At 56.7% G+C, this 134,928-nt stretch overlaps 8 protein-coding genes and 2 long non-coding RNA genes across 20 annotated transcripts in view; 5 read left to right on the top strand and 5 right to left on the bottom strand.

The window, feature by feature from the left end:
• Nucleotides 1–9,734, top strand: part of SH2B2 (SH2B adaptor protein 2) — a 23,320-nt gene extending 13,586 nt beyond the window's left edge. For 3 of the 4 annotated variants that reach the window (XM_032872492.1, XM_032872490.1, XM_032872491.1), the window contains 7 exons: nt 1,866–1,967; nt 3,538–3,629; nt 4,927–5,018; nt 5,126–5,290; nt 5,804–6,012; nt 8,582–8,753; nt 9,219–9,734. In XM_032872492.1, coding sequence (XP_032728383.1) covers nt 1,866–1,967; nt 3,538–3,629; nt 4,927–5,018; nt 5,126–5,290; nt 5,804–6,012; nt 8,582–8,753; nt 9,219–9,562 — 1,176 coding nt within the window. In that variant the 3' untranslated portion in view covers nt 9,563–9,734. The remainder of the gene's footprint in view (nt 1–1,865; nt 1,968–3,537; nt 3,630–4,926; nt 5,019–5,125; nt 5,291–5,803; nt 6,013–8,581; nt 8,754–9,218) is intronic. The other variant, XM_032872493.1, reaches the window with a different exon arrangement.
• A 14,360-nt stretch (nt 9,735–24,094) lies between these two features.
• Nucleotides 24,095–47,699, top strand: PRKRIP1 (PRKR interacting protein 1). 2 transcript variants are annotated; one of them, XM_032872487.1, is made up of 6 exons: nt 24,095–24,220; nt 24,944–25,022; nt 26,259–26,359; nt 30,771–30,856; nt 32,099–32,166; nt 47,586–47,699. In XM_032872487.1, the coding sequence occupies exons 1-6, from the start codon at nt 24,095–24,097 to the stop codon at nt 47,684–47,686; spliced, it is 561 nt and encodes a 186-aa protein (XP_032728378.1). In that variant the 3' UTR covers nt 47,687–47,699. The 2 variants fall into 2 exon arrangements, with proteins under 2 accessions (XP_032728378.1, XP_032728379.1); XM_032872488.1 differs by lacking the exon at nt 47,586–47,699 and adding an exon at nt 37,248–37,358.
• Nucleotides 47,700–48,191: 492 nt separating this feature from the next.
• On the top strand, nt 48,192–64,329 carry ORAI2 (ORAI calcium release-activated calcium modulator 2). 6 transcript variants are annotated; one of them, XM_032872484.1, is made up of 3 exons: nt 48,192–48,552; nt 59,008–59,245; nt 63,753–64,329. In XM_032872484.1, exons 2-3 carry the CDS (start codon nt 59,021–59,023, stop codon nt 64,290–64,292), a joined length of 765 nt encoding a protein of 254 aa, XP_032728375.1. In that variant the 5' UTR covers nt 48,192–48,552; nt 59,008–59,020; the 3' UTR covers nt 64,293–64,329. The 6 variants fall into 6 exon arrangements, with proteins under 6 accessions (XP_032728375.1, XP_032728376.1, XP_032728377.1 ...); XM_032872485.1 differs by lacking the exon at nt 48,192–48,552 and adding an exon at nt 53,914–53,934; XM_032872486.1 differs by lacking the exon at nt 48,192–48,552 and adding an exon at nt 54,220–54,378.
• On the bottom strand, nt 54,377–55,815 carry LOC116876385. The gene is made up of 3 exons (XR_004384384.1): nt 55,655–55,815; nt 55,408–55,530; nt 54,377–54,471 (listed from the first exon to the last, which is right to left on the bottom strand). It is a non-coding gene; the product is annotated as an uncharacterized LOC116876385 (long non-coding RNA).
• Nucleotides 64,330–65,166: 837 nt separating the features above from the next.
• LOC116876381 lies at nt 65,167–73,275 on the top strand. The gene is made up of 3 exons (XR_004384383.1): nt 65,167–65,199; nt 67,589–67,593; nt 73,263–73,275. It is a non-coding gene; the product is annotated as an uncharacterized LOC116876381 (long non-coding RNA).
• On the bottom strand, nt 69,234–75,266 carry ALKBH4 (alkB homolog 4, lysine demethylase). The gene is made up of 3 exons (XM_032872480.1): nt 75,096–75,266; nt 72,711–72,908; nt 69,234–70,183 (listed from the first exon to the last, which is right to left on the bottom strand). Exons 1-3 carry the CDS (start codon nt 75,216–75,218, stop codon nt 69,596–69,598), a joined length of 909 nt encoding a protein of 302 aa, XP_032728371.1. The 5' UTR covers nt 75,219–75,266; the 3' UTR covers nt 69,234–69,595.
• A 74-nt stretch (nt 75,267–75,340) lies between these two features.
• LRWD1 (leucine rich repeats and WD repeat domain containing 1) lies at nt 75,341–81,591 on the top strand. Of its 2 annotated transcripts, XM_032872478.1 has the most exons (15): nt 75,341–75,525; nt 75,869–76,103; nt 76,205–76,321; nt 76,793–76,933; nt 77,371–77,475; nt 77,730–77,852; nt 77,932–78,046; nt 78,271–78,380; nt 78,545–78,752; nt 79,201–79,273; nt 79,356–79,496; nt 80,686–80,777; nt 80,953–81,108; nt 81,191–81,303; nt 81,389–81,588. In XM_032872478.1, exons 1-15 carry the CDS (start codon nt 75,446–75,448, stop codon nt 81,527–81,529), a joined length of 1,950 nt encoding a protein of 649 aa, XP_032728369.1. In that variant the 5' UTR covers nt 75,341–75,445; the 3' UTR covers nt 81,530–81,588. The 2 variants fall into 2 exon arrangements, with proteins under 2 accessions (XP_032728369.1, XP_032728370.1); XM_032872479.1 differs by lacking the exon at nt 76,205–76,321 and having other exon boundaries at nt 81,389–81,591.
• Nucleotides 81,592–82,021: 430 nt separating this feature from the next.
• Nucleotides 82,022–85,475, bottom strand: POLR2J (RNA polymerase II subunit J). Its single transcript, XM_032872476.1, has 4 exons — nt 85,377–85,475; nt 84,110–84,199; nt 82,631–82,805; nt 82,022–82,121 (listed from the first exon to the last, which is right to left on the bottom strand). The coding sequence occupies exons 1-4, from the start codon at nt 85,427–85,429 to the stop codon at nt 82,086–82,088; spliced, it is 354 nt and encodes a 117-aa protein (XP_032728367.1). The 5' UTR covers nt 85,430–85,475; the 3' UTR covers nt 82,022–82,085.
• A 1,659-nt stretch (nt 85,476–87,134) lies between these two features.
• Nucleotides 87,135–108,474, bottom strand: RASA4B (RAS p21 protein activator 4B). The gene is given in 21 exon segments (XM_032872474.1): nt 87,135–87,649; nt 87,651–87,776; nt 89,872–89,992; nt 91,318–91,453; nt 92,448–92,585; nt 92,815–92,981; nt 93,257–93,401; nt 93,931–94,068; nt 94,219–94,411; nt 94,637–94,749; nt 95,028–95,092; nt 95,370–95,520; nt 95,769–95,886; nt 97,184–97,275; nt 97,451–97,582; nt 98,124–98,205; nt 99,828–99,957; nt 101,088–101,149; nt 101,677–101,790; nt 103,099–103,155; nt 108,330–108,474. Coding segments are annotated over 21 exon segments (2,466 nt in total). The 5' UTR covers nt 108,395–108,474; the 3' UTR covers nt 87,135–87,528.
• Nucleotides 108,475–123,073: 14,599 nt separating this feature from the next.
• Nucleotides 123,074–127,150, bottom strand: UPK3BL2 (uroplakin 3B like 2). Its single transcript, XM_032872475.1, has 6 exons — nt 127,030–127,150; nt 125,372–125,524; nt 124,957–125,176; nt 124,379–124,455; nt 124,007–124,127; nt 123,074–123,223 (listed from the first exon to the last, which is right to left on the bottom strand). Exons 1-6 carry the CDS (start codon nt 127,148–127,150, stop codon nt 123,115–123,117), a joined length of 801 nt encoding a protein of 266 aa, XP_032728366.1. The 3' UTR covers nt 123,074–123,114.
• Nucleotides 127,151–134,928: the final 7,778 nt, after the last annotated feature.

The raw sequence follows: 134,928 nt of genomic DNA, 5'->3' as shown, positions 1-134,928 counted from the left end.
TGAGTGGCAGTGACAGCTGCCCGGCTGTAAATAGTGTCTGCTGCCCTTGTGGGGGAGGGGTGCAGGGGCTGGGCCTCTTCCTGAGTCTCTCCTGTCCTACCATGCACCACTGGTGGAGGACAGGGCCCCTGCAAGAAGGCAGGCAGCTGGGTTCCTAACCCCTGATCTGGCCTTGGACCCTCCTTTTCCCAAGGAAGTACTTGTGAATTCAGGAGAGAGCCCCATGGAAGGCAGGTGATACCCATGGTAAGGGCTCAGGTCAGGCTCCCCAAATGTGTTGGGCCCCAGGGTGAGTGAGCCCCCAGGGGGCATCCCTCCTGATACCCCCTCCCAGTGCTTTTTAGTTCTGTGTACCCCGCCACGGTCCAGATCTCCTTCTGCCCCTGGAGGCCTGGCCGCAGCCTCAGGGCCCAGGAGCGTGGGGTCTGCAGTTCAGGGACCTTTTCCCAGGGTCCTCAGACTTCCCTCTCACATGGCTCCATGCATGAGTCAAGGCTCTGGACACCTGCACCCTCATCCTGCACGAAGTCCTTTGCCAGGACAGCCCTGGGGAGCCAGGGAGCAGTGGGCCTGGCCCATGCCATCAGAAGCCATCAGGAAACCCGCATGTGTAGGACGGGATGGTAAACCTCGGGGGAGAAGGCAGTGGGACCTCTGGGGGCCCGAAGGAGGGGAAGCTTGGACTGTCTCAGTGTCCACTGGGAGCAGAGTCCCCAAGACCGGCCTCTCTGGAGGCATGAGCTGAGGGAGCAAAGGCTACAGGCAGGACACCGCCTGCTGGCTCTGGCCGGTGAATGGGAACGGTGAGGTGTGGCTAGAGCAGGGACAGAGGCCACTCACTGAGCTAGGATGGCACATCTCAGAGGCCAGACACGGGAATCAGCCCCTCCGGCCAGTGGGAGCCCAGCTAAAGCCCCCAGTCCGGGCCTGCACCATCCCATCTGTATCTGCTTTCCCGACTCTGGGACCATGACCCCCTGCCCCACTGGCTGGCAGGATGGCCTGCCCTGGTCCACTGAGGCCCTCAGTCTCTGCTCCAAGCCAGCCCTGCACTCGCTGGCTGGCGGCCAGGGCTACCAGGAATTCCCATCAGCCTGCCCACCCAGCGTGTGGCCCTTCCCTTTCCTCCTGAGAAAGTCCCTGTTCGGGAGCCCAAGCCCTGCTGGGAAGCTGTCTCAAGCCAGCCCTGGGGGATTTTAGGGCCGTGGCCAGGAGCTCTGGAGCAAAGTGGGAAGGGCCAAGTGGCCCTCCATGGGAGCCCTGACAGCTCACCTTGGTTAAAACCCACACTGGTCCCTTTCCCTCCACCCGGGACACGGCCCTGCCCTGCTCCAGGAGCCCTGTTCTAAGCCATGCTCTGGGAAGTCTGGTCTAAAGGGGGGAGGGTAGCATTTTTTTTTTTTTCCTCAGGCGTACTAAGATGGACTTGAAATTATCTTACCCCGTTACACACAGGATAAACATTGTCTGGTGAGATGTTCATTCCAAAGACATTCTTACCTAAGTTCACATGTAGTGGGTCCCAATGTCAAATCTATTGCTTGGTATGGGTCAGGGTAAAAAATGTGAAAACCACAGATGTGGTGGGTGCACAGGGCAGGAGGGCAGCCTGGGTGGAGTTTTCCCCTTGGCGCTCAGAGGTGGGAGATTCAGAATTCCGTTCCAGCTCTGTGACCTGCCGTGTGACTGTGTGGGGAGGCCCCTTTGTTTCCCAGAAGCTCCCTCAACTTACCCATCTGGGAACTGGAGCCAGGGCCGCCATGGTGCTCCCAGCTGAGGGCGCCCCTGACCTCGGAGGGGTGGGAGGGTGCTGAGCGTTTCAGAAGACCCTGGCTGACTCTCTCACTGCCCCTTTGGCCTCCCAGGCCTCCAGGCCCAAGGTCAGCATCCCTCTCTCGGCCATCATCGAGGTCCGCACGACAATGCCCCTGGAGATGCCAGAGAAAGACAACACGTTTGTGCTCAAGGTAAGACCCACCCCCGGCCCCAGAAATCCCCTGGCCACCCCAGGCCATCGCCGCCTTGGGCGGCATAGCCTGAGGCTAGCACGGGAGAGAGGGTGGGAGTTAGCCGAGAGGCCCAGGGAGGGAGCTCTGGTGGCAGGGCCCTGGAACAGCCACAGGTGTCTGGCACACAGTGAGGACTTGAATCCAGGTCTGGGCTATAGCGCCGTGGGCTCAGGGTGTCACACTGTATGGGGCCCCCCGTTCCCATTTCCTCCTGGCCCGGTGCAGCTCCCCTGAGTTTCACTTCCTCGCCCCCACATCCCCAACTGGACCCAGCATATACCCACCCCGTAGCCTGTGGCAGTTATGCAAATGCCCCCGGCTCTGGGCACCGGAGTGTGGGAACCGGCCCGGTCCCACAGAGGGCACAAAGGCACTGAGGGTGGGTGGGGAGGCACCCCGGTGGGTCTGGGGGCCACTCGTCCTTTTCCCAGGCTCCACCTCGCCAGGGCGACCGGCTTGGGTTGCTGAGGACACAGCTCCCGGCTGCCAGGGCTGGGGCCCTGGACCTCCTCAAAGCACTGGGTGTTTGTCAAGCCAAGTCCCCAAGGAGGCCCAGAGTTAGCCACAGACTCCCTTATTCATTTACCAAACATGTGTCAACCCCATATCCTGAGTCACCCCAGGTCCCCGGGAGCTGAGGACGTAGTCCCTCCCGGCCTGGCATGCTTGTCTGCTGGGTGAGACAGGCCCAGGGCCTCGCTCCCGACAGCCAGCTGGCCACCATGCTGCCACCTGCACCCAGGAGCCCCGACAAGGGGGCTCACCTGCCGGCCCCACACTGGGCCTCAGTTTCCCCATCTATTCAGACTGGGGTGGAAGGTAGTCTCTGAGCCCCTCCCAGCTCCAAGGTGCTGGCAGGCAGCCAACTGCACTTTCACCGGGACACACACCGGAAGCTGAGAGCCTGGGGCCTTGGTATCATGGAGATCTGGGTTCGGGTCCCAGTGCTGTCACTGAGCGCATGTGCAAGCAAGTCACCTGCCCTCTCTGACCCTCAGTCCTCTCCTCCATGAAATGGGGAAAACCTGCCGCCTCCCTCACTGGGAGGAGGTCGTCACACATGGGCAGGATGACGCTCTGGGCACTATCTCTCCCGGTCACGTGGCCCCAGAGATAGGGTTCCAGGCGCTAAGGCATGGGAGGCCTTTAGCTCCACGTGCCAGGCCAGCCGGCCCTTCACGGGCCTGACGGCTGGGGTGCTGTTCCGCCCCGTCTCCGGGGTGCCAGGCCAGCGTGGCTTCCTCAGAGGCTGCGGCTCCAGGACCCGAGGACCTGAGCTCAGGGGGGCAGGACCTCAGCCCCAGCGATCCCCACTGCGGGGTCCTGGAGGGAGGAGCTGCTGAAGGTGTGGCCAAAGCTCTGCCGCCGGCCCCCGACCTAGGCTTGAGGTGGTGCCTGATGGTGACCCCACTGTCGTCCCTGCTGCCCGTGCCCGTGAGCCCCCATGGGGGAGGGGTGGGATGAACCGTTTGCCCCAGAGTCTGCAGCCCTGTGCTGAGGGCTGGACTCTGGGCCACTCTGTCCCCAGGTCGAGAATGGAGCCGAGTACATCCTGGAGACCATTGACTCGCTGCAGAAGCACTCGTGGGTAGCTGACATCCGGGGCTGCGTGGACCCTGGGTGAGTGCCCGGGCGGCCCCAGAATGGGTTTGGGGGTGCTGACCGAGTAGTGCCCTGTGGTGCCCCCATACAGGGTGGGGTCTTTGGTGAGGGCAGAACCTGAGTTTGGGAGGTGGGTTTTCTCGTGGCAGTCCCGGCTGGGGTCGCCTGTACCCCCAGCCCCAACAAGCTCTTTGGGAGCCGCTCCATAGGCCCAAGGCCTAGGGACCCAGAAGAAAGTTGGACCGAGACTTGTCCTTACGGTAGGGGAATCTGAGACCACTAGGTCTCAGTGACAGGGGGAGCCCAAAGGGCCAGCGGTGGCGGAACGGAAGCAAGGCCCCGAATCCAGCCCTAGGGCTCAGAGGTGTACTGGTAGAAGTCCTCCCTTTCTCCAAGGCTTAAAGGAAGAGCAGACCTGAGCCAGGCAGAGGGGCATGAGGGCCCGGGGCTTAGAGGGGATGGCCGGGCCTTTTCAGCAGCCAGACGTAGAGCTGATGCGGGGGGCCTTGATGAGAGCCTGGGAGGCTGGTAGGTGGGGGCAGTGAGCAGCCATGGCTAGGAGTGAGCAGAGGGCAGTCACGGTGCGCTGTGTGCGGACGCGCGGCCGGGAGGCTGGCCTCGTGATCCGGGAGAGATCCCGAGGCCAGGAGTAGGAGGGGCAGGCCGGCCAACAGCCAAGCATTTGGCAGGAGCTCTTCTGGCTAATGGGGTGAGCCAGGCCCGGGGGGAGGGGCCGCTGCTTTCTAATTAACAGCTTCATTTGAGGAAGCGCAATTAAAGGCTTGAGTGCCTTCCAGGCCGCCCCACCCCCTGCCCCATCCCCCAAATGGCTATAATCCCTCCCCTGCCACCCTCCCAGCCATCTGCCCGGCACATTCCTACCCCAGCCCCTGTGAAGGTGAACCTCACTTTGCCGTCTTATGGAGCTCGCTGGGTCCCAGACAACTCATGTCACAGACAGGGAGACAAAGGCCAGGGCGGGGAAGGGAGCTGTCCTGCCATCATTTGAGGGACAGCCCCCGGGGTCCCAAGACGAGGCCAGCCCCTCGTGGGTCAGTGGGCAGGGTTCACGTGGCCTCAAGGAGGACTGCACTGACTCGGAGACCTCCCCGTATGGCTCAGTCATGTCCCCGGTGGCCACAGAGCAAGCTGATGGTATGGGACAGGGGGACATGAAGGCAGAGGGACTCAGATGAGCAGGATAGGGCTGCCGCTGGCCATGGGACCGTCAGCCATTGCTGGGGGCTCCACGAGCAGCCAGTGGTTGGGGTCTGAGTCCCGTGGTGGGACACGATTGTGCCTCCCACCTTCGCAGGGACAGCGAGGACGATGCTGAGCTGTCCTGTGCCCGGGGAGGCTGCCTGGCCGGCCGAGTGGCCTCCTGCAGCTGTGAGCTGCTGACCGACGGTACGTGAGGGCGGAGCAGGCTGGGGGAGCGGAGGGCAGGGTCAGAGGGGGCGCTGGGGCCCAGATGGTTCAACAGATGATGTGCTTCCCACCTGCCACTTCTCCAGCAGGCGACCTGCCCCGGCCCCCAGAGACAACGGCAGCCGTGGTGACCGCTCCACACAGCCGAGCTCGAGATGGCGTTGGGGAGTCCCTGGCCCATGTCCCGCTGGAGACCTTCCTGGAGACCTTGGAGTCCCCAGGCGGTGGGGGCAGGGACAGCAGTAATACAGGTGTGTGCACAGTCTTCTGTCCCTGGGCCTCCTTCCTGCCCTTCCGCCCCACACCCCAGGCCACAGGGGCCCTCAGGCTCCCTCCGAGGCCCTTCTCGAGCCTCAGAAGCCATGACGTTCCATCCCACCGGGCACACTGCATGGCAACTCAGTAGTTCTGGCTTTTATGGGGAAGTCCGGGAAGGTGACCCTTCCCACAGGCCCTGGATTCCATAAAAGATGCTCAGAGGAAGGAGTGGAGGATAAAGGGTTGGGACCAGGGTCGGGAACAAGGAGACTTGACTTGTTCCCAGGTTTCCTGCTGACTTACGACTGACTCCAGGATCATCCATCTCCCCCTGCCTCAGTTTGCCTGATACGCTGAACTAGTGGATTGGGTTGGCTCCCTGACTCGTTCTAAGATCATTCCAAAAGCATTTTGCATGCAAATACCCAAGAAGCCGTTGCGGGTCCTCTCTCACTGACTCCCCGCCTCGGCTCCCCCATGCCCCTCACACCATTGTCCTTCTGTAGGAGAAGAGGGAGCGGAGCCAGAGCCCGAGGCTGAGCCCCAGCTGGAGCTCTCCGACTACCCCTGGTTCCACGGGACGTTGTCGCGGGTCAGGGCAGCTCAGCTGGTGCTAGCAGGGGGGCCCCGGAGCCACGGCCTCTTCGTGATCCGCCAGAGTGAGACTCGGCCTGGGGAGTACGTGCTGACCTTCAACTTCCAGGGCAAAGCCAAGGCAAGTCCGCTGGGGATGGTCGTGGGGGAGGTCGGGTGCGCAGGGGCAGTGTGGCCAGCCCTGAGGGAGGAGTACTGAGGTGGTCCTGGGCCCGAGGTTGCGCCCGTGCCCCGGGAGCAGGCCTGACTTCCCACAGGCACGCCTGTACCCCACCTGCGTCCCCCCACTCACCTCCCTGAGGGCTGCATTCAGCCCAGATGTGGCTTCTTAATTATCCAGATGGGGAAGTCACCCACTGGTAGCTGAGCCCACAGGAGGCTGGGACCTTCTGAGGGTTTCAGTTTGACCCTGTGCACCAGGGATCGCTTACCACTAAGGCTTCTGAGGGTCTGCCCATAGCCACACTGGTGCAGGGCCAAGGTCAACCAAGGCCCTCCTGCCCCACCCACCCGCAGATAGCCCCTCTTCTTCCCAGCTTGGGTCAGTTCACTGACACCTCCTGGGCCCCAGCTCTGAGCCAGGCCTGTGGCAGCCCCGGGATCACAGAACCACACCCAGGCGGGCCCTCAAGAGCCGGGCAGGAGGGGAGGCCTCGGACTGGGCCACAGGGCTGCCGCACATTTACGGCGAGCGGTTCTCCCGACCCCAACAGCCAGAGTAAGGGCTCAGTGACCTTGAGAATCCTCAAGGTGAAGAAGGGCGATCCAGACGGGGCACAGCAAGGGGATAGCAGTGCGCCTGGATCGGGGGGCTCTCAAGGAAGGACCCTGTGTGCTAATAATTATAAGGTACAAAGGAAACTATTACAGAAAAGTCAAATGATGTTGGGGCAGGAGGAGGGGGGGCGGGGCTTGTGGTTACAATGAGACCAGAATGGGCGGAAACCTCGACCCTGCTTCCCCGACCTTCCCAAATTTCCGATAAAGAAAGAGACCTGCCCCCCGACTCCTCCCAGGACATGGTTCCTGTCTGTCCCTGCTGGAGGAGGGGGCACCCCAGGACTCTGCTCCAGGACTGCCCTGGTGGTCAGTGTCCCAACCCCCAACTGGCCTGGCCCAGGCCCTCCCCTGGGCATCTTTCCTTGGTAGCGGTGGCCCCAGCATGGAAGAGGCAGCACTCCCCGCCAGGGACACTTCCTTGGAAAGCAGCTGCCCTTACCAGTTCCTCTGGCAACCGGGTGCTTAACGCTGTCCCCAGCAGCCCGAAGTTTGCTTCTGGGCCAACACCGCCCCAGGCGGCCTCCCGGGAGCGCCTGGATCTGACTCCTGCCCCAGCCAGAGGCTAGGATGTGGCCCAGCCCTCTGAGGGGCATGGTGGCGAGGGGGAGTAGAGGGCTGTTGAAGCAGGGAGGGAGGCTCCTCTCCTTCCAGGGGCATGCCGGCCTTGAACTCGCCCCAACGGCTGCCCTCTCAGAGCTGGGTGACTGGCCACGGGTTGACCAGTTGGTTGTGGGGTAGAGCAGGACCTCCAGTCCCCTGCGTGCACACCTCTTAGGCAGCTCCTTTCACCTTCAGATAAGAAACATCTGGAAGGTTTTCCTGAAAATTGAGATGCACCGGCCCCTGAGGCCCCACTCTGCCTGGTGCCTTGAAGGCCGCACCCAGACTTGAGGCTGTGCCGGAACCCCTCCCGCTATGCTGTTCCTCTCCCTCTGAGCCCCTGCCCTGGGCTGCCAGGGATGCTCTGTGGGTTCACTGCACTGTTCTGGCAATTACGGGCCCTGCTGAGTGGCAGAACTCATTCAGGAGGTGCCTTCATGCCTCCCACCCCCAGGGCTTCTCTGTCCTTTATGCAGGGGGCCAGGCCACCTTGCCCTCCTGGGCTTGGACTCACATGCATAACCTAAAACCGTTCTATCTCTGACCCTTTCTCGCCCCCCATGAGACAGCCGGTCTTCCTCCTGCGGGACACACATTGAGCAAAACAGGGCCAAAGCCAGAGACCTGTGGCTCACCACTAGAGACCACACTGGCTTGTGGCTCATCCCCCTGACGCACCTGTCACGTGTGGGCCCTGGAGACCCGAGGTGGAACCAGCCCTGTTCCTCGTGGTCCCGGTGCTCTCGCTGCAACACCATTAAGAAGGACATGGGGTCACTCCTCCCCAGCTAGCCTCAGGGTTGTTTCTGCTTTCCCCCACCGCACCCCCTGACACCCCTTTCCCAGGCTTCGGCTCTTCAGGAACAGCAGCAGGCAGATTCCTAGCCTGCCGAGGTGGGAGAGTCACACAAATGAGTTTTCTTCCTAACTCTGTGACTGGGGTGGGGGAGGGAGTCCCTCTCTCCCTCCCTATGCCTCAGTTTCCCCATCGCTAACATGGGGGCTTTCATTTCTACCTTCTGGGACTGTTGGAGACTAGAGATGGGGTTGCAGAGGGCATGAGGCGTGTGCTCCTAGCATAGGGACCAAACGCATGGCTCGCTTCCGTCCCAGCCTGGCTATTACCCTGCCCCCACGACTAGGGGAGTGACCCCCTGAGATGGGGCTCAGTGTGTGAGGTGCCCCCGCTCTGACACAAGCCCTGCATGGCCTCTGTGAGACTTGGTACTGGTAATGAGCCCCAGAGGCGCTTGCAAAGCAGTTGGCTGGCCGGGGACCCCACCGCTGACCACACCCACCTGTGCCCACAGCACCTGCGCCTGTCCTTGAACAGCCACGGGCAGTGCCACGTACAGCACCTGTGGTTCCAGTCCGTGCTCGACATGCTGCGTCACTTCCACACCCACCCGATCCCACTGGAGTCCGGGGGCTCTGCAGATATCACCCTACGCAGCTACGTGCGGGCCCAGGGCCCTCCACCCGGTAAGACTTCCCCAGGTGGCCTATGTGATGGCTCTAGAAGACAGGTGCGCCGTAGGGGGAGGGAGGCACCCACAGGCTGCTACCCAGCCTCCGTGGGAAGAACACGGGGTCTTGGGCAGGTGTAAGCAATCCGGGCCATCAAGACTGGAGGGAGAGTGGCGGCGCGGGCCCGTCCGGGTCCTGAGTGACTGGGGGCAGGCGGAAGGAGGTGGCTCACAGGCAGCACGGAGGGATCCCCTGCAAAGTTGGGGCTCCCCGGAACGGCTGAAGGAAGTGTTGGAGGGGCTGGGAAGGGTGTCCGGCATGCGCGTATATGGGACATCAGGTGTCCAGGGAGTGGGGCTGGAACCAGGAGAGCCAGGTCACCCGGCCCCTGCGGGTCTCCGTGTGACGCGCGGGGGCTGGGGATAGCGGGGACGACGGTGGCCGCCCGGGCCCTGACGCGCCCTTGTTCTCCCGCCACAGCCCCGGGGTCCTCGGCCGGCGCCGCGCCCGCGCCCCCCGCCTGCTGGAGCGATCCGGTCGGCCAGCACTACTTCTCCAGCCTGGCCGCCGCCGGCTGCCCGCCCGCCTCGCCCTCGGAGGCGGGCGGAGCCTCGTCCTCGTCTGCCTCGTCGTCCTCCGCCGCATCCGCGCCGGCCGCCCCGCGCCTCGCCGAGGGCCCGCTGAGCGCGCGCAGCCGCAGCAACAGCGCCGAGCGCCTCCTGGAGGCGGCGGGCGGAGGCGCCGACGAGCCCCCGGAGGCCGCGCCGGGCGAAGGAGCGCGGGGCCGCACGCGAGCCGTCGAAAACCAGTATTCCTTCTACTAGCCCGGCGCGGCGGCGCCAAGGCCCTGGGGCCACCCGGCCCCGCCGCCCGCCGTGCGGTCGCCCCCGTGCCCGTCCGCCCGTCCGGCCGGCCCCAGCCCGGCGCTGGGTGGGAAAAGCGAAGCTCTTCAGTGAAGACATAAATGTTATTAAAGAGCCTGTTTTAGGGACTGCACAAGGCTCTCCTGTCATCCTTTCTGATGCCCTGCTCTCGGACACCGCTCTCTGGGACTATGGGAAAGGACGGCGGGGTTGGGGGGGAACCACGCATGGCACCTCCACCTCCTTCCTCCGCATCGAGCCCACAGTGGCCTGGGGCCTACCCGGCCCCCACCCAGCTTTGTCTTTGAGGGAACCGAGCTCCCCGTCTGGCAGGGAGACATCCAGAGGGGAGACAACCAGCAGTACCTGAAAGAGGCACAGAGCTGACCCTCGAGGGAACTGCCCACGGGGAAGGGATGGGGGAGGGGGCTTTAGGGGAATTCCGGGTGAGCGGTGACCTGAGCGGACGCTTAGGGGAAAGAATACAGGGCGGCAGAGGGAAAGAGGAGAAGGAAGAGGTCCCTGATGCAAGGACATGGTGAAGATGGGGGTCCGGGGCAAGTCATAGGGGTCTTGAATGCCAAGATGAGGATCTGGCCCCCGACTGCTGGCTAAGAGAGAGTAAGGGTGTTCCCATAGGGGACTGCAGGTCAGTGGGTGGTGGGCGGGTTTCCTCCACATTAGCCCTTTGGAGGACTGGGCTGTGGGGGAGGCTAATTGACTCAAACTTGGAAGAGGCCTGCGGGGCCTCTCACCCTCCCTCCCGCAGCGCCAGCCCATCTTGCCGGGCTGGCCGAGGTCCAGCAGCGGCTCCTGTGTCCCCAGGGGAACTGGGAACACAGGCTGCTCAAGGTCACAGCACCCAGTTCTCAGGCACTGCTCCCCCTGAGGACGATCTCCTTCCTTCTGAGCTAAAGAGCTCCCCGTCCTCCAGTGCAAACACCTCTGGCCACAGACCCAAGGTTCCCCCACCCAGGAGTGCCGTTGCAGGGCGTGCATCCATGACATGCATTTCGGACTCCTAGCCCCCACCTTCCTGGGTCTGCAGCACCCACAGGCCCTTCCCCACCTGAGGGGCATTAGCTCCCCCACTGAGCTCCCAGGGATTTGCTGCCGCGACTGCCCAGTCCCGATTCACAGAATGACCTGGGAGAGACTGAGCAGTGCTCCCACCGCACCTCGGAGAGGGAGGAGTACAAGGCCGTTGCTCTGGGGAGCGGCCTGCACCCCAGTATCTCCATCCAGGTGCCTGGAACCTCCTTGCCCCCGTGCCCTGGTGGTTTGGGGTTGTCCCACCCCAACAGAAACACAGGGGGCCTGGGGTAAGGCTCACCCTGGGCAGAAGCCCAAGAGCTGGTGAGAACTTCATTTGGCTGTTTTCTGCCTCTCGGTCATCTTGAGTCCTGGAACATTCCTCCCCTCTAGCAAGATGCTGAGCTGCAGACATCACCCCAAGCCTGGGGCTCCAACCTTACTCCCTCTGGATTGCCACTTGCAAGGGTTCAGAGTAGCCTCAGGGAAGAGGGTAAGACTTGAACACGAAGCATATCGACCTCAGGTCCTCCCCTCTCTCCCTCCTGACACAGTTGGCCACTGCGGAGTGCCCCGGGGAGGAATCTGGGCATGGAGTTAGGGCAGAGGACACTAGAGCCTGTTGCCTTTGCTGAATTGGGTGCACATGAGAAAGTGGGAGAGGGTCTGCACCCACCCCGGGGATGGTCATCAGGCAGTGTTCTTGAGGTGTTCCCAGGGTAAAGTGAATTTGGGGGAGAACAGCAGAGAATGGGGACCACCCTGGGTTCTCTACGGCACACAAGGGCCCAGCAGCAGGAGGGCAAGTGGAAAGGAGGCTCTCTCCCCCAGGGTGAGACCCTCAGACCTACTACTCAAAGTGGTGCTTCCACAAAGCCCAGACTCCGTGGGACCCTGGGGAAACCACGGCTGTGGCCCAGCGGCAGCAGCAGCATCTCTGGGGATGGGGGGAGCACTTCTGGTGCCCGCTACGTGCCAGGTCAGGCCCACAGTGTAGCAGGGGACAGCCCGGGAGGCCCAATGTGGCGCGATGGGCAGCCACAGAGGGCTGGCCCATGCGCTGCAGTCACATGGCCCACGAGCCTAGGCTCCCAGCTGGGGCCTTGAGGGGGCTGGGGACCACAGGTACGAGAGGCAGGGAGTGGTTACATGAGAGCAGCCAGGTTGATAAGGCCTTGAATGCCAGCCAGAACTGAAGGGCACTGGGGAGCCAGAGCCAGTTGGAGATGGGAGGGAAGGTGGTCCATTTTGTGTTTTAGACAGATCACCGTGGGGCCAGAGGGTCGGGAGGAGGATGGACTGGACAGAGTAAACGAGACAGCAGGGGCCAGGTTGGCTGCTGTAGGTGTGGGGCGGGGCAATGAGCTGGGCCAGGGCGGAGAGGAGGAAGAAAAGATGGGCTGCAGACCCGCAGACTGAGGGGTGGAGGCCAGTCAGACCCACTTGGAGAACTCGGACTCCAATCCCCACACCTAGGAGAGAAGGAAGAAATCCTGCCTGCCTCCAGCAGGGGTCCCAGGGACACTCTGTCTCTCTGGCCCGGACCTCACCATCCAACCGGTTCTGTGAGCTCTTTGGGCTCTCTCTTGAGGTAAGAGGTGGGTTTTCCCTTACTCAGCCACCCACCAGCCAGAGCACGAAGTGCGAAAATGCTCTCCGCCCTGCCTGCAGACGGGACGTTGAACTTGCCCCAAGGCAGCCATTGACACGGGAATGGAGGTACGTGGGGAGGGCAGAGGGTCTGCACCTGCGCCGGCTCCATCAACTCGAAAAGCCAGGCTTTTACGGCCCTGGTGGTGAAAGTACTTTCAGAAATAGAATCAGTGTGCCGGCAGTGATGCAAATAAACAGTCTTCTCAGTAGGTGCTCCTCGCCACCAAGTTTGGACCCTTTTAGAATAGAGGATAGAAAATTCCTGGGACCTAGGGGGCTTCTCCTATGCTCAGCATTAAGAGACATCAGAGTAGCCCTCGAATGCAAATTTTGAGTACTGAATCCTCATTCTCCCCAAATCCTTTAAAAGAGTAAAAAAAAGGGGGGAGCACCTAGGAGGCTCAGTCAGTTAAGCGTGTGACTCGCTCAGGTCATGATCTCAGGGTCCTGGGATGAGCAGGCTTCAGCTTCCGGTTCTGTGCTCAGCAGGGAGTCTGCTTCTCCCTCTGCCCCTCCCCCAACTCATGCTTTCTCTCCCTCTCAAAGAAATAAATGAAATGTTTTTTTTTTTAAATTTTAAAGATTTTAGTTATTTATTTGACAAAGAGAGAGACAGCGAAAGAGGGAACACAGGCAGGGGGAATAAGAGAGAGAGAAGCTGAGTGGGGAGCCCCATGCGGGATTCGATCCCAGGACCCCGGGATCATGACCCGAGACAAAGGCAGATGCTTAATAACTAAGTCACCCAGGTGCCCCTCAAATCTTTTTTTTTTTTTTTAAAGTGAAAAAGGGAGCACCTGGGTGGCTTAGTCAGTTAAACATCCAACACCTGATCTCTGTTCAGATCTTGATCTCGGGGTTGTGAGTTCAAGCCCCACCTAAGGCTTCAAGCTGGGCATAAAGCCTACTTTAAAAAAAAAAAAAAAAAAAAAAAAGATTCATCTGGCCCAGATTGCCATCCTGCAGGTAGGAAAGGACAAGGTCCTCAGTCTGTTTTCTGCCTCAGACCTCGTGGCTGTCTGATGAAGCCAAAGGACTCCTGCTCAGAATAATGTTTTAAAACCCGTGAAACAAATGCGTAGACTCACAAAGAAAACAAATTATACTGGAATTCAGCCCAAGTATGACCTGTAAGAAAAAAATTCAGGGGCACCTGGGTGGCTCAGTGGGTTAAAGCCTCTACCTTCGGCTCAGATCATGATCCCCGGGTCCTGGGATCGAGCCCTGCATTGGGCTCTCTGGTCAGCAGGGAGCCTGCTTCCTCCTCTCTCTCTGCCTGCCTCTCTGCCTACTTGTGATCTCTGTGTGTCAAATGAATAAATAAAATCTTTAAAAAAAATAAATCAAGTAAAATTTTGGACTTGTAATACGGTAATATACGTGCTTCTTTATTAACACTTCAAATAGCAAACTCTAGCAGCAGCTCTAATAACCATCATAATTCCAAAGAGTGAATAGTGTAATTCACACTTCAAAGTTTCTGCAACAACCAAGATCTGATAGGAAAATATGCCCGACTTCTAGCCGTGGGGAAGCAGCGGGAGCCGCTAATACTGCTGTGGTCTCTCCTTAAATCAAAGAACTGTAGTTCTTAGAGGTTAGTTAAAGATGTAATTTTATCCACGTTCAAGTTCATGGACTTACGGAATGATTTATGCATGAGCTATCTCAGGCCTTCAGATGAACAACCCCGCTCTTGAAGAGTGAAGACAGGGGCGCCTCGCTGGCTCGGCCGGCAGGACATCCCACTCCTGAGCCCAGGGTCATGGGTTCAAGCCCCACAATGAGTGTAGAGCTTACATTAAAAAAAAAAAAAAAAAAAAAAAGGAGTGAAGACAAATTACATGTATTTGAAAAAGAATGTTCAGAAGCGGCTGAGAAACAACGGCACAATAAGAAATCAAATGCCTTGGGGGCACCTGGGTGGCTCAGTGGGTTAAGCCTCTGCCTTCGGCTCAGGTCATGATCCTGAGGTCTTGGGGTCTAGCCCCGCATCAGGCTCTCTGCTCAGCAGGGAGCCTGCTTCCCCCTCTCTCTCTGCCTGCTTGTGATTTCTCTCTGTCAAATAAATAAATAAAATCTTAAAAAAAAGAATCAAATGCCTCCTGTCCAAAGAGCCCTCTGCTGGTCTCCCCGTCCGACCGTCCACTTGTGGCATAAATTAACCTCCCGATTACTTGAACATGATCAAGACTTCTGATCTTGCAAAACAAACTGGACAAGGACCCAGACCTTAGAGGTGAAAGGGGTCTTTCTTGTGTGGTCTTGGAAAATGTTCTCTCACTGACCTTACTCTCCCTGTTTTAGACTAGCTGGAGAGAACTAATTAAAAGTAAAACCGTGACAGATTTTATGCCCATGTAGACTTATGCACTGTGACTTTCAGCATGGAGCGTTGTTAATTGGAAGACTTTTTTTTTTTTTTTTTAAGTTGGCTCCATGCCCAGCCTGGAGCCCGACTCGGGGCTTGAACTCCCGACCCTGAGATCAAGAGCTAAGCTGAGATCAAGAGCTGCACAACTGACTGAGCCACTCAGGTGCTCCTGGAACTCTATTTTGTGACTTAATTGAGATTAAAATTTGATGCTCAGAAGCTTTAAAAGATACCAGCAAATTCCTAGAGACAGAAAGTGGATTAAGGGTTACCGAGGACTTGTGGGAAAGAGAAAGTTATTGCTTAATGCATATGAAATTTCCATGTAGACAGAAAAGTTTTAGACATAGACATGGTAATAGTTGCACGACATTGTGAATATAATTAATGCCCCTAAATTGTACACTTAACATGGCTAAAATGAAAAAAAAATATGGCTAAAATGGTAAATTGGATGTGATTTATATATTTCTCACTCCTTTTTTTTAGAAAGGGTTTATTTATTTGTGAGAGAGAAAGAGAGAGAGAGCATAAGCAAGGGAGGGGCAGAGAAAGGGAGAAGCAGACTCCCTGCTTAGCAGGGAGCCTGAGGCGGGGCTCTATCCCAGGACCCTGGGATAATGACCTGAGCCAAAAGCAGACACTTAACCGACTGAGGCATCTGGGCACACACACACATATATATATATATACATATATATATATACACACATATATATATGTGTGTGTATATATATATATATTTAATGAACTTTTTTTTTAAAGATTTTATTTATTTATTTGACAGAGAGATCACAAGCAGGCAGAGAGGCAGGCAGAGAGAGAGGGGGAAGCAGACTCAGCTGAGCAGAGAGCCTGATGTGGGGCTCGATCCCAGGACCCTGGGATCATGACCTGAGCTGAAGGCAGAGGCTTATCCCACTGAGCCACCCGGGCACCCCACAATTAAACTTTTAAAAATTATTTATTCATTTATTTACTTATTTAGAGCGCATGAGTGGGGGGAGGGGCAGAGGGGGAGGGGCAATAGGAGAGGGAGAGAGAGAATCTCAAGCAGACTCTGTACTGAGCACGGCGCCCAACACGGGGCTCAATCTCATGACCCTGAGATCATGACCTGAGCCGAAATCGAGAATCAGATGTTCAGCTGAGGGTGAGCCACCCAGCGCTCCCACAGTTCAGCTTTTTATTTTTTTTTATTTTTTATTTATTTATTTTTTAAAGATTTTATTTATTTATTTGACAGACAGAGATCACAAGCAGGCAGAGAGGCAGGCAGAGAGAGAGGAGGAAGCAGGGTTCCTGCTGAGCAGAGAGCCCGATGCGGGGCTCAATCCCAGGACCCTGAGATCAGGACCTGAGCCGAAGGCAGCGGCCTAACCCACTGAGCCACCCAGGCACCCCCACAGTTCAGCTTTTTAAAAAGGCACAAGTTTGATGGTGAAGAGGAGACATTAAGTCCAGGGAGAGGGCATGTTTATATGCTGATGGACAGACTGAAAAGAACAGACGAACTGCCTTCTGGAGGGTCCCCGGAAATAGGACGCCGAGCCCAAGTGGCAGGCTTGACCTTGTCGAGGGTGGCAGGTACATCCCAGCCTGCATTAGCCGAATGCCACATTCGATCTTAATTGGCCCTTAAAACCATCCCATGAGATAGCGTTATTATTCCCATTTTATAACTGTATTTTTAAAAAAGATTTTATTTATTTATTCGACAGACAGAGACCACAAGCAGGCAGAGAGGCAGGCAGAGAGAGAGGAGGAAGCAGGCTCCCCGCCGAGCAGAGAGCCCAACACGGGCCTCCATCCCAGGACACCGGGACCATGACCTGAGCCGAAGACAGAGGCTTTAACCCACTGAGCCACCCAGGTGCTCCTATTCCCATTTTAAAGGTCAGGGATTGAGGCTCAGAAAGATCGGTGACTCCCAATCTTTGCAGGTCCGAAAACCTGCAAAGGGCAGAGCCTGGGTTGAAATCCAAGTTCCTAGGCTTCCAAAGCTTGTAGCAGTGAGACGGGTTGGAGGCGGCGAGGGTGGAGTTTCAGCCACTGGAGGGGAGCGAGGGGACAGCAGCTGCAGCCTTTGTGACTGCTGACCTCTCTCCCTCGAGAAGCTGGGTGGTAGCTGTTAAGGACAGGGTGCCGGCCCTGCGCATCCCACTGGGGCTGCCAGGGAGCTAAAGAGGAGTGAGTCACGCCCCTGGTCCAAGATTATCCGGGCCAGCCAGTGAGACAGCAGTGTCCCCAGAAGGAAATTCAGCAGGAAGAATCATCAGGTGTGTCCCCCCGACCCCCCGCAGCAGCTTCAACAGACCGGGGTGCGGGGTGCAAACACAGGGGTGTGAGCTGACCTGAGCTGCGTATGAGTCAGCAAAGGGTGGAAATCTTCCAAATAAAGCTCATGCAAATGCGGCTGCTGCAAAGAGCCCCAGGAAGGGGAGGCCTCCCAGGACATGGCAGGCTCTCTGCCTGTCCCCGTCCTCTGATCGCACTTGAACTTCTGTTCTCTGTGTGGTTGAGTGGAGGTCTGGTTCTGGACCAGTTGCACCATCTCTGGAGTGGCTTAGGACAGATGCTGGATGACCCGTCCTAGACAAGCCGTCTTGTCCACCTGGTGTTGCCAGTCACCTTGGTCGCCTTCTGACTTCTGCAGCCTGTCCTGAGTTCATGGTTGGCTAACCCGAGCCTGCATTTTCTTCTTTCAACCCTTCTAAAGCAGTTCTCAGAAAACAGGCAACAGCACCATTCTTACTTTCCATTGCTCCTAGGTCTTTCAAGGATAATCGGGGCATCTAGGCCAATGCGGTGCCTTCTACCTGAATCTCAGCTCCAGCTGTCACAGGAGAAAGCATGAGTGATTACATTGTAATTGCCTGCTGGGGGTGATCACCACCCCACTGACCCCTAGCACGGGGATCCCAAATGCAGCCTGTCCAGTGCCTGGTCCAATCCTATAATCCCATCCCGAGGTGCTGCTTTCTTGAGTCACTTCTAGTACCGACTGTCTTCGTCTGGGTTCCATTCAGAAGTGTGAGTCATTTATTTTGGGAAGCGATCCCAGGGTGACAGAACATAGAGGACAAGGAAGATAGAAACAGGGAAGGAAAAAAAAAAAACAATCCAAGAGAGAAGGATTGAGCTGCTCCCTGCTGTGGGTGTTCCTGGGCTCAAGCCAACTTGGACCCTCTAAGAAGCCATATAGAGCACAGTTCAGAACTTTCCACCCAGGGAGTGGAGGGAGAAGCATTTATCCAACTCCTGTCCCCATTGGTCAAGCATTCCACACGTAATGTTAACTCCCCTCACAAGGCCGGCTCTGGATCTGGGCGAGCACACAGAGGGGCTGAGACCTTGAAGCAAGAGTTGTGTCATACCCTGGGAGGGTGGGGGGTAGGGGTGGGGGGAGCAAGGTCCCAATTAAAAGTCTGGTTGGGAAGATTTAAAGTAAGGCACAAGAGCAGTGAGGAAGGTTGATTTTTTTTCAATAAGTGATTCTGGGGAAACCAGATATTGGTACGTGGAAAAAACGAAATAAGTTCTTGACTTTACATCCACCCCCCAAAACAGTTTTAGAGAAATCGCAGATCCAAATGGGAAAGGCACGCCAAGAGAGCGCTAATAGGTAACAGAGGGGAGTTTCTTCGTAACCTTGCGGTAAGAACAGATTTTTAAAAATAGGACACAGAAAGCCCTAAACAGAGGAAATGTGGCAAATTTGACTGCATTTGAATGAATATAGTTTTTTTTGACAACTGATGCTCTTAAGTAAGAAAACAGGTGAGCACAGGGAGGAAGATGCCCTCAGATTGGTTCCTAGTAGGCGGACTGATTCTTAGTAGGCAGAGCTCCAGAAACAGGACCCACCGCATGAATTTTAGGGGTGTACGGTTCGGGTGTGAAAATATAAAGATATTAAGAAGAGGTGGAGTGCGATTACCATTCAAGCCAGGAGAGGATGGTGGGGTGGGGGGAGTTGTGATTTGGAGCATCAGGAGTGGCCTGAGGTCCGTGTTCTAGACCTTAATGGGAATGGAGTCCCACGGGTGTTGGCTTGGTGTCTTGTTTTTCTACATTTTTTTCTGTGTGTGTGTTTCATTTCATGATTTAGAAGTTTAAAAAGAGTGTCTGTCTCAGAAGGGCTTTTTTTTTTTTAAGATTTTATTTATTTATGTGAGAGAAAGCACAAGCAGGGGGAGCGGCAGAGGGAGAGGGAGAAGCAGGCTTCCCGCTGAGCAGGGAGGCCGAGGTGGGGCTGGATCCCAGGACCCTGGGATCATGACCTGAGCTGAAGGCAGATGCTTAACCAACTGAGCCACCCAGGGGCCCCTCAGAAGGGTTTTTTGTGGCCATTAAATGAGACAGTGCATTGGACCCCATCACAAAGAGCCTGGCATATGGGCAAGTATCCATCCACGGTGAACGACTGTAATTGTCATCAGATTGGGGGTTTCTGAATGTGACCTGCCCTTGCGTGTGGAACTCAGCAGAAGATTTGCGGGTGCTCCATATATCCATGGGCAGCTGGCTAGGGAAGGTGCGTGGGGCACAAATGGGGCAGACTGTGTCAGGAGTTGAGGGCTCATGGGCTAGCCTCATCAGGGCACTGCAGCTCTCCTATTGGGTGACATCCCTTAAACTGGGGGGCCAAGTTCAAGAATAGGAAGTCAGACTGGGAGGTCTGGAGAATGAGGTTGTGCCAGCAGCAGCTCCAAGCTCCTCCTTACCATTGCTGGGCATGGCCTGGGTGAGAAGGTTCCCCAGCCTGTGGGTGCTGACCTGGTTTAGCCAGAGATGCCGGACCCTGTCCTGTGGGTGCGTGGGGCCCAGGGACAGAAGCATGGGAGCTTCATCCACATTGGCCTCTGGGCTTCGGAAAGCCTAATTACTGCCACCCGGCCCCTAAGCCCCCCACTGGACGGGATAGAGCAGGACAGATTTAGAGGGTATGAGTCACCTCAGGTGGGCAAAGTGGGCTCAAAGGAGATAGTGCTCCCCAAAGCCATCCAGACAAGAGGAGGTCAGCACCTAGGCAACCTGGCAAGGACCCTTTTGTTTATCATGTCAAGCGTATTAAAGTATTATCCATGCAATTAAATTCACCCCTTCTTTTTTTTTTTAATTATTTTTATTTATTTGACAGACACAGTGAGAGAGGGAGGACAAGCAGGGGAGTGGGAGAGGGAGAAGCAGGCTTCCCGCCGAGCAGGGAGCCCGACACGGGGCTGGATCCCAGGACCCTGGGATCATGACCCAAGCCGAAGGCAGATGCCTAATGAATGAGCCACCCAGGTGACCCACATTCACCCTTTTTGAGCATAAACGTCCTTGAGTCTGACCAATGTGTATGTTTGCATAACCACAACCCCAATCCAGACATACAACAAGTGCATCACCCCTAAAAGTCAGATGCCTCCTCCTGCCCTTGGCTCCTAGCATCTACTGAGCTGCGTTCTGTCCGTATCATTTTGGCTTTTCCAGAATGTCGAGCAATGGAATCATTCAAAAGGTTGTAGCCTTTTGAATCCGGCTTCATTCACCAAGCATAATGCTTTTGAAATTCATCCATGTGGTTGCAAATATCAATAGTTCCTTCCTTTTTATTCCTCAGCAGTACATCCCCATGTGGATATATCACAGCCTGACGATTATTTCTCTGGAGTAATGCCTAGCAGTGAGATTGCTGGATCGTATGGTACATGTATGCTTGTCTTTTTAAAAAGATTTATTTATTTATTTGATGGGGCACCTGGGTGGCCCCGTGGGTTAAGCCTCTGCCTTCAGCTCAGGTCTATGATCTCAGGGTCCTGGGATCGAGCCCCACATCGGGCTCTCTGCTCAGCGGGGAGCCTGCTTTCCCCTCTCTGCCTGCAGCTCTGCCTACTTGTGATCTCTCTCTCTGTCAAATTAAAAAAAAATCTTAAAAAAAAAGATTGATGTATTTATTCGAGAGAGTGTGCACACACAAGCTGGGGAAGGGGCAGAGGGAGAGGGAGAGAGAGAATGAATCCTCAGGCAGACTCTTCATTTGCTGAGTGTGGAGCCCAACGTGGAGTTCGATTCATGACCCCAAGATCATGACCTGACCCAAAACCAAGAGTCAGACACTGAACTGAGTGCGCCACCCAGACGCCCCTGCATGTTTTTCTTTACAGGAAACCGACAAACTCTTTTGCCAAGTGGGTATATCTTATCTCAGTTTTGAGTCCCCTTGGTGAAACCATTCTCTTGTCATCGACAGCAGGACCACAGTGGCAAGACCCATGACTTGCTAATTCCATGAGAAACTTAAATTACAGAATAGTTGTAAACATGTTTCCTGTTTTATTTCTTTACATACCAACCACAACCAAAAGGATTAAAGGAGTGCCCACCCCTCTAGCGTGACTAGCTGTTCCAGTTTGCCCAAGATTCTCCTCCTTTAAAAAAAATTTCTTTTTATTTGACAGAGAGAGACAGCAAGAGAGGGAACACAAACAGGGGGAGTGGGAGAGGGAGAAGCGGGCTTCCTGCCTAGCAGGGAGCCCGATGGAGGGCTTGATCCCAGGACTCTGGGACCAGGACCTGAGCAGAAGGCAGACGCTTAACGACTGAGCCACCCAGGCGCCCCAGTTCTCCTTTTAACACTGTAAGTCCTGCATCCTGAGAAACTGCTCAGTCCTGGCCCCAAACTGGAGTATGTGGTCACCCTACTGTTGAGTGTCAGGATGCTGAAAGTCCATCACATCGTTTCATTCACAACCAAGTGTCAAGGTGGGTTTGTTACTTACTTGTGCATAAAGAAAAAAGCCTTCAAGAGGTTAGGTTGCTTCCCCAGCCTACCCCGGAGTAGGTAGAGCCAGTCTTTGGCACTGGGTCTGCCAGACTGCAAAGCACCTTAGTTCTGGGTCTCCTGGGCACAGGCCAGCAGGTGCACCTGGGTGGAGCTCTGCTGCCCTCTGGTGGCAGAGGAGGTGGTGCTCTGGGTCCGAGTCCACGCTTGTGGGGCAGCCAGTAGTGGGAGTCCTGGAACAGGACATCGAAACTGGCCTCAGTCCTAGAAGAGTGTCCCATGTAGGGACCCCACCAAGGCCTGCTGGGGGTCATGGTCTTTCCATTCTTAAGACTCATGATCCAGCATGCCCTCGCAGACCTGTGCCCAGAGTGCTGGGTTTGAGTTTGTGTGACCCTGAGCCAGTCCCCCACCCCTCTGGGCCTCAGTTCCTTACTTGTAACTCGGGAGGATAAACATGTAGACACACCTAGACTAGGCTTGGACACTGAGGTTGTTATCACGAACTCCAATGCGCCCACATGCCCCCCCACCCTGGTGCAGTCATTCATTTCATTCATTCATTTCACTTCCGTCCAGCAGCTTTCTGCCAAACACTGGCTCTATGCCACACCTGGAGCTGGAGGTGGGGTGGGGTAGTGATGGGGACATGGCTGCTCTCAGGCTCTTCACTGTCCGCCCATCCACTATCTCACATGTTCATTCATTCATCTATCCCCTGGTTATGTCGTTTACACACTCATTCATTCTTTCTTTTTTTAAGGCAGTTGTGGACTCCCTTCTTTCCTCCTTCCCTAATTCCTCTGTTTTGCAAGCATTCTGGAAGCACCACTCTACTCGAGGCCAGGATTAGATGCTGGGATTCCAGCTCAACCCTCCTCCCAAACTTGTGGGTAGGCAGATGGTGAGGACACGCTGTGCTAACTACCATATGCCAGGCATCGGGACCCAGAGCAGGGAGAGCACCAAGAAGAGAGCAACTGACTGCCTGGAGAAGGGAATGGGGACAGGGCGGGGGATTGGGGGGTAGAATAGGGTAATCAGAGAAGGCTTCACAGAGGAGGTAGCATTTAAGCAAAGCTGAGAAGTGTTGTGGGGGTTCTCCAGGAAGGTAAAGACACTCCAGGTAAAGTCTTTTTGGGTATGTGGCACATTCAGGGGAAAGAGAGGTATCTGGTGGCTGGAGTGTATTTTACAGGGTCATGTGTCCATGACCACACCCAAGCCAAGCCCTCCAGGGGTTCCAGTGACAGAACTGGGCCAGTCGAGGACTTCTCCTAATTCATCAGCCTTGGTCACTGGAAAATCACCTACTCTCAGGGGGCTAGGAATGGCCTTAGGGCACTAACACAATATCCTGTCACAAGGGTCGCCTGGCCAGCAGGGGACATTTAGTGGGAGAGCGGTCCTGGGCAGAGCAGGCTGCGCAGGCAGCAGCAACAGTGGTTCCTGAGGTGCCTGGCCCCTCAAGATCCCACTGTCATCCAGCAAAACCTGAGTACTTTGTCGTGAGCCAGGCATTGCCCCAGACGTCGGAATACAGCAGTGAACAGAATGTCCACCCTTTAGTGGGTGACTAATGAAATGAGAAAACCAGCAAGTGTGAAGACCACCGGAAACACAGCTGTAGTTGAAAAACAGGTTCTTCTGCCTCTTTCGAGCAGGAAGACTGCACTTGCTTCATTCAACAAGGGGGTATGAAAGAGGACTTATTACAGGATTTGGGCTTGGGTGAAGTGACTTGCAGAGGGTTCAAGCAAGTGGGTTTAACTCTGGATTAGACACTGTCAGGAAGCGACACAATTCTGTGACCGGCTGTCTTCATAAATATTTAAAGTGAACCGAGGCTAATGCTTTAAAGAAGACAGCAGTTACTCGTAAGGGACAGAATGAGGGAAACGTTTGGTCTTTTTGTGGTTCCAACAATATTCCTGTTTTTTCATCTGCGTGCAAACATGTGTTTATGCCTCACTCCATCATGGTGACAGAATGGCCTTGCGTGCTGTTGGGTGTTCCAGGAAATTGTTTATGTCCAGGAGGAGGACATCAAGGCCTCCTGGGACTGCCAGGCTGGCTCCCAGATGGGAGGGGCCCTTTCCTCTTTCCCGTAAGAAAGGCTCCCATTCATCCCAGCCTTGCAGATTTTCTGGGTGTCAGGTGCAGAATAATTCGAGGAGGACAAAAGAGACACGGCCCCAGTCCTCAGGGAGCTCAGTGACAAGTCTGCGCTGTTTTAAATAGATTGTCAGAAATAGAAGGGAGAATGGACCAGACCCAAGGAACCTCGGGGACAAAGACCCGTGGGCGGGAGGGGGATGCTGAGAGCCATTAGCAGAGCTACCGGCGGAGCCACGACGCGCACGCGGACTGGAGAGGTCGCCTGGGGTCGAAGCCTCGGGCGTGCAAGGCCACCTCTCCCATAGAAACGTGGGGGCTCGGCGGCCCTGATTTGCTCAGACGCAGGAAATGAAATCAAGCGGCTTTGATCACGATAATCCGCGCGGCCTCGAGCTCATGAATATTCAGCAGCCTACTTCCGGCTTTTGACTCCGCCCCAGCCCCGCCCCGCCCCGCTAGCGGACTGCGCTTGCGCCACGGGCGCACGGGTCTGTCGTCAAAGGCGCGCGCCGTCGTCGCTCGCCGAGAGTGAAGGGGGGCTGTGATGGCGAGTTCGGCTGCTTCCTCAGTGCGACCGCCGAGGCCCAAGAAAGAGCCGCAAGCGCTCGTCATCCCCAAGAATGCGGCCGAAGAGCAGAAGCTCAAGCTGGAGCGGCTCATGAAGAACCCGGTAAGACGAGGCGCTGGTTCGACGGCGTCTTCCAGCGCTTCCGGGAACCCGCGGGCCCGCCTCCCCTGGCTGCAGACTTAGAAACTCAGTACCCGAACCCCAGGGCCAGTCCTTAGGAAGGAGTAGGCTACCCCGGAGATAGTGAGCTTCCCCTAGCCTTATGTTGGAGCCCAGGCGGGGTGAGGGCTGTGTGGAGCGGTTTCCCGTGCTCTGAGGCACTCCTAGTTTCCCTTTCTGTGAACTGAAGCGTTGACAGGAAAGATAGAGTCTATGGGTCGACACAAGGGTTTATTTTCTTCTAAACAGCATCGATTGTTAGAGGGGCATTGGCCGACATAGCTGGGACAAGACACTCTCCCGTCAGGGTCTCGGTCCCTTCAGTCATAAAAATAATTGGATGAAGTCTCTTCTTACAGCCTTGGCTAGAAAGGGTTGACTCCGGGTGTCCTGGAGTTTAAGGTTAGAGGTTTCCAGCCATAAATGGTGACTTACGTTTCTGAATTCCGCTTTGGAAAGTTAGGTGTAGCCCTGGCGAGGCTATGAGCTGTGATAGACCCCAGAGCACAGGGGATGGAGTAAATCTAAGGGAAGAAAATAATCTTTAGGTCCAAGGAGCAAAGCAGTCTTATTTCATCCATCCAGTTAAAATGCTTTGGTCTCAAAGAGATGTGAATTTGTCAGCAGCTTTGTACTTAAGGATGCCTCCGTGTTTAAATGTTGCAGGACAAAGCAGTTCCAATTCCAGAAAAAATGAGCGAATGGGCACCTCGGCCTCCCCCAGAATTTGTTCGAGATGTAATGGGTAAGTGTCTTCTGTTGATATGTGTGTGTGGGTGAATATAATTTTTGAAGCATAGATGTAAAAACCCTGCAGTTAGTATTTGTTAATTAGATTTCTAACAGGAAAAAAAAGTTCACTGGTTCAGTAATTTTTTAAAAAATTTTTATTTATTTACTTGACAGACAGAGATCACAAGTAGGCAGAGAGGCAGGCAGGGAGAGAGGAGGAAGCACGCTCCCTGCTGAGCAGAGAGCCCGATGCGGGGCTCGATCCCAGGACCCTGAGACCATGACCTGAGCCGAAGGCAGAGGCTTTAACAACCACCAAGCCACCCTTTAATCCACTGAGCTGCCCAGGCGCCCTGGTTCTGTAATTTTGTACTTAAAAAGAAGGGGTGTTGTTGCTTACAGTTTGACACTAGAGAATTTTCTTCTGCATCGTTTTAAATAATGCATCGTGTTGGTTTTTTTCTAACATGGTTTTGGGGTTGTAAACTAACGTACTAATTATAAAGAAGAATAAATAACAGAGGTATGAAAAATTTTGAACCCCCATAATTCCACCATTCCCCTTGTAACATTTTTTTAAAAGATTTATTTATTTGTTTGAGAGAGAGTGCATGCTTGCCTGCAGCAGGGAGAAGGAGAGGGAGAGAATCCCAAGCAGAGCCCCCACTGAGCATGGAGCTCAATCTCAGGAACCTGAGGTCATGACCTGATCCTAAATCAGAGTCAGCTGCTCAGTCCAGCTGAACCACCCAGGTGCCTCCCATTTGTAACATTCTGATATAGCCTTTCAAACTAGTCAAAACCACTTGGGTTTAAGAAAAAATGATTTTATAAAAGTGGTTGGTTGTTGGTTGTTGGTTGGTTCGACACAATTACTTAGTAACTTTTTTTTGCTTTGTTTTAAACTTAATATGCATGGACATCTTTTCAGCCAGATATCAAATGTGAAATCATCTGACAGGGGAGGTAAAGGTCTTAAGCTATCTTCTAGGTTTCTGATCTCTCAACCACAGTGTGTTCCTCCTCTTAGTGTGTTAGAGTGGAATTATTAGTGACTTCGCATTCAACATTCATGCAACAATTATTTAATGATTACCGTGCTAGGCAAGTCACTGTGCCAGCTTCTGGAGTACAATGGGGGGTGGTCCTTTCGATTACTTCCGATTTCTTTCTTTGGTCCCTTTTGATTAAGAGTAGCCTATGTTGGTAACTGGATTTCATTAAGAACTCTGGACTCTCCTGACTGTAGGTTCGAGCGCTGGGGCTGGCAGTGGAGAGTTCCACGTGTACAGACATTTGCGGCGGAGAGAGTACCAGCGACAGGACTACATGGATGCCATGGCGGAGAAGGTCAGTGAGCAAAGAGGCTGGCTGACCCCTTGGGTTTGGGCAATGTGCACTTAGGACTTTTAGGAAAAAGCATTTAAAGAAGAGAAAATAACACCTGGTTCTTGGCCTGTGTGAAGGCTGCCTTCTAAAGTCAGCGTGGGAAACAGACATCAAATCCAGATTATTCGTTGGTCAGACTCAGCACACCAGGATGCTCCCACTAGGAGATGAACAAGAGGAGGGAGACTTCCGTGTGCGTAGAAGGGACAGGAGAGTCCCCTTTCCCCTCCAGGCCATTTGTCCTGAAATGGAACAGAAAGCAGGATCTCCCACATCACTCGAGTTATTATTTCTGTTCCCTCTCTTTTTGGCTGAATTCCTATAATTCTTTGTAGCTCTGTGTTTGGTGTGAATAGCAGTGTGCTTTCATGTGTCTGCTTCTTTGAGTGGTCTAGTTAGAGGCTGGCATTTCTTCATGGCAGGTGTGAAATAATAACCAAGAATTGGGAATAGCCTTAGAAATTGTAATGTAAGAACTATTAAGCTTTTTATTACCTGACCAGAAGACTCCAAAACCTCTCTCTTGTTGTTCTTAAAAAATCCTTTTTGGATATTTTGTTTATTTTTCAGATAGAACTTTGGAGTTACTTTACCCACTCCAGAAAATCTTGTTGGTTTTTTTTGTTTTGTTTTTTTAAACTAGAATTGAGTTGAGTCCATAACTTAAATTGAATGAGGATGGATGTTACAGTGTTTAGGCATCCTCTCTAGAAATGTTCTTTTTTTTCTGAATCTCTCAGTGATGATTAGAGATTTGGTATAGATCTCACATTTGTTCAAAGATTTTGTTTTTTTGATTGCAGTGGTGCTAGTTGCTCCTTTTATATTTTATTACTGGCGATTAGTAAAAATCAGGGAAAACAAATACTAACATTTTAGTACTCCTATATTTTCCCACCTGAGTATAAATAAAAACCAAGGGCGCCTGGTGGCTCAGTCAAGCGTCTGCGTTTGGCTCAGGTCATGATCCCAGGGTCCTCGGATCGAGCCTTGCGTCGGGCTCCCTGCCCACCGGGGAGCCTGTTCTTCCCTCTCCTTCTGTAGCTCCCCCAACTCATTCTCTCTCTGTCTGTCAAAATAAATAAAATCTTAAAAAACAAAACGAAAAAACCCTACAAATATTATTTGGCTAATTCTTCATGATTTTCCATATCTGATCTCTCTTCCTAACGTGTGAGAGATTGCCCCTTGCTCTTAATCTTACAGCATGCACTGGAAAAGACCTTTTTCTCAATCTAACCACGATGCCTGTTACTTCCTTGAATACATCCGTGTGTTTTAGAGAGCTTTACATACTTTACGGTGGTATTTGTTCGCTTTTTAAAAAGGAGGAAATCACTTTATCCAGTAACAGTTGATTTTCTGGTAATTTGGTTTGAAAAAGACTCACTGTAGAATTTCCTCCTATATAAAGGAAATACAACGTTTAAAAAAATTAAAACGATGCTGCCCGTGGACGCCGCCGAGTAAGCATCGTTAAAGTCTCCCCTCCCACCGCCGTCATGTCTAAGTCAGAGTCTCCTAAAGAGCCTGAACAGCTGCGGAAGCTCTTCATCGGAGGTCTGAGCTTTGAAACAACCGATGAGAGTCTGAGGAGCCATTTTGAGCAATGGGGAACACTTACGGACTGTGTGGTAATGAGAGACCCAAACACCAAGCGCTCCAGAGGCTTTGGGTTTGTCACATATGCCACTGTGGAGGAGGTGGATGCAGCCATGAATGCAAGGCCACACAAGGTGGATGGAAGAGTTGTGGAACCAAAGAGGGCTGTCTCAAGAGAAGATTCTCAAAGACCTGGTGCCCACTTAACTGTGAAAAAGATTTTTGTTGGTGGCATTAAAGAAGACACTGAAGAACATCATCTAAGAGATTATTTCGAACAGTATGGGAAAATCGAAGTGATTGAGATCATGACTGACCGAGGCAGTGGCAAAAAGAGGGGTTTTGCTTTTGTAACATTTGATGACCATGATTCTGTAGACAAGATTGTCATTCAAAAATACCATACTGTGAATGGCCACAACTGTGAAGTAAGGAAAGCGCTCTCTAAGCAAGAGATGGCTAGTGCTTCATCCAGCCAAAGAGGTCGAAGTGGTTCTGGAAACTTTGGTGGTGGTCGTGGAGGTGGTTTTGGTGGGAATGACAACTTTGGTCGCGGAGGAAACTTCAGTGGTCGAGGTGGCTTTGGTGGCAGTCGAGGTGGTGGTGGATATGGTGGCAGTGGGGATGGCTATAACGGATTTGGTAATGATGGAAGCAACTTTGGAGGTGGCGGAAGCTATAATGATTTTGGCAATTACAACAATCAATCCTCAAATTTTGGACCCATGAAAGGAGGCAATTTTGGAGGCAGAAGCTCTGGCCCTTATGGTGGTGGAGGCCAGTACTTCGCCAAACCACGAAACCAAGGTGGCTATGGTGGTTCCAGCAGCAGCAGCAGCTACGGCAGTGGCAGAAGGTTTTAATTACTGCCAGGAAACAAAGCTTAGCAGGAGAGGAGAGCCAGAGAAGTGACAGGGAAGCTACAGGTTACAACAGATTTGTGAACTCAGCCAAGCACAGTGGTGGCAGGGCCTAGCTGCTACAAAGAAGACATGTTTTAGACAATACTCATGTGTATGGGCAAAAAAAACTCGAGGACTGTATTTGTGACTAATTGTATAACAGGTTATTTTAGTTTCTGTTCTGTGGAAAGTGTAAAGCATTCCAACAAAGGGTTTTAATGTAGATTTTTTTTTTGCACCCATGCTGTTGATTGCTAAATGTAATAGTCTGATCATGACGCTGAATAAATGTGTCTTTTTAAAAAAAAAAAAAAAAAAAAAATTAAAACGATTATTCATTCAAATAGAATACTATTTAGCAATCACAAGGAAGAGACTAATGATACGACGATCCCTGAAACATTGTGCTGAGTGAAGGAAGCCTTGCATGAGAGAGCCTGTCGTATGGTCCTATTTATACGAAGTTCTACAAGAGGCAGGACTAACCTATGTTAAACCATATTTGTGTTTCATTGTCTGTGGGAGTTGCATAGGAAGACGTAGGAGAGAACTTTCTAGTGTGATTAAATAGTATACTCACAATTGAGCATTTTGTTGTATGTATTACCTTAAGCGGAAAAAATAGAAAAACTGTTAACAAGTATTAAAACCTGTTAATGCTATGCATGCTTAAATCTTTGGAGGTGAAATGTCCTGGTGTCCGCAACTGACTTTGAAATGTGTTTTAAAAAAAAAAAAAAAAAAAAGACAGGCTGATGGATGGGTAGTGGTATAGCTGGGTGGACAGATGTGATAAAGCAAGGAGCAAAATGTCAATTGTAGGATCTTGGTGGTGGGCATATGGAGTGTATAATTTCTTCAACTTTTCTGTGTTTGAAATTTTCCAACATAAAACAGTTCCAACAAAAAACAATGTTAAAAACATAAAAAAATATTAAAGAGATAGACATGACACAGGAGAAAATACGTGAAAGTAAAAATTCACTGGAATGACCAAAATTGAGTTTGAAAAATACCTTTAGGATTTGGGAAGGCAATGGAATCATTGCCGTGGTGGTTTTCACCTGGTGTTTGCTTGACCTGCGGCCTGTCTTGGTCCCCAGCCCTTGGTGGTTCTTTTGTAGCTACTGCCATCCTCTGCCTGTGACATTGTCAGTTCTAGTGGGGAGTTTCTGGTGGCTTGTCCCACAGCTATACCTGGTCACCATGGTGGGTTTTCCACTGTCAAGAATAAGAAAACTCTACGTAAAAACTACCAGAAGCACTGTTTAAATTTTTAAACTACTTGAGAGGGAAGGAAACAGAGTAGGCATTTGGCTCAGCTACCATCAGTGCAAACCAGTGTTCGAAGATCAGTTGTGTAGATTTCTTTTTTTTTCTTTCTTTCTTTTTTTTTTTAAAAGATTTTATTTATTTGACAGAGACACAGTGAGAGAGGGAACACAAGCAGGGGGAGTGGGAGAGGGAGAAGCAGGCTTCCCACCGAGCAGGGACCTCAACATGGGACTGGATCCCAGGACTCTGAGACCATGACCTGCGCTGAAGGCAGATGCTTAACCACTGAGCCACCCAGGAGCCCCTAGATTTCTTACTATAAATCACAAGAGCACACTAGCCAGGACCCTGGCTACATAACCAGTAGTTGTGCCTTTTCTCATGCTCTCATGTTTCTTTGGGCAAGAAGGTATCTTATTGAACCGAAGCAGTCCCGTTCGCCGTCCGAGTGCAGGAAGCCGTATATTGATTCCTGCCCCACCTGTGGGGCAACCTCTTCCAGTTAAAATGTGCCTGCAGCACCCCCAGTGGTGTGACTTCTAGAGCTCTCATCCGTGGCCCAGAGTCTGTCTAAATGATGTGTTTTTTCACAGCAAAAATTGGATGCAGAGTTTCAGAAGCGACTGGAGAGGAATAAAATTGCTGCGGAGGAGCAGACGGCAAAGCGGCGGAAAAAGCGGTAAGGGCTCTGTGGCTCTTCCTAACCAATGAAGCCTAAAGGCGGGAAATGTGAGAGCTGAGTAGTCCTTGCGGTCAGAAGTTCATTGTATGACCTGTCAAGGTCTTGGGTGTTACCCAGTAGACGGACGGCCTGAGATATCTGAGTATCTGAGAGACTAAGTCACTTACTGCTGATGCTTCCCCCCCCCCCCCATATCTCCCCGTTACAGATTCTCCGCAGCTCAGGTCGGCGCCTGGGTGATCAGGTGGATTTCTAGGTTTCCTCCACGTCTGTATTTTAACATCAAGTTTAACAGTATGCTGTGAGCAAACTTTGTTTAGCTTCTTCCTTAAATTAGGGTGTGTGACCTCCCTCAGTGACATTACATCAATATGTAGACTGTGTGTGTGTGTTTTAGTAAATGCTCTCTTGTCCTTTGGAGAAGTAAGCAGGATTCTAAAAACAGTTCCTAATTCTTAGTCTGTTTCTGGCAGTCTGTTAATTTATTGAGATAGTCTTTCATTTGCTTGCTTTCTTTCTTTCTTTTTTTTTAAAGATTCTATTTAATTATTTGACAGAGATCACAAGTAGGCAGAGAGGCAGGCAGAGGCGGGGGGAAGCAGGCTCCCTGCTGAACAGAGAGCCTGATGCGGGGCTTGATCCCAGGACCCCGAGATCATGACCTGAGCCGAAGGCAGAGGCCTTAATCCACTGAGCCACCCAGGCGCCCCATTTCTTTTGCTTTCTGATATGCATAGTAAATTTAGTTACAGAGCACGTCTGAATGCTACAGCTTGGTTACATCTTTTTTTTTTCTAGCTATTTTGCATTTTTTTCTTTTACCATGTTTTTGTTTCTGCGTGTGAAATTAAATAAGAAACAAAACTTGTAAAGCTGTAACATTTCACATGGAAATGCTGCTCAGTCTCCACCAGCTTTAGAAAGCTGATATTGCAATAAAGTGTTGTCATTTAAAAAAATAAACAAGTAAATAAAAATAGTCCCTAAATATCTCAGAATGAAAAACATTTTCAGTAATCACGTCAGGACTCCACAAACGATTTCATTTTGATTCGGGAAGAAAACAGCTTGGTAATATTGGTGGTGTTGGAGTAGCAGAATCATGGGAAAGTATTTCTTCCCTTTCATTATTAGCGTGTTTGTGTTATTATAAGGTCTTTAAACACCCTTTAAGTAGATATTTATTTTCTAGAACATACAGTAAGTTAGTAAAGGAATTCATGTATTTTATATTTATAGCCAGAAGTTAAAAGAGAAGAAATTATTGGCAAAGAAGATGAAACTTGAACAGAAGAAACAAAAATACGGTGAGTGGTACTTATTTTTCTAGGTTGTGATCTTTCTTGGTGTTGATCACCATGGCTGACCTGTCAAGAATGAGATTTAGAGACGCGCCCGGGTGGCTCGGTTGTTAAGCGTCTGCCTTCAGCTCGGGTCATGATCCCAGGGTCTTGGGATGGAGTCCTGCATCGGGGCTTCTCCCTCTCCCACACCCCTGCTTGTGTTCCCTCTCTCGCTATCTCTTTCTCTCTCTCTGTCAAATAAATCTTAAAAAAAGAGAGATTTAGAGTTTGGAGCTGGTTGGCTGGCCACTGAAGAGACGAGGACTTATTTCTTTTAATTAGGACTTGTTTAATTGCAAGTGTCAGAAAGGTAAACAGAAGGAAAGATACTGACTTATATTAAGTCAGGACAGACCTCCCTTCGGGGATGGCTAGTAGAGGAGCTCAGTGATGTCACTGGCATTCTTTGTCTCCTTCTGTCCCCTGGCCCCTTGTCCTCGGGCAGGCGCATGTCCTCCCGGTCGGTGGTTGATGGGGCCCTGGGGCTGCACCCTGCCTCATTCGGCTCAGTTGGGGTCCCTGCTCAGCAAGGAGCCTCCCTCACCCTCTGCCTGCCACTCCTCCTGCTTACGTTCCCTCTCTGTCAAATAATAAAATCTTTAAAAAAAACAAAACAAAACCACAGTGCTTTGGTCTCTAAGAAACAGAAAACTCAAATAGCAGTAGTTAGACGAAGAGGAGTTCATTTCTCTCATGTGAAAGAAATTTGGTGGAAGGGGTCAGCCGTGGGGTTTAGCAGCTCAGTAGCGTCAGGCCCAGTATCCCAGCAGTTCTCTTGGCCTTTATTTTGTGGGCATGAGATGGCTGCTGCGACTCCTGCCATCAGACCAGTGTTCAAAGAAGAAAGAAGGGGGAAAGAAGTGGTCCTTGTCTTTTTTTTTTTTTTTTTTTCCCTATTTTTAACAGAAGAGAAAAGATCCCCAAAAGTGCCCAACAGATGTCATTTTATATTGCATTGGTCAGTGCTAGGTCACTTTGCCATTCCTTGCTGCTGTTAGGTGAATAGAAAACAGAATTGTTGTGACTATCTTTGTAACCGTCAGGATTCATCCCTGGAAGCTGGGTACATTGCCACCTTAGACTAAGATGAAATTTTGTTAACAAGGAGGAATGGGGGGGCACCTGGGTGGCTCAATGGGTTAAGCCTCAGCCTTCAGCTCAGGTCATGATCTCAGGGTCCTGGGATCGAGCCCCACATCAGGCTCTCTGCTTAGCAGGGAGCCTGCTTCCTGCTCTCTCTCTGCCTGCCTCTCTGCCTACTTGTGATCTCTCTCTCTCAGTCAAATAAATAAATAAAATCGTAAAAGAAAAAAAACAAAACAGGGAGGACTAGGGGCTGAGTCAGCATCCCATCGTCCTACCAGTCCTGTCCACCTCTGAACCCGTCACATGGCCAGAGATGCCAGCCACTCGCCTGAGAGCCCGTGAGCTGAGAGTCAGGGAACAAGAGGTCTCCAGTGGAAAGGATAAAAGATGCCAAGAGACCAAACACATGACAGCTGCAGACCACAGTCCTGAATTGGTGGCACTTCCCTGATTGACCAGCCGTGGCTCCTGTGCGGACAGTTGTGATTTTTGGTCTTCAGATGAAGTCAGACTTTCCCTGATACACTAAATACGATTTGTCCCTTCCAGAACCTGTTTCCTTGTAAGTTACGAACATACTACGTCACACACTGTATATGGTGTAGTTCTAAACTATTTCCTACTATTTCTTAGAGTAATTTATTTTACTACACGAAAATGTGATGCTAAAAACTCGTTCCTCAAATAGACCTACCCTATTACTTTCCTAGACCTCTTCTCCCTCCCTACACATGGGGGAACCCAGAAGTGCTTGATCCAAGCTTGCCTGCGGCATCATTTCCCCTCTCTCTGAAAACCTTTTTATTCATTCAATTAGAAGATGTCTGCTGGCTATGAATTTTCTTAGCTTTTCTCCATATGGGGCTGTCTTCATATCACCTTTGTTCCTGACAGACATTCTCACTAGGTACAAAATTCTGGGTTGACAGTTTTGTCAGGTTTTTTTTTTTTGGTGTGTGTGGTTTGTTTTGTTTTGTTTTGTTTTTAGCACTTTAGAAATGCCATTCCACTTTCTCCGTCTTCCACGGTTTCTGATAAAAATTTTGTAGTCATTCAAATTGTTCTATCATTGTTTTTCTCTGGCTGCTTTTAAGATTTCTGTCTTTAGATATCAGCAGTTTGATTATGATGTGTCTATATGTGGATTTCATTGGGTTTATCCTGTTTGATTCATGGAGCTACTCGAATCCAGACGTATGTGTCTTTTGTCAAATTTGGAAGGTGTTTTTTTTTTTGTTTGTTTGTTTTTTTCAGTCTTTTGTTTCTGTTCTAACTGTTGGGTGATTCCTGTTGATCTGACTTCAAACTATCTCTTTCCTCTGCCATTTCTATTCTGCTGTTGATCCTACCCAGTGAATTTCTTATCTTAATTACTCTTTTTTTTTTTCCAGGAAGTTCTATAATTTTGACTTTTATTTTTTAATATTTTATTTATTGGAGAGAGAGCGACATTGCACAAACTGGACTGGGGGTCAGAGGGAAGGGGACAGGCAGACTCCCCGCTGAGCAGGCCTGATCCCAGAACCCTGAGATCATGACCTAAGCTGAAACCAAGAGTCAGACGCTTAACCGACTTGACCCTCCCAGGCCATCCCCTGGGCATTTTGAATATTATATCATGAGGCTTTGGTCTTGGTGGTGTTTGTTTTAGTAGGTAGTCAGCCTGGCTGTGTTCCAGAACACAGGTTCTCCCTAGCCTCCTGTAGTTGTGGTTCCACATTCAGTTCGGTTTTCCAAGTTTCGCCCTGCTCTCCAGGTGTGTCCTGCGTGTGCCACCCAGTGGCCAGGCAGGGCTTAGTTCTTTTGAGTTCGTTCTTGAACTGTTCGGTGTGATGATTCCGGCCACATCCAAGCTTGTGCTGTTAGGCTGAGCCCGGGAGTTCAGAAATGACTTATGGTGTCTTTTCTAACCTCCTTTTTCTCCGTGAGCTCTGCTGTACTTTCTGGTTTCCTGGGACTCCCCTTCTCAGACCCCCAGCCGGAAAACTGGGGCTTTAGTCACAGGCTGGCACATGCTGCCTTCAGCTGCGCCTGCCTCCGGGGCCGAGCAGTGGGAGGACGGAGAAGAAACGCAGCAGGGCTTCCGCGGCCATCTTAGGACCACAACTCCTCTGATCAGAAAGAAAGGCTCCCCTCTTCTGAAGTGTTTGTGCCCGCAAGCCCCCATTGCCGCCACAGGTGCTTTTGCCACGGCGACTCGGGCAGGATTCCCTGAGTGCTAGGGTCTGAGTGAATGGAGAAAAAGGAGACCCAAGAATTTCCCTTACTCTCAGCATCGGGAATCCCTTTCTTTCTCCTCAGACCGGAACCAGAGGGTTTCTTGTGAAGTTCGCTCGCTGCCTGGGCTCCATGTCTGCATGTCAAATCGCCCCGACTCCAGGCTGGGGGTACTGAGGGGAAGAGTCCTCAGAAATTCAGAGCTGTTCCCATGGCACTTTGTATGCTGGTCTTTTCCCCTAATCTGCTTGCTTCTCAAGAGCCTATCATTTGGGGCGTCTGGGTGGCTCAGTGGGTTAAAGCCTCTGCCTTCGACTGAGGTCATGATCTCGGGGTCCTGGGATAGAGCCCCACATCAGAATCTCTGCTCAGCAAGGAGCCTGCTTCCCTCTCTATCTCTCTGCCTACTTGCGATCTCTGTCTGTCAAATAAGTAAATAAAATCTTAAGAAAAAAAAAAGAGTCCATCATTCTGTCCACATCCTATAGCGATATTCAGTGGAGAGAAGGAGTCAGATGTGCTTGCTCTGTCTTACCTAGAACCCTCTGTTTCTGTCTTTGTTTAGAATCTAAACACGGGACTGTAGCTCTTTTGCATTTCAGCCTGGTGCTGATTCAGGTTCCAAAATCCTTTTGAATTCTGATTCTGAAATTCAGCATGTTACCATGACTTTCTGGGGTTGTCATGGGCAGAGTTGATAAACATAACTCCTTTGTCATTAATGAAAATGTTGAGCCAGACTGGGCCTGGGCCAGGGCCTAAGCCCTCTAGCATCCCCGGGGGAGCTCCGTGTTGGCTGGCAGGGACCTGTTCACTAAGACTTTTAGGGTGGAGTTAATTCTCCAGCTAAGAATCAGTCAGACTCCCTCTTCCTCCCTTACTCCCAGACGTGTCATAAGAAATTCAGAGGTAATTTGAGGTGTGGAATGGGTATAGTAGACATAAGTTCTAGGCTTAGCTCTCCCTCCAGCTCACCCTGACCTCGAGCATCTGTTTTCTCTTATTTGAGCAGATTTCTTTTTTTTTTTAGCTTATAACTGATAAGCACTTTCTAGATCCAAAAGTCTACAGTTTGATAACTTTGCCAGACTTCTTGCTGTAATTGAGATACACACCACATTTCGGGGGGTTCCCTCAGCAGTGCATCTAAAAACTCTTCCATAACAGGAAACTGAGGTTAGTTTGCTCTGAATTTGTACTTAATGAACTGTATTGGGTCTTTAGGGGTCATGTTTTAACTTTTTAGTCATCAGTTCTGTGATCGAAGGAGACCAGTGGCACTGGCACAGAGCTGGGGCCTCTCAAATCCTCCTCCTCTAATCTCTTTTAGACGTTAGGTGCATGGACCCTGCCATTTTTTGGAACCTTTCTTCAGTTTGCCCAAGGCTGCAAAGCATATCTGAGCTCACAGAGCAGGCTCTGGTGCTCCCAGGGAGCTCACGTCCAGAGCCTCCAGCTTGTTGACGGCAGCCTTGGGCCTCTCACTGCCCCCACCGCCACCCCTCCCCACGTCTTGAGCTTCGGTTCTGTCAGAAAGACAATGTTTGTGCCCAGGTGGAGTCACACCTTGTGACACGGTGTTTTGTCACACCAAGGTTGTGATCTTTGCTCGCCGAGACCTGCAGTCGGTTTCCAGGTTGTAGCTGTTGTTTGTCGTTTTTCCCAGCGTGAATAGAGCAGGCTAGAAATCGTCCAAGTGCGTCACACCTCTGGATAAAGGGATTTGTGAAATTTTCTTTCAGTTTCTGTGTTGGCTGTGGGCTGCCATCCAGCAAATTTGAAAATCGCTGTTGTAGGACGTGGGCCCTGCCCTTACGCGTCATCGTGAAGTTAGCACCTGCCCGGACTAAACGGTGGCGAGTACAGTGACACAGCCGGGTAGGCCTTGTACCAGTGAGCGGGAGAGAGGGTGCTGGTCGGGAAGGCGATGTGTGTGCCTTCTCTGTCTTCTTCCTCAGTTTTCACTTTGTGAAAGAGAAAATGGATTTTCTTGCTGTCTGGTCGACATGAAGAGAAACTGAGTGGTGGTGCTGGGTTGGGCCGCAAGGTGGCTTCAGGGCACCACTGGGTTCTTGAGGAACTTGGACGGAAGATCACTGCAGCTTTTTAAGCCCTTCCAGAAGGCGGTGAGGGGCAGGCAGCAGGCTAGGCGTTCTGTCTGTTGTTGGAGAGAAACTGTCCCCATTTGTTGTCCACGCTGGTCCGGTGATTCAGTGGAGATGACCAGTCCGAATGGCCCCATGGGATGGCGTTAAGCCAACGTGCCTTATTTTGAAACCTTGAACTCCCCAAACCAGCGTTACTTAATCCTAACAGGCCGGCCCACCAGAAAAACCTAGGGCGGCCTCGGGTGATTCGTGACAAGGTACGTTTAGAGCAGTTTGTCAGGCTCAGCTCTGTCAGCATTTTGGGCCGAAGAATTCTTTGTTGTGCGGGGCTGAGTCCTGTTCACTGCTAACTCTGCCCACTAGATGGCAGTAGTGCCCACCGCCCCCTGGTTACCGGCAGTCACAGATGTCTCCAGACTTTGCCAAATGTTCTTGGGGGAGGGCTGAGAGGGGGGAGGCGACAAAATTGCCTGGATTAAGACTTCTCTCTCAACTGGTATCTGGTGTTCAGAAGGTACTGAGTATATGTTTTAGATTGAACCGTTGTTTCAGTGCCCAAATTCTTATATTTGCTATGTTGGAAAACTATCTGTATGCTTTGTGCCTTTTGAGAATAAAGCTAATTAGGGGCGCCTGGGTGGCTTCATCCGTTAAGCGGCCGTCTTTGGCTCGGGTCATGATCCCAAGGGCCTGAGATGAAGCCTCATATCAGGCTCCCTGTTCAGCAAGGAGTGTGCTCCCTCTGCTCTCCCCTCTCCCCCTGCTTGTGCTCCCTCTCCCTCTGTCAAATAAATAAATAAAATCTTTTTAAAAAGAAAGAGGGTGGGGCGCCTGGGTGGCTCAGTGGGTTAAGCCTCTGCCTTTGGCTCAGGTCATGATCTCAGGGTCCTGGGATCGAGCCCCGCATCAGGCTCTCTGCTCAGCGGGGAGCCTGCTTCCTCCTCTCTCTCTGCCTGCCTCTCTGCCTATTTGTGATCTTTGTCAAATAAATAAATAAAATCTTTAAAAAAGAGAGGGAGAGAATAAAGATAATATATGAGCATTTTAGAAGTTTTTGGAGTGTGCATAGAAGAATAAAGTAAAAAATTTAAGTTATCTATAATCCTTACTAAAAAGTCATTTTGACATTTTAAATGACTTTTTTAATTGTTTTTAAATATATATCACATAAGCCTCTTTATGTAAATACTGTATTTATATTTGTTCTAATTTTGTCACATAACATTGTCTCATAAATATTTTCCCATGTCCTTATAATTCCATAGTACAAGGAAGGATTTTTTTTTAATCTGTTCTTTCTTTTCTTTTCTTTTCTTTTTTTTTTTTAAGTTAATATCCGTTTTGGGGCACCTGGCTGACTCAGAAGAGCATGTGACTCTTGATTGATCTCAGGATCATGAGTTCAAGGCCCATGTTGGTGTAGAGATTACAAAAACAAGTAAACTTTAAAAAGTAAATAAATGAGGGGTGCCTGGGTGGCTCAGTGGGTTAAGCCTCTGCCTTCAGCTCAGGTCATGATCTCAGGGTCCTGGGATCGAGGCCCGCATCGGGCTCTCTGCTCTGCGGGAAGCCTGCTTCCTCCTCTCTCTCTGCCTGCCTCTCTGCCTACTTGTGATCTCTCTGTCAAATACACAAATAAAATCTTTTTTAAAAAATTTTTTAAAAATTATATAATAACAATAGCTAACGCTTACGAATATTTATTATGTACTCCCAGCTGTAAGTGCTTGGTGAATATTATCCTCCCAGTTGCCCTGAGATATAGGCAGGCAGTGGTGTTACCTCGTTTTACAGTTGGGGGACTATAGGCACCGAACAGGGTTAGAGGGAGGGAGTGACGGGGCACAATTGGAACCCAGGTAATGGGTCTCCACCGTCCAGTGCGCTTACCCACAGGGTGACCCTGCTTGGAATCCAGTCAGCAGCTCCTGCATTCCTGGTTCTCTGCTCCCTCCAGTGTACACCTCTGTTCTTTTTTTTTTTTTTTTTTTTAAGATTTTATTTATTTATTTGACAGAGACCACAAGTAGGCAGAGAAGCAGGCAGAGAGAGAGGAGGAAGCAGGTTCCCTGCTGAGCAGAGAACCCGATGTGGGGCTCGATCCCAGGACTGTGAGATCATGACCTGAGCCAAAGGCAGAGGCTTTAACCCACTGAGCCACCCAGGTGCCCTACACCTCTGTTCTTCCTCCTTGTTTCACATGCTCCGGGCTCTGTGCTCTGTCCTTTTCCTTGCTGCTTGGCTCCCCATCTGCACCTTCCTGCAGTCATCCTGCACCTTCTCATCATCCTGCACCTTCCTCTTGCCATGTTCTCTCTCTTTTTAAAGCCTTTCCTACCCTCCCTCCGCAACCGAACCATCTAGCCTTTCCCTCTGCCTTGCTCCCCGAGGGGTGTGCACTTACATGGTTTAGACAGTCTGCTAAGTCACCTAATGTGGTTATCTCTTGAAGGAGCCAAGGGCAGGCTGCCCCAAGATGGGCCACATGGGCATGAACATTGTTTTTGAGTTTGTTAACCTTAAACACAAGAATTGCCAGTTACTTGACCAGCAAAAAGGGCGTTATTCAGGAATAAGAGAATTGCGGTTTGGCACAAACAAGCTGTTCCCAAAGCACAGGCAAGTCTAGAGAACAAAGGAGAGGTAGTGCTTTTTTTTTTTTTTTTTTTTTTTTTTTAAGATTGTATTTATTTATTTATTAGAGTGAGAGAGAGAAAGAGAGCAAGCATGAGCAGGGGTAGGGGGCAGGCAGAGGGGAGAGGGAGAAGCAGACTCCCCGCTGAGCAGTGAATCCCCTGTGAGGCTCAATCCCAGGTCTGTGGGATCGTGACCTGAGCTGAAGGCAGAGGCTTAATCAACTGAATCATCCAGGTGCCCTGAGGAAATGCTTTTGAGGAGAAAAGGGGTAAGTTAGGAAGGCTGTTATAAACTAAAAGTTCAGTAGAGTAAACTTGGAATTCAAAGTATGGTGGCTTCTCATTGGCTAAGCTTTTGGGGCAGGGGCGTACGTGGAAGGCATTTCTTTCTCCAGCTGGGACAGTAGAGCAGTATCCACAGAAAAGATCGAGTCCCTCTCTTCTTGTTGGGTCTGCAGCTGATGGTGAGGGTACGGCACCAACCCCCCTCAACTCCGTTTTGGTAAAGTTTCCTGTTACTAATTTTCACGAGTTAGAAGCAGTCAAAACCCAGCAGATTCAGGAAAATCTCTTTACCTCCCCCTCAACTGCCTGCTGTACCAGGAAGAGAGCTATTAACAGATTCTTCTTAACCTAAGAAATTACCTGCACAAGAGGGCACACTTTGTTTTCCAAACATCTCCTGTTACCTTCCTGCTAATGGTCTTCTGCCTCTTTGTATCCTCAGACTCCTACCCCTCTCCTGTGCTCAGGATGTCACTTAAGCCTTCCTGTTGCCTGTTTTTGGAATTTTGTGTCTGTCCACATTCCCCATACATAAAAAACTAGATTTGATTTTCTCCCATTACTGTCTCATGTCAGTTTGATTCTTAGTCCAGCTAGAAGGACCTTGAAGGGTAGGATAGAGGAAATTCTTCCCAACATAATTTCACTGTAAAATCCAGTTCTATGAGTGTAGGGCAGTGTCTTTTTTTTTTTTTTTAATAAAAAATTTCTAGAATGGTTTTAGATTTACAGAAGTCCAGAGATAGTATAATCCCAAGGATTTCCATATCCAGCTTTCCCTTTTATTAACCTCTGAAGTTAACCATTTTATCACAATTAATGAACAGTATTGATAGACACATTAGCTGAAGTCTCTACTTTATTCAGATCTCCTTAGTTTGTACCTAATGCCTTTTTCTGGCTTCAGAATCCCATCGAGGATATCACATTACCTTTAATCACCATGTACCCTTAGGCTTCTGTTAGCTCTGACAGTTTCTTAGACTTGTTTTTGATGCCTTTGAGAGTTTGGAGGATTGGAGGATTGGATGTCCTGTAGAATGTCCCTCAACTGGGTTTTGTCTGATATTTTCCTCCTGATTAGCCTGGAGTTATTTTATTTTGGGGAGGAAGGCCACACAGATAAAGTCCCATTCTTAATCCATTGTATCAAGACTGTATACTATTGAGATGACTTGCACTGTGGATGCGTTGACCTTGATCGCCTGGCGGAGAGGCAACGCCTGCCAGGATTGTCTACTGTAAATTCACTCTGCTTTTCCCCTTTCCCACACTGTACTTTCTGGAAAGAAGTGACTGCCTGCCGCCCACACTGCGAATCAGCCGGGGAGTTAGCACCTCCTCTCTGTGAAGGTGCAGTAACCACATGGATGATCTGAAATTCTTCTGCACATATTGTCCTCTTCTCCCCTGCTTGTGTATATCAGTAGGGCCTTGTGGATGTTGATTTTATACTTTAGGTTGAATGCAGCACCCCCTTACTTCTTTAGTCGCTTAGCTTGTTCCAGCTCTGGTCATGCGGGCCTCTTTCCTTTGGCTTCTGTGGCCCCTTTACATACTTCCTTCCTTGAGAGATTTGGACTTTTTTTTCCTTTTTAAAGCACATCCTTACTTTCTGGCAGTATAACCTATTCCAGACTTACCTTTTATATTTCTTGCCCCAGACCTAGAACCAGCCATTTCTTCAAGGAGGTTTGGTTCACTTTTTGGGGGAATGGTTTTAGAAACCAAGATCTGGGGGCATGTTTTTTGCTGCTGGGTGGTGGTGTTTGTTTAACTGATAGAACAAGGAAACGTGCACGTACTAACCAGTGTGTTTACACGTATCTACGGATATTTCTAGACATAACCATGTGTATTGTTCTCTGTTACACTAAACCTGAGCCTATCCTGATGTCTCCAGCTCCGATCCGTGACCACATGGATCGTTCCAACCATCCGGCGTGAGCCTCCAGCCTCATTCCAGCTTGTTTGCCCGTAACCTGCCACTCTGACAGTGAGGAGCCTGGCCTCTGCCCTCCACCGCTTACTTGTCCCATTGTCCAGCTCCAGTGCCTGTGGGTGGTGCCTTCAGAATTGTTAACCTGTTCCCTGTGCGAAACCGTTTTCTCAGCTAGTAGAGTCCAGTGTTCTGTGCAGTTCCTTTGCCTTTGGTCATACAGATTTCCAGAATTCCTTAGAGCAGCACTTTTCTCCCCCCTGTCTTCACAGAAGTTGTTTCATCCATTTGGTATAGGGTTGGATTCATGTGTCACCTTTTGCATTCGTCCTGGGATCCTAAATAACTTCTCAAATTTGCATACATTAAGATTTATTCTTCGTGCTGTGAAGTTCTGTGAGTTTTGACAAATGCATGGCATCCTGTATCCACTATTACAGTGTCCTGGGAAATCGTTACACTGCCTTAAAAAAAAAGAATCCCGTGCTCCACCTCCAGCCTCCTCCCACCCGCAGTCCCTGGCACCCATCTGTTCACCATTTTCCATAATGCCATGTAGTTGGAGTCCTAGAACACGTGGTCTTTTCGGCCGGCTTCTTCCACTTGGAAATATGCACTTAAGATCCAGCCATGCTTTTGCCTGGCCTCGTAGCTCCGTCCTTTTTATCGTGGAACGGCCTTCCATCCCACAGCTAGGTCATGGCTGGTTTCTCCAGTCACCTTTCGAAGGACATAAGGGTTGCATCCTGTTTCAGGTGATTTAGGAAAAAAGCTGCTGCAGACATCTGTGTCTTGACTGTCGTGTGGGTGTTTTCAGGTCCGCTGAGTGTGTGCCTGGGAGGGTGATGGCTGGTTCCTGTGATAAGAGTGTGTTTCGCTGTGTAAGAAACTGGCAGACTGGCTTCCAGAGCAGCCGGACCATCCCTCACTCCCAGCGCAGTAAACGGGGGCTGCTATCCTCCCCAGCAAGTGGCAGCACCCCTGTGTTCAGTTGTAGCCATTCTAGTCTGTGTTGTGCTGTCTCACTGTTGTTTTAATTTGGGGCAGCTTCTTTTTGATTCTTGTGTCCTAGATATTAAACCTAGTAGTAATAAACACTTTATTTTTTGTTTATATTGTTGAAAGAAGGAGCAAGTGAAATAACTTTGTCGAATTACCAAAGGACTTGAGTGTGCACCAGATTCCTAGGCCTCTCTTTGAGAGTGATGTTTCCAGGCCCCGACAACATATTTCCCACACGTATGCATCAGTTGTGTTTACTGTTAGGAGGGGATGGTGGTTCTTAGAGAACCTTGAGGCAGAGTATGAGTAAGTTATGGAACAAAGCAACAAAATCATCAACAGTTTCCACCTTGGAGCCCAAGTTCTAGAGCAAGGGCCCCCGCTGGTGTACAGGGAATGGGCTACAAGTGGCAAGGACTGTGTTCCCCTTGGCCTGCGCGGTGGAGACGGAGGCTGTAGGCCTTGGACCAGTCATACCACGTGCCATAGAAATAGCATTCTTTCCTGTGCCTGCCACGCTCAGGGAGCTGGGGGTACTGGCCTGGCGTTTGGGGGCTCAGAGCCAGGTTTTTGATGCTTCCCTAGTTTTTCACTCCATTTTTCCATGGTATGCACAGTTTCTCTTTTCCTGATTTCCTTTTTTTTTTTTCTTTTTGTATTGTGGTAAAAATACACATAACATTTTCCATCTTAACCATTTTTAAGTGACAGCTCAGTGGCGTTAAATGCGTTCGCCCTGTTGTGCAGCCGTCACCACCATCTTTCCCCAGAATTCTTCATCCTGTGAAATGGAAACTGTACCTACTTAAACATGAACTCCCCCTCCCCCCAGCCTAGCAAGCACCAGGGCACTGTCTGTCTCCGTGCTCTGGAATCCTAGGCACCTGGCTCTGTGGTACCTTGTTTCACTGCACATAATGTCCTCAAGGTTCATCCGTGTTGTGGCAGGAGTCAGAATGCCCTTCATTTTAACGCTGAGTGATCCTCTGCTGTGTGCACTGACTCCACTCTGCTTATCCAGTCAGTGTGCCCGCCTCACCCCCGTCTCCGCCGGGTTTCCCGTTTGCCTCCGTTTCCTCGTGCTCTTCTGCAGGCACCGTTTGGCGGAGGCGCAGACCGTCCAGGTCCGAGTCCTGGTTCCTAGTGATTTGAGACCTTGAATAACCAGTTACATAACCTCTGTGAGCTCCATTCCTCATCTGTGAAGTGGATCTGGAGTAGTGGTGCTTGTCTCTTAGACTTCTCTTTTCAAGTAATCTCCACGCCCAGCTTGGGGCTCGAGCTCACCAACCTGAGATCAAGTCGCGCACTCCACGGACTGAGCAGGCCAGGCGGCCCCATCTCATAGATGCCCGTTAGAGTGAAACAGGGTGGTGTAGGGAAAGACTTAGCATGTGCCTGGCACCTAAGAGGTTTTTTAGGGTTTTGTTTCATTACGTTTTAAGATTTTATTTATTCACTTGAGAGCGACAGCACAAGCAGGGGGAGAGGCAGAAGGAGAGGGAGAAGCAGGCTCCCTGCTGAGCTGGGAGCCCGATGCAGGGCTCGATCCCAGGACCTGGAGATCATGGCCTGAGCCGAAGACAGATGCTTAACCATCTGAGCCACCCAGGCGCCCCCCACATAAGAATTTTTCTACAAATATTAGTTACTAAAACGTGCTCAGGGTGCCTGGCTGGCTCCGTTGGTTGAATGTCGGACTCTTGGTTTTGGTTCAGGTCATGATCTCTGGGCTGTGGGGTTGAGCCCCACTTTGGGCTCCCCGCTCAGTGCAGAGTCTGCTTGAGATTCTCTCTCTGCCCGCCCCTCAAATAAGGAAAGAAACTTTAAAGAATAGAACGTGCTCCCTGTACTCTTGAAACGTCTCATTCCTTTCGGCGTGAGGTTGCGGAGGAGGGGGAGTATCCTGTAGCCGTGAAACCGAGTCTGAGAGACGGGTGCAGCCTCCGCCAGGAGTGCTCTCCAGTGGCCCAGCCTGGGGTGTGAAGCTGAACTACAGACTGCGCTGTGGCCGGGGCACCCCAGGCCTCCCACCTTGTAGCTGTCTGTCTGGCCCTGTGATGACAGCAGTAGCACAGCTCTGGGTCCCTGGGGGCTCTTGGGGGGTGCTAGAGCCAGTTCCTGCATATCTGCAGGAGGAGGCCTGTTGGTGGGCCTGGGGAGCCCGCGGTGCCTGCAGGGGGCTGGAGGACAGGACTGTCTCTGTGGGCTCTGGCTCTCCTGTCCCAACTCTCGCCCACTGCCCCTGCTCCCCAGGAGAGGAGAGGAGGAGGGGGAGGAGGAGCTGGGGACAAGATGTCTTTCTGCTTGGCTTCTGGCCAGCTCAGCTGCACCGTGGGCACCGACAGTCATGCCAGGGAAACATTGGAATTAAGAGACGCATGTGGAGTGTCAACAGAGAAGGTTTCTGGGTCTGTGGGAAGAGCCGGGAAGCTGGCATATTTGTTGTGGGCAGATCCCTCTGCTACATAGTTTTTAAGTCCTGTCGTGAGAGCTTGAGACTTGGGTGGGAGCATTGTTGGCCTAACGTTAAGTGTTAAAGTGGTGGCTGGGGACATGGCCCTGCCATGGTGAGAGTGACACACATGGATCGGAGGGGGAGCGACATCTAAAAAGCAGTGAGGGGGCTGCCTGGGTGGCTCAGTGGGTTAAAGTCTCTGCCTTTGGCTCAGGTCATGATCCCAGGGTCCTGGGATCGAGTCCCGTATCAGGCCCTCTGCTCGGCAGGGAGCCTGCTTCCCACCCCCTCTCTGCCTGCCTCTCTGCCTACTTGTGATCTCTGTCTGTCAAATAAATAAATAAAGTCTTTTTTTATCTCTTTGCCGAGCTGAGAGCCCGATGCGGGACTCGATCCCAGGACCCTGGGACCATGACCTGAGCCAAAGGCAGAGGCTTTAACCCACTGAGCCACCCAGGCGCCCCAATAAAATCTTTTCTTTTTTTTTAAGACTTTTATTTATTTGACAGATCACAAGTAGGCAGAGAGAGAGAGAGAGAGAGGAGGAAGCAGGCTCGCCGCTGAGCAGAGAGCCCGATGTGGGGCTCGATCCCAGGACCCCAAGATCATGACCTGAGCCAAAGGCAGAGGCTTTAACCCACTAAGCCACCCAGGCACCCCAATAAATAAAATCTTTAGAAAAAAATAAGGGGTGCCTGGATGGCTGAGTCATTAAGTGTCTACCTTCAGCTTAGGTTGTGATCCAGGGTCCTGGGATCCAGCCCCGCATTGGGCTCCATGCCCAAGCAGGGAGGCCTGCTTCTCCCTCTCCCACTCCCTCTGCTTACGTTTCCCCTCTTTCTCTCTCTCTGTCAAATAAATAAATAAATAAATAAATAAATATCTTTTAAAAAGTAAAATAAAAAGCAGTGAGGCCCAGTTGATGGGGTGTTGGGTTCCCTTTACGATGCTTCCGGACCTTCTTCACAAAGATGGGATCCAGCTGCCAGCTGTGGCAGACCGGTTCTGGGACCCACCCTTTATATTCGAGACGCGGCACATGGGACTGACGACGTGAGCACCTTCTCTGGCTCCTCACGCTGTGTGGGAACAACTACAGCCGACCCTTGAACAACACCAGTGTGAACTGCGTGGGTCCGCATATATGTGGATTTTTTTTTGCAGTACAGCACTGTAAATGTATTTTCCTGATTTTCTTAACATTTTGTTATATCTGGCTTACTTTTCTTAAAGCCTGCTTTACTGTAGGAATGCAGTACGCAATACATGTCAATACAGAATGTGCTAGTGGTCTGTTTATGTCACGGGTAAGGCTTCTCGTCAATAGACTGTTTGTAGTTCTGTTGGGAGGCGTCAGGAGTTATACATGAAGGAGCACCAAGGTACTCAGTTGGTTAAGCATCGATCTTGATCTCAGCTCAGGTCTTGATCTCAGGATCATGAGTTCAAGCCACGCTGGGCATAGAGCCTACTTTAAAAAAAAAAAAAATTCTGTGTGGATTTTTGGCTGCATGGGGGATGGGCGCCCCTAACCTCTGCACTGTTCAAGGGCAAACTGTAGTTCATAATTTCTCCTTCGTGCTCCTCCATTTTAAAGCGTCCCTTGGTTCTCTGGGTCCATTTGTCTCTGATCAGATGTCGTGTGATTACAGGATCCAGTCAGTCTCGGGAGCAGCCATCCAGTAGCTCTGAGGAAGCATCTGGCACAGAGGAGGAAGGGGAGGAGCAGCCCAGCTTCACCATGGGGCGATGACAGTGTTTGCTGTAGTGGCCGGCTGGAGCCTGGCCCATTCTGCGGCCGAGCCTCAGAAAAGCCTCCACACAGCCCGAGGCAAAGGAGGCCGTTTCAGCTCAGTTCTCCTCCCAGCGCCTTGCCGGAGAGAAGCAAGCGGGAACCCATCCTGACTGTTGACAGCCCCGCCTCTTGGCAGGCCTCCGTGCCTGTGGGACAGAGACCGCGTCCTGGACCCTTGGGGCACCGCCGAGCAGAGTTCATTCACGTTCGGCTGATGGGGAACACGTATCACCTTGTGCCCCTGGTGCCTCTTCTCCTGTTTGGACAGTGATGAGTTTGGACTAGTTTCTGTGGAAGAAACGTTTATTTAGTAAAGAACAGAAACATCAGGTTTTGTTCAGACCTGTCTGATGTTGTTCCAGAGCTACAGGGACGGCTGGGAAGCGATGTGACAGGGGTGGGCCTGTTTCCAGGCTTGCTGACGGAAGTGGCCCTGGCTCTGGGGCAGCCCGCACTACACACTGCAGGACCCCCACTTCCTCCAGCTGAGGGTTAGACTGTTGGGGTTATTTATCTCCCGTTCCAAGTTTCTAAGTATATTTTGTGCCTTTTATTGAGTGTGATAGAATTAAGGAAATAGTGGTTTTGAGCGAAGGGAAACTAAGAAGCATTTCACTTGTTTTTTCATTTTTGCAGTATGGATTTTCCTGGCCCCACCCTGAGCCAGGCGACATCTGTGAGCACTTCTGTCCTTTAAGCAATTCAAGCCACAGGAATTTTTCTTTCCTGGGGAGCTGAAATGGAAAATCAGCACTAATAAATTAGCACACCCCGTGGCTGTACGTTTTGGAACCTGTGTTTCTCTTGCTGCCAGGGACCGGCTGGTTAGTTTTGTGTTTATTTTTTGTTCTACTATCTTGGTACTGTTGGTTTCCTTATCTCCCCGCAAGATGTGTGTCACAACTCTTGCTTTGAGTCTCCAGCCTGCATCTCATGGGTGTTCTTTCGCCCTGGAGGCTGTCCACAGTGCTAGAGCTTGGAGCCTGAAGACCTAGGTATTCCAGTGCTTTTTTTTTTTTTTTTTTTTTTTTTTTGAAGATTTTATTAGAGAACACAAATGGCAGAGAGAGGGGGACAAGCAGACTCCCTGCTGAGCGCAGGTCCCAGTGTGGGGCCTGATCCCAAGACCCGAGATTGTGACCCGAGTCATAGACACTTCACCCACTGAGGCACCCAGGTGCCCCCCTGGGTATCCAGTTCTGACGCCGCCTCTGGTACATCTGGCCCAGAGCTTATTAATGTGATGGATGGGGGGCGATGGGGGCGGGGGGGTGAATGCCAGAGCAAACAGCAGGATGTCGCGCTGGAGGGTTATGTTCTGCACCTTTCGTGGGTTTTGGAAGAGGATGTTTAGGTAGAAAATGTGTAGTAATTTCTGGCAAATTTTTTTTTTTTAATCATTTGACAGAGAGAGATCACAAGTAGGCAGAGAGGCAGGCAGAGAGAGAGAGAGGGGGGAGGAAGCAGGCTCCCTGCGGAGCAGAGAGCCCAATGTGGGGCTCGATCCCAGTACCCTGGGATCATGACCTGAGCCAAAGGCAGAGGCCTTAACCCACTGAGCCACCCAGGCGCCCCAATTTCTGGCAATTTTTAAGGGGCTGTCAGTACCAGGTAAATGACGGTCTTCAGGGTATCCTTTGAGAAAAGGAAACAGTTAGGTGTCATCATGGAGAAGGGAGTAGGAGATATGGAGAGACTCCCACCCTATTCCCCCTGACAAGAAAAACCATGATGAGGAGAGAATTGTTCAGTAATGCCCTCGCTGATCAGCTTGGGGTTGGGGGGCGGGCAATGGGGACTTGATTCACAAAGGTGTGCCTAACTTGGCTGTCTCAGGAAGCCACGCGTATAGGAATTCTGATTCGCTTCATTTACTTCCTCGCTCCCTGCGTTTCTGTTGAGCACTTCATGGGACAGCCCTATGCTAGCCAGAGTTACTTGCATTAGAATACTGCGTCCTTCAACTAGATGTCCCTTACAGGTTTACTAGACGAGATTTATAAATACAGAGAGGTCTGAAAACGCCCGGATCACCCAGCAAGTAAGTGGCAGAATCCCACAGTCCAGCCCCTGCACCGTAGCGCTGTGCTGCCCCCGGAGAACGTGTGGGGCCCAGACCTGCTGGGGAGGGAGGCCGGTGCAGCTCTCTTGGTGCCAGAGCTGTAGGCTGAAGGCCGCTCCTTCAGTAAGCTCCCAGTGCATGTGCGTGTGTAATAATGTATATGCTTGTTTTATTTATTTAGTTATTTAGTTATTTATTTGACAGAGAGAGATCACGAGTAGGCAGAAAGGCAGGCAGAGAGAGAGGAGGAAGCAGGCTCCCTGCTGAGCAGAGAGCCCGATGTGGGGCTTGATCCCAAGACCCTGGGATCATGACCTGAGCCGAAGGCAGAGGCTTTAACCCACTGAGCCACCCAGGCGTCCCTATATGCTAGTTTTAAATACAGTTGCCCCTTAGTCTTCACAAGGTCTGTGTTTGTGAATTCACCCGTTCACTAAGGCTTACCTGTGATGCCAAGATGAATACTCGTGCTTTTGCGGTCACGGGTAGACGTGCACAGAGTGGTGACGAATTCAAGTGGCCCCATGAAGGGTTTGCAGCTGAGTTCAAACAAGGCAGTGATCTGCCTTCCTGTTTGGCTCAAACGTGTCTATTGAATGGCAGTTTTTTTGCATTTTTTGCTTTTCCTGGATGGTTTTGCCTTTTAAAATGGCCCCAAAGCACAGTCCTCGAAGTACTGTCTAGTGTCCTAAACAAGAAGGCCGATGTGCCTTAGATGAGCTCTGTTCAGGCATGAGTTACGGTGCCGTTGGCCGCGAGTTCGTCATTAATGAATCAATACATGTTAATTGTTTTCATTTTTTAAATTTTTATTAAGATTTTTTTTCAAGTAATCTCTACACCCAACGTGGGGCTTAAACTCACAAGCCCTAGATCAATGATCTTGGGCTCGTGGGACCAAGCCCCTGGCACAGAGCCTGCTTGAGATTTTCTCTCTCTGCCCCTCACCCCCATAAAATAAAATAACTTTAAAAAAAAAGCCATATGCTTCCCCCACTGAGTCAGCCAGGGACCCCCAATGAAAGTGTTTATAAACAAAAACACAGATAAAACACGGTTATGTGACGATTGGTTGATGTGACGGGGGGGATGTCACAAAAACACCCCTATTTCCCCAGGCAGCAGTGGTTCAGTATTCACTAATCAGCACCCAGCATTTGCAGTGACTTTCTGGAACATAATAACTACATGAATCATGAGAACCAACTGTGCGTGTGTTTGGAGAGTGAGGGAGCGTGCACGAGCAAGCCTGGCCTTCCGGAGAGCAGCGTTTCCTGAAGCACGGATTGGACGTCACTGCTGTGTTCCCTGTGCGCACAGTACTTGGTCTCACCGGGCGGATCCGGAGCTGGACTCCTCAGTCCCACTCTGAATGTAGGACCAGAGAAGTCACATGGGAGGGAACCAGCACTCCCCACCTATCCTTCGGTCTTCCCTACTGTGTTCATCTCCCACCATCATGTGTTTTCCCGTGTCCTTCCGCGGCCCTGTCCCCCGCAGCGGGTACCCGTCTCCTAGAGCAGAGAGAAAGCAGAGGTTCAGGCGGAGGCCTCATGCCCCACCACTTCATCCCGCCGGCTTGCCCTCCAGGTGCACTGCCTGGTGCACGCAGCCCTGCCCCCCAGCCACAACAACAGAGCAGGGCCGCCGCCCCTTGTACCTCCTCCCGTCTCAGCCCAATTTCCAGAGAAGTCTCTGTTTGCTTCCACCTCTCCCATCATCCCAGGGAGCCTCGGTGTTGCCGCATCCAGCCCTGGGGGCATCTGTATTATATAGAAGCCCAAACCCTTAGCATCGCTGACAGCACTGCCTTCTGCCTTTCCCTGGCTTGCTTCGCTGCTCAAATTCTAAATGTTAGGGTGACCTAGTGCACTGCCTTTTATGGTCAACACTCAGGCCCCAGGAGATCTTAGTCTGACCCACGGCTTTAAATACCGCCCTCGCGGCTGTCTTCCTTCCGAGGTGTGGCTTCAGCTTGCCTTTGGAGCCTCTGCCTCAGCCTGGGTCCGTGTCCCACTCCCCTCACCCCTGCTCTGCCTCTTCCCGCCCATGCACCGGCCTCGACTTCGCACCCAGCCTGTTCTGTTCCCTTGCACCCATCCCTTGCACCCATCCCTTGCACGCTGTTCAGCCTCCTGCCACACCAGCGTCCCTCACATCCCCCGGTCAACTCCGAGCGCCACCCGAGCAGGGACCTGCCTGTCCTGTGCTTTGCTGTACCTCTAGTGCCAGCACAGGGCCTCGGGCATCACAGGTACTCAGTGATGTCCGCTTCGGTGATTGAGCAAATCTCAGGGCCTGAAAGCGAGCAGGGAAGTTGTTCGTACCTGAAAAACTGGCCCCCGTGGCAGGAAGAGCTGAACACGGGCACACGGTCAGCCGTGTGTGCCGGAGCCGCAGATGTGATGCCCCAGGCGGCCGCAGAGCCCGCCTCAGACCTCCAGACTGTCAGGCCGGTCCCGGAGGCCAACTGCTCGCGGCTCAGGCATTTCAGACGCGCTGCAGGTGTCCCTGTATCTTCAGAAACTGGCTTGGAACCGGCGGAGGACTGTAACTAGTTCAAGTTCCCTTTCCTGTTTGCGACATGGAGCTTTTTGGAAAAAGCCAATTATTCAGTTGAGTTAGAGGAGTGATATTTTGTTGACTTTCAGAAATAGGAATGTAACTCAGTCCGTCTCCAGGCTGCCTGGAAGGAGAGCGGGGAGAGCTCGGTTTCCTTCTGCAGCGGCGCCGGAACCGGGTGCGCCTTCTGCCCTGTGCAAGCTCATTTATGTCTACCTTTTGGCACATACTTGACTAAAGTGAGCTACCGTTACCATATTTTAATATATTTCTGTAAGGAAAACACCATGGCAGAGGTCCTGAGGCATTTTTCAGTTTTCTTATTCCACAGAATATAGCAAATGTTGATTAGGACCAAAAGCTTAATCTCAAAGATCCGTAAGTGTACTTGGCCCAGCACTGGGGATGATGGTGAGCAAGACACAGGCCTTGGCTTGAAGGAGCTCCAGATCTGATAAGAGACACAGACAAGAGAAAGGTCAGTGTGGTGGCCCGGTAGCACAGGATGGCATGTGACCCAGGCCTCCGGGATGTGGGCAGGGCTGAGCTGAGCTGGGTGGCTCACAGCAGTTTTAAGAAAGCAAGCTGAGTCCGGATTAGTAGCAGATGCCCTGTCACCGCCTGAGTCACTAGGTTAAGGGGATTAAAGTTGATCTAAGGCCGCAGGGAAACCTGAAGGGCTGGAGGGGGGCTGGAGAGATGGGAATTTTTCCACTTCAGAGTGTGGAGATTAGATGGGAAGGGGACAGGTGGAAAGGTCTTGCAGGAATGCAGAACAGAGGTGACGAGGGCCTGAATTAGCGTGGGACCTGTGGGACCAGGGAGAAACGGGAGAGTTCACAGGACTGGTTGGGGGTGGGAGGAATCAGGAATGACAGCAGATCTGTAATGTCACCAGCTGGGTGGCTGGTGGAACTCCTTGAGACAGGGGACCCAGGAGGTAGAGCAAGCAGGTGAGGAAAGATAAGGAATTCAGCTGTGAGTGTGGCGGGCGGCAAGGGGGTGGGGGGATGGGGAGGGTGTCTTGGGACATGCCCTGCCAGGCTGAGGGAGATCTGGGCTGGAGATGACCATTTGGAGTCAACAACCTCCTTGAAACAAGGGGAGTGGGGAAACCCCCACATCTAGGGGACAGACAGCAGAGGGGGAGGCTGCACAGGTTAAAAAAAAAAAAAAAAAAAAAGGGCACCGGGGCAAGGAGAGTTGTTTCTAGATGGGAGGAAGGCACAGCGGAAATCTGTCCTGGAGTTAGTTTCACAGTGGCAGTGGGCTGTTGAGGGCCGGGAAGGAAGTGGTGATGACAGCTCTCTTGAGAAGTGTGGCATGAAGTAGGGGAAGGGCAGTGGTAGGAGAGGTCAGAAGGGGTCAGTCAGGCTGAATGGGAGGGGAGGCAGGGGTGGGAGGCGCTGGTCTCAGCACAGGCTAGGAGGCAAGGTGGAACAGGCTGGCAGCTGGGTGAGAAAGGCTCAGGAAGTGGGAGGTGCAAATTTAAGATCTAAAGGGCAGTGACAAGAACTAGCCATAGGCGTCAGTGGCCAAGGGGATGGAACTATCAGGAGGCTGGATACATTGTCCCGAGCAGGTGAGCAGCCAGCCAGAGGAGAAGACCCAGGGAAAAGGAAAGCAGAGGCCGTGTTCTTCCTGGAATGAGAGGGTGTGCATTGGTGGGAAAATCAGAACATGATTGACCCATGGGATGTGCCTTGGAGAATTGGGTCTTCCAAGCTGAGGCGCAAGGAGAAGAATCGACTTGCCGTGGCCAAACTCCTCAGGAAATCACAGCCCAGACTGTACTTGGACATGACAGCTGGGTGGCGCTCCCATGGGCCTTGCCCTGACCCTCTGTGCACTTGACGGGTCCTCCAACTGCTAGCATTCTAACTGCTCCTCTCCGTTCAGCACGGTGCTGGCACCTTCCTTAATCTTCTATGGGGGAGAAAGCCGTTTTCTGTGTTTGGTTAGGAAACTGGCTCCGAAAACCTCTGGCGATGATGACTTAGATCTTGCTTCTGTCTGGACATGCTGGGTGAGTGCGCTTGGGGCTGGAGGCACCACTCGCTGGAACGTTTCTAATGGGTGTGCAGTCAGACTCCAAGGGTGAAAATTAGAGCAAGTGATTCTGTTGTGGAAAGAATGGTCATCTGTGATGCCAGTGATTCAGTTTACAAAGTGTTTCTTCCTGTTTTCCACATCATTTTACAAAGAGCTGTTGGGTTTTGAGGGTTCTGTCCCCTAAAATGCAAATGATCCCTTTCTTACAGCCCTCTGTAACGTGTGTGCTTGTGTGTTGGGCAGAGGGTCAGTAATCAGACCTTGGGATTTTCCTAGGCTGTTTTCCTGGTCTGTTTTTTAAGTGTCTTCCTGAATTAAAAGGTGTCATTCTGGCTCTCAGTAACGGCCTCTAAGATACATCTTGAGAGAGAAACGGATTTGGCCTGACATCCATTCACTTCTCTTCTCACGGCTGTCAGAAAACTTGGACCGGTTGACATGAGTGGAATTTTTCTTTCATTTGGATAAATGTGTCACTGTCGGATAGGGTTGTGACAGATGGAAAAATCCTATGTAGGGCATGCAGGAAGGACTGTGAGGGGCCTTCTGGCACAGGGGCTTGATATGAACCCATCTCGGCTCTCAGTTAGTCTCTTAGTTAATTATTCATATGCACTTCCTGAAAAGAATGTTCCTGTTTGAACAGCTCGGTAGAACAGCTCGGCTTGGTGGACGCCCATTAGGGGCCAAGTGAGCTGCACGTGGGTGAGGACCCTGCGTGTGTGGCTGGTCGTGTCGCTTGGGGGGGTGGGGTGGCCGGCTACAGTCCCCGCCACCACCTGACCAGCTCCAGCGAGCTGTGTGCAGCACCACGGTCCACCCTGGCCAACGGGTGTGGCTGCGGGAACCTTTCCCTCTTCCCCACTCCAGCCACCTCACCCCTCCCGCCCTGTGGCCAGACAATGGGATACCTCTTCCCTCTCCCCGCAGGGTGTGCCCTCCTGGCCTCTCCCCACCCCTCCACAAGGCCCATGGCCAGTCCTGGGCATCCTTTGGGACTCACCCTGGGGACTCCGTGCTCGCTTTGGGTGTGAGTACCCAAGTACCGAGTACTCGAGCAGGCCGAGCACCTGTTGTCCAGACCCAGGGACCAGAGAAAGCGAGGCCGTATTGTCCGCCCGCACCACTGGGGGAGAAAGAAGGGGGTGGTGAGAGCGAGGGATGCCCAGGCTTCCCGCCCCCTCCGCTGCCGAGCCAACCCGTGTTCACTGTGACCCACGGCGCGCGCGGGGAACCGGAGAGATGCGCACCTTTTGCCAGTTTCCGCTCCCCGGCTTCCGGCCCGGGTGGTCCTGACCAGCAGGGCCGCGCCACCGGGGTTCCCCAGGAGGGGCAGCGAGTCCCGTCCCCCCCTTTCCCCCTCCTCCCCTCCCGGCCTGCCAGGTCACGTGGCCCGTGGCGCCCCCATGGGCCAACCACGTGATGGCGGCGCGCCGTTGCCTTGACAGCCGCTGCGGTGGCCCGCGGGGGCGGGGCAGCCGGCGGGGGCGGGGCGGGGCCGGGAGGGGGGACCCGGCGGGACGCGCGGAAGGAGGGAGGGGGCCGTGCTCAGCGCCCCGGCCGGGCCACGGGGCCACAGGGCAACGCGGCCACGCCGCCCGCCGCAAGCCCGAGCCGGAGTGGAGCCGGGCGGGCAGGCAGAACAGCTCGGTGAGTGCTCGCCGTGGGAGGTTGGTGGGGTGGGGGGGGTACCCCGCCCTGCTGGGGGACGGAACGGAATTGCACCGGGAGACTCGATCGCGGGGAGGGGATGGGCTTTCTCCTGGGCAGGCTCGGGATGGGGTGGCTGCGGGGGGGTTGGAGGGTGGCCAGGTGGCCCCGACCCCGTGGGATCCTCGCGGGGTGCGGCGCTGAGAAGGCTCAGAGGTCGGGGACAGGGGCGGAGTGTGTGTCTTGCGGCTACTGAGGCTTCCCTAGGGGAAGGGACTCAGATGCAGGTGGACGCCTCTGGGAGACCCCTGTGGGGACTGTGCGCCCCCCCCCCCCCCGTGGGTGTGACAAAGACCGAGTCAGAAACAGACTCGCCATTGCTCATGCCCCAGATGTTTAAAGGAAGTTAAGACAGGCAAACCCCAAACCTAGCCCCTGGAAAAGATTCAGACAGGCCTGCCAAGGAGAATAGCTCATCTTTAGAGAGTCACCGTTATTCTATGAGAGCTTTTTTCTCTAATCCGTATATATAAAAAAACAAAAATTCTCTGCAAAGTTCAGCCAGAAGAGCACCTTATGGAGCCTCTGCCACCTGACAGAAATATCCGGTTCCATCTTGCCCCACCCCACCCCATACCCCATCCGGGAGAGTGAGGACCAGACTCTATCTCTCCCAGGGGTAGGGAGAGGAGGCCTGGCGCAAGGTAGGACACTGGTGCTGGGACGGTTTGGATGGATGTGAATCCGGTCCGGGCTGCTCCCTCAGCAGGAAGTGGCCTTTCTATCTCCGGGACCCGCAGGCCTGCCTGGAGACCCAGACTCCAAGCAGACACACAGCCCGCCCTTCCTTCCACTCCCTGCCACTCTGAGGACCTGTGTGGGGCTGCGACTGGCTGGCCACTACCCAGAGGCCACCGTCGGCCCTCACTGCCCCCAAAGCCCTCTGCCTCCACTGTCCATCCTGAGCCCAGCCCATGCCCACTGATGGTCCCTGGGCTTCCCGCTTCCTCACCCCACACATGCCTTTCCCCCTTTGGGGGCTCCCCGGTCCTTCCATCCCGCCAACCGTCTCTGTGGGCATCCAGACCAGATTGACCGCACGCTGCTCCCCTTACTGGTTCCTACAGAGTGCCTCAGCCCGGCGCCTCTGAGAGGCCCACTCAGTCCTGCTGCCTGGGCTGCCCCCGGCTCCACACACCGCCCGCATCCAGCCTTCCCCCTGCATTTCCTGGACCCCTTCTGCAGCCAGCTGGCCTTCCTGCCACGGCCCCTTGCCTCTCAGAACCCTCCCATGCAGGCAGCGTCTCATCTTTGAGGGAGGGTCCCTGTTTGCCAGGGTTGCCTTTACTATGTCTGTTCTTGCTCCCCAGCAGGGACCGTCTCGCTGAGGCCGAGGCAGCCAGCCCCTCCTCTGCTCCTTGACCCTCACCCCTTCGCCACTAAAGCAACCTTTAGCTCCCTGGGTGATAATCATCCGCTGAGACTGCTCCCCCACTGGGTGATAATCACCCCCCGAAGCTGCTCCCCCACTGGGAGCGGCAGAGCAGACCCTCACCACTTCCATCTCTGAGGCCTGAGTACCAAATGCAGCCTGACCTCAGAGCCCAGTAAGCATCTACTGGACGGAGTGCAGAGGACGGATCCTCTGAGGGGGCGAAGCCTGTGACTTTCACCCGTCCGCTCACTTCTGTGATGTGTGGGAGAAGAAAAAAGTAAAGGAGGAAGGCACCCCAAAAGAGAGAGCTCTCCCCCACCTCCCAGACCTTCCCACAGAACCCTTTTAGAGATTGACATGGATAGATCCAAATTGGCCCCTTCCCACAGCCACTGACCTTGGTAAACAGCCCGTACTCTCCGTCCCCCCAACCCCAGCCATGCTCCCTGGCTGGGACCTGGAAACACTGATCTGTTCAGCGTAGCTTTAAGTAGGCTTTCGGTGGGGCCTGTGGGGCCCTGAACATACAAGTAATATCTTATATTAATGCCAGGCAAGCTGCGAGGTGCCTGTGCCCTTGAAGTCTGCCCTAAAGATTAATTAGAGTCGAGCCCGGTGTGCTGCTGCGTGGGCCGGCCCCTTGGGCCGTAGGAGACGGTCAATCCCCTATTTGGATTACTGGAGATTTGGGTTTAAATTCACAAATCTTAACAGATTGGTCCTTCCGTTCTTCGTGCCATGTTATTGTCAAACCAGATACCTACCTGGGATGACTGCAATGGCGTCAGCCTCCGCTGCTTTGTGGAACCTGCTCCTGTGGGTGGGTTCAGTTTTCCCTTTTGCTCACAGTTTCCATCAGAGCCTGGATGCGGCTTTCCTTTAGTCCCAGAACCCCAAGTATTTCTGGGGGTGAACTGCGCCAATCAAAATTCAAGTTGGATTTGAGAAATGAGCCCCGGCGTGGAAATGTGTTTTTCATGGTTGGCGCCTGGGCGTTGAAAAGCGGTTTTGAGACTTCGGGTCCGTTATTTTGTTTCTGAGCCCTGTAGGGGTAGAGATGTCCCCACTGGAAGATGCTTGGGGTCAGAACGTTCAGATGTCATGTCCAGGATCACACTGTGGGAGCCAATCCCGGCCTAGTGACCGGGTCCTAGGATCAGTATACAGGCCATAGCTCCCTATTCCCTGAAGAGAGGAACAATTTGGAGGATTCCTTCTGTGCTTGTTCAACCACAAGCCACACTTGCTTGGAGCATTTCTGACGTAGGGGTGGAAGCCTGGGTCATTAACTTTGTGGAGGCACGATGGATGCGATGTGGGTGGCTCAGGGCGAGGGGTGTCCTGGAAATGCACTCCTGACCCTCCTCCCCAGCAGATGGGCCCCACACGCAACACTGCCCCTGGTGTAGGGTGTATACAACAGGTCCCAGAGAAGGTTAACTTGCCCAGCTTGCCCTGGCTTTTCCAGGTCTCAGGGACCCTCTGGGATGCCTGAGAGTGTCTCTCTCCTGCCCCCAGCCTGGCTCCCACCATGAGCGCCGAGCTCAACGTGCCTGTGGACCCCTCCACTCCCGCCTGCTCTGAACCCGGCCACAAGGGCATGGATTACCGAGACTGGGTCCGCCGCAGCTACCTGGAGCTGGTCACGTCCAACCACCACTCCGTGCAGGCCCTGTCCTGGAGAAAGCTGTACCTGAGCAGAGCCAAGCTGAAGGCCTCCAGCCGGACCTCTGCCCTCCTCTCAGGCTTTGCCATGGTGAGTGCAGACCCGTGGCGGGACCCGCGGCCTGCAGGGTGGGCTTCTGCTGTCGGAATCCTGCAGCGCTCCAGGGAGCAAATGCTCTCTCTGGGCCCTACTGGCTGTTAGGACAGACCCTTAGGAAGTCTCCCCAAGGAGTCCCCAAAAAGCCCCCTTCTTTTTTTTTTTTTAAAGATTTTATTTATTTATTTGACAGATCACAAGTAGGCAGAGAGGCAGGCAGAGAGAGAGAGAGGAGGAAGCAGGCTCCCCGCTGAGCAGAGAGCCTGATGCGGTACTCGATCCCAGGACCCTGGGATCATGACGCAAACAGATCGCCTCCCCCGCCGTCCCACATGTGGCCTCCTGGTGATGAAGCGGAGTCCCTGGCCTGCCTCCAGGCTGTCAGGCTGCAGCTTTCCTTCTGAGTCATTCCCTAGGACAAGAGTCGGTCTTGGGCAGACCGCGTGCCCTAAGCCAGGGTTCAGAGTATGAACATGGGAGTGATCGCCCCTCTTTCTCTGTTGTATGCTTAGAGGTCCTATCTGATGGGAATAATGTTTTTCTTCATTTAAAAATTTTTTTAAAAAAGATTTTATTTATTTGAGAGAGAGAGTGCACGCACAAGCAGGGGGAGATTGAGAGGGAGTGAGAGAAGCAGGCTCCCCACTGAGCAGGGACCCCCCCCCCCAACACACACACACACAGGGCTTGATCCTAGGACCTCAGGATCATGACCTGAGCCGAAGGCAGTTGCTTAACTGATTGAGCCACCAGGTGCCCCAATTTTTTTCTTTAATGTAAAAAACAGTTGTTATTTTTCCAAAGCCCAGAGCGTTTGTTGTCAGGTCGGTAGTACAGAAAATAAGCCATCAGAATGAACCACTGTGGCCGGTCCTGTGGCAGGGGCCTGCTCTCTCGCTGGTACAGGCCACCCTGGGAAAACCGAGAACCTGTGTGGTCAGAGGAGGCCACCAAGCTTAGAGGCTAGAAGTATGGGTTTAGATCTGTAGTTTAAAGCGAAGGCTTCATTTCGGTGTTGCATGGTATTGATTTACTTATTCTAACCTAACTTCAGAAGGGTACACTCGCACAGGGCGCAACCTTGGTTTAGAGTGATTTTCTTCCCGTGGTTTCCATAACGAGCAAAAGACAGAATGCTATCTCAAGCTTCCTTTGAAGGGACACGTGTGAGAAGTATAAACAACACTATGAAAATGAGAGCTTGTTTTCTCCACCACGGAATTATAGGATTGCATTACCTTTGTCTGGCCCACTCTTAGGATTATTTTTGGGACTGTGGAAAACAAACCGTGGGGAGTATCATGTACGTCGGGTTTCCTTTGTGTGGGGAACCCGGGTCTCAGAAGTCCTTTCCTGTCTTCAATGTCTTCTTAAACCCTGGCCTTCCAGACACTTGGATCTGCAGACTTAGAGAAGCTCCACGGTTTTCCCAGCCCACAAAAGGGCTCACCCACACTGAAGCCTCCAAAACTACTCATTTAAAATTGGAAAATGGGGTGGGGAGGCACGTGAGTGGCTCAGTCGGTTAAGTATCTGCCTTCGGCTCGGGTCATGATCCCAGAGTCTGGGGATCGAGCCCCGCATCGGGCTCCCTGCTCAACGGGGAGCCTGCTTCTCCCTCTGACCCTTCCCCACTCTCAGGTGTGAGCTTTCCCTCTCTCTCTCAAAATAAATAATAAAGTCTTAAATAAATAAATAAAATGAGATCAGGAAATGGGCCCTGTTCCTCAGGTTATAAAACAAAGAGTGGATTCTGGAGGACTAGTATGAGACTGAGTGGCAGCCAGCAGGGTATGAAATGGTCTTAGAATGAAAATAGTGACCACAGAGAAACAGGCATGGGAGGGCCCGGATGTACCCCACAGGGTGCTATCCATCCCTAGCTTGGCGATGGCAGTCACCCTTGCCAGTACTAATTCCTTTCTTCAGCATTTACAGAGTGTCTCCTCTCCCTGCACGTGCTCCCTTAACGCAGTCTGGGATACATTTCAGGAGCTGTACCGTGCCCTCACCCTCCCTTCTAGAATGCTCCTCTCAGGGAGGCTGCCACAGCCTAATACACACCAGAGAGTGAGCCGTAATGGGGAAGTGGAAAGCAGTAGAAACAGGGGGGTGCAAAGACCAGCGGTAGGGACAGCAGCAGCCGACCCAATGGACTAGCGTAGACCAGCTCAGGATTCGGAGGGTGGGTGAGTGCGGGAGAAAGCAGACACACACAGATGGGCAGAGAGCATGTCAGCCGCAGACACCGTGGCCCATGGGGGGCAGGGACGAGCACAAGTGGAGAGGCAGTTTGCTAGGTGGTCTCTCCCTTTGTGTTCTGTATCCCCTAATTAGAAGTGCAAAGCTGTTCTAACAGCAAAGCACTTCTGCCCGCGGTGAGCCTGTTTCTTCATGTTTATCCTTCTGCAAACACACAGAACCAGTGATCCGAGGCCCCCTCATAAAATCTTTGCATAAACACATTGAAAAATGGCCTTTGGGCCCTTTCTCTCCTGAAGGCTGAACAAAACTGGTTTCTTACTGTAGGCCTTTTACTTATCATTGTTTCTTACCTCGGCGCCCTCTGTGGTTTACAACCTCCTCTTGTTGAGCATGTCCTTTGTGGTAGCAAGAGCCTGCCCAGGCCACAGGGGGCACTGAGAAAAGACCGTCCCTCAACTCGTGTGGTGTGACAACTGTCTGTATGGAGCAGTGACCACTTCTGAGTTTCTGTTCAGCTGTGGTCCACTAGGACTGCCGTATCTTCTTTTTACCTACCAAATGTTCCATCTCTGCTGAGACGATGAGTCACTCACTCTAGGAGGCGGTAGTTGCTAAAAGTTGTGAAATCTTTCTTGTAAAATTTTTAAAATGGGATGGCTTAGATCTAGGAAGTAAACACAGTGGGTAGAAAAGCCTTCCTCCGGCTTCATTCCGCCTTCCCTCCCCTTTCCTTGACTGGTCTGGTTTCTTACTTCTGGGTACCCAGGAGAAGGCCCTTGGTGAGCCCTAGAGTCCTCGCCAGGCCTGGACTAAACCGTCCCCTGGGGGAAGTCCACAGTGCCGGGCCACAGAGGGAGCCATTCTCCATGGACTGGGTTCCACCCTGGGGGAAGCAAAGCTGGAGCCCGTTTCCTAGTCTGAGGTTTGAATGCCCTTTAGGCCTTGGGCTGAGCAGGTCCTACCCTGCTGGCTATAGGCATCCACTGCCACAGAGGTAGGCTGGGGCTTCTGGTTCCCTCTGAGGATTTTCCTTCCTTCCCTCCTTCCTTCCTTCCTTCCTTCCTTCCTGAGAGTGCGCACATGCGCACATGAGTTGGGGGGGGAAGTGGACGGAGAGGGAGAATCCGCAGCCGACTCCCTTGAGTGCGGAGCCCGGATGTGGGGCTTGACCTCACGACCCTGAGATCACCACCTGAGCTAAAACCAAGAGTCAGACGCTCAGCCAACTGCACCACCCAGGTGCCCCTTTTTCTTTTGTTTAAAACTCGTTTTGGGGCCGCCTGGCTGGCAGTCCGTTGAGCGGGTTACCCTTTATCTCAGGGGCATGAGCTTAAAAATTTTTTTGGTTAAAAAAAGATAACAAAAACAGTTTTTATTGTATCAAAGTTAGTACATGCTGGCAGTTTACAAACGAAGGAGCGCTTGAGGCTCTAAGCTGCCTCCCGTCCCCACCGCAGCAGTGACTGCAGGCCCCTCCTTCCTGAACAGCTTTCTCCAGACTGTTGTTTCTGGATTTACCCATTTCAGGCCTTACCTGTTGGCCTTGTCTCCCTGCGACTGTGGGTGATGACTTAGCTCTTTGCCCAGCCCAGCCCCCTCACCACAGCCCCTGTCACCTCCGCCCTCATTCCTGTCACCATTCCTGGCCTTGGAGATGCGGGCTTCTCCCTAGGACGTCTGGTCTCCACTGCCTGATGCACCCGCTGTCCATGTGAGGCTATCCAGGTTTGTAGCTCTGAGTCTAGGGGCCGCCAGGAGTCCCCGGTACTACCTTTCTCTTGTTATCCTTTGAAAGTGGGTTTTTTTTTTTTTACAGGTATTTTATAGATTTTACTCTTTTATTTGACAGAGAGAGAGCACAAGCAGGGGCAGTGGGAGAGGGAGAAGCAGGCTCCCCGCTGAGCAGGGAGCCCGACACGGGGCTCGATCCCAGGACCCTGAGATCATGACCTGACCCGAAGGCAGACGCTCAACCGACTGAGCCAGGCGTCCCAGTTTTTTATTGTTTGAAAACAGCGTTGTTTGGTGGCTAAGCCAAGCCACGAGTTCCCAAGGAGTGTGGCCTCTGTCCTGGCTCAAAGCCCGGTACCCAGAGAACCCCTGTGTTCGGTGCCAGGAAGGCCCCCGGGGGGGTGAGCCCCGCCGTTCCCCACCCTGTGCCTTCGAGCTCCTTCCTCGGTGGGAGGTCCTTTAGCGCCTGAGAAAACAGAAGCTGAAGCGTGCGAGGTGGGTGCCCCCTGCCCTTCGAGGCCCCGGCCCAGCGCCCCCCTCCCCCCCGCCCCGCTCTGCCTCGCAGGTGGCCATGGTGGAGGTGCAGCTGGAGACGCAGTACCAGTACCCGCGGCCGCTGCTCATCGCCTTCAGCGCCTGCACCACGGTGCTGGTGGCCGTGCACCTGTTTGCCCTGCTCATCAGCACGTGCATCCTGCCCAACGTGGAGGCCGTGAGCAACATCCACAACCTGAACTCCATCAGCGAGTCCCCGCACGAGCGCATGCACCCCTACATCGAGCTGGCCTGGGGCTTCTCCACCGTGCTGGGCATCCTGCTCTTCCTGGCCGAGGTCGTGCTGCTCTGCTGGATCAAGTTCCTGCCCGTGGACGCGCGCCGCCAGCCCGGCCCCCCGCCCGGCCCCGGCGGCCACACGGGCTGGCAGGCCGCCCTCGTGTCCACCATCATCATGGTGCCCGTGGGCCTCATCTTCGTGGTCTTCACCCTCCACTTCTACCGCTCCCTGGTGCGCCACAAAACCGAGCGGCACAACCGCGAGATCGAGGAGCTGCACAAGCTCAAGGTGCGGCTGGACGGGCACGAGCGCAGCCTGCAGGCGGTGTGAGCGCGCCGCGCCCCTGCCCTACCCCCGGCCCGGCCCGGCGCGGGCGTGGAGCTGCCGGCCAGGCCACCCCGGTCCAGACCAAAGTCTTACCCCCGTCCTCGCAGCGGAAAGCCTGGCGGTCTGGGCCTCCCGCAGAAAATGGCGATCTGTAGAAAAGACAGACTCTGTTGCTAAGAGCTGAGAGCAAAACCGCCGGAGTCCTGGGGCCTGGGGATTCCCTGCGTCACGGGCAGGCTCGGGGGAGCGCTGAGGCTTTCAGAGAAGGGACCGCGCCGTGCCACCTGGGGTGTGGGTCTCACTGTGCCACCCTGCTGCAAGGAGATGGGGTGCAGGCCCGCAGCCTGGCCTGGTGCTTCCCTCCCCTGTCCTGGGGGGATGAGGTGGCCGGGCTGACGGGGGAGGGCAGGAGCTGGGGTCCCAGGTCGGCTCAGCGGGCGCAGTAGGCGCTCAGCCAGGCATCGGACTGGTGTCACCCCCAGGGAAGACTTCCAAGGACAGAGGCCTGGCCGGGCCGGGAGGTGCGTCTTTGGGCATCCCATGGGAGATGCCCACCTACAGAGACCTTTAACTGGGTGCTCTGGGGCACACTGGGCTCAAGTTCTCTCTGCCTAGCCAGCCTGGAGCCCTGGGCGTATTAACCCAGCAAAGTCGCCAGGCTGGGGAAAGGGCTCACAGTCCAGAGGCCTCCATCTACAAACGAGCTTCTGAACCCATGTCAGCAGCCCCTCCAGGCTACAGCTGCCAAAGGCCCTTGCCCAGAGAGCGGAGCATGCGTCCTAGCTCCCCGCTGCCTGTGACCCCAGGAGGAGGGAGGCTGTGGCCTGGAGGACTTCCTCTCTAGACACGGTCTGTTGGCCTGATCTGGCCACAGTAGGGGCCCGGCTCACCCATTTCCACGGCCGCGCACGTACATACTACGGCTCAGCTTAGAGGTGAGCAGGGTGCACCCTGAGCTGCTTTCCAAACCCACGCTTACCACCTCAGCCAGCAGCAGCCCGGACAGGGAGCCTGCCTTGTTTCCCATCATCGTGGGACGTCATGCTCTGAGGGCGTCTCTGTGGGGTCTGGGTGGCCCGTGCCGAGAAATCCCGGCTGGCCTGGCTGTGGCTGCAGGGAACGTGACGTACCATTGAGGACATAAACCTTAACACATAACCAAGATGCCACGGGGCTGTCTGGGAGCCGTGCCGGGAGTCGTCGTGCTAAGTCGGGAGGGTATATGGAGCCTGGACGTCGGTTCAGGCGGTTCCATGGAGCCAGACGAGAGCCGGGCGTCGTCCACGGGCGCGGCCCTGCTGTTCTGCAGACCTCTGCCCGCGCTTGCTTGCTGTCTAGTGCGCGTCTGTTCTGTCCCACAGCCTTGTTGAAGAGGCTTGTCTGGCTTCGTGTGTATTTGCTGTGTCAGCGTCGCTGTAAGACAGCTGCTCGGTGTCCTGGCAGGGACGGCGCAGGCGGCCCCTCCCCGCAGCTGGGAGTGGGCAGCAGCCCCATCCTCTAGCCTGAGCCTTCGGAGAGGGGCCGTGCTGGCCTCACTTCCCTGGGCCATCGGGTGCCCCTGCCCCAGGTGCGCCAGACGTGCCAGGCTTGCCAGACTGGAAAGCACCCCCAGAGCCAGCTGGGAGGCCGGTGGTTAATGCCTGTCCTCGCCACCTCGGGCGGGACACTGGGTGAGCCAGGACGATGCCACATGGGTAGCAAAGATGCCGCATCCTGTGTTCTTAACGCTGATTAGAACGTCGCTCTGGTTCCGTCATCTGGAGAGTTCTCCCAGCTCCCCGAGGCGGAGTTTCTGCGGCACAGAGAGGACCGTGGGTCTGGGGACTGGCGATCGGTGTGGAGTCCCAGGGTAGCCCCAGAGCTTTGGGAGAGATGGAGGGTCAGCTGCCGTTTGGAGCTGCAGACGCAACTCAGCAGGCGGGCCGGGGGACGGCGGAGGACACCGACGAGCTGGAACGGCGGTTTCTGGAGGTTGAACCCAGTCGGGAAGCCTTCCAGGCGCCTCAGCCGCTGGGCGTGAGGTGCCCCGGAGCCAGCGAGGGCCTGGCCTAGTTTCCTCCGCCAGCGGAGCCTTCCCGGTGCTCCGGAGCCGAGCGCCCGCGGGTGCGCTGAGGCCCTTCCCAAAGTGGAGCATGGTCTCCATTTAGTACCTGGCCAGAAGTTTCTAAACTCAAGTGTTTCTATTTTAGAAACTGCGAGGGCAGAGTGGATTCTAGCGTCTTCTAGGAAAGTCTGGTGGGGCTCAAACCGCGTTCAGTCTGAGTGCTTCAGGGCTCAGCGGTCGCGGTTACCTGTCTCGCGCCGATTGATTTATTATGCACGACGCTGGGCCTCACGTCCGGTGAACATGACCCCTGGCCTGTGCGTGGGTTTTCCAGCAGTTGCCCGGGATTGAGCTGAATAAACAAGTCCATCTGTGACGCATCCTCTCTCTTCTTGGCAGAGCGCCGTGGCGGAGGTGACAGGCGGGAGCCCCTGGCGCTCCCCCACTACCCCCTCCCCCTGCAGTGTCTGGTGCCTCCCAGAGGGCAGACCCCTCCTCCTGAAGCCCCTCCTGCCTCTTCCGAATTGCTGGTCACCGGCCTCGCCTCTTAACAGGTTTCCCAGGCGAGGGTAGTGACCCCTCTGGAACGGGGAGGCGGGGTGCTCAGGCCCAGACATGCTGGGAGGGTCCCTCCAGGTGCGGCCCCGGGAGAACTGGGCGTCTCTGCCCGCTGCCTCCCTTCTCTTACCCAGCGGGCTCCCGCTTTTCTGGAAACACAGCAAGGGACAGCCCTGCGGGTGGCTGAGCACCAGCAGAGCCCATCTGAACAGGGCCTGCTTGACGGTCCTCATCCACACCCTCCAGGTCAGGAGCCACTGGGGCTCTGGTCCTTCGATGGCGTCTTCTCTGTCCCAGGTACCTGCGGCTCTGGCGTCAGGACAGGGACTCTCTCCCGCAGCCTAGTGACGCTTTCGAGAAGCTCCCAGACATTTCGGTTTTGTAACTGTTACCCGCTGAGGCCCCCGTCTAGGAAAGGACGTCTGTCTTTTATTATTTTTAACTTACAGGCGCTTCAACCCTGAGGCTCCTAGGAGTCAGGTGTGCAAACACGGACAGGTTCTGCCAGTCCAGCCAGGGGGTGGCCCCCCCGCCGCTGCCACCCAGGAGGAGGACTGCCCAGGCTCCTGGGTCTAAAGGAGGGCTGAGCTCCGCAGAAGCCCAGGTCCAGCAAGCCCCCTGCACCGACCATCTCCCTGGTGAGCGCAGCCAACCACAGAAGGCTGTCTCGACTCACATGCCTCCAGAAGGTGGTGAGGTAGGGTCCTCGGAGCCTGGGGCAAAGGGCACAGGATGAGCCGAGATTCCTCACTGGGCCCATTTAGAACCTGCGGACCCCTCTTCCCAGCCCCTGATGACTGCAGCACCCCCACAGTTACTGGGGACACAGTACAGACAGGTTCTACTTGAGTCTCAACAGGAGTAACCCAGAGGACGCTTCCCGGACCGAGCTCCCCGCCCATCCGCCCGCCCGCCGGGACCAGCCGCAGCTCCAATAAATGGCCCTGAGTTTCCTTAACATCTTTCAAAGTAGGACAGGCTGTCAGCTGTGTGCTCCGTCTGACTGCGGAAGACGATGGGGCAGGAAGCCAGCCTCAGACTAGACGCTTCTGTGTCTGTAGGTTCCCGTAAGGCCCATCACTCCTCGCAGCCTGAGGCCACCAGACCACCGGGGCAGAACCGTCCGCACAGCGTGTCTGGTGTGGACGCAGAGCGTGGGAACGCAGTGACGGCCACTCAAATACAGGGCCAAGCAGCCACTACACCCCTTAGCCTGCGGCTGAGCCACCCCAGCCCGGCCTTCCCAGCCCCGTCCCGGTGGGCGGCGTGAGCGGCGGATGCCGAAGTGGGCACGCTGAACCTGCTGTCTTCGTGTTGTAGCTTCAAGGACAAACCCAACCTAGAGTCACCAACTTGACCATGACACGATGCAGCATGTCCTGAGGTGGCTCCGGGGACCGTATGGACCGTGGCATGGGGTGTGTGCTGAGGGGCGCTCTGCGGGACTGCAGGAAGGGCCCACTGTCAAATGTCTGGCCAGCACTGGGTGATTCTGGGGGCAACAGGCTTCTTTGCTGAGTGGCTCTCCCGGCCTTCACGGGCCTCCCCGCCGCACAGGCCTGGGGGTGCGTTTCCCACACAGGAGCATCGTGCAGGCTCCACACACGGGTGCTCCAAGGCCTGGCCTGTCAGGGCGGAGGCGCCTCCCCCAGGCCCCCGTGGAGCAGACCCCCAGGCCTGCAAGCCCACCGAGCTGTTCACATGCAACAGGACTGGCCAGGCCTGCATCTGAAGCGCAGCGAGGGACCCAGAGCAGTGTCTGTGCGGGTCACAACTCTGGGAAGGAGCCGTCCTCCGCCCTCCTGCTCCAAGCCAGCTGAGCCCAGGCACCACCCACTCTGCAGCTGGGCTCAGTTCAGCCACTAGAAACCCAGCGGCCTTTCCTGGGTCTCCAGAGCGATGCCACTGCACAGTGCGTGGTGGCCAGTGACTGCCCTCCCACTGCCAACAGCTCACAGAAGGTTCTAGAATGACTGAAGACCAGCGCGGACCACGAACCTTTCTGGGCTCTGATAGGGCCCTGGTCCCAAAGTCTGGCACTGAGCCTATGGCTGGCGAGCGTATCTGGTCTTAGGAGCAGCAGAAGAGGGCAGGCCACCATCCATGTGAGTACCTGCATGGCACCAGTGTCCCCCTACTTTTTCACAGCATGAGGCAGGGGAGGAAGGTGGGACCAGACTCTCCAGAGATTTCTCTGTCCTCATGGCCCCCAACACCTCTGGGGGGTCAAGTGTGACAGAGCCTGACGCAGAGGCGGTCACCAGCTCTGAAGGCTGAAATAGTAACTTTAGGTCTGTCAATTCTGCTCTCCGACTCGCTCCCCAAATGAAAGGACCGGAGAATGGGGTTATCAGGGAACTTCATTGAGAGAGGGATAAAGGAGAAAACGTTTTTAGGTGGTACCAACGTGTTTAAGCTCAAATGACCCCACTGCCCTCCAACTGTGACAAGCCAGCCACACAGGCGGCCATGGGATAGGTCAGACAGGACTGACCCAAGGCCCGGTTCCATCCCATCCGGCTCCCAGGCAGGGCGCACACCGTCGTCGTGTCAGGATGCTGAGCAGTCTTCTCTTAAAAGCTACTAAGCTGGGGAGAAAGCCCCCCGTGCCGGGCTTCCCGGCCTCAAATCCTGGCAGACAGTCAAGCCCGGAGCCGGCACCCTGGCCAGGCCCGGCCCCAGCTCCTGTCCCCAGGGAGGTGGCTCACATAGGTCTCCCTTGAAAGGAGAGCGAGATCTGCAGGAGTTCCTGCCCCAGTTCTTGCTGCCGCCCGCCAGGACGGAACTCGGCCGACAGCTCCCTGAAGGTGGCGCAGACGCGGCGGGCCTCGATGTGTCTGCGGTGGATGGCGTGCTTCCACTGGTGCCGCGCGGCGCCCGTGAGCACGAGCAGGGAGCGGCGGGGTAAGGGGACGGCCACCTCCACCTCCTGGCACAGGACGGACCTGCTGGGGGCCATCACCCCTTCCACCAAGGCCTCCGGGAAGCCAGAAGGGGCCAGACAGAGCAGCAGGCTGCCGGGCGCCTCCCGGGACATGGACAGCACAGTCGAGGACAGGAGGTTGAGGCTCACCAGCCGCTCCCCCCACAGCCAGGCGTCATCCAGGTGGGGGTCGATGGCCGAGCCCCGCTCGGGGCAGTAGTCCAGGTTACACTGCTCCACGGGCTGGAAGTCCTCCAGGATGGGGTACAGGCCCATCCTCCGCACCACGTCCCGGCTGAAGCTGGGGAGGCCTCTGAAGCCGGCGGTCTTGAGCTTCTGTTTCCGGAAGTTGACTTTGGGGCCATAGTCCTGAAGGGTGAGGACAGAGAGGGAGTGGAGACGTGTCTGAGTTTACGGGAACGGCTATCACGGGCCAGAGCTGAAGGATCTGACTGCAGAGACCAACAGAAGCAAAAAGCCTGGCTCTGGACCGGGATGTGCTCCCAGCGGGAGGTGGCCGGCCCCAGCGGTCAACGCTATGGAAGGAAGGAAGGAGGGAAGGCACTATGATGTGCCGGGGCAGGGGGCTGTCTCAGCCCGCGTGCAGGCAGAGAGGGAGGGAGACAGAGGACCTGCGTGCGAGCAGGCAGTGCGTTCAGGGCCGTGAGGCCAAAGTCGGGATGCGAGACGAAGGAGCCGCGAGGGAGGGAGGGTCAGCCCCAGGCAGCCTCATCACGTGGTCAGAGCTGGGGATCCCGGGGGTTCAGAACCGAGATAGAGAAGTTCTGCTCCCGGCTACACGCCCGGGACTGGAAACACGGCCATGCAGACACTTGCCGATGGGTGTTCACGGCGACACCGGGGCCCAACAGCCGAAGGGCGGGCACAGGCCGGTGTCCGTGATGAGACAAATGGATGAAGGGGTGGGGGCAGGTCCGCACAAGAGGGCCATCTGGCCACAAACGTCATGCGGCACCGTCGGGGGGAGAAGCCGACACGGAGCACCACGTGTTCTATGATCCCATTTACGTGAGCTGTCCGGCACAGGCAAAGCCAGACAGAAAGATTAATGGTTGGCAGGGGACGGGGAACAGGGAGCGACTGCTCCTGGGTACAGATGTCCTTTGCGGGTGACAGGCAGGCAGTGGAGAAGGTTGCACATTCTGAATAGAGCAAACTGTACACGTTATAAAGCGAATTTATGGTCTGTGGGTTCTAGCTTAAAAAAAAGCAATTGTTAGGGAGGAGGCTTCCAGAACACCCCTCAGACTGTGTCCCAAGGGATTGAGCATTTATCCACCGACTCCTCCCCTCGGGCCACCCCACCCCGTGGCGAGTGGCGGTCTCCGGTGCAAATGTCTTTCTCCTTCCAGCTTCAGTGTGTCAGCGCGGCTGGGTGCCCCCAGCAGCGGCAGGCGGAGGAGGAGCTCGGGGTGCAGCGCACGGAGAGGTGTGACCTGCAGCATCTCCGGAGCACAGAGGCGGCTTACAGGGACCCCACAGAGCAGCGGGGGGAGCGGAGGTTGGGATGGGAGGCCTGGTGGGTTTGTAGCGGAGCAGTGGGTCCATCTGAGGAGCGGGGCCGGGGCCCGGGAAGCTCCAGAAGGAGTCCCAGCGGCAGAACTGGGTGGGGGCTGTGGGGACAGTGGGGATGCAGAGTGCTGTGTTCTCAGATTCCGGGTAGGTTTTGAAGGAAGCAAGTGGACAGGGATGACCAGGGCGAGGGAGAGAAATCTGGAGAGCTGCACAGTTTCCGGCTTGAGCAGATGGAAGAGGGAATTTGCCACACTGGGGACACTGCAGGGGCACCGGGATGGGCCAAGACTCAGCGAGGGTCTGACGAACACAGGAAGCTGGCTGGAGACACGAACGTGGGAGTCGCAAACACACGCACGGTGTCAGAGTCGTGACTCACGGAGACCAGCCAGGGAGCTCGGGCAACGGAGAGGCCCCAGGGCTGGGCCTGACAACTGGCCACTGGGTGGGGGCACGGAGGCCAGGACCCAGGGCGGAGGCGGCAAGGGCATGAAGTGGGAGCAGGAGACACAGTAAAGACAGACGACACTGCGGAGAAGTTGGCTGCACAAGTGGGAGGAGGAGCTTACAGGTGGTCTGGGGGAGAAGATCCAGTTGAGGTAAGAATGACGTCAAGGACAGCGGGGAGCAGGGTCGGACAGCACCTCGGAGTTCGAGGGGGGCTTGGAGAGAAGCCTGGCTCGGGGGTTGAGAAGGACACGGCCCGCGCGGCTTTCTCGGGGTGGGGGGTGGAGGGGAAAGGTCCAGAAGGTCCAGTCTCCCCGGGAGAGACTGATGTGACCGCCGGAGCAGGGCGGCGGGGCATGAGGCCAGCAGCCAGAGGAGCCGGACTTGCCCGGGGCTGGAGTTCAGCGGAAGGAGCAGGACAGTGGGGGGGCGACAGGGCACAGGAGCCCCAGGGGAAGTGGACAGGCCTGAAGTCACTAGAAGGGAGGGAGGGAGAGAAGGCGGACAGTACTGCCAGGAAGCGGCCAGGACTTGGGGGTCCGAGTACCTCAAAACTGATGGGGGAAGGACTTGAGCGGGAAGGTGAGCGGCGGCCTCTAAAAACCCTGAGAGCGGAGCATCCGTCTGCCCTACGGCCCTGCCGCTCCGCATCCGGTGCGTCTGGTGGGAAGCGGAGAAGTCCAGGCCTGCCTGTGCCCCTTCCTCCAACACATGCCACACACCGCTCCCCTGGCTGCCCAAGCCCCAGGGTCAGGGGAGCTCACCCCCTAACGGCCTTGGGGTGCTTGGCTGCAGAGAGAGGCGCTGGGAGGGATATGAGCAAAGGGGTGTGGGGCAAGGAGTCCGGAGCGGCCCAGCAGGATGACTCCTCCCTGACCAGCCAGCCCGGTCCTCCCCGCCTCCCCAGGCCTACCTGCTTCCTCCGTCCAGACTGGGAGAGCTTCCAAGGCTCCCGGTCCATCAGCTGCACCATCTCGGCTTCCTCCTCCCGGGTCACAAAATCCTCTATCAGCGTCACACCGGGGAAGGGGAAGGCCCAGCCTTCAAAGTCAGACTCCTCGGCCCCCACGGCCCAGCCAGTGTCAGAGTAGTAAATGAAACGGTGCGTTTTCTGCAAAAGAAAGAGGAGGGACCTGAAGCCCCTGAAGCCACTTTGGAAAGCAGCTGGGGTCCGGAGGGAGGCAGAACCCCTCCCCGCCTGGGGCTGCCTCCTGGGAAGGGCCCTTTGCCCGTCCTTTCTCACTTTCCTCATCTTACAGGGAAGAGCATCCACGTAACTACGCTCCGCTCTCTGTTTTAAAAATGAGGTGACCCAGCCCAGCAAAGTTAAGGAATGAGCCTGAGGCTGCACAGTGGGGAGCTGCCTGGGAGTCCACACTGTGCTAGTGTTGCTGTGGGGTGTCCTCCGGCCTCCCTGGCCATGGGGGGGGGGGACTAAAGGAGAAAAACCCAGGGCTCTCCAGAGGGCGAGCATGCTGGGCAGCCAGAGGGGAGATGCCGTCTCCGCGGTGGGGGTGACTCTGGGCTCCGCCCCCCTCTGCGGCTGCAGAGGCACTGCCTGAACTTTCCTTCAAAAGAGAGAACTTGCCAGCCATCCTTGAGGAGTGCCCAGCGGACAATCTCCTGCCACCTCAAGTTTGGGGCAAAGGCCACCCTGGTCCCAGGCAGCCCCCAGCCAATGACTCAGCACAGGTCTGGCTCTTTCTACCCGACTCGGGACTCCTCTATCTATCAGTCTGCTCAGGAGCTCCCAGCTGGACTGGCCATGACTTTGTCCCAGCTGCATGGCAGTCTGAGGTCCGCCCTGTCCAGTTAATTCTCCTTTACCCCAAACCCTTTACATCTCATGGCCCCTCCTGCCCACCCCAGCTGGGAACCATCGTGTCCTCCGTCTTCTGGCACCTCACACGGAACACATTAAAATCGGGGATCACCCTGTACCTTCTGCTCATCCCACAGCCAGCAAGTCGGGCTACCCCCACACCCGCGGGCACGGGCACAGTTCAGACTCTCAGCACTTCTCAGGCTTTCCTTGTAGCCAAAATATACAGGACATAAAACTGCCATCGTCACCATCTTTAAGTGTACAGGTAAATTAAATTCAGTCGCGTTGTCCTGCACCCATCCCCACCTCTCTCAAACTCTGGACTCGAAAGAATGCTTCGCTCTTTTCTGCAAGCCCCAGGGACCCACCATGCTACCTGCTGACTCTATGAATGTGATTCCTCTACAGGCTTCATGGAAGCGGAATCCTGCAATATTTAATCCTCTCGTGAGGAACCTTTCACTCAGCATAATGACCTCAGAATCCATTCATGTCACAGCAGGTGTCAAACGCCCTTCAAGGCACATGACATTCCAGGGGACACAGGCCACGTTTGTTTACCCGCTCGGCCACTGCTGGACACTTTCACTGCTTCCATGTCGTAGCTACTGGGAACCACGGTGCTAGGAACGGGGGCGTACAGTCTCTCTTCAAGGGTCTTCTTTCAATTCTACCCAGAACTGCTGGATCACACGGTAATTCTACTTTTCGTTTGCTGAGACATCACCAGATCACTTTCCACAGGACCTTCCAAGCTTTTACCGGGGATGCTGTGGGAGTTTCTGCACTGGCTTCCCAGACTCCATACCTTCCCATCTGCCTCCCCACATCCTGGGACCTTTCCAAAACTCACCCCTAACTTCCTTTAAAACCCTGGGCGGCTCCCCGGGGCCCTCAGAACAAGTCCAGCCTACCCAGCCACCACACACAGAGCCCTCTGGGTCAGGGCGGCCAGCCCCTGAAGCGTCAGGCTCCTTCCAAGCCCAGGGACCTGCCCCAGGCCTGTACCCAAGCAGTCCCCCAGCGGGAACGCTCTTGCCGCCCCCGCCCCCCGCCCGACAAAGGCTCTGGATCCTTTTTCCTTAATTGGAATTAATTTCCTCCTTGACCACTTCTGCTCAACGGCGTCTACGGCACTTTGCCCTGCCTGGTTTTCGGCATCCTCTTTCTCTTTCCTGGTCGTCTCCCCACTTCGTGAAGCTCACAGTCCCGGACGCAGGGTAGGGGGCGCGGGGCGGGGGGCGCTACGTGGAGGTTTGCTGTCACACTCTCCCCAGGACTCAAAGGGGAGTTGTGGTCAGATGGCACCCACTCCAAGCCCACCCCTCAAAGCGCTCATCTCATCCTGCAACGCCCCCACAGCGAGGGCCCTTGACAGGGGTTGATCCGGGGCCCGTTTCCGTAGCCAGTCTGGGCCTCAGTTTCCCCGTATGAAGAAGGGAGTTGTGGCACGGCCCCTTCCCCAGCCCTCACCTGCGGGGGGTGTTGCCAGGGCGGGTCACCTCCGCGCTGCCTCTCGCAGATCAGACAGGTCCGGATGCCCTTGCAGCCGCATTCCCGGAGGACTTCTGGGGCAGCCACCGCCGCAGCCGCCATCGTCGCTTCTTGGCGACCAGGGCGCAGGCGCGGAGCCGCGGGGGCCGCTGGGAGTTGTAGTCCGCCCGCGGGACAGGAGGTACGCGGGGCCGCTTCCTTCCGGTCGTCGCGCGGCACCGCCTCCAGAGTTCCGCCGGGGGCGGACGTTAGCGTCTGTCTCCAGGAGGCACGGACTCGGCCGGACGCCGGTACCGCTAACCGGCCAGCGCGGGCCGTGCCTCGTCGCCATGGGCCCTCTGTCGGCGCGGCTGCTCATGCAGCGAGGGCGTCCCAAGAGCGACCGACTGGGGAAGATACGGAGCCTGGAGTAAGAGGCGGGACGGGGGGCGACGGGGGTCCGCGGGGCCGCGGCCACACAGCCCGCCACCCGGGCCTGGGTCGCCGGCCGGTCGGGAAGTAAGGCTGGGACCCTTGCCCACTCCCTGCCCGGCCCCGTTATCGCCCTGTCGGTTAGGCGGAGCCTCCGACACTCTGGCCGAGCGCTGGGCTCCCGTTAAGAGACGGGCGGGCTGGGGCCCCGAGTGGCCTCTCCCTGGAAGGGGTCCCGGCTGTGGGGGAGACAGCCCTGCAGAAAGGGTGTAGAGCAGCCTGGCCTTAGCAGGCGCCCAGGACTGCCCCGGTGTGAGCCCTCCCTGTCTGCCCCCACCCAGCTTGTCGGGGCTGAAGCTGCTCTCAGAGCACTTGGACCCCAAGCTCCTGAGCCGCCTGACGCAGCTTCAAGAGCTTGACCTCTCCAACAACCAGCTGGAGACGCTGCCCGCCAACCTGGGCCTGTCCCACCTGCGCGTCCTCCGCTGCGCCAACAACCAGCTGGGGGACGTCACTGCCTTGTGCCAGTTCCCGCAGCTCGAGGAGCTCAGCCTGGAGGGTAACCCCTTCCTGACTGTAAGTGGGGGCCCCCACCTGCTCCAGACCCAGGGCCAGCACTCCAGCGGGGCTGAGCCACAGCTTGGGGGGACACTGAGCCGCTCTCCCTCATCCCGCAGGTCAGTGACAACCTGAAAGTCTCCTTTCTCCTGCCCAAGCTCCGTAAGGTCAATGGCAAGGATGCTTCGTCTACCTCTTCTCAGGTGGAGAACCTAAACCGGGAGCTGACCAGCCGGGTAAGGGGGCGGACCCATGTCTCTGGAGCAGTCGGGGGGCCTTGAGGAGCGAGCGACAGAATGGACATTCGGAGGACCCTGAGGAGGCGTTCCGGGAACTCTCTGCCCTGACACTGAGCGGCGTCTATCCCTTCGCCTGATGTGTTGCTTTGAGCCTGGCTGTGGTGCTTGGCCTCTTTCAAGGAAGGTCCTGCTCTCTGGGTGTGCAGGCAGGGCCCAGCCAGGGCCCAGAAGCTGTACCGAGCCGCCGCCGCCGCCGCCTCCTGTTCCTGTTCCTCCTCCTCGGGGCTGCTGTGTGTGTGTCTGTGCACGCGCATTCTGTGTGGGTTCGTGCACGCTGCCGCTAAGGCTGTAGTTCAGGGAGACTTCCAGGAGGCGTTGAAGTGGAGACACCTGTGCCCATGAGATTGGAGGCAGGGGTCCAGGAGATCTGGGGTGGACTGGGGTTGAATCTGGTCCCTCTTGTTCCAGGTCACAGCTCACTGGGAGAAGTTCAAGGCTGCACTGAGCCCAGGCGACGAGGCAGAGAAGGCCCAGGCTGACTTTGTGAAGTCTGCTGTCAGGGACATCCGTTACGGGCCTGAGTCCCTCAGCGAGTTCACCCAGTGGCGGGTATGACCTCGCCTGCTGTGCTCAGACTCCGTTCTCCCAGCTCCTCGATTGGCTCCAGCTGCCTTAGAGGCCTCTGGCCGTAAGGGGTGGTAGAGAGTGGGGTGGGTCAGGGAAGGGAGACTTATTGGTTGGAAAGGCCCTTTCCCGGGCTCCTGGGTGGCTCAGTGGGTTAAAGCCTTTTCTCAGGTCATGATCCCAGGGTCCTGGGATCAAGCCCCGAATCGGGCTCTCTGCTCAGCAGGGAGCCTGCTTCTCCCTCTCTCTCTCTCTGCCTGCCTCTCTGCCTACTTGTGACCTCTGTCAAATTAAAAAAAAAAGAAAAAGAAAGGCCCTTTCCCACCTCGGGAAGCAGAAGTTCCCTCTGCCCCAGCATTTGGGAGAGGGGCCCGGGGCCCCTAGGACTGTATCTAGTTCCCCAACGTCCCCACCCCACGTAGGTGCGGATGATCTCTGAGGAGCTGGTGGCCTCTGGTGGGGCCCAGGTGCGTGAGGCAGACATCCCGGAGAGGCCTCCAGAAGCCCCAGCTGCCCAGGAACCCAGGGTAAGTGTGGTACCTTGCAACTCCCAAGGCCTGCCTAGGGAGACTGTAGGGAAAGGGGATGGGGCAGGGGTCCTGGAAATGAGCCCAGGTGACGGTCCCTGATGCCTGAGCTCGTTCACACTAACCCTGGGCCAGCCCTTGCTTTCTGCCCCCGTGAGAGGGTGTAGGCCAGCCTGTGATGCCGAGGAAGGAAGCGCCAGGCAGATGGGCCCGTGGCCCCCAGGCCCTCAGCCCAGCCCCGACCCCCTCCACAGGCCAGGCCCGTGGCCGTGAAACGGCCGGATGAAGTCTCACTCAACCTGTCTCCCAACAAGCGGGTGTGTACCTCCTCTTCGGTCTGCGTGGAGGGCAGCGCCCTGGGCTCTGATGGCAGCCGGGTAAGCCAGCCAGGGGGCAGGGAGCAGCCGGCAGGGAGCACAGGCTGGGGCAGCTGTGACGCCCCCTCTGCCCCCACAGCCTGCGCTGGACCTGGAGCCCCTGCACTTCCTGCAGTGTCACAGCAAGAACAACAGCCCTCGGGACCTGGAGACCCAGCTCTGGGCCTGCGCCTTTGAGCCGGCCTGGGAGGAGGGTACAGCCACGGCGGGCAGGCAGGGCCAGGGCGAGCACCCCAGGGAACCGGCAGGACCAGCTGTCTAGACAGGGGGCCCAGGGACGCTACCTGGAGGGGGCCGCCTCGGTGGATGGGGGTCCTGGGAGAGACAGCCCCTGGAGCATCGTCAGGGCCAGGAAAGACAAGCTGCAGGGGCGGACTGCGCAGACGATGTGTTTACTGAGGCTGACCCCTCAAAACAGGGCACGCGGGGGCCACCTCCCAGACGGTGGCCACGTGCGGCGGCGAGGCCGTGTGTGTGATAGACTGCCAGACGGGTATCGTGCTGCACAAGTACAAGGCCCCTGGCGAGGTGAGGGCCCGGGGCTGCTCCCGTGGGGCAAGGGGGCAGGGAAGGGGCGGCAGATGACTTGGTCCTGCTGGGTCTCGCTTCCACTGGCTGGAGCTCGCTGGCATGCGCAGCTCTGCCCCTTAGTGACCCCACTCTCCCCACCCCCGGCCCCCATCCCCACCCAGGAGTTCTTCTCGGTGGCCTGGACAGCCCTGACCGTGGTGACGCAGGCCGGCCACAAGAAGCGCTGGAGTGTGCTGGCAGCCGCGGGCCTGCGGGGCCTGGTCCGGCTGCTGCACGTGCGGGCTGGTTTCTGCTGTGGGGTCATCCGTGCCCACAAGAAGGCCATCGCCACCCTCTGCTTCAGCCCCACCCACGAGACCCACCTCTTCAGTAAGACCCTCTCCCATGTCCCTGAGGGGGCCCCAGCATCCTGTCCTGCAGTCCGGGATGGGAGGGAGTGCCCTGGCTGGTGGGCGTCACCACGGGCCACCGGGGTCAGCTCCGGCCGGGCCAGAAGCAGTGTGGCTTGGTGGACGACTGACAGGGCTTTAGCTCCTGCCTCCTCTTCCTCTGTGGCCTGGAAGCCGGGTGGCTGGGCCACCTTGTGAGCTGGGTGCTAAGTGTGCTAAGCCCAAGAAGGGATGTGTGGGCCTGGCACGGGCCGTGGTAGCAGAGAGTGAGGTAGAGACTGGTGGCCCTCAAATCTTCCACGTCCCAGCTGTGGCCCTGCACACCTTGGTGGGGGTGGGTGGCCTTGGGACCACGGTCTCATCCTGAGATGGAGCCTGCTGGAGCGAACGGGGTCTCCTCAGAGCCTTCTCTCCCCTTCCCCCCTCAGCGGCCTCCTATGACAAGCGGATCATCCTCTGGGACCTTGGGGTGCCCAACCACGACTACGAATTCCAGGCCAGGTGAGGCTGGGGCTGGGCAGGGGGCTGCCAGGGCGGACAGAAGCCCGGGTCCGAGGCCTCACCATCTCCTCCCCGCTGGCAGCCAGCTGCTCACCCTGGATACTGCGTCCATCCCACTGCGCCTCTGCCCCGTGGCTTCCTGCCCAGATGCCTACCTGCTGGCCGGCTGCGAGGGTGGCTGCTGCTGCTGGGACGTGCGGCTGGACCAGCCCCAGAAGAGGAGGTGAGGCTGACCGGGGAGGCCTTGAATGCCAGCCTCAGAGCTGTCCAGATGCCTGACCCCCAGCACATCTGCCAGGGGTGGGACTTAAGCCCTGCCCCATCCCGAGCAGCCAGCGGCTGCTTTCAGGGGCCTCTTCATGGGGCTGGCCTGTCCCCACCTCCTCTAGTCTCTCAAGGAAAGGTCCGTGCCCCATTCCTCACGGCTGCTTAGCTGTGGGACTGGGCCGGGGCAGCTCTCAGAGCCGTGTTCACTTCACCTTGGAGGGGCGGTCAGGGATGGTGTCCGGACAGGGATGAGGCCCCAGAAAGGCTCCTCTGTACCGCCTGGAAGGCTTGGGCCCGTGCTTAGGCTGGCCCCCTGCCCTCGTGCGGCCCACATCCTTAGAGAAGGTGGCCTGTTAGTGCCCCCAAAGCGTAGCGTCAAGTGTGAAGGAAGGAGAGTAAGGGGACGATGAGGAGGTGAGTGGCGGCGGATGGGCACAAGCCTAGATCCCAACAGGGGAGCCTGCAGGCAGCAGGAGGGAAGGTGCTGGCACAGGGGTGGTCCCACCAGGGAGGTCCGGCCCAGCCTGGGAAGTGGGAGGACGCACCACAAGATAAGGTGGCAACTTGGGCCAGGGGACACGGGCTCCATCTTCTGGGGCAAGACTGAATTTTGTCTCCAGTGCTATGAACAGTCTGGGAAGACCTTCAGGGGCCGGGTGACAGCAGTGAGGCAGCGGTGACGTGGGGGCAGGTAGCAAAAGCGTCAGGCCCAGTGGTGGCCTTTGTCCAGCCAAGTGCCTGTGTGGGCCCCTGCCACAGCTGGGAGTGAAGCCCCAGGGCTTCCCCTGCTCCCTGCTCAGCGTGGTCTATCTGGCCCCAAGCCCAGTGGCGGTCACGCCGCAGAGGTGTCTGCTTCTCCTTGTGTTGACATGTGGCTGCCTTTGCAAGCACCGTGTGACCCCGCGTGCATTTCCGCTGGAGACCGTGCAGCAGCCACTTGTTCCCCGACCCTAAGTCCCTGCCTCTCCAGACCCTGTCCCGTGCCAGCCTGCACCCCAGCCGTGCCGGCTCCCCTTTCCGGGCCCAGAACCCAGCTCCGTGGGTGCGTCTCCTGGCAGAAGGCAGATGGGTGAGGGGGGACCCAGCGTCTCCAGGAGCGGCTTCCTGGGCCGTGGGGTGGCTCACCAGCACCTTCTGTCCCGCAGGGTGTGTGAGGTGGAGTTTGTGTTCTCCGAGGGCTCGGAGGCAGCCGGACGGAGAGTGGACGGGCTGGCGTTTGTGAACGAAGATGTGGTGGGTGAGTAGACCTTGCGCAGGGGACAGCCTGGCCTCCTGGGAGCCGAGACAGGCCCTGGAAGGCCTCTGGGGGCAGCTTCTCCTGGGGCTGGGGGCTCCTGAGGGGTCCCCCCGGGGCACCATGAAGTGTCTAGAGAGGGGCCCCCACCCAGCTCTGTTCTCTCCCCACTCCCCAGCCTCCAAGGGGAACAGCCTGGGCACCATCTGCCTGTGGAGCTGGAGCCAGACGTGGGGGGCGCGCGGCAAGCAGTCCTCGCTGGCGGTGGTGGTGCTGGCGCGGCTGCAGTGGTCCCCCACCAAGCTGGCCTACTTCTCGCTGAGCACCTGCCCTGGTGAGCCCCTGCACTCCCTGCCCCCTCACCCCCTGTGGCTGTGTCCCACCCGGCCCCGCTTCTCACTCTGAGCCTCTGGCAGATGAGGGGATAGTGCTGTGTGGGGACGAGGAGGGCAACGTGTGGCTCTACGATGTCCGGGACCTCCTGAGCCAGCAGGCGCCGCTGCCGGCCGCGCCACAGGCCCCAACACAGGTAGGCGCCCCTGCCCAACCCCCGCCCACTGCGGGGGCTGTGAGCAGGAAGCTGGAGCCCCGCCCCCCTCTTTTGCACCCCCCAGATCCTTAAGTGGCCCCAGCCCTGGGCCCTCGGCCAGATGGTGACCAAGACCATGGTGAACACGGTGGCGGCCAACCGCACCTTTACCTACCTCACGGCTCTAACGGACTCCAACATCGTGGCCATCTGGAAGAGACAGTAGCCAGTGCAGGGCTCCTGCCTCTAGGGAGGTGCGGGAGTTCTGGGGTTCCGACTTAACTTATTCAGCTCTGGGGCAAACGACGAGACTGCTTTTATCGGGGAATATTTTTATTAAATTCTCTGCTGTGTACAAGGCTGGAGAGCTGCTTGGGGCCCGGCTGGTGCGCCGACACGGTGTGAGGCCGGCTGAGCCGGCGAGCAGAGGCTGCCTGGCTGCCCCCCCCACCCCCGGCCTGGCCTGGGTTCCCGAGAGCTGGTCTAGAAGGAGTTCAGTCCCACCAGCTCCTCAGCCAGGAATCCGGGGTGCAGGGCCCGTCCACGATGGGAAACCAGTCCTCGGCCTCCGCGCGCCCCATGCACCTGCTGCCGCCGCAGCCCCCGACCAGGCCTCCTGCTGCTCTTTATCAGGAAAGCGAAACAGACTGTGTGCTGGACACGCCGGCAGGGACGGGCTCACCAGGATGTCCCCAACGCTGGGGAAGCCGCTGTCCTGTACTGGGAGCTGAACAACGTTCCAGCGCAGGGTGGGAGCCGGCCCAGCAACACTCTCCCCGCCGCTACTCGATGCCTTCTTGCTTGTCTTTAATGGCCACCTGAGCGGAGAGGGGCAGCGGCCGCTTAGCTTAAAGGACCACGGTGAGGAGGCAGCCCCGTGGCCCTGCACGCCCCCCACCCCATCTGCGTGAGGCGCAGGGGCCACGGTAGTGGACATGGACAAGCCGGGGTCTCTCCCCTACACCCAGGTCAGACTCTGAGGCCCTCTGCGTGGACGGGTGGGACCACCCCTCTCGGCCTCCTTAACTGTGGGGCCCCACCCTGGGATGAGCTGCCCCCTACACAAACACCCCGGGAGTGGCCAGGCCTTACCAGAGAAGGCTCGGGGGAGCAGTCCCAAAGGGCTGCAGGAGCCCCTGGAGCCAGCCCTCCGGTTCCCACCCGTGCCTGCACCCAACAGGCCCCCAGCCTTACCGCCCTACCCCTAGTCCACGTCCTACGGAACCACCTCCCCCCACGCCCCCTAGAGCGCAGGACACTCTCCACGGGCTGTCCGGGCTGTGGGCACGAGGACACCGCAGCTCCGGGCAGACCCAGCGCCGCTCACCCGGAAGCGCTCCTCCAGCAGGGAGAGCTCGCTGATGAGGTCCGTGATGGCATTGGTGAAGGCCTCCTGCGGGCTGTAGTCCGGGGTGGTCTGCACCCGGATGATGATCTTGTGCTCCAAGGGGTGGGGGACTTTGTAGCCAGCGAATAGCACCTGCGGGTCCTTCAGCAGCTGTCTGGGGGGATGTGACACGGGGCGCTGAGCCGAGCACCCCTGGGGATGACCAAGCTCTAACCAAGGCCTCTTCCCACTGGGTTGAGGCCTGGAAGCCAGTACAGCTGCGGGGGCTGACCCCAGCGGGTTCCCTGCTCTTGATCCCCCGCCCCCGCAAAAATCAACCAAGTGAAACATTCCAAAAAAGACACCCAAAGACACACACACACACATCCCACCACCACCATCACCACCTCATGGGGACGACACACACACACACACACACCCTCCAAGGACCCCAGCTGCTAAGCAGGATCTCCAGCAAACTCTTCCCTCGGGAAGCAGGGGACCCCGCGACAGCCCCAAGGAGCCCGCGTCTAGTAGCCAGACAAAGCCCAGGACGAGCATCTGACAGCTATAAAGGCAACAGGGGGAGAAGGCTCGGGTCCTGAGCAGCTGGTGAATGGAAGTCCTCCGGGCAGCACAGGCTGGCAGCTGCCGCCCGCACCCCTGGGGCCCTGTCTGCAAGGCTGTGCAGCCTGCATCTGCGTCTGCGTGCCGTGCCCGGGGCCCACGGGGTCCTCGAGAGCAGCTCGGTCGGCGGGTCGCACCACGAGGGCGGGCCCTTGCATAGGTGGGGACACGGCTCCCAGAGCAGGGGATCAACAAGGCTCTAGAAGGGCCTGGGGGCACCACTGGCGTGGCTCAAGGCGGGAGTCACCCAGACAGAAGACCGCCAACTCCGCCTCCTGGGCTCCCGCCCGGGACCCCACATGTGCACACCGCGGAAACCCCGGCTTCACCCACGGTGTCTTCAGCAGAGAAACGACAAGACCTTAGACCAGAACAGTGACCACATCGCCAACCTCCGAGCTGGTCAGGACTACACTGGTGTAAACACGCACCCACCAGCCCATACCCGCTGTCCCCCGGGGCACCGGCTAGCCGCAGAGCCTCTCCCACCTTCTCCCCTCCTAATAAGAGCCAATCTCTAGCACATGTGTGTGTGCCAGGTGTCCCAGAGACCATCGTCCCGAAGAGGGGTGGGTGGCAGCAGGCCCGGACTGCCCCTCCCTGCTCTTCAGCACAGAAACACAAGCAGGCCCGCGTCTCTCCGGCTTGCCCCAGATAAATGAGACACACGGCGGTGCGATCGGATCTAGGTCAGCGTCATCTTGGAGAGAATGAACTGGAATGTGGGAACTGCCAAAGCAAACCCCCAGACCTTCCTGCAGCTCAGAGACTGCGGGAAATCTTCCAGAATGTCTGCTTTGCCTCAAAGACCCCCAATAAACGCTTTCCAAGAGCCTTTGACGTGGAACTTACGATTTAATGATGTTTCCTAGCGTGTGGTCTTCTTTGTTGATGGTGAACAAACAGGCATTGGGTACCTTGGTGTCCTTGTTAATGGTAATCCTGGGAAGAGGACAAAGCAGCAGGTGAGGACACAATCTCTTCAGCCATAAAGACCTCTCGGACTCAGAGCAGCAGAGGGGCTACACCCTGATTCTGCAAGGCCCTCACCTGCTCTGGACTGCTCCTTGGCACCAGTGACATTTTAGGGTGGATAATTCTACTCTGTAGGGAGCTGTCTTGTACACCGTAGGATATGAGCACCATTTCCCGGTCTGTACTCACGAGCAGCACCCACTTTGTGACCATCAGAACTGTTGGCAGACGTTGAAAAAGTCCCCTGGGGAGCAAAATGGCCCCAGATGCCAACCACTGTTCTCAAGGACGACGGAGAGGCTGGCAAGGGCTAGACCGCAGAGCCCTGCACACCAGGCTGTTAAGAAAAAGCCAGCGTTGGGGCGTCTGGGTGGCTCAGTGGGTTAAGCCTCTGCCTTCAGTTCAGGTCATGATCTCAGGGTCCTGGGACTGAGCCCCGCATCGGGCTTTCTAATCAGCGGGGAGCCTGCTTTCTCTCTCTCTGCCTGCCTCTCTGCCTACTTGTGATCTCTCTGTCAAATAAATAAAATCTTAAAAAAGAAAAAGCCAGTGTTTCAGAGGGTCTTCTGCGTGCTGAGCCCTGGCCTAAGCACTTTCAGTAAATTACCCCGTTAAGCTCCCCTCGGAGAACATCCTGTGATTGAATGCCGCAGGAAGCCTGTTTACCAGAGAAGGAAAACAGGCCTCGGGCAGCTTAAGTCACTTGCCCAAAGACATGGAGACGTTACGTGAGGGAGCCCAGGCGGAGAGACCAGGGGACCACATTCCCTCGCTCGCTGCAGGCAAGGAGCCCCCGTAAGCTCCTCACAGGCCACTGAGGATCGGTCGTGAGCCGGAGAGCCAGCCCTTGGCTTGCAAAGGCGGCGGCCAGGAGGCTGCCGGATCCCACAGGGAAAGCACTGTGGCGCCGGGCACCCTGGTTCCCATACACACCGCCACTTCCCGTGGGCCCAGGCAGGTCCCTAGCCTCTCCGCGCCTCGGGTTCCTCCGCTGCAGCACCGGGCCACTGACCACCGCCCCGCAGGGCTGGCGCAAGTCCGCAGACACAGTAAAAGCTGCTTCCGTCTCCCCGCTGTGGACGAGCCCGAGAAGCCCCAGGGTCCGCCCGCAACCCCCGGCCCACCCCTCGCCTGCTCCACTTACTTTTTCTCGCCCTCGAAGAGCAAGAACGACTCGAAGGCGGGAGGCGCGTTCATCCTAGCGCCGCACCAACCTCCAAAGTCGCAACAGCCACCACCACCGCCACCACCGCCACCACCGCCAGCAAAGCCCTAGAACACCACCTCTTCCGGGTTAGCGACTGCTTCCGGGTTGCGGCTCCGCACGCCCCCAACGCCCTCCCCACCCGTGAAGTCCGGCTGCTTGCCCCCTAGCGGCCCGGGGATGTAGTGCAGGCGCGAGAAAAGCCCGGGGACGGAGTGGGGCCGGCGGTTCTGCGCATGGGTGAACCGGGTTGCATCCACGCGTTCGTCGCCCGGTAGCTGTGCTTGGGGGCCCGCTGGCAGCGCCCGGGACAGCTCTGTGAGCGGTGCAACGGCCTCTCTCCGCTCCCCGTGATCCTTCTTTGGAAATGTGCCCTTGGAACACCCAGCGCGGGGCCCTCAAGTGGAGAATGGAGCCGCGGCGCAGGGGGAGCGGCGGGGTGGGGGGGGCGGGGGAAGCCTCGTGGGCGTCCGGGCCCCGATCGGGGCGGGTACGGTTAAACCCCCTGCCGAGGCTGCCTGCCACCAGAGGCCCCCTCCTCCCCGGCCGTGTTGTCGCCGGCTTGCCCAGTGGGCATGTGGCATGATGAGCCGCTTGTCGCTTGTCGGGCAGACAGCGGGTGAGGGCGGGTGTCAGGCAGGTGTACCCAGCGGGGAGAGAGGAGCTTGGAGGGCCCAGTGTCGGAGCCCGCTGGGAATGGCGGGTAGTTTGCAGACTGCAGTTTGTCATCAAGGCCCCACCGCGCTGTCTGAAGGAAGGGGCTGGGTCTCCCATTAGCTGCTGGAGCCACAGCAGCTGAGGACCCGCGAAGGAAACCAGAAGCTTCCACACCACTTCCTGAGAAGAGCCATCCCCTACTTGAGCCTTGGGCCCTGGGCCGAGGAAGTGTCATTCCCCCTGAGACCCACACCAGCCTTGATTCTCCAGGCCAAGTGGTGGGAGAGGGGGGCTCTTTAACTGGGAAGGGACAAAAGGCACTGAGGGGATGGTGCCCTAGGGCTGGAACCTCCACCCTCCGGGCCATCCTGGCCAAGTCTGGGCCAAGGATGCTATTAACTGGGCTGGCTGAGGGGAGGGGGCCTCACTCTCTGCCTGGTAGAACCCAGGGGGCAGGGGGGGGTACATGGGCAGCAGGGACAGTGCCAGGCACTTACTATAACCCCTCTTCAGGCTGCAGCGGCCACCCCACACCAGGACCCTTCTGGAGGAGAGGGTGGAAGGTGTCGCCACTGGGTGGCTGTGTGTGCATCCCCATTCCGGCTCCAGTGGCAGCCCCATATAGGCACGCCTCTCTTGTCCCTTCATGTTCTGTATTAGGGCGCAGTAGACCCTGGGGTCTGTACTTCCTGACCACAAGGTCCTGGAAACCCAAGGAGGCTGAACAGACATGAGGGCTTGTGTGAGGCCCTGAAGAAGGAGCCAGAGAACAGGGTGTTGGCGATGGGGGAAGGGCGGTGCAGACTCAGCAGCCCCAAGGCCAGGAAGGGAAGGTGAGGCACATTTCAGGCTCTACCCTGTGAGGGATATGGTGGGGACAGCAGTTTGGGGGAGAAATGAGTCCCCCTGCGATGTGGGGGGGTGGGCAGATGGGATACACAAAGGCTAAGGCTGCGGTGCCGGTCGTTGGCCAACCCCAAGGAGCCACGGGAGTCCCCAGGCCCAGGCCCTCCACCGACCCCCGTCACAAGACCCCAGAGCCCAGCAGTCACAGCAAGTTTATTGTCAGCAACAGAGCACCGGCGAAGCTCTCCCAGGGTGCCCAGCCGGTGGCTGGAGGGGAGAGGGGGCGTGGCAGCCAGGAGCTAGGGGATGCTGAGGTCAAGGACTGGGCGCCTGCGCTCCGTGTTCCCCTCCACCTCTCTGGGTCCAAGGAGCATCAGTTCCCCTGGGTTCGGGCCATCCTAGGGGTGGTTTCTGGCCAGGTCTACCCTGGGCAGGAGGGAGGGTCCCTGGAGAGTCTGGGCTAGCGCCAGCGACGCCCACAAGAGCCGTGGGGAGCAGCCAGGCTTCACAGAAGAGCAAGAGCACGCCAAGTCCCCTAGAGACTTCGGGCAGCCAATGACGGGCCTTCTGGACCCCCTGGACCTCCAACTCACCCAGCCCATGACAGCCCTAAGCCCTGCTCCCCCAGGAGTGGGAGTGAAGAGCCAAAAGCACACTGGGGGTCTCCAAGCACCCGGCAGGGGGCTCGGCGAGGGCACAGGGCGGGGGGCAGGCCTCACGTCTGCAGTGGCCCGGGGCAGCGGGGCTCCGAGGGCGACGGGTTGGCCAGGCCGGAGTGGTGGGCCTCCTGGAGGTCCCGCAGCACCTGCAGAAGCTGGGCCAGCGCGTCCTCGGGGGCTGGAGGCAGAGGCATGATGAGGGCAGAGCAGCCAGGGCCAGAGGCTCCCGGGGGGTGCGGCCCCGCCCACAGCACCCCAAAACGGAGCTCAGGCCACTGTGGGAGTCCAGCTGGGAGCAACCTACCTTCCCCCGGGCCAGTGTGCACAGAGCCTGCCTCTGTGCCCGCACTCAGCTCCCGGAGCTTCTCTCTGCAGGGGGGGACAGAGGGACAGCTCGTGAAGCCCTTGCCAGGAAGGCCAGGGAACCCCATGTGGGCCTCCTGAGCGGGAGGGGATTCTGGGAGGGAGGGGCTGACTCCTTCAATCTGGGGGGAAGTAACAGAGGCCCAGGTCGTGGTCCCCGGCCACCTGCCACCTTCCCTCTTCCAGCCTCCTCGGGTCCTCCCCACCTCCGCAACACTAGGACGGCGGAAGGCGCTATGGAAACCAAGTTCGAACCACAGAGGACCCTGGGGGAAAGGGCCCACTGGGGCCCAAAAGTCCCCAGTATTAACTGGCCGTGAAACAACTTTCCTTCTTAGGGGAGTAGGAGACAATGACAATTTAAGCACGATTCCTAACCAGGGTTCACCGGAGATCCCCGAGCCCTCTGAGGTACGATCCTGGGAGCTTACATGAAGGGAGAACCAGCAGCCACGGGGACCCCAGGCTTGAAGCTCCTTACTTAGGAATTCCACTGGCTTGGTCCTTTGGACGGTCTCCCTGACCCGTTTGGGAAGAGCTGTGTCCCTCTGCTAAGATCTAACATGCTCCTCCTCCCTCAGATGCCTTCTAGGCTGTGGGATCGGTCCCTGACCTGCTCCGCTCATTTGTTAACTCAACCCTGACTGCAAGAGAAGACCTCTGGGTCATTCCCAGCCAAGCGTCCAGTGATCAGTTACAGCAGCCCCAGGCCACTGCGTCAGGGACCAGATGAGCCGGTGGGGCAGAAGGGCCGGGCCAGACGCTACAGGATGGCGAGGAGGTGAGGCCGAACGAGAGCAGGGTGGCCAAGCGATTCCATAAGTGCGGGAGGCTCTCAAGGCACGGGGCTGTGGTCAGGCCCATGGCACTGGTCCCATGGCGGGAACCACCTGAACCCAAGGTAGCCTGGGATCGAGTCTTTGCTCCGCCGCTTCCTGGCTTAAATGGGGGACACAACTATGGGTCCCCAGAACAGAGCAGACGGTGGTGGCTGTATCTGGTAGGTGGAGGACGATGTCCCCGAGCCAGGGGGCCAGACGAGGGGTGGAGAGGGGGCCGGTGACAGGAGTGACCTGGAAGCTACTGGACACTGCAGCTCCCAGGGGAGTGCGCGGTTCTTGTCTGACCCCATGAGCCCCAGAAGGGTTTTTGAGGACGAAATAACGCCCTGGAAAAGTGGATGAGGAACAAGGACAATAGCCACCACCCTTCCAGGACGCAGGCATGGGGGTGTGCGACAGAAAACCGCCCCGAGGGCACCTGGGTGGCTCAATGGGTTAAGCCTCTGCCTTCAGCTCAAGTCATGTTCTCAGAGTCCTGGGATCAAGCCCCGCATCGGGCTCTCTGTTCAGTGGGGAGCCTGCTTCCTCCTCTCTCTCTCTGCCTGCCTCTCTGCCTACTTGTGATTCTATCGAATAAATAAATAAAATCTTTAAAAGAAAAAGAAAAAGAAAAGAAAACCGGCCCGATCCCAGCACGCTTAGGGAAGCAGGGGGCTACTCGGAGGTAAGCCCACACAGCACTGCGCCTCCAGAAATTCTGAGTCCGTGGGGGAGGCAGCAGGCATTCTGGTTGTTTCTGAGCGGGAGCCAGGGCCGAGACCAGGCATTAAGCAGCTGGCTGGGGACAATCCCTGTGCTCCCAGGGCACAACGGGAAGGCCGGACAGGCTGGGAGGCTAGGTCAGCCCGAGGCCAGACACAGCCGTGGGAGTGACCCGGGGCTTCTGTATCCTTGGGCCTTCATCCTCAGGTGAGCCTGCCTCCTGCCGTGGAGACACGTGTGCCCCTCCCCCGGTGCGGGGCCACAGGCAGGAAGGTGCCAGACCTGATGTACAGTAGGAGACCAGCCTCTGGGCCCCAGTTCCTGCCCTCTCCCGCCACACTCCCCGGGCCACACAGGCCTCCTCACCGCAGTGCGGCCTCCACGCCCAGCAGGTGCCGGTAGATAAGCTGGGCCTCCAGGTCATGGTCCAGAGGGTCATTCCACTCCTGGAGGGTCACCCGCGACCGGGTCTTGTCGCAGCCCAGATCTGGGGACACAAAGAGGGCAGGGTTGCAGACATGCCCCGTGAGAGTTTATGTCCAACTTCGTGGCAGTACAGGTGGGGACACCGAGGCCTGCAGAGGGACAGGAACGGGCTCAGGGGCCCCAGTGGGGGCAGCAGCTCATCTCTGTTGGGGGCAGCCCCCGAACCCAGAGATGCATGACGGCCAAGCACGGGAGCCGCACAGGAGACAGCTCAGGGGGCTGGACAGCTTTCCCGGTGGCTGCTGGCCTGGAAGGAAGAAGGGAGTGGCCTGGGACCGTAAGACCATGGGGACGGAAGCTGGAATGAGCTGGTCTTACGACCTTGGCAGAGGCATTGGCCCCTCCATGAAGTCTCCGTTTTCTCCTCCATAGAATGGGTTACCAGACCCTGCCTCCTAGCGCCCTAGGGAGCCCCCCCTTACCAATAACAAAGGCCATCGCCACAAAGGTCAAAGCCAGCGGCCAACCAACCAGTGACACTATTGTACAGAGCAGCTGCTGTCCCCTCCCAGACCCAGGGCTGGGCTGCAGCAGGTGCAGCGGCTTCCCAGGGACTCCCCGTGTAGCAGGCTCCGGGGGCCGGGTCTCTTCTGAGACCACGGAGCAAGAGTTTTGCAAAGCAGATGAAGGTAAGAGAAGAAGGTCTTAACTGTCCCACAGGGAAGCCAGCTGACGACATAATGCCATTTAAATGCAAAATCATTAAAATTACATAAATTAAAACGAACTTAAGTCTCAGCTCCTGGGCCACTTTAAGTCTGGTCACACGTGTTCGTGACAAGCACACGCACAGTCCTGGGCACCGCTGCCACTGTCACGGAAAGTTCTAGCAGCAGCTTGTCTCCGCCGTCCCTCTGGTGCCCAGGGACCGCCCCCACCCCCGCAGCTCCAGCATCAGGCCGCCAGGTGGGAACGTGAAGCTCAGGGGCCCTCCTGTGCCAGAGGCAGCAAGGAGTCCCTACGGTGTGTCCCTAGAAGCCCTGGTTCACAGACCCCTCCCTCCCTGGGCAAGAGAGGGTCCCTGTCATGTGGGCGAGGGAGTGCTGCGTTACACAGCGTGACGGATGGCACTCCAGCTCGTTTCCAGGCCTCCTCAGAGCCTTCGATGAACACACGCGCGGCACCCACACCACACAGCATTTCCCAAACTCCTGTCCCGGAACCCTTCCCGCCTAGAATCCCCGCAGGGACCGACCTGCCACCAGTGACTTCCCCCAGGTGCACAGGTGGCTCCCCAGCCAGGCCAGCCAGCTAGGGCTTGGAAGCCCCGTGCCCCAGCTAGGGAGCCCAGGTGCTGTGTAGGGGGGCCCAGGCCTCCGCTCCCACCTGACTTGTCCTTCTGGTGGCAACAGCTCCACTTGTCCCCGCGGAAGACGCCAGGGTGGTAGGAGCCCAGCAGGCCGGGGTTGCTGATGCTCACCTTCCGCAGCGCAGACAGCCACTGGTTCAGCTCGTTCACACACTGCAGGGGTGTGGGGGACGTCAGCGGTCACCTCCTCCAGGAAGCCCGCCCTCCATTCCTGGAGCTCACCGGCACATGGCCTGATGAGCAGAGCGGCAGCTGCATGTCAGCTGCCACTGCACCCCATGGCCGTGCCTTGAGCAGTGTACAACATGCCAACTGTACAGGGTAGGCACCATTTTACCCTGTGGCTCTGGACAGTCCCTCTCGGGGATAAGCCAGACCCCTCTGACTTCAGCCTTCCTTCTTGCTCTCCGTGTGCTGCCCCTAGATGTTTTCCCCTTCACGATGCCCCTGCTCAGAGGCCACCTGCCAGAGGCCCTCCCACCCACACTTTAGAGAGTAGTAACCCCCTATTGAACGCTACTCTGTCCCCTCCCTCTCCCCTTTAGTCTCCTCTGTGCCCTTCAAGGCGCTGCCACCATCTGACATGTGAAATATTGACTTAGCGGTCCATCCGCCTCCCTGGGAGACAGCCCCATGAGGGCAGGGCAGTTTCACCTGCTGCTGTACCACCCCCACCACCACAACCCGCGCCTGGAGCCTTGTGGGCGCTCTGCAAATACTTCTCAGATGAATGGATGAGTTAATGCATAAAGAGACGAGACTTGGAGAGCATGCACCCAGAGTCACACGCCTGCACGTACGCGATGACTGCGTGTTGATCGCACCGCAAACACAGAGGCACCAACAAAGATACTCACAAAACCAGTTTCTAACCAACATGCACAATGTGTGACGCTCCGACTGATGGGAACGTACACGACCTATACCGGACCACGCTTTCCCAGCTTAGGCTCAGGGAAAGCCATGGGCACAGGGCCCCAGGCCCCCCAGAGCCCAGGACACATACACACATCAGATCTCACACCTGCTGGGTCTGATACAGCTGACACGGGGTAGTAGGCTCACCGGGGCCGCCTCCTAGCTGCGCCCCCCGCAGGCGGACATTCCCCCAGCAGCCCTCCCCAAGTGCGCACCACACAGCCCCCACCTTGCACTGCAGGTACATGGTCTGGGGCTTGCCCGCATCGTCCTCATAGATGACCTGCATGACATGCGAGCTGCCGAAGCTTTTCTCCTCCACCTTCTCCGCTGCCCGGATGTTGGCTAGCTTGATGAGGGCACTTTTCTGGAGTGGGCCGAGACAGGGAGACTCAGGGTCCAAGCCGGGGCCACTCTATGTCCCAGTTCTGGGCCTTAGTCTCCCCTTCTACAGCCTGGGGAGTTAGCATAAGGGACCCAGCTCTGTAAGTGACCCCAGTGACTCTGTGCATGACCCCAGCCACACAGAGCATGGGTGCTTCCTAGCTGTTATAAACCCCTTGGATCCCCACTTGCCCACCTCCTTCCTCACCCACCTTAGAGCTGGGCGTCTTGGCGAAGCTGAGAGCCTCGGTGGTAAGGGAAAAGTGGAGTTTCTTGAAGGAAGACATGAGGGGGCCCTTGCCCTTGGTCCTGTGGATGAAGAGTGGCCCCTCCTTCACCGGCGGGGCCTGCAAACTCAGGGTCCGCTGCAGGTCCAGCTCTGCGGGGCCGGGAGGGGGATAAAATGTGAGCCCAGGGATGTAGTGGGGGGTGGGCAGAGACTCGAGGGGAGGGGCACAGGCAGCAGGTGGGCAAGGCCATGCAAGCGTGATGAAGAGGCTGTGGGTCCGACCAAAGAGCCACAGAGATAAGATAAGTGGGGGCCTGGGCCAGAGGACAGAGCAAACTGGACGGGGAAGCTGTGGGCGGGGCCGTAGGAGGGGCCAGTGTGGGTGGGGCCACTGGGCAGGGGCGGGGCAAACCAGGAGTGCTCACCCTCCTTCTCCTCGATGTCCACCAGTTTCGTGATGAAGTCCTTCAGCTGAGCTACGCCCTGGCGCACGGTGGGCTGCAGCGGCTCCATCCAAGCCTCCTTGGCTCTGGAAGCCAGCGTGTCCATGTTGCCCACGTTCTGGACCGCCTGCAGGGGACGGTAGCAAGGTCCAGGCCCTGCTGGGTCCACCCCCGCACACTGCAACCTCCCCCACCCCGCCACCAAATCGGGTGCCACTCCCGTAGTAGAACCCGAGGCAGCAGCAGCACAAGCTCTGCTCGGCGGCTCGTTCCATCCCTATTGCGGCTCGGGGCTGCACCGACACGGGGTGTGAGGCCTTTCGGAACCGGACGGTTAAGGCTACTTGAGACCAACCCGCCGGCCTTCCTCGGCAAGTTTAAGAGGAGACTGCTCCCCTGGGTACGCCGGCCCCAGCCTGGTGGCGGGCAGCTAGGGGCTGCCTGGGAATAAGAGGCCGATCTGGGGGCTAAAGGGCCCGCGTTCACACACACAGGCTCCGGGGCCGAATCTCCTTCCCCGCAGGGACCCGCTTCCTTGTCCATGGGCGCGGGTGACCACGAGAAAGCTCTGTCCAGTGTCAAGTGCGGTGCCACGGGCGACCCTGGAGCCAGTCGGGGACACACTGCCGTGCGGGCGGGGCCCCGCGGGCACCCACCTTGGCCAGCAGCAGCAGGGTGCGGCTGGTGCGCGCGTCCGCGTGCCGCTCCCGCAGGTGGAAGAGCTTGGGCGCCATGATGGCGGGAGACAAGAAGCGCAGGCACAGGAAGCTGGTGACGGCGATGAACGGCACGTTCTGGGGGGCGCGGGAGAGCGGGGCTGGGCTGCCCGCGGGCCTTCGGTGCTGTCCCGGCCTCTGCCTGCCCCCCTGCCCCGCCTGCGGTTCTAACCAACCCCGCAACACTGCTTCCTTCCCTCCGCCCGGCCCCACCGGCAGGGGGCGCACCTCGTGCTGGGCGCCGGGGAAGCGCTCGCGCACGCGCCGGAAAAGCTGCCGGAAGGTGGCGCGGACCACGGCGGGGCAGGCGCGAACGGAGCGGCTGAGCGCGCTCAGCAGCGCCCCCAGGTGGATGCGCAGCGTCTGCGCGCTCTGCTCCAGCACCTCGGCCTCGGTCTGTGGGCGGTGCAGCCCGGAGCACCTGAGTGGATCCCGCATAGAGGATGGAGGTCAGCGCCCGTGCACGGGACTCTCGCGGGGTTCCCGGAGACAGGCGCAATAAGGCGTCAGCAGAGGCAGGGACAAAGGCAACGCACAGGTGGGCAGAGCGACGGAAAAGTAGACCCGGGCAGAGGCGCCAAAACATCCACTTGCAAAAAGGGCCTGACACCGCCGCCCCCGCCCCAGCGATCACATCCGGCCTCACCCTACGTCCTTGACCTCCACTTTGCTGGGGTCCAGCTCCACGTACTTCTTCTCCTCAAACACTCTGTCGATGATGGGGCCCAGGACGCCATGCAGATACCGCATCCCCACCACCTGGGGGCCGCGGGGGGTGGCATTGGTCCCGCCTCCCGCCTCCAGCTCCCGGGGCCATCTCCCTGCAGCTGGCCTCCCACGCCCGCCCCCCCCCCCCGGGCGCCATCTGCCTGCTGTGTCCGCTCGGGGTAGAGTCAGGCCCACAAAGGGGACAGCGAGACCAACCGCTGCTGCGCGAATGAACACGCGAGTAGATGCATGAACTTCTTTATCTCTTGGCCCTTCTGAACCTCGGTCTCCTCATCTAGGCAACAAAGACGTATACCACTCAACCTCACCTTCAGAAAAGACTCCATGGACTTTGAGGCAAGAGAGTTGCTCCGGAACAGGGTGTTAGCCTCACCTGCAAGCAGAGGTTCTAGTGGGTACGGGGTTGGGGAAGGGAGGACCACGGGGCTGGGGGCCCTAAGCTGGCCCCTCTGTAAGGACCTTCCCTTGCCCCTTCCCAAAACACTGCCCCACCTATGCCTTTTGCTCTTTCCTTTGCCTCCTAATCGGACCCAGCAGCTTCCTACAGGAAGCCTTCCGAGATTTCTCCGCTCTCGGCATCTCTGCAGTCCTTGGCTCCTGGCCCCCTCTCCACCACACCCTCAGACAGGCCTCCCCCTCCCAGGCCTCACTGGTGCGACCCAGCTCCAGCTGGAAGAGCAGGTCCAGGAAGTCTTTGGCCAGTCCCTGCCCCAGGAAGAGCTTGAGCAGGTTGGTGGCCACCCCCTGGCGGCACTCTGTGCTCGTTGTCTCCTCTATAAGAGGTATCAGCTGCCCTGGGCCCTGCAGGAAGCGTCAAGGAGAGACAGGGTTGGAGGACCCACAGGGGAACCCAAACCCTTCACTCTGAGGACCTCAGAGGACCGCGGGGAAGGGGGGTGCTTTCCCAAGGGATGGCAAGGGGCCCTGGGTACTGGCTAGTTCCTTACCGTCCTGAGAACCGAGAGCTTTGCTCTTCAGAGCGGGTGTAGGACAGGGAGGACTGGCCTACTGGCCCCGGACCCTCCCACCTTCCCCCGGGGCCCCCTCACCTGGGTGCCCAGCTTCACCTCACGGCACAGCAGCTGCACCAGGGGCTGGTAGCAGCCGGAGGGCAGTACCGTCTCGTCCCGCAGCCGCACCTCCAGCTGCAAGGAGCCCAGGCTGCCCCTGGAACGGGCAGCCTGTGACCTCTCCACCAGGGACCCAGGCCGCCTGCACCGGGCCCCTCCCCGCTGGCTCCATATTCCCTACTCAGGGCCAGCCTGTCTCTCGGCTCGTACCCTCCCTGCACGGCCCAGCTCCTGTTCTTTCCCTGAAAGCTGCTTTTCTTCCCTGCTGGGCAAGCCCTTCCCGCCTCCAGCCATCTCCACCGCCTGGCTCCCTGCTCCCTCTAGACCCCTTGGACTCCGAGCTTGACCCATGCGAACATGCTGGGCTGCGCAGCCTCAGATCTGTAAACTCTCGGAGAACAGCTCCTTCGTGTACACGCTTTAAGCTGGAAGCAAGTCCCCAACGGTTGTAACAACCTGCCGGGGCAACTGAGGCTCGAGCAGGCTGGAGAACTTGCCACAACAGATCTAGCTGCCAAGCTCCCTTGCTCAGATCCCTCCTGGCGGATCCCTCCTGTCAGGGGTGCTGACCAAGCCTCAGCAGTCTCTAAGCCGCACCCCCCTTCCAGAAGCACAGTGAAGTTCACTAAGTTTGCTGCTCAGCACGGCCTCATCCCCAGAAGCCCTCCAAACGGTCCCGGCTGGTTCTCTGGATATGGCTTGCGGCTGGACACAGCTGTCTGCCCCCGCCCCCGCCCTGTCCATGGTAGGGATGGGGGGTCTGGGACTTTCTGCAGAGAGACGGAGCTGAACCATCCACAGTGGGGGACACTGCTGACCCTCCACTTCCGGGTTGAGTGGTGGGCAAGGAGGCCAGAGGGATTCCTTGATAGGGTTGCCACATTTAACCAAAATAAAACTACAAGACGCCCAGTGAAGTTTGAGTATCTTTAGCCTAAGTCTGTCTCCGACGCTGCACGGAAGTACCACACGGAAAAATGATTCACTGTTTGCCTGAAATCCAGCTTTACGTGGACATCCTATATTTTATCTGGCAACCTCATTCCTGGAAAATCTGGGGGAGAGTCAGACCTCTGGGGACTTGAACCCTGGTATGAGGTCTGCTGGGAAAGCCTTAAAGGGAAAAAGTCTGATGGCCTATTCCAGAATCTGCCAGAAGGTAGAAAGCAGGAGACCTGTACTGCCTTGGAGCTTAGAGGACAGGGCCAAGTCCAAGGCTGCGAGAAGGGCCAGGCGGCAGGACCCGTCAGGATAAGAGTCTGGCCCGGAGGGCAAGGGTCTGCCCCCCACTGTGCAGCCTGCCTGCTGGAGCCAACTGTCAGCTCTCCCCGCCCCCGCCCCAGCCCCCTGGGGCCCGGAGCCCACCAGTCCCACTGCCAAGCCCAGGCACTCACTCTCCCCGCCGACTCTTGGATTGGTCGGGCTGCAGCCGGAACCAGCCCTCCTCCTGCTGGGCCGCCCACAGTCTCTGGACATTGAACACCACCTGGGGGGTAAGGCAGAGTCAACTACTGTTCCTTTTGGGGGAGTTCCTCCTCGGGGTCCCTGAGCACCAGTGGCTGGTTCTGGGGAGTGCCCCTCCGGGGCAGTGGGGGGCAGGGGGAGACTGGGGGTGGTGCCGGAATGGAGGCAGGTGCAGTCCGAAGGAGTGGGGCACTCACTTTGCCCAAGAAGTCATTCCGGCTGACAAGGTCCCAGTCCCAGGCTTCCACACACAACGCCTCCATGGCCCCCTCTTCCAGATCAAACTCAAATGTCTCATTCCAGCGTGGGTAGCATGATTTCTTCACAATCTGTCCAGAACGGGGCGAGTAGAGGTGGGCTGACCCCAAGGGGGCCCCCAAGCAAGGCCCAGCCAAGGGCACAGCCACTCCAAACACCCCACTTGGGATCCCTGCAGGGGCCTTGCAACAGCAGAGGTATAACCTTCCTGTCCAAACTCCTGCTCATTTCTCAAGGGGGGAATGGAGGCCCAGAGTGGGCAAGGTACTTGTCCAAGGCCACACAGCACAAAGGTAGCAGCAAACTGCACTGAGAAACCAGGCCTCCACCCCTGGCCCACCCCAGGGCTACGCCCACCACCCTGGCTGTTTCCTGGGGGAGAACAATGCGGGGGTAGCTATCGGACTGTGCAGCTGAACCCCACACCAGCTGTCTTGGGCCAGGAGGCCGGGAGTGAAAGGCAGCTGGGGCTGTAGGGGTTGGTGACAGAAGAGCCGGGACCTGCTATGCCCCAAGGTCACCCAGCCTTTCTTAAATCTCTTCTGTGAGACCATAGTCCCAGCCTGACCGCCCAGCTGATGAGGGCTCCCCGCCCCCCCTCAGCCCCCTCACCGAGGTCTCCTGTGTCCGGCCATTGTAGCGCACTCGGACGAAGGGGTCAGATGCACCATTCCAGTCCTTGGGGGCCAGGTCCCTGGGAGGGAAGCAGGGCATCCAGTTCTCACACTCCCTCCCCAGACTGTCATCTGACCGCTGTGGGGTCACCCCACCGCGCTGGGCTCATCTGTGCCCAGCGCCTCTCCCCGGGATGCTGATTCCCCCAGTGTTCCCCCCCACAGGCCTCTACGGGGCACCCACACCAGACCAGGCCCCCGCCATGGCTCCTCTGGGTTGACAGCCGCAGGTGGGCTGTGAGCTTATCGTCTGCTCTGGGGAGTCAGGGAGGCAAGTACATCGTGGAACGGCCTGGGCTGTGTCCCCCACCCACCCCCCCGATTGCCAGCGCAGCCCTGAGCTGGGGCCATCTCTCCAAGCCTCAGTTTCCCCTTTGCAGAGTATAGAAGATAACCCCCACAACTGAGATCACGGGCTTCTAGAAGGCCTGCCCCACAGTGGGGGAGGTGGGTCTTGGGGAGCAGTCTTGCTGGGCCATCCTGCCAATGTTCTGCAAAGCCCAAATCTGCTCACAGCAGCCCAGCACCCCAGCTCGGAGCCCTTCGTGGGGCAACAGCAAAGCCCACCCCTCTTCTTTTTACTGTAAGTACTATTTTCTGCTCTTCTCCATATTTTTAGTTTAAAGCCTCTTGTGCCGGCTTTTCTGGCCTTCTCAGAGCCAAGAGAATTCCAGAACATGAACTTGAGAATCTGCCCAGAAAGATGAGAAGAAACGTTCTTTCTGCACAGACAGCTTCTCGGGCCTCCCAGAATGCCAGTGGGGTCTGAGCGGGGGGCGGTGGGGGCCGAGACCCCCCCACGCTCCACACAGAGGTCTGGACAGACGGCTCCTCGTGTCCAGGCACCTGCTGAGTGGAGGCCAGGCTGGGCCAGCTCCCGCGTCTCCAGGAGTGTCAGTAGCACGTGCGTGTGAGCCAGAGGGCGGGAACGGCTGAGTGTGAGGGTGTGAGCAGCCCCTGCCCAAGTCTGCACATTCTCCCGCTGCCTCCTCATCCACACTCCAGCCCCAGGACAGGGAATCCGGCTGGGGAGCCACCGTCCCCACCTGCTGGAGAGAGATCTTCCCCCCCTGCTCCCCCCGCAAGCTGACAGCCCTCACCCCCTCACCCCTGTGGGGACCGGCTCCCCCACGGGCGCTGGCCCGGCCCTGCCCTCCTGCCCCAGAGGCAGCCAAGGGACCCTGTGGAGGCGGCCTGGAGCCACAAGGGAAGGAGCTCCTCAGGGAGCGTGTGTGACTCACACTCAGGCCCCGACGGGAGGGGAGCCCACAGCTAAAAATACCGGGGATGGGATGGGGAGGGAGGCCTGTCGTAGGTGACTCAGGCCCACCTTTCTGCCCAAGTCACTGTTCCTCCTGGAGAGAACCGCACCCCACCCCCCACAACACACACACCAGGCCAAGTTCATACTATAGTTAAACCCCAGGGGAAGCCCAGGCTTGGCACGGGGGCTGCATGTGCAGAGCTTGGGGTCTCCTCTCACCTGCTATGCCCCCTGCTTTACGATGCCCGAAGTCCCACCATTAGAACATCACCCTGTCCCTTAAGAGACATGGCGTCCTCGGCCAGGTCACCCAGGAAACACCTTGAGGTCAAGCAACCTCCCCAACCCGCCCGCCCGCAGGGGCCCCTCCCGTCTCACCTGGCCTCCAGCACAGAGCAGCGCAGCCGGCCCGCCGGCGTCCCCGGGACCACCTCAAGGCGCAAGTGGATCTCCCCTTGCACCTCCTCGTCAGGGTCGACCTCCGTCAGGTGGGCCCAGCCACTGAAACCTGTGGGACTAGCGGCTCAGCCCCGCCGGGCACCACAGCGCCCCTGCACCGGCCGCTCGGGGTCGTCTCCAGCTCCGGGGGGCAGGGGCCATCGTCCCCAGGGACAGATGGGGACACGGGACAGAAGCTGGGCAGCGGCTCTTGGAAGAAGCTTGTTGCGAACCCAAGTCCAGCGACCCGTGTCCTTCCTCTCATGCCCCCTGCCCCCGAACCTAACTTGTGATAGAACCGCTTTCTCTGGCCTCAGTTTCTCCATCATAAAACAGCGGCTCTTGTCTGGGGCTGCCGGAGGAGGGGCCGAGCCCAGGTGGAGAAGCATTAAGGGCCCAGCATCCCCTGGGCCACTGGACCCCGAGGGGCTTGAGGGGGCCTCGGGCAGGAGAGGCCTCTGGGCCTGGCAGGGGCCGAGAGGCTCCATGAGTCAGCAAAGTCCCCCACCCCCGCATGCCCGCCCCGGCCTCACAGACAGGAGCAGGTGTGTGCTGGGAAGGCCCGGGAGGAGTCACAGGGGCTGCACAAGCCAAACCTGAACCGCCTGAGAGTTCCAGGTTGGAACCCTCACTGGCAGCCAGGAAGCCAGCCCAGAGGAGGCAGTAGCTGCTCCAGGTCCCACAGTGAGGATGGGGCAGGGCTGACCCCTCAAAACAGTGTCAGCATCCCAGCCATCATCCAAGGGGCCTAGCCCAGCCGCAGGCCCACCACTTTGGCCGGGAGGGCTTAGGGCAGAGCGGCCCCGGGGCCCAGGCTAAGGGGACACCAAGGGTACCGGAAGAGCCAGCCCGATGGCAGGAGGGGTCTCTGCACCTCTGCAAGTGTGGAGAGGCTCCTTCTTGTAAATGCAGAGGCCTCAGATCCCAGCACTGGCAACCTTTCTTTGCCCTAGAGGCACGCAGTCCCAGCAGGGGACAGAATGGGGCCCAGGACATTGAGGCCAGGGCCAGGAGATGGGCCAGAGGCCCTTCTAGGGAGGACACACATGGCTTTCCCTGAGCACGGGCTGTGAAGGAGCCTAGAGGAAGCATCTCTGAGTTGGGGGAAGGCCAGGGATGGGGCCTCCAGTAAGGGGAGACAGGAGGGGGAGGGGGAGGGGAAGCAGGAGCAGGCCACGGGCTCCCTCCCAGGAATCTTACCCTTTGGGTGAGCAGCCAGGGTGTCCCTGGTAAGGCAGACCTTCCCGATAACGTCGTCCCGACTGGAGGATGGAGAGGGGGCCAGAGCTGGGCAGGGCTCCGCAGGGAGCCTGGGACCTCCTGCCCCCACCGCTCCCCGCCCAGTTTAGGGGCCCTGTGGGAAGCAGGGAGGCTGACACTCCAGTCATTTGCAGGAGCCGATCAGAGCAGGACCCGTGACCCTCCTGTGGGCCCTGCATTCTGGACACGCTCACGGGCATGTGCTAGGTTGCTACACGTGGACAGACACACGGGCTCACATATATGCCAAGTTTGTCCTGGGTTCCCTAGCTTGCACGCCCCCACGCACAGCCCAGCACACCTGTGCCGTTACTCACACACGTGCACATGGGTGATGTGGTGTGAGCGGTGTGAAAACCCTTGCCCCCGCAGACCCCTGCTCGCTCAAATCCCGAGCCCTTCCAGACCCTCCCAGGGCTCCCCCCGCTCCAGGCCACAAAGAGGACACAAAGGCCCGGCAGGCCCAGCAGGCCCAGCAGTGACATGGGCTGGGGGGTCATCTGGCAGGGTCAGGGTGGGGCCCACCCACCTGAGGGCGTCCTCATCCATGACGTAGAAGGCCACCGCATGGAAGGTGGGAGGCAGGTGCACCTGATACTCCTCGCCCCAGAATGGACACAGGGTCTTCCACACAGTGGCTGTCCTACAGCAAAGGACCCTCAGTGCCTGGCCGGGCCACCCGCAGGCCCCAGGCCCACCCACGGGATTTGACGATTCTCCTTGTCCTCGACCCCACTGCCCACCATCAGCCGTTCCCTCCTGACCGTCCTCTCTGCCCTGGGTGGGGCACAGGGCTGCATCTAGCAGGCCATTTTCCATTTGGGGAAACTGAGACCACAGGGGGCCATAGCTAGCCTCAGGTCACATGAACAGGACAGTGGCAGAGCCTGACCCAGAGCGGTGTTACGTGGCCAGACCCAGGACAGAGTCTTCAGCCCAGGGGACTCAGCAGGGAATGCTGTGGGGTGGGGAGCCGAAACCCCCAAGGCAGGCCAAGGCCCCGGACGAAAGCTCAAATAATCACCTTGACCCCAAGCACTTCTCCGACAGGCCACTTGAACGCTGGGGCCTCAGTTTCCCTGTCTGTCACAGAGACAATCAGAGCCATCCTGCCCGCCCCCCTCTTGGTATCGTGGTTTGGACAAAATGTGGAAGAAGGACCTGGGGTCCTATTTGCAAGGGGGAAGAACCACGAGCCCAACAGCCTCGGCTGGCCATCAGCAACGGGCACTTCGGTGGAGAGAACTGAGGGGCAGCTCTGGTCATGAAGTTCAAGGTCGAGGCCAGAGACACAAAAGGAACGGGACCTCAAAGAGCCTGCCCAGAATCGTGGAGCCCAGGGACAAAAGCACATCCAGGGAAAGTGGCCCTTCTGGGTACAGGCTGGGGCCCCCTTGCCTAAAGCAGCCTTTCTGGAGTATAACCATGGTGGGCATCTCTCAGGGCACAGGAAACCCGAGGGAAAGCCAGGATAAGAGAGGGGGACGAGGCTCGGGATTTGGGGTCAGCCAGATTTGGGCTCCAGTCTGACTTGCCCTGAGCAAGTTATCCTCTCTCAGTCTCCGGGTTCCTCCTCCTCTGTAAATGCAACTTAATATCACATCGAGCTCCTTGCAAGTTATAAATGGGCTGCAAAAGGTTCAGCACAGGGCCCGGCAGACCCAGAAGTCACAGCCGCTGTTACTAATCATCATCCTGTCCCTTCCGAGGGCCGTAAAGTTCACAGAAAGGAACAGCGCTGGCGAGAGGCCCTTGGATCCAACGCCTGGATGGGTGTTCAGGTCAGTAATCAGCAGGAGGAGTCAGAGGTGGGTTTTCTCACCTCCCAGCAGGTGCGTCAGGGCAGGGGGCCGGCCTGGGGATCAGCTGCTCTCGGAGCCCGCCCCCTCCCCTACCGGGGTGTGAGCGGGAAGTGTGGGGAGGAGCGGGTGCTGGGTAGCGGGGGCCGTACCGGATGATGGGCTCATTGTCCACCTTCACGATGCAGTAGGGGTCACTGCTGCCGGTGCTGCAAGACACAAGAGCAGGGCGGGGCTGACCGGCAGCCAGCGGCAGGTGGGGAGAGGGTAGGAGCGCCCAGGGGCTCCCAGGCAGCTCAGCCCTCGGTGACCCCAGGGAAAGGACAATCAAGTCTGAGGCAAGGGGGCCTGGGCTGGGGTCCAACGGCTCAAAACGTGTACACTGTGCCCCCCATCTGTCTGGAAGGCTGGTGGGTGAGCAAAAGGCAGGAACCTGCGTGAGGCTCCCTGTACCAGGGGAGCAAGGGCTCGAGGCCACGCCTGCTCCTGCAGGGGGATAAGGACGCTCCTGCCTGCCACCCCTTCCCCCCCACACCCTGCTCTGCCCCAAGGAGGACAGAAACAGCCCCAGGCCAGGTCCAGAAACCCCATCCTCAACACCCAAGTGGGCACCTTGTTCTCTCTCCCTGGAGCCCTTGCTCCTGCTGCCACCCTCCCAGCCTTGGCCCCAGCCTCTCAGAGCCTGGCCCTGCCCCAGAGGCAGGGAGTAAGGTCTCCTCTGCGGGCCCAGTGCCTGCAAACTCTCTGTCTTTCCCTCCATCCCAGGACTGCTAGCGATGCACTGTCCTCAGCTGCCACCACCGTCCCCACACCACCTGAGGGAGGGGCTGCTTCTGTGTCTCCAGGGTCTAGGACAGGGCACAAGACAGGGGGCCCGGGGGTGTTTGCTGGATAAATGAACAAATTTAACAGGCTGGCCTCGAGCTCTTGGCCATCTGGGAAAGAAGGAAGAGGAAGACGAACCTGGGACTGCTCAGGTGCCCTGGTCTCCCTGGTCTCGGTTGGTAGGGGGTTCCTGGGGTGGGTTGGGGGGCACTCCCAGCCAGGCCTAGGGCTGGTCCCAGGCAAGAAAGGGGGTAAGGACTGTCTCCAGGAGTGCCTTTCAGGCTGTGTCCATAAAAAGGAAATGATTTGCATGTGGGAGGCTGGGGAATTCCAAGCTCCACTTCTCATCTCAAAAGGGGTTCTTCCTACAGAGGAAGCCCCATCTCTGAAAGTCCTCCTGATGCTGACCGGAAACTGACCTGACTGGAAACTGACCAGAAACATCTGCCAGGACTCAGTTCCCCACACAGAGCAGTGGGGCGGGGAATGACCACCCACAGGGTGGCTGCCCCAGGTGCCCGGTCTGACGGGAGGGCCCGCCCATGACAGGTGTTCAATAAATGTTCGCATGGCCCTAGACTCCCTGCTCTTCTGCCTGCCACCCCTTTCCCTGTCACTTAGGAGCCCTCTCCTCCAGAGAGCCCCTTGGGAACACCTCAGCTTGCATCCCACCCCCCCAAATCTGGGGGGACTCCGGACCTCCACTTGATCTTAGCCAAAAGGCCGAGAAGCGATTGACTCCGGACCTCCAGCAATCAGGCCCCTGTGCACTCCCAGAGCTGGGCTGGGTAGCAGGCCCCAGCAGCTGCATGCATATTTGCACAAGGAACTGGGAAGGAGGAAGATGTCCGTGTGCTCTGAAAAGTGGTGGGGTGGGGGTGGGGGACGGACCTCCTTTACCCTGCCTCTGCCTCCTGGGCTGGCACCCCTGTGAGCCCAGCTTTGCCCACGGTGCAGCTCTCACTCAATGAATGAATCTCTGAATGAACCGTGAGGTTTGGGCTTTGGGTTCGGGGCCAGGTCACGGGGTGGGCAAAGGCCCAGAGGCAGGAACAGACCTGGGTGTGCAGGGGCTATGAGAAGCTGGGTGGCTGGATCAGAGGGGGCCAAAGGGGACAGTGTCAGGAGCAGGCTGAGGCCAGAGGCCCACCCATGATCCCTGGTCAGCTGGTGGGACCTGTGACCCTGCCTAGCTCCCTCTGTCCTGATGAGGCTCCGGGACTGGTCCCCTGCCCCACTTCCCCTTCCCCTTCCCCAAGCCGCTTGGGGAAGCCAGCCTGGCTACTTGCAAGTCCTCTATATTTAGCCCCTTGGCAGTTTCCAGGCTGTGGAAGGGGAAGGATCAGGGTAAACCCTGAAATAGTCCTGGGCCCGTCCCCAGGGCCACTGGGCGTGGGAGCCAGTCGGTCACCGGTCATTATGAGACTTAGCTCTGTCTGGCTGATCCAGGCACGCAAGGATGGGAGACAGTGGATGGCAACAGAATGGGAACAGGTGGGCTCTGAAAATGGTCAGTGACAGGGAGCACAGCTGTGCTCTGTGCCCTTAAGAGAACTAAAAGCCCATGAGTGGAAATGGCAGCTGTGTTGATGTGTCCCTCCTCAGAACTGTCTCTGTCGAGATGAGTCACTATGAAAGGTGGTGAGCTCCCCGTCCTCAGAGGTGTGCAAGTCCTGGCTGGAAGGGAGGCTGCTCAGGAGACAGGCTGATGAGGCACAGTGAGGCAGGTGCACCCCCTTCCCAGCCTCTGCCCCCTTCCCAGCCTCCGGCACCCAGTGATGGCCTCCTGGGGTCTCTGAACCCCTGCTGTCCCTGAGCCAAGTGGTTTGCATGGCATTTGCAAGGCTCAGTCCCCACTGAAGCCCATGGTAAGGCTGCAGCCTCGGCCCAGCTAGGATTCTCGGCCTGTCAGCAGCAGAAAGAGTGGGTTTGAATCCCAGCTTCTCTCCCTAAACGCTATGTGGCCTTGGCAAGGGACTTACCCACCCTGAGCCTCAGTTTCCCCTTCTGCAAACTGAGCATATCTACCTTGTAGAACTAATACAAGGATTGAATGGAAGGGTCCTCCACAACCCTTAGTCTCCTCTGCCACGGGCCAGGAGCACCCCCCTAGGGCTCCTGGAATGCCAAGACTTTAATGAGTCACACAGCATGGCGGCAACTGCTACCAAGAGCACCCTCCTGGCTCCTGAGGGCACAAGACGGGTACATGAGAACCAGTGCTGCTGGAGGGCACCAGGGAAAACCCTGGAACAGAGCCTAAGTTTGAGAGGGGTCCTGAAGGATGAACAGGAGTTTTCTGGAGGACTCCAAGTGGGAATGTCTGAAGACAGAAGCCCCTTAAACCTGTGCAAAGGCAGGGCTTCGAATGTGGGGGGCTGGGGGGGAGTTACAGCTGGATTTAGGAACCAGGTGACAGGAAGCCCTCTGACCAGAGGCTTTAGAAGGTGACAGAGGTCAGCAGGCAGGGAGCCGGGCCATGAAAGGCTAAATCAACAGGACTTAGTGGCAACCCCTCAGGGATGGAGCCCCAGGGTCTCCGGGCTGGGCAGAGGCAGGGCTGGGCGGAGAACCTGGCACCTTGGCTCCCAGGGAGACCCAGTCCTTGGCTTCACTGCCCCGGGGCTGGGGAAAGCCTAGAGCCAGGCACTAGGGCCTGCGGGGATGGGGAAGGAGGCGACAGACGGAGGGGCTGCTCCTCCCAGCAGCCACCAGCCAGAGGAGGCCAAGCTGACCTAGTTAGCAGTGCCAGCCTGGGGGGGCTGCTTAGAGGTTGGGCCGGGAGGCTGAGACCCTCCTCAGAGCTCATCCGCCTGGCTCTCCCGGGAGACCGCATTCCCAGCGTCCACCCCACCTAGCCCCGAGACCAGAAACCCACCAGGAGATGGCCTGCCCAGTCCCCTCCCTTACCCATTGCCATAGCAACTGCTGAGCCTGGCCTCACCAGGCCCAGGGGGCCTTGAACTAGAACTGCTCAAGGCGTTGAGTGAGCAGGCAAACTCACAGGGGCCACTGTCCGGGTGAGAGAGACGCCCTCTCCCCGGCCTACTGCACCCCTCCCCATTCGCCACCTCTTGGCATCCAGGAGCGGGCTGAGAAGCCCTGGGCCGGCAGGGGAAGGGCGTGGGGCGGGGGCACTCCAGACAGTGGACTTTGGACCCTATGCAGCCTCTGGGCTCCCCTTCCCCCATACCCTACTCCAGGAGGCCAGTGCACCTAGAGCCTTGTGCTTAAGGGATTTTTTTTTTTTAGGATTTCAGGGGCATCTGGGTGGCTCAGTCGTTAAGCGTCTGTCTTCGGCTCAGGTCCTGATCCCAGGACTGGGATCAAGCCCCACATCAAGCTCCGCATTGGGCTCCCTACTCGGCTGGAAATCTGCTTCTCTCTCCCTCCCACTCCCCCTGCTTGTGTTCCCTCTCTCGCTGTGTCTCTCTCTGTCAAATAAATTAATAAAATCTTTTAAAATAAATAAATAAATAAATAAATAAATAAATAAATAAATAAGATTTCATTTTTAAGTAATCTCTACACCCAACGTGGGGCTCTAACTCACAACCCCGTGACCAAGAGTCCCATGCTCTATCAACTGAGCCAGCCAACATCCCTGTGCTTAAGGGATTTTGACCTCCAGTCTACAGAAAGGGAAATTGAGGCTTCAGAGCTAAGATGCTGCCTAAGGCTGTATACAAGCGAGCCAGGGATGAGATGGGGAACCTCAGCTCTGGGACTACTGAGAAAGGCGCTGGGACAAGGGGCTCGGGAAACCTCCTCAAATCTGGCCAGGGACCAGGGAATGCCCTAGATGTTGGCGGGCGTTAGAAGCTCTGGACCCAAGCCCTTCCTCTGCCATTTGGAGCCGGCATTTTCAGGTCTCCCAGCCTCGGTTTCCTTATCTGTAAAATGGAATGATGAGAACTGCCTTACTAAGTCCTTGTGAGGAGGTAAAGCCACCGCAGGGCTCAGATAAAGCCCAGGGCACAAGGAACAGCTGCTCCCCGGCCACCCCATCTTTGCACGGTCCCAGCCTCCTGACCTACGGGTTCACCCTTCACTCCAGCGCACAGCTGGAAGCCCCGGGACAGGCCCGGCCCCCCGGGGCTTTTTTCAGGTGCACACTCTCGGGTACTAAGGTTCCGGAACTACCGAGGAAGACCCCTCGTTTCCCAGGGGCACCCCCACCCCTTCCAGCCACACCCCCGCAGTTCACGGAGACAACTCCCTGCGAGGTGCCCCCCACGCTCAGCCCCTGTCCTATCAAAGCCCTTTCCCTTCTTGAGCGCCGTTCGCTAGTTCCCTGCTAGCTCAGGCCCCTTACTGACCCCTGTCCCCTCCCCTGTCCACGGACCTTCCTTGTCCCCCCGCCCTACCCCCGCCCCGTGCTCGCAACAAATCTTACCGTCCCCATTCCCTTCCAGTCCCCCACGGCGGCCACACTCGCCACACCCTCGCCGCTGCTCCACTTGCGGGCGGGCCGTGTGGACCCTAGAAAGGTGAGGCTTAAGGAAGGGGCAGCGCCCCTCCCCAAAAAGTTGGGGCCCCCACCCTCGGCAGCGCTCACATGTCCTTGGCCGGCAGGTTCTTCCCCTCCACGATGCGGATGGACAGCGAGCTGCGCTTGGCCATCGCGGGTCCGCGACGCCGGGTCGGCGCCCGAGGGAGCCGGACCACAGGGTCGCGTGCAGCCGGCAGGCAGGCGGGCGCGGGACTGGGCGCCGCGGGGGGCGGGCCGCGCAGGGCGCGGGAGGTAAGCGCGGGGGCGGGGGAATCGCTTCCACTTCATTCACCCCCGCCCCCGCCCCACGTGCGGGGGCCTCCGCGCCGGGACCCGCCAATCCGCGGCCGGGGCCCCCGGGTGGGCGGGGCCGGATCGGGTCGCGGCGCTCATTGGCCGCCTGGGGGTAGGGGCGGGGCCTGCGCCCAGGGCTGTTACCCTGCTGGCTCCCCGCGAGCTGGTGGTCACAGTGGGGTGAGGGCGCGACGGTCGGCGCTCGGGTGGCCTGTGCCGCCAGTACGCGTGGGCGGCAGGCGTGGTCCCAGAGTGCCAGTCTCCAGGTGCACGGGGGTTATGGGCCCTAGTATGTGCTCAGAGGCGTGGGCAAGTGCGGGGACCCGCGGGCCGGGGACTCGCACGGCGGAACGCCCTGGCCACCTGAGCCTGGCGCGTGGGACACCCTGCGTAGGTGTAAGATGAATGAATGCACAATCGGACGCACTTAGCAAACAGTATGTCTGTTGGTGTTAGAGCCACCTGGACCCAGAAGGAGGCATCGAGAGCCAGGGCAGTTCAGAGCTTTGGGGACCGCGCTTTTGAGTCTGAAAGATCGGCTTTATTTTTGGGAACCTGCCCCGGAGGAGGAGGGGGCTTTCTCAGTTGTCACCTCACTTAGGCCTCCTGCCTTCCCAGCAGTGGGAATTTGGATGAGGCGCTCAGGTTCACAGAGGGAAAATCACTTGCTAGAGGTCACGCGTTTTGCGGGATCAGAGCTAGGCTTGGCCTCCCTGCTACTCCATGAGCACGGGCCTTTCCGTGAGGGGCACCATCCCTCTCCCAGACTCAGTGTCCAGAGCTTGGTTTCTAGGAGCAACCCCTTCGTGTTTTCTCCCAGATGGAGAGGTCACAGTCCTGAGGCCCGGCCAGCCACAGCTGGCCCTAGGCATCTGTCTGCCCCGGAAGGCACTGCCCCAAACATCACTGCACACTTGGGTCCCAGACCCAGCTTCACCACTCCCTTGCCAGTCACTCACTCCGAGTGGCTTTCTGATCTTCTATGAGCTGAATCCATTTCATCACCTGCAAAGAGGGAGCAGTGGTACCTGCCACTGACATCCAGGAAACACTGTATGTGTGGGTGCCTAGCACCGGTTCTGTTTTTCTCTTACTTTCTGTTTTCTTTTCCTGTTTTGTTATGTATACAACACATACACACTTGGCTAAATGCAAAAGATATTGAATGTTTACAATGTTTTCAATAGTTACTTAAAAAAAAAAGTGTGCCTGGCTGGCTCGGCATGTGACTCTTTGTCTGGGGATTGTGAGTTCGAGCTCCACCTTAGGTTTTTTGGTTTTTTTTTTTTTTGTTTTGTTTTGGTTTGGTTTAGATTTTATTTATTTATTTGACAGAGACACAGCAAGAGAGGGAACACAAGCAGGGGGAGTGGGACAGGGAGAAGCAGGCTTCCTGCCAAGCAGGGAGCCTGCTGTGGGACTCGATCCCAGGACGCTGGGATCATGACCTGAGCTGAAGGCAGATGCTTAATGACTGAGCCACCTAGGCACCCCTAGAGGTTACTTTTAAAAGATGCTTTTGGGGGCGCCTGGGTGGCTCGGTCAGTTAAGCGTGTGCTTTCTGCTCAGGTCCTGATTCTGGGGTCTTGGGATTGATCCCTACATGGGGGGGGTCCCATGCTCAGTGGGGAGTCTGCTTCTCCCCCTCCCGCTGGGCCCCACCCCCGGTTCGTGCACTCTCTCACTCTCTTTCAAATATGTAAAAAATCTTAAAAAAAAAAAAATAGGGGCACCTGGGTGGTTCAGTTGATTGGGCCTCTGACTCTTGGTTTCGGCTCAGGTCATAATCTCAGGGATGGGGGATGGAGCCCCACGTGGGGCTTCCTGCTCAGTGGAGAGTCTGAGTGAGATTTTTCTCCCTCTGCCACTGACTCTGTCTTTCTCTCAAATGAATAAATCTTAAAAAAATAGTAATAAATTTTTAAAAATTAAAGGATGCTTTCAGGGTGTTTGGCTGACTCGGTAAAGTATGCAACTCCTTTTTTTTTTTTAAGATTTTATTTATTTATTTGACAGACAAAGATCACAAGAAGGCAGAGAGACAGGCAGAGAGAGAGGAGGAAGCAGGCTCCCTGCCGAGCAGAGAGCCCAATGCGGGGCTCATCCCAGGACCCTGAGATAATGACCTGAGCCAAAGGCAGAGGATTAACCCACTGAGCCACCCAGGCGCCCCAAGTATGCAACGCTTAATCTCAAGGTTGTGAGTTCAAGCCCCACACTGGGCGCTAGAGCCTACTTTATATATATAATAAAAGTAAAAAGTAAATAAAGGTTTTCAATAAAAAGTCAGTCTCTCGTCTCTCCCAGCCACACACATTCCCTCCCCCAAGGCACCCACATGCCCAGATTCCTTGCACAGCCTGCTGGAGACATTCTCAGACTACAAGGCGAGAGCAGACATATGTGTCTGCCTTTTACATGCAAATAATGGCTAACGGGTTCTGCTTACAGTTTCTCTTACTTTATCTTGGAAAGCCATACATATTTATACGTATATTAAACAGATTTTCATTCTCTGCCAAACTGCCCCATTTTCCAGTGTGGGGACGCACCCCGATCCCTTCCACAGCTCTGCCATGCGTGGATGGGCTGTTCCTTTCACCAGACAATAGCCTGGCTCACACATCATTTCGTATGTTAGCAAATGCAGCCAAGGATAAATTCCTAGAAGCGGAATCCCTGGGCCAGAAGATGTGCGTACGTGGGATGCAGATTTCTGGCCACGGTGGTGGTTCCAAGGACACAGGACCTCCAGGAGCGTGCCGGCTCCCCCTTGTTGTCCCCAGCATGCCCCGTTATCAATCTGTGATCTTTATCTGCATCATCCGTGGGAAAATGATGGTTTCTCAGGGTACCCAAGGCTATGTCTTCAGGTAGTTTATCAGGGACATCTTCAGTCTTCGTGGTCACTGAGATTTGCCCCCTCTGCCTTGTCATTCTTTTTTTTTTTTTTTAAAGATTTTTATTTATTTATTTGACAGGCAGAGATCACAAGTAGGCAGAGAGGCAGGCAGAGAGAGAGGGAGAAGCAGGCTCCCTGCTGAGCAGAGAGCCCGACGCGGGGCTCGATCCCAGGACCCTGAGATCATGACCTGAGCCGAAGGCAGAGGCTTAACCCACTGAGCCACCCAGGCGCCCCTGCCTTGTCATTCTTTAGGCGTGTTCCAACCCCCAGGTCACCTGGAGAGTGAGAAGCAGCTTTGTTGGCTTCTTGGTAGATGGGGGTCTCACTCCCTGCTTCCCCCACACTGTGGGCTGTTATGGAGACCTGGTTGGTGAGTGGTAGACAACAGAGCTTCTGTCAAGTCTGATGTTTGGGGGCTACTGCAGGCTGATCTCTCCCCTACCCTGGAGACCCACACCCTCAAGCGGAGCCAGGGAAGCCCAGGCTGGGCTCTTTTGTCCACTTCAGGATCCAGCCTTGTTTACCTCCAAAACTGGGGAGCTCACCTCCTCCCGAGGCAGCTCCGTCCATCTTCAAACTATTCCAGCTGTGAGCCAGGCCTGCCACCGCCCCCCACCCCACTAAGCTACCAGAGTGGACTTTTGGAGCCTAAACCATGGTTGTTCTCCCCAGAGCCTTCTGCCTACTCAGCTCCAAGCCAGGCTCCCTTCTCCTGCCATGAGTTCTAGATCCCACGCTGACCTGGTCATTGTCCCTAGAAAGCTTCCAGTTTGTCACAGGCCTTTCTGGAGTGTGGCTTCTGGAGAATGGTTGAGCCTCCCTGCTGTGCTGTTTGCACACAGCAAACACGAACAGACCAAACCCTCCTTTTGTCTGGGCACTAGACCTTTAATGATGCCACCCACAAGTCCCTTAGCTTTTTTGGGCCACACTGCTCTGGTTTCTGGTTCCAAGCAACAGAAACCAGCTCTGACTAATTTAAACAGAAAGGGATTCTTTAGAAGGCTATGGAGTGTGTCACAGATTCTCTGGGAGGACAAGAACCAGGCCCAAAGGTTGTACCCAGCCAAGAACAACATCTCAAAGCAAATGTCAAAAGTGGCTTTGTCAGGACACCCCCGGCGCTGGCCCTAACCACGGACCCCTTATTTCAGGCCGACACCCGATGCCAGGGTGTTGCTGTCACAAATAGCTCTCTGTGGCATCGCCCCCACTGCCCTGCCCCATCAATGCAGGGCTGAGAAGGCCAGTGACAGCGCCATCAGCACCTGCGCCAGGAGGGACCTACCTCAGAAGATGGGGCAGGGGAGAGGGAGGACAGCCCTGGATAGAGGAAGGGGGTTCAGGTGCCGTCACCCCCTTTTCCCTGAGCTTCCCGTGGCATCTCGGGGGGGAGGCTTGGCATCCAGCAGTGAGCCCCACTTTGCAGGAAAGCAGAGGCTCTGTGGGGGCTGCAGCTGGCTGGCCTCGTGCTCTGCCTTCCCCCTGCCATTCTGCCCCCCTCCCCACCTACGGTCCCTGCCGCAGACGCATGAGCACTCCCCCCACCCCCCAGCCACCACTGCCTCGGCCTTGGCCATGCACCCCGGGAGCACTGCCGCTGAGCACTGAGACTCCCCGGGAAGAACACGGTCAACAGAGAGAATTCAGCCAGGGAGGCCATCCGAGCCGTCATTGCGTTCCCAGAAACCAGTCTCTGGGGAAGGGAGAGTCGGAGGGCGGGGTCATGAGGGGAGCCCAGCCCTGGCTCCACCACCCTGGGTCCAGACCCTTCCCTCTGTGGAGGACGGCAGAGCAGACCCCTTTACGGGGCCCTTGTTTCCTATGCTCCTCGTTCATTTGGTCCTTTACTCAGCCACCTGCTTATGGACTCAGTACTCATTGAGCACCTGCTGTGCGCAAGGCCCTGGTCCCTGCCCTCAAGGGGTTCACAGCTGAAGGAAAGAAATGGGCATAGAGGGGTGGGTAAGTGCTAGAGCAGAGAAACGAATGGGGAGTATGGAGGGGGGAGGTGTGCTCAGGAGACCTCACAGAGAAAGTGGCATTTGAGCCCAGTCGGGTCGGGGAGGACTGGGAGGCGTGTCCGCTATGTGATCACAGGTGGGAAGGCAACACTCTCCTGAGCCCAGGTGGGGAGGTGTGATGAAGCCTGGAATGTTCTGGAAACATCCAAGAGGGCAGAGTAGGAAGCGAGGGTCCAGGAGACTGGGAAAGCAGATAGGAAGTGGCTGGTGGAGGGCCTCAACTGTGGGGAGAGCTCTGATGTTTTCCTGGGCAGGGTTTGGAGCAGGGGAGTGACGTGGGTGGTCGTGGGTGCTGGAAATACACAAGGTTGACATTCTGAAGTGTTAGCAGGGGGGTCTCCTTCCCACCCTAAACGTACTGTACCCCCAACCCACCGGCTCAGTTGAATGGAGTATCTCCGCCCACGTATTTTTAGGGACCCACAAAAATGTTTTAATTTCTTTTGAATCAGACAAAAACGTGAATACAATAGTGAAGAATATGAACAAAAGAATCCAGCGTGGGTTGTACTCATCGTTATACCAAAGCAGCGGAAAATACAGGGTGCAATCCTGACCCCCGCCAGTCAGAAGTGCCCAGGGCTCAGGCAAGCCAAGACGGGGGCATGTCTTGAGTTCCAGTTCACAGCCGGCGGATCATGTTGGTAGAAGAATGTGTTGGGAGTTACAGAGTCTGGGTCTTCCAGCTTCCAGAGAGCCTTGGAAGGGGAGGCAGGACCAGCTCCCCTCCCCCTCCAGCTCCCTCAGGGATGGGGAAGGAGCCTTGGACAAGGATGAGCCCCTTGTTGCTACCCTAGGGGGGCACTCAGAGGTCATACCCACCGTCCTCACTGCAGTGAACAGTACCGGGCTGTGTGTTTTTAAGTTCATAAGAGAGTAGATCTTAAAAGTGGACATCACAAGAAAAAAATAATTACTTGAGGTATACACATATATCAGATCGTCATATTGTACAGCTAACACTAACACAAAGTTCTAAGTCGATCGTATCTCAAGAAAACTGGAACAATGGGTGCCTGGGTGGCTCAGTGGGTTAAGCCCCTGCCTTCGGCTCAGGTCATGATCCCAGAGTCCTGGGATCGAGCCCCGCATCGGGTTCTCTGCTCAGCGGGGAGCCTGCTTCCCCCTCTCTCTGCCTGCCTCTCTGCCTGCTTGTGATCTCTCTCTCTCTGTCAAATAAATAAACAAAATCTTAAAAAAAAGAACAGAAAACAGGGTCTTGTAAAGATATCTGCACCGCCATGTTCACAGCTGTGTTATTCACAATAGCCAAGAATTAGAAGCAACCTTAATGCCCATCAATGGGCGAATGGACAAAGATAATAGGATACACGCGTACACATTCACGCACGCGCAATGCAGTATTACCTTGCCTTGCAAAAGACGGGACTCCTGGGGGTGCCTGGCTGGCTCAGTCGGTAGAGCATGTGACTCTTGATCTCAGGATCCTGAGTTCAAGCCCCAAACTGGATGTTAGTGTTTACTGGGGAAAAAAAAAAAAAAAAGAAAGAAAGAAAGAAAAGAAAAGGAGGAAATCCTGTCATGTGCTACAACATGAATGAAGCCTGAAGCCATCACGTTCCGTGAAATAAAGCAGTCGCAACGAGGCAAACACCGCATGCTTCCCTTTTACATGTGAGACCTCGAGTCGTCAGGATCTTAGAAATAGAAAGCAGGATGGTGGTTGCCAGGGGCTGGAGATGGAAGGAGGGGGCATGGGACTTGTTGTTTAGTGGGTATAGAGTTTCAGTTTCGCAAGATGAGAAAGTTCTGGAGGTGTGTTGCACAACGGTGTGAATGTACTTCTCACTGCTGAGCCATTTCCTTAAAAACTCGTTTGGATGGGGGCCCCTGAGTGGCTCAGTGGGTTAAGCCTCTGCCTTCAGCTCAGGTCATGATCTCAGGGTCCTGGGATTGAGCCCCACATCAGGCTCTCTGCTCAGTGGGGAGCCTGCTTCTTCCTCTCTCTCTGCCTCTCTGCCTCTCTTCCTACTTGTGATCTCTTGCTCTCTCTCTCTGTCAAAAAAATAAGTAAAATCTTTAAAAAAAATGCAGATATACCCCAACTTCGTATATGTATTTTGGTCATAGGAACGTTTGAAAACGACGTTATAACTTAGCTTCTGGAAACCATTTGGGTACCAATCACTCCTGTGATTTGCTGCTGGCCTAGATTTTTCTACAAACATCATGCATTCTTGGGAAGCTTGGGAATTTTTCCCAAGTGAGAAAATGTGACCTACAAATTGTTTTCGTGCCCAGGGACATGTTTTAAAACACTAAATGTAACACTAAGGGAAGCTGATGTGGTGTGACATTTAGAAGAAATTTAAGTAAACCTTTGTTATCTTTTTACATTTGGGGGTTTTAATTTTTTTTTTCCCCAACCGGACCATGTGCATTTGTGCATTTTCCTGAGCTGGAGGCCCCAAGCCCACTGTCACTTGGAGACAACTGTCGCTGCCCAGAAGAAAGGCCTTTTCGTGACACCCTACCATCCTCCCCGCTGAGGCTGTAACTGCTGGTGCCTGTCCAGTCCACTGGGAGGTGACAGGCCAGGGGAAGGGGGCACTAAGGCATTACCATTAAGGGGTATGAGAGAAAGTGGGTCAGAGGAAGGAGCAGGGAATGGTGAGGCAGCTCGGCAGATGTGCTGAAGGAGGTGAGGACAGCCCCCACACAAAGGTTAGAGGGGCCCAGCTGCACCCCCACAAATTCTGGGCGCAGGACCCCAGACTGAACCCGGAGCCACCGGGAGCCCTGGCAGGCTCTGGGCTGGGTGGCAGCAGTGCGCCAAGAAATCTGGACTCGCCAGCTGTGAGAAGCCCAGAGGGACGGACTAGGAGGCCTTCGCAGGCCAGATGGGGGGCTCTGTCCCCAGCTTCTCCCTGTCCTCCCACTGGTCTTGACACACCACCCACCCCATGTAGAAAGAGAGCACTAACCACAATTTTTAAAACCGAGGCCCACAGTGAAGAGGGTGGGTCCTGGAGAAACGGCGCTGGGTTCAAATCCTGAATCTGCCGCTCTGATAGGATTTGCTGTGTGGTTTGGGCAAGTAACTCTGTCTCTCTGGGCCTCACCTGCCTAATGTATAAAGTGCACCCCAGAGAGTGGCTGTCCCACTCATCAGAGCAGGCTGATGTCACCAAACCCCGGGAGGCACCTTCGAAGGCTGAGCACACGAGGGCCATTCTCTGTCATCCCCCCTTCCTGGCTGAGGAAAGCTCAGAGTGAGCCCCTGCTGCGTGAGGGCCGGCCCTTGTCACCCCGGGTCCCCTCCATGGAGCTGCCCCCTCCTTGCATGGCCCCCACCTCCCTGAGGGGGCAGAGAAGAGACCCCACTCAGAGAGAAAGACAGAGAGAACTAGGTGGAGAAAGACAGAAGCAGAGAGAGACCAGAAGTCAGAACGGGAAAAGACAGGAACAGGGGGAGCATCCTGACCCCCGGACTGAGGTAGGGGCAGAGGGAAGGAGAATATTGTCCCCCCACCCAATTGTCCCCAGGGACTCCTTGCTGGGAGGTGAGGGGACAACAGCTTGCAGGCCTCTCTGGGCATCCCCAGGTGGCCAAGAATGGTCTTGGGCAGAAGTCAAGGTGGGCAGAGGCAGGCATAGGGCTGGTGACAAGTGTCCCTCAGGTGCACAGGGATCCCAATGGCAGCAAAGGGTGGCTGCCAGCAGGGAGGTCAGAGGCCCCTTTCTGTTAACCCCCTCAGCCTCCACCACTGTGGGTGAAAACTACTTTTCCGCCTCCTCAAAGTGGGAAACTGAGGCATGGCAAGACAAGTGAGAAACCAGGAGCTCCCGGTGTTGAAAGCTGCAGGCAGGGAGTGCACTGCCTTGGGTCCGGGAGCAACCAAAAGCACAGCCTTCCTATGGAGGGTAGAGGTGTTCCTGGTGGGCTTCCTGGAAGAGGTGGCCCCAGACTGACCTTGAAGAAGTGGGGATAGGGCCAGGAAATGCGGGTGAAGGGGCAGGCTCAGGTCTCAAGCAGGGACAGCCCAAGGCTGTGGGGAGAGCGTGACTGCAAGGAGACCCCGGCTCAAAGGGCCCTGATGGGGCCTCTCTGGGCTCCAAAGGGAGAAAGGTGTCGTGTGAGGCAGGGACTTGGCTTGAGAGCAGTGCGGCGCAGCCAGAACGTAAACCTGCTGTGGCTTCTGGCGCCACCTCCTCCCGGCTCCAGCTCGGCACAGGCCCAGGCCGGGCTGACAGGAACCAGGAGTCCTGGGGGACAGGATGTGGGGGCAGCTCCCCGGTCTGGGCCTGACTCCTGCGCAGAGAGCTCCCGCACACCCATCACGCGCCAATGCCCCTCCTGCGTTCCCCAGGCAGCGCTCCCCATCATCCCTCCTCCACTCCTCTAGCTCGGGGGGCCCTGGCTTCAGCTCACTGGGGTCCCCTGCCCTAGCCACCCCCAGAAGGACCCCCACCGACTTCCTACACCTTCTGTGTGACTGTCCCCCCTTCCCCTGCTGGACCCCCACACACTCTTCCCAACCCACATCTTTCCGGCCTGTGCCTGGGCAAGGGGCAGCCCGGCCGATGGAGTGAGCAGGGCGGGGTGGGGGGGACCAGCTCCTGTCAGGGCAGGGCCTCCGCCTGCTGGCCTGTGTGTCTGTGATGTTGCTCAGTGCGGGCTCCTTGAACGCTCACGAATAAAAACAGGCCCTTTCTCAGGCAGTAAAACACACACGTCTTAACTGTACAGCTGGAAGGATTTCTACGCATGCTTACACCTGGGTAACCTCTGCCAGGCCAAGGTCTAGAACATTCCTACCCCTGAGCTGGCTTCCTCGTGCCCCGGTCCAGTCACTGTCACCCACCATGGACAACCTCTGTCCTGACAGTGAGTCTTGCCTGCTTCTGACCTTTATCTGGATGGAATCCCACGGAATACAGCCTCCGTGCCTGGCTTCGCACGATCTCCTTCTCCCATGGCCCGTGCAGGGATCCCTGTGCTGTGTTCAGCCTGGGGCTGTCATGGATAAGACGGCCGTGAACCTGAGTCCTTCACGTGTCTTCTGCTGGACACTCGAGCTGCCTTCTCTCGGGGAAATACCTTTGAGCATCATCGCGGGGTTCTAGGGTAGAATCCTGAACAGCTCAACTCTAAAGGCCCCTCCCTGGGCATCGCACACCTGTCCCCACCTCTCCCCAGTGGGCCTACCAGATGGCCTCTCCACCTCCCTCCAACGGCCCAGTAGAGGAAACTCGAGCTATTTCCACCTTGTTGGGCAGAGCTGATCTGATCTCGCCCCCACCGTCCTGTGGTCCAAGGGCCCCCCCGCCCCTGTCATAGCTGAAGGGCCCACCAGATTGGTCAGCAAACACAGAGCCCTTCCTTACCCTGAACAGGACACAAAACTCTTCCCTGAGCACCTCCTGTGGCACTTCAGGACGGTCTACCTGGGGTCTGTCTACTTGGGGTCTGTCCCTCTGTCCTGGCCACCCTCCTTCGCATAGGACAGGGACTATGGCTAAGCTGTTCCTGCCCCCAGTGCCCAGCACACAGCCTGGGGAGGATGACAGACATCTGGGGACAGAGAGGAAGGTCTGGAGACAAACGTCTGCACCTTGGGGACCAAGCCTGAAGATGGAGACTCGAGGTCCAGTCAGCTGCTTTCAATGTCCTGGGTCATTTTTTTTTTTTAAAGATTTATTTATTTATTTATTTGACAGACAGAGACCACAAGTAGGCAGAGAGGCAGGCAGAGAGAGAGAGGAGGAAGCAGGCTCCCCACTGAGCAGAAAGCCCAATGTGGGGCTCGATCCCAGGACCCTGAGATCATGACCTGAGCCGAAGGCAGAGGCTTAACCCACTGAGTCACCCCGGCGCCCCAATGTCCTGGGTCCTTAAGGCAGGCCTGGCATCCCTCCGGGGTCAGAACCCGTTCTTCCCTTCCACCTGCCAACCAAGCCTTAGGCTCAAGGCTGGTGAGTTAGGGACCACCAAAGCCATGCCAGCCCACCTCCCAGCAACCCTGGTTGGAGCAGGTGAGCCATGGGGACAGAAGAGGTCTCTGACATTTTTGGAGAATCCCCAGTTGGGGGGGCATGCCCCTGACCAGTGGGAGGGGCCTAGCAGTGGCCCTAGGGACACGGGCAGTCAGGTTCCGTGACCAGAGGTGCCCTCGCCCACCCCACCCTTGGCCTTCAGCCCAGACCATGGTTCCTGACTTCCCAGAAGTGCATCTCCTGAGTGGAGTTCCGTGCTTTGCTCTCATTAACCTCCTGAACCGGTGGAAACGCCCTGCTTCATCCTCCCACTACGGAAGCTGGGGGTGGGAGCTGAGGGAAGGTAAGGGGACTGTCCAGGCTGCTGTCCAGATCGGAGGCAGGGGTGGGAGGGCTGGGCACCCCTGTCTCCCCTCCGAGAGCCCTGTGGCTGAGCTCTGAGACCCTCTCTGCCCTCCCCCCAACCCCCGAGCTGGGTTTCCTCCCCTGATGGCCCTCACCATGCATCTATTTCTTCATCTCTAAAATGAGGCTATCACGGCCTTGCCTGAGGATTTGGAGGTTCACATGTGAATTGTTTGGTAGATACTGTGTAGTAGGTACCGTGCAAGAGTCAGCCCGTCCCCTGACTCACTGTGCCCTCCATGTGTGGCATCCGATGGGCTGGGCTGGAGGGGCCGGGGGTGGCCGACAAGGCTGTGTAAGTCTCCCGTCTGTTTCCACCACTCCCCATCTGTCTCTCCTGGCCCCTTCACCCCACCAGGGGTGGACGGGGTCCCCCCGCTTTGGGAGCAATCAGGAGATATTCTTGGAGTACTTGAGATTCAGTGGAGAGACAAACTTGCCGTGGAAGGGGTCACAGGTGGCCACAAGGAGAAGGCAACATTTAAGCCAAGATTGAATGACGGGGAGGGTTTGGGCTCCCCGTGAAGGTGATGGGACTAGCAGCAGGAGAGCAAGGGGAACATCATATGTGAGCCCTTGGCCCATCAAGATGGCACAGGGACCTTGGATGTGACTCTGGGCAGCTCAAACCCTGGCACCCCAGCAAGGAGAGATTTTGGCCCTGTAACAGCTCGTCCCCAGGGGGACCCCAGGAGAGCCTGCTTCTTGGCCTGGGACTCACCAATGGGTCCTGGGACAGTGGAGGAGATGACCTCCTTGGCTGGACTGTCTTCCTGGAGAGAGGCCTCCCAATTAGGTGGCTGGGACCCCGGAGAGACCTGTCTTTCAAGTGGGGTTGCATTTTTGTGCCCCAGGATGGAAACACCCCCAAAGAAGCTTAAGTTGGTGGGGTCAGATGCAGAAGCAGCCCACCCCCGGACTCCAGGACTCGCTGATCCCTTCCTCTCCAGGGCCTCATCGCTCTTCCTGCCTGCCTGACTTCTGGCACACCCCTCTGTGTAAGCCAGCATTCCCAGCAGAGCCCTAGGTCCCATGCTAGGAACGGGGTACAAATGCACACTTGCAGGGAGTGGGGGGCGGAGCCCCCTAATTTCCCATGACTGTCCACTTGGCCCCCTGGGTTCCTGCTGCAGAGGACAACCAGGGTCTGGATGGGGCCAGGGCATGGAGATGGGGAGGCTGGAGGCTGCAAAGGGCCCTGGGAGCAGGGCCCGTGGGTGAGGGGCTCAGAGGAGAGGCTCTGAGATCATGACCTGAGCCGAGATCAAAAGTCAGACGCCCAACCAACTGAGCCACCCAGAAGCCCCGGAACATCTTATGTTTTTGTAACATGTTCTTGTCAACCACACCTGAGGCCATGCTGATGGGATGACCTTCATGAGAGGCTGGAAGTTGAGTTCCATCACCAACGGCCAATGATTTCATCAGTCCCGCCTCCTTGAGGGAAGCCCCCAGAAAGCCCCTAGCTGATGGGTTCAGAGAGCTTCTGGGTTGGTGGCCCCACTGGGAGGGCGGTGTGCCCAGAAAGGGCATGCAAACTCCACGCCCCCGCCCCCCCCCGACCTCTCCCTATGCATCTCTTCTAGTCTGCCCCTGAGTTGTAGCCTTTATAATAACCCAGTAACGGCAAGGAGACTGTTTTCCTGAGTTCTGTGCGCCCTTCTAGCAAGTGACCCAGTCCGAGAATGGGGTCATGGGAATCCCTGCATCGTAGCCAAGTCGGACAGACGTGGGGGTATCCTGGGCACCCAGTTCTTGTTACCGCTGTCTGAAGTGGGGGGCAGTCTTGGGGTGCAGTCTTCTGGCTTCTGGTTCGGTGAGGTCAGCTGGAGCCATCAGCGTGAGGGGTATTTCTCCCCTGTCCCCCCCTCCTTCTGGTGGTTGCGTTCTTTTATCTACAGCCCCTAGTTCTGGCGGGCAGACCCTCCCCCAGGACTCCTGCTCACTGGCTCTGGAAGCACCACTCCCTCCTGTGGGCCCCTCGGGTACGGGAGGGCTGGGCAGCCCCAGTCAGGGCCCTCTTCTGTTGGCTCCCTTAGCGCGCTGACCACACCTTTGTAAACATTTCCTGCACTACAGCGTGCCATCTGTCTCCTGCCAGGCCTGACCCTACGGGACATTGATTTGTGCAGTGAAGAACTTCATCGCCCAGCTCAACCCTCCCTTTTTACATAAGGGAAAGCTGAGGACCAGAGAGGGTAACCAATATGTCCAGAGTCACCCAGCCCCGGGGTTGGGGCTCATGGATGCTCCAGAAAGGCTCTGGCGAGGCCAAGGCTGACCTAGGCAGGGTGTGGAAGCCCGTTTGCCCCCCTCCCCTCCCTGGCCCTCCCAGCCTGACTCCCCCATGGTCATGTGAGCACTTCCTCCAGAGCAGAACCCGATGTGTCTTCAAGGGCTAATAAACCGATTAGGACCGTTCGCACCTCCCAGAAAGAGGCACCTGGGAACCCAGCCACTACCTTCCTTCCCTGCCTCCAGCCCCCAGGGCACGCAGCACAGGCTGTCCTCCAGCCTCCCTGCCATCCCTTACCCTAACCTCAAGCCACCCAAAACCTGCCCATCCACCAGCCCCTGGTGGCTCCCGGGGCTTTGCATATGCTGTTCTCCCACCTGAGCACCCTTCCTGCCTGCGTCACCCGGCACAGGGCTGCTCCTTCTCCAATGCTACACGTGCCCAGAAAGCCTCTCCTGAAGCCCATCTGGATCTCTGGTACCTGCGTCCCCGCCGTTCTTGAAGGGCTGGTGTCCCTCTCTTCCCAGTACAGCACGGGGCATCTTGAGGGCAGGACACTGTGTGGGGCATCTCCCGCCCTGGGGAGCCTGGCACAGAGTGGGGCTGATGGTCACAAATGCGGGACGCCCCAGAACTCAGTTTGGAGCCAGAGTCGGCTTCACCTGCGTACCCTGCCCCCCCACGCCCAGAGTGAGCCTCGGGCTGGCCGGCAAGCTTAGAGGTTCTGAGCCCTCCAGCCAGAGGGGAGCCACAGGGAGGACGCTGGGAGGATGGGGCAGCCAGTGCCAGACACACGCAGCCTCCCAGAGAGGCTGGGGACAGGAGTTCAGGCGGACTGCTCAGCCTCTCAACAACTCAGATGAGCACGGGGATGCTGGGGACATTTATTTCTGACAAGGACAGGCCCAATTGGGGGCCAAGGACACCTCCCCCCACCCACACTCTGAAACGCTCTCTTCCCGGGGCTCCGGAAGAGGCAGGATCTGTAGCTGGGACCAGGGCGGAGGCTGCGGGGTAGACGAGGACTCCTCAGGAGCCCCCCGTGGCTGGAGGGCTGGTCACGTGGTGGGTGTCATATCTTCTCATGCACACCGACTGCTCTGGGCCCGAAATGGGAGTGCTCCCGCAGGTGTCATAGCTTCAGGGGAGGGGAGACGAGATGAACTTAGGGCCCAATCCAAGTCCTACAGCTTGGAGCTCTAGGCATAGGAGCATTGGGGAAACTGAGGCTCCGCTGGCCAGGCTGGGAATACCAAAGGGAACCAGGCTATTCCTGGAAACTTCACAAATCCAGCTGTGCCCTCCCAGCACCCCATTCTCCTCTACACCCTGCACCCCAGGAGCTGCTTGTCTCCCCTGATTGAAGCCCACCACTGGCTCCCTCAGGACACAGCCCTTTTTCTCAGCGGGGAATCAAGACCCCTGCTTTCCTGGCTGCCAGAAACCCTCCCCCACCAAGCAGCCCCTCTCCCTCCCAGAACTGCTCTCCTCCTCCCTTCCCCAAATCCAACCCACACGGGCCTTCCCCTTTCCTCTAGGAAGTTGCAGGCACCTCCGGTTCACCAGGCCCCAGCATCCGAGCTCCAGATGAAGTTTTGAGGCAAAACTCAAGACTTGGACTAAAAGCAATTCTCCCCTTGGATGTATCCCACAGGGGTGTCCGCTGCGAGCCCCCCGGTCGCAATTCCGGCTGCTGCCGCCAGGGGGCGAGTGGGGCGCCCTCCAGTATGGACACGCCCCTGCCACTACCGTCTCCTACGGGGCAACAGGCAGGCAGAGAGGGACAAACGAGGAGGGGTTCATGCCTGCACACACACCCCCGCCACCTGCCGTCTTCTGGGTAGGGAGGGGGAGGGGCATAAGAGGTGGTTCCAGCCAGAGACCCCACCCCTCCCAGGGGGCCGAGACCCTGTCCACTTACCAGGTGTAGATGAGCACAGCAAGGAGGGCAGTGAGGAGGACAGCCAGCAGGACAGACAGAATGGCGATGATGACCACGGTGCCCGCGCTTTGGGACCCTGGGATAGCCTGCAGTGCCTCAGCTGAGGGGCGTGAAGAGGGCACCCCAGGGAGGAGAGAGCTGACCTGAGCAAGGGGACCTGGAACAGCCTCCAGGCCAGCCCTCCCTCTCCCCAGCTCGGGGCTCCCAGCACCTGCGGACAGCTCAGTGGTAGTGGTGCCTCTGATGGGGGGCTGGCCCATTCTCCCCAGCCCAGCCCAGCCTTGGGAGCCCCCCTCAGGCCCCGCGGCCCCCAGCCCCAGTGTTTGACCTGCTCATCTGCCCACCCCATACCCTGCTGCAAGCGGGTCTCGCTGGACCACTCCGTCTCAGCCACAGGTCCCCTGTCACTCATCACCAGGAACTTCACTCTGAGAAAGAGACCCAGGATCGGGGGTGAGGCCTCTGGCCCCTGGCACCTGTCCGTGTGACCCCTTGACTCCCAGGGCCTGGGGACTTGGGGGGAACAGGAGACAGGACCTAAAAGCCAGCCTTAGAACCTCCAGAAGGGGCTCCAATTCCAGCTGTGACATTTCCCAGCTGTGTAGCCCTGGGTGCCTCCTTCACCCTCTCTGGACCTTTAAAGTCCTCACGTAGGAAATGTGTGTGTGGAATGGTCTAGATCCCCAGCACTCAGCATCCATGACTCAAGCCCCAAGTGAGGGGAGATGGGGCTGGGGCACACCCTGTCTGGACAGAGAAACTCCACCTGCTGGTTCCAGAAGGCCTGTGGGGGCAGAGGCTCAAGTGGGCGGCCCTCTGCTGGAGAAAGAAGGGAGACTTTCCCCAAGACCTCCCTGCGGACCACTGGGAGCTGCCCCAGGCTCAGGTTAGGGCCCCCAGGCTCAGGTTAGGGCCCGGAGGTAGCTCACCGGTAGGGGCCGGGGCCTGGCAGTGGGGCGTTGCAGCCCCGTTTGGCCAGGGAGCAGCTGGTGTCATTGCCAACGCGGAGGACCCGGAGCTGGTTCCCAGTCTGGTTGCCCGGATAGAGGGCCCGGTGGGCCATCAATGTGAGGTAGTAGCCCCTCCGGGTGAAGTCGGCAGGGGCTGGGATGTCCTCAACCCTCTGTGGGGCTGTGAAGCTCTGGGTGGCTGAGGGTAGCCGCCGGTCAGATGGCGTGGGCTGCCGGGGGCAAGGGGTCCACCCCCTCCCGCCAGGCCAGACAGCCCTCCTGCCACATCCCACCCCCGGACCTGCCTCCCCTCCCCCCATACCTGCGGCTCCTCCCAGGCTTCCTGCCCATTTCACGGAGGGAAAACCAAGGCCTGTGCCCCCGCAGCACCCACCATTGCTGTGGGCCACCACCAGCCAGATGGCATCCAAGTCAGAGATGTTGAGGCGACTGAACTGGCCCTTTGGCTGCTCCAGTGTGAAGGTAGACTGGGTGAGGGTCCCTGCCAGGCTGGGGCTTGCGAGCTGGGGCACATAGCGGATGCGCTCTGGGGCAGACAGAAGGGTCTCAACAGGACAAACAAGCCCCCACAGCCCAGTCTGAGGGAGGAGTCGTGGTCCTAGAAGCCCCAGTCTGAGGGCCCAGTCTGAGGGGAAAGGCACAGACCAGATTTGGGATCCCCGATCTGAGGGAGGCCTGGAGGCTTCTCCTGGAAGCTGCGGGCAAACACTAATCGGGAGGGCTCCCTAACAAGTCTGTGCCCGTGGGACACAGGTGGGTGGCCTGAGTCCAGCCCCTGCCCCCTGCCTTGCTGGCTTACTAGGGGTAGGCACAGTAGGAGGCCAGGAGGGAGGTCCTGGCCCACCTGTCCCTGGGGTCCCTGCCTCGGGTGGGGCCTGGGGAAGGCTTGGAGGCACAGGAGGCCCCGCCCCCAGCAGCATACACAGTTGTGGGGAAGGGGTCTTAGGCCTTGTTGGGGTGAGACTACAATTTCGGGGAGCTTGAGCCTAAACCCTAGACTGGACTTGACAGGGTCCAGTGACCTTGAGCTCTGGCACTCTCTGGGTGTCCGTTTACCCGCCTCTCCAGTCCCTCCAGCTCCACCCCCATGATCCGGGCTGGTTTGCTTGAAGAGAGGAATGAGTGGCTTGGGAGGGTGGGGGTAACACAGGAAGGTCCCCACCAAGACCCCAGTCCCAGACGCGTGCCTCCGGAGGGTGTCCTGGCTGAGAGGGGAGGATATCCTCTTCTCCCCACCCAGTGCTGTGCCACCTCCCACCCCGCCCCAGGCACCTTCCCCTTCTGGATCTTATCCTCCTCTCAGCCCCTCACAGCCTTGCTTGGGGAAGGGCAGAGAAGCCTGGGCCAGAGATGGGGGGCGGGACTCAACTTCGGTGCCCAGAAGGCTCCCCTGAGGGCACTGCCCCTCCTCTCTCCAGCCCCCAACACTGGAGGGCAGCAGAAAGGGGAGGCGGCTTTCCCGCCAGTCTCCAGAAGCCTCTCCCTCTCTCGGTTCTGCATGATTCATTTCCACTTCATTCCGCTCCAAAGGGTCAAGGCCAGACCTCTCCTTCCTCAGAGCCCCCGCTTCTGTCCCTGAGGCCCCAGGGGGACCCTGCATACAGCAGGCACTTACTGTCCACTTAACGAGGGAGAAGGAGGGGAGAAGCCCAGATGGGGGGGACTGCCCCTCCCTCTAAGCCCCTCCAGTTTAAGAGCCCACAGTGACCTGCACCCCAGGAAAGCTTCCTTGGGGGGGTTGTCCTTGTCTTTAAGTCTCCCCTCAGGGACAGGAAGGAGGGGAAGGAGAGGTGGGAACTGGCGAGAATGGATGGGGGTTCAGGATGCGGGGGATGAGAACCCCCAAAAGAGGCAGAAAGCATTGCCCACTCTCCCGTGGGGACAGGTGTCTGTCTTGTGACCTCTCTGGTGGGCCATCTCCCCTGACCCACCCAGGACCCAGTCCCCACACTTGGAGCTCGGGAGGTGGCTGGGGGAGGTGGGTCTGTCTCCTGAAGCCAGAGGCGCGGTGCTCTGGCCCCCTTCACTCACCCAGGCCTGTCCCCTGATGGAGGCGGGCCAGCAGCAGCAACAGTGGCATCAGCGGCCAATACGGACCCCCACTGAGCCCCACCGGCAGGCCGAGCATCTGACCGGCTGTCTGTCCCAGCATCTGTCTCCGGCAGGCTGTTGGCTAGGGGATGGAGGAGTTTGCTTCTGGCACTTTCCGCCGCTCCTCCCAGGTGCCCCCTCTCCCCAAACAACTGGTTGGACAGGTTCGGGGGCAGAATCTGCTGGCCCTACGGATCTGGCATCCCAGGGAGGGGTCTGAAAAGAACAATCAGCAGCTGCGGCCCAGCACAAGCCCGGACCCTCCCAACCCTGACTCCAGGAGGGCCTGGCCAGGGAGGGCCCCCAGGAAGGAGGCGGTAGCTCCCCGTCCAGTCCTGCCAACAGTCCCAGCCCGGCACCACCGAGAGCGCCGCCCCCCACCGTGCTGAAGGGAGTTACCCTCCAGGGGCATGTCCAGCGCGGGGCAGAGCCTGGATGGGACAATCACACCCAAAGGCAAGCTCGGGCGCACTCCCTGCAGTCCGGACTCTGGAGGGGGACTCCCCAACACCACCCGTCCTCCTCTCCTTATCCAGGTGACCCGCCCTCTCTTCTTTCTCCAGCTCTGGCTGCGGCCAGGACAGGGCAATTCTTCCTGGGACAGAAGGGTCCCAGATGGGGTCTGGGGCCAGGAGAGGGGGTGGGGCTGAGCGCGTACTGACCATCTTTGACCCGGATTGGAGCAGAAGCCCTTCATGGGGTTCCTCTGCCCCAAGCACCAGCCCTCTTCAGCCCAACCTCTGCCCCTGGCCAGAGCCAATCTCCTAAAACCCAAACTCCTTTGGGGACTGCTTTAAAAAACATTTACTTTTTTATTTATCTAATTTTTTCTCCTGAATATTTATTTATTTATTTGAGACACACAGAGAGAGAGAGAGAGAGAGGGAGCATGTGAGCATGAGTGGGAGGGGCACCGGGAGAGGGAGAGAGAGAATCCCAGGCAGACTCCACACTGAGGCTCCACACAGGGCCCGATGCGGGGCTCAATCTTGTGACCCCGAGATCACAACCGGGGCTGAAACCAAGAGTTAGACCCCTAGGCAATTGCAGGCCCCAGGAGCCCCTCAAACACATTTTTGAAACAATTATAAATATTCTCGAGTTATTGTAATGCATTTACATGCTATTGGATTGCCAGCCCACATACCCTATTTTTTTCCCCCAAAGTTCTTACGTGATGCCAATTACCTATTATGGTGAACTTCAAAAGACTTAAACACTCCTACCAGCTATGTAATTGCCTGCTGGATTTTTTTTTTTTTTAAGATTTTATTTATTTATTTGACAGAGAGAGAGAGATTGCAAGTAGGCAGAGAGGCAGACGGGGGGCGGGGAAGCAGGCTCCCCGCGGAGCAGAGAGCCCGATGAGGGGCTCGATCCCAGGACCCTGAGATCATGACCTGAGGCGAAGGCAGAGGCTTAACCCACTGAGCCGCCCAGGCGCCCCAAGCCTGCTAGATTTTTTGTGACCACCTCTCCTCAGACATGCCAGCAGAACATTTCAGAACATTTCAGACTTTTCAAGACTTGAAATCATTGCTTTTCCATTCGTGATTGACTCAACGCCAGGAAACTGGGGGCCAAAACCAGAGCAAAAGCTCAGGGAAGGCCGAGGAGGGCAGGGTGAGTCCGGGTGGGCACGGGGGGGGGGGCTGTCTGCCTAAGGGCCACCGAGAAGACCTCTTCAAGGCTCCAACCACTCAGCCAGTCTCTACCCCGAGGCCCTGCTACTTTGCAGATCCCAGCGACCTTCAGTTCTACTTACCCCAGGGGTTGGTGCTGCCAGAAATGAGCTCTGGTTGGCCTTGGCGTCTCCCCCAAACACTTGCCTGGCCCCAGGCATGCATCTCCGTCTTCCAGTCGCTGTGAGGTCACGTGCTGTTAACCTCAAGTGCATCATCACTGCATACACCTGTTCCCTGCTCCTGCTTCAGGCCCTGGCCCTCCCATACTTGAGGGGTGCAGGGAGGGGAGAAGGAGAGTGGGGGGCCAACCTGAGGGTCTGGATCAAGACCCAGCCCTGGGAGGGCTTTCTTTAAGTCCCCCGCTTTTTATTTTTGTCAACTTTTTTTCTTAAGATTTTATGTATTTGTTGGACAGAGAGAGATCACAAGTAGGCAGAGAGGCAGACAGAGAGAGAGAGAGAGAGAGAGAAGCAGGCTCCCCGCTGAGCAGAGAGCCCCATGCGGGGCTTGATCCCAGGACCCCGGGATCATGATTGGAGCCATAGTCAGGCTCCCTCTCTCTACCTTTTAAAGGCATTGAGAGCAGACATCGTAACGGGGAGAGCTTGCTTTATCTTCTTGAAGGAGACTCATCTCCTGGGCTCCCCAGAAGTGGGCAGGGTGGGCGTTCTGACTGATCTGGTTACACAGATGAGAAACCAGGGCCCAACCGAGAGAGAGGCCCTTCCTGCTGCCCAGTGGAAACTGGCCCCAGGTCCAGGTCCGGCCGACGCAGGACTCTGTCCCTTTTAGATCTGTGTTGCCCTGGGGGACCTGTGGGAACGTAGTGGCCCACACTCTTGACTGCTCTGCACGTGGCCCTGAGCTTTCTTTTGTATTTTCCCTCTTCCTGCCCATGTCCCTCCCTCTCCTGCCCCTACCGCCAGGCCCCCTGTGTCCTCGGTTTAGTGTGTGTCCCCATATCACTCACCTGTGGCTGCTGGGAGATACACCGTGGTCTTGGTCTGTGGCGCCCCACACAAAGAGCCCAGAGGGGTATCTTTGGTTCCCTCAAAGAGCTCTGCTGTGGTAAACGGGAAATACGCGTCTGTTTTTCATAACGAGTCCCTCTCAACCACACCTGAGTTTATGTCAACGAGGTGACATTTGGAAAGCTCCTAGGGAACCCCAGGACGGGGGCTGGTGGCCCAGGGAAGCAGCCTGAGGAGAGGACTGGAACTTTCTGCCCCTTCCTTCCTACTCCCAGAGAGAGGACTTGGGCGGGTGGTTGAATTAATCCCCAGTGGCCAATGGCTTAATCGATTATGCCTACATAATGAAGCCTCCATAAAAACCCCAAAACTGGGATGCCTGGCTGGCTCAGTGCATAGAGCACGTGGCTATTGATCGTGGGGTCGTGAGTTCAAGCCCCATGTTGGGTATAGAGCTTACTTTAAAAAAAAAAAAAAAAAAGGCAAAAACAAAAAGCAAAACAAAAAAACCCAAACTAGAAAAACGTGCAAAAAATATTCTTTTTCCCCTAGTGATTTGAAATGCCATTTTTCTCATGCACCAAGGACAGAGGCAATTCTCAGGGTCCCCTCTCAGCCCAGGACAAGCCCCCATACGTACCAGGGGTATCCACAGCCCACTTGGGGTACCACCGGCTCACTTTGTCCTGCCAAGCACAGGTATGAGGTCCCGATGCAGGGCTGGATCCCAGGACCCTGGGATCAGGACCTGAGCCGAAGGGGGACGTTTAATGACTGAGCCACCCAGGCGCCCCATCTGGGCATTTCAGCCACAGCAACTTTACCCTACATGCTACTCGACCACAGTATAAATGATTTCTCCCAACTACACTAACTGTCTGTATTGTTATTTGACAAATGCATCTCTTCTCCGTTAATGGTAACTCCCGCACCATGTCTCCAGCGCCGGGTCCGGGATCTGGCACCGTAGCTGTGCTCAGTGGTGACTTTGACTACGAATATGGAGCCCTCCCTGCTCTGTGTACCCGGCCAGTTGGCCCGTGGGTTCCGTCTTGCTTTACAGGATTGGACTGACAACTACCATGTTGTGGCCTCAGGGTAGAACCCAGCTTCTCTGCTGTGTCCCCGCTTCCTGGTCCAGATGTCCCCAGCCCCAGTGAGTCCTAGCATAAAGGGTGCGGGCCCAGAATGCCCAGAGGGACTGGGCGGGGGTCGGGGGGCATGCCAAGCCCAATCGAATTGTCTGTTCCCAAGGACCTACCTCGCCTTGTACCTTTGGAGTGACTCATGGGACGAGGTGGGTCTTCCGCCAGCCCCCAGACACAGAGCAGCCGGCTAAAGGCTCCCAAAGGCCCACCCAACTCCATGTCGCCAAACAGGCCCCAGCTCCGTGGCAGCCATCACAGCCTGTCCTGTGGAGGTGCACAGGAAGAAGTGGGGCCCTTCCAGGGGCGTCCAGGCTCTTCTCCGCCCTCCCCAGCAGAGCGATGCCCCAGTTAGGCAGTCTGGGGCTTCTGCTGTGCAGACAGTGGGAGTGCAGGTGACCCAGGCCCTTCCGCCTGCACCAGCGTGCCCTTGGGGCCACTCACCAAACGCTGACAGAGACCCCTCTGTGCCAATATCAAGGGGGAAAGACCCCAGAGTTCATTGACCCCACCCTGGTCCTGAATCTTTCTACTGCATGGTGGTCCAGCCCCTCCCAGGTCTGCTTGAATACCCCTCAAGACAGGCAGCTCACCACCTACCGGGGCTCATTAAAGCATCACACACCTGCAATCATAAACCAGAAGGCTCTTTAAGTAGGGGAATGCCTCTTTTGAGTGAAATCTCACAATTTGGGGGCCAAGAGGCCAGCGACCCGGGCTCATCCCTGACCCACCTAATCCTTGGGTCAAGTCCTCCCTGCTCCGGGCCTACATCTCCCCAGCCTGTCACAGGGCAGCTGGAGTTTGGAAAACTGGGGCCTTTTTCGTCACTATGTTCAGTGCACCTGCTGCACTGTTTACTGAGGGGCTACTGCGTGCCAGGACTGCTGTGGGCAGCAGCTCTAGAGGCAAAGTGGGGGCTGGGAAAAGGGTGGGCACCTTACTCACTCCTCCCTCCAATAGGCCATCAGAAGACCCCACTCAAAAGAGGCACCCGGGGATGTCTGATGACCTGAGCCCCCTCTCAGCGCCCCATCCCTCCTGCCCATCCCCCCCATCTGTACCCCATAGCACTCTGTGCCTTTGGGGCTCTCCCACTGCCCCGGCCCCACAGATCTGGGGCTCAGACAAGGACGGGGCTCCAGGCACAGGAGTCGGAGGTCAAGGCTGAGCCTGGGGGATCCATGAAACACTCGTGGGGGCTCTGACCCGCCTCCGATGGTCAGCAGAGGGAGCAGGGCTGGAGACCAGGAGGGAGAGGCCAGGATGACTAATGAGGCATTCCTCTCTGTCCCTCAGGGAGAGAAGTCAGGGAGAAGAATGGTTGTCAAGGGCAACACATTCTTTCCCGTGGGTAACTCTAGCCTGTGTCACACACAGGGAGTGGGGTTTCGGGGAGGCGGACTGGAGCTGGGACGTCTTCGCTCATTTTGTGGAGGAGAAACTGAGGCCAGAGCAGGGCTATCTGGAAGGGCTCCCCCAGTAAATTCGGCAGAAAGGAGAGCCCCGGGCTTGTGTTTTGTGCTCGGGGCTCTGCCCTGGGAGTCAGGGGCGTCCAGGCGGGGAGCAGTGCAGGGATGGAAGGAGAGGGACGGGGCATGGCTGTAGAGGCTTCTGGCTTCTCTGGAGGTTGGGAGGCCACCCCGGAAGCTGGGCCAGGACAGCGAGCAGGAGGACCCCGGCCTACACCCAAGTGCGCTACCTCCACGAATGTTCTCGCCCACCAGGCTGCATGGCGGGGGAATTAGTCCTCTTGGGCGGCTGTAGCTCAATGCCGCTGACCGGGGTGCTCCAACAAGACTCGGGGTGCCGGGCCGGCCCAGTCGGTAGAGCCTGCCGTCCTTGTCTCGGGGTTATGAGGTCAAGCCCCATGTCGGGCCTGGAGCTTACTCAAAACCAAACACCGAGTATCTGTTTTCTCACTCTGGAAGCTCACGCTCCAGAGGACATGGCTGGGTTCTCTGGAGATCTCGCTCCTTGGCGACCTCACGGCTGCCCACTGGGGGCCTGGTCCCACGGTCTCTCCTTTGCACGTGCACCCCTGGTGCCAGTGTCCTCATTTTTTTTTTTTAAGATTTTATTTATTTATTTGGCAGACAGAGATCACAAGCAGGCAGAGAGACAGGCAGAGAGAGAGAGGGAGAAGCAGGCTCCCCGCTGAGCAGAGAGCCCGACGTGGGGCTCGATCTCAGGACCCTGAGATCATGACCTGAGCCGAAGGCAGAGGCTTTAACCCACTGAGCCACCCAGCCGCCCCCGTGTCCTCGTCTTTTATCGAGATGTCGGTAGGATTAGATGACATCCCAGTCTAAAGGCCTTACTTAATTCCCGCTTTAGAGACCCTACCTCCAAATACAGGTGCATTCTGAGGCACTAGGGCTTACAGCTTCCACATAAGAATTTTCCACAATTCTGGCTCTCAAGTGCATGTGTCTTCCCTGCGTGGGGGACACTCCCTAAGGACAGGGACTGGATCTGAGCCCTCTGTATGGCCTGGAGGGGGGAGGTCTCTGGGCTGGGTCCCCGGGGCTGCTGTCCTTCCCAGAAGTGGGGACTCCAGTAACCGCCCCCTCAGCCCCCCCACACCACTCCCCCGCTCCCTGCGAGGGAGTGACCGGGTGGGGTAGGCAGGCTGCGGAGTGAGGAGAGAGGTGTGACAAGTCCAAGGTCTGGACCCTGGGGAGGCCCTTGCCCCCCCCCACTGGCCCTGGGGGCCCTCCTAGAAGGCCGACAGTCAGGGAACCCAGCAAAGTTCCAAAGAGCCCCCAGCGTATAAAGCACATCCCCCATCCGCCTGGGGCGCAGCCGCCTTCCTCGAGTGACAACTGGCTGCCATTCTGTCTAGCTCCTGCCACTCCCTTCGTATGTCTGGGACACTGCCTTTCTGCTCTTTGTCCTCCTAGACCCAGCCCTGGAGAGTTCACGAAAAGGTGTCCCTCCTCCACAAGGACTCGGTCAGCCCCTCACCCACACCCAGGCCCGCCAGCATGGCCCAGGCTCCCAGGCAGCCGGGCTGCCCACCAGCCATGCACCCACCCCAGACAGAGGAGTGGGTGTCTCGGCGAGCCCTTCCGGCCCAGGCCGCGGCTGCTATGCCCAGCTTCTGGACACGACTAGCCCAGAAGCTCCCACCAGGGGACCCAAGGAATGTGTTTGTTCTGTGCTGGGATTCCCAGCATGATCTCCAACCCCGGCTCCCTCAGGGTTTCCAGGAGCTTCCTAATCTCTTCTAGAACATTCCTTCCCCACTGAGCTCGCCAAGGTTGGTTCCTGCTCTTTGTGGCTGAGAACAAGCCAGGGCCTGGGGGCTGGAGAGGGGTTTCTAGGCTCTGTGGAGATGGTTTCCTGGGTGGGTGAGAGACCCCACTTTTCCCACCAGTGGAATGTAGTTCTACCCAGTGAAAAATGATTAAGAAGCGATTTATCCAAATGAGAGGAACAGCGAGTGAGGGGACCCGTGACAGGCAAATAAATGTCGGGGCTTCTGGTTTTCTTCCCCCCAAATTTTGCCAGTCACAAATTTTTGCTGGTCACAGGGTTTTTCAGGATGATTCAAATGTTCTGAAGTTGGTTCTGATGTGCAACTCTGTGAACATGCTAGAAATCAGCAAACTGAACACTTTAGATAGATACATTGCATGGGATTTGAATTATATCTCAACGAAGCTGGTATTTTTTTAAAAGAAGGCAAAGATTTATTTGCCTTTTACAAAGTGGTCAGTCAACAAACATTCATTAAGCACCTGCTGGGGAGCGAGGCACTGTGAGAGCTCTAGCGGTGCCACGGTAAGCAAACCAGACACACGGTCTCTGTCCTGGAGTTTCCAGTCCCGTGGGAGAGGCAAAACTCACCCTTTTAAATGTCTAGTTATAAAATAAAAAACATGCAGCAAAGGGAAAGAACAGGGATCCCAAGATTGCTGAAGGGTCAGGAAGAGCTTTCCTGAAGAGGAGACACGGGAGCTAAGGGATGATCTGGAGGAGCAAAGGAGAGAAGTGTTTTACACTGAGAGAGGAAAGCAAGTGCAAAGGTCCTGT

This window comes from Lontra canadensis, unplaced genomic scaffold (assembly GCF_010015895.1).
Source record: "Lontra canadensis isolate GAN:19392208 unplaced genomic scaffold, GSC_riverotter_1.0 scaffold45, whole genome shotgun sequence".
NCBI lineage: Eukaryota > Metazoa > Chordata > Mammalia > Carnivora > Mustelidae > Lontra > Lontra canadensis.
The sequence above is the reverse complement of the archived record's forward strand: the minus strand, read 5'-3'. Positions and strand labels throughout refer to the sequence as shown.

Excerpts from the sequence above, each read along its gene's own strand:
- PRKRIP1 (XM_032872487.1), top strand. The coding sequence starts at position 24,095 with ATGGCGAGTTCGGCTGCTTCCTCAGTGCGACCGCCGAGGCCCAAGAAA. Across the intron at positions 26,360-30,770 it reads TGGATGCCATGGCGGAGAAG|CAAAAATTGGATGCAGAGTT; the intron begins GTCAGTGAGCAA and ends GTTTTTTCACAG. Across the intron at positions 30,857-32,098 it reads GCAAAGCGGCGGAAAAAGCG|CCAGAAGTTAAAAGAGAAGA; the intron begins GTAAGGGCTCTG and ends TTATATTTATAG.
- ORAI2 (XM_032872484.1), top strand. The coding sequence starts at position 59,021 with ATGAGCGCCGAGCTCAACGTGCCTGTGGACCCCTCCACTCCCGCCTGC. Across the intron at positions 59,246-63,752 it reads TCCTCTCAGGCTTTGCCATG|GTGGCCATGGTGGAGGTGCA; the intron begins GTGAGTGCAGAC and ends TCTGCCTCGCAG.
- ALKBH4 (XM_032872480.1), bottom strand. The coding sequence starts at position 75,218 with ATGGCGGCTGCGGCGGTGGCTGCCCCAGAAGTCCTCCGGGAATGCGGC. Across the intron at positions 72,909-75,095 it reads CCTGGCAACACCCCCCGCAG|AAAACGCACCGTTTCATTTA; the intron begins GTGAGGGCTGGG and ends TTTCTTTTGCAG. Across the intron at positions 70,184-72,710 it reads AGTCTGGACGGAGGAAGCAG|GACTATGGCCCCAAAGTCAA; the intron begins GTAGGCCTGGGG and ends CTCACCCTTCAG.
- LRWD1 (XM_032872478.1), top strand. The coding sequence starts at position 75,446 with ATGGGCCCTCTGTCGGCGCGGCTGCTCATGCAGCGAGGGCGTCCCAAG. Across the intron at positions 76,322-76,792 it reads ACCGGGAGCTGACCAGCCGG|GTCACAGCTCACTGGGAGAA; the intron begins GTAAGGGGGCGG and ends CTCTTGTTCCAG. Across the intron at positions 78,381-78,544 it reads AGTACAAGGCCCCTGGCGAG|GAGTTCTTCTCGGTGGCCTG; the intron begins GTGAGGGCCCGG and ends ATCCCCACCCAG.
- POLR2J (XM_032872476.1), bottom strand. The coding sequence starts at position 85,429 with ATGAACGCGCCTCCCGCCTTCGAGTCGTTCTTGCTCTTCGAGGGCGAG. Across the intron at positions 84,200-85,376 it reads CTCTTCGAGGGCGAGAAAAA|GATTACCATTAACAAGGACA; the intron begins GTAAGTGGAGCA and ends TCCTCTTCCCAG. Across the intron at positions 82,806-84,109 it reads CTAGGAAACATCATTAAATC|ACAGCTGCTGAAGGACCCGC; the intron begins GTAAGTTCCACG and ends ACATCCCCCCAG.
- UPK3BL2 (XM_032872475.1), bottom strand. The coding sequence starts at position 127,150 with ATGCTGGGACAGACAGCCGGTCAGATGCTCGGCCTGCCGGTGGGGCTC. Across the intron at positions 124,128-124,378 it reads CGAGACCCGCTTGCAGCAGG|CTGAGGCACTGCAGGCTATC; the intron begins GTATGGGGTGGG and ends CACGCCCCTCAG. Across the intron at positions 123,224-124,006 it reads GCTGTGCTCATCTACACCTG|CTATGACACCTGCGGGAGCA; the intron begins GTAAGTGGACAG and ends CCTCCCCTGAAG.